The sequence below is a fragment of the Diplotaxodon limnothrissa genome, linkage group LG15 (assembly GCF_057381915.1).
Source record: "Diplotaxodon limnothrissa isolate DT_005_m linkage group LG15, D_limnothrissa_male_GT1.1, whole genome shotgun sequence".
NCBI lineage: Eukaryota > Metazoa > Chordata > Actinopteri > Cichliformes > Cichlidae > Diplotaxodon > Diplotaxodon limnothrissa.
The window spans coordinates 5,472,092-5,606,294 of record NC_140610.1 but is presented as its reverse complement, the minus strand read 5'-3'; the positions used below and the strand labels follow the sequence as shown (position 1 = coordinate 5,606,294).

The following is a 134,203-nucleotide window of genomic DNA, read 5'->3' as shown; positions in this document are numbered from 1 at the left end:
AATGAGTGAAGTCTAACATAACCCAGCTATGATCTAGCGTGAGACATGTTGTGCTGGAGGATTCGAGTGTGAGAAGAAGAGAAATCGCCTCCGGAGAGTAAGCATCCCACTAAATTTCCTGTGCAAGCAAGAAAGAGAGCACGGGAAAGAAAGAGGGCATGAAATATAGGGAGACAAAAAGAGGATAATTTGCTCTGACATTTTAGAGTTAATACAACGTGTGTCAGAACAGTTCTGCATCGTTGTGACTTTACAGGAGGTGACCTCCACTACTATTCATGGACTAAATCTACTTCCACAAGTACAGTTTGCAGAGTCAGGGACATCTGCAGCAATACTGTACTTTACAGTATGTTGAGGTTTGTGTGTTTTTTATCATATAAAAGCTGGTCTGACCCTGCCTGTCGCTGTGAATGTGAAAAAACGACTCATTACACAGTTAGACATCAGCAGATCTCCACTTTCTTCCTGCTGCCTACATGCATTTCCTGCTTTGCATACTTGACGCAGCTTGTGTTTGAAAGCTCAAGTATGTGTGACGTATATATCAAAGTATAACTCCATGCATCCAGGCATAACCTTGCCCTACCTATATGTACTCCTTTAATTGAAGCCTGTTACATTACATCATAAAACACTTCCTGCATTAGCTTCTCATCCTGACGAGGCAAATGATCTCTTTATCCCATCTGCTGGCTGACATGCATGCAGAAGCTTCCCAAGTCCATCAGTCTAACTGCCTAAAGTCATTATCTGCATGATCAAGGGCTAGACGGAATAAAGGCCACATGCAATTCTCACTTGAAAGTGTAAAATGGCAGAAGGGCCCACTGTGGTGGGTGCAATGAAGGAATGTCAAGGTTAGGTCAAGGTTAGGGCTGCGGGCTAGCATGTTTAAGTGCCGGTTGGAACTTCCATTTAGCCTCATTTGGCCTTTGCCCATATGAGAAAAATACATTAATTCAGCAGCAAATTCACTATAACCTTGGTGAATTTCATATCTTCCTGCTAATTTCCCACTAAAATACTGACATTTTATATCTCTAAGTGCACAGACTGGAAAAATCAGGAGAACTAAGCCTTTAAGTCTTGGTTCATTTCAAGGTAATTTGAAGTCCAACTAACAGAGGTTTGAAATGTTCTAAAAATATGCTATTTATCAAAAAGAACATTAGAGCGACCTTAGTTTTCCTGTGTGCTCCACATGTGTATCATATTCATGTGTTGCAATTAGGAACATTCTTCTTGGTGGTGCATTGAAGGACACTCCTTTAATCCAAGGTTGGGAAGCTTTTAAAACCACCGTCATTAGAAAAGGAAATTAGAAAAGCAAAGGCAGATATTCTTTATTTAAGCAGGAAAATATTTTTCTTTAGACTAAAAATCTCATCTGCAAATGTTCCCTGTCCAAAACAAGCATTTCAATCAGCAGTGGTTACATAGATAAGCAAAAAGGCTAAGTCTAAATACAAATAGACGTAGCAACATAGGATTTGGCAATTAAATCTGTTACTGTTCAAATCATTTAATTTTGGTACCTGGAGAGTTTGCCTATTGCCTATTATTGCCTATTATTGCTTTTATTCTGTCTTTTTGTAAATCTGTTTAGGACAATTTATCTTAAATTCATAGTGACAAGGCCGACTGTGTGGCAGAGGAGGACTCAAAAGCAGCTTTATTGCTGAGAACATACAAAATAACGTAATATAAGCCAGGAGAAAATACTCCAATTAACAGTATTTTATGGGAGAAAGAGGAGCTGGGACACACAGTTTGACGGAGAACACAGCAAAGGGGAAGGAAAGACAATGGGTGCATTTCAAAAGTACCTCCTATGTCCTAGTCCTATTCCTTGACCTTGATGAAAACATCATCGGTGTGTGAAAAGTGGGTAGGAGGATTGCTAAAAACTTAGGAAAAGAAAAGAGCTGCACACTGAGAATTGGAACCGCAATTATTACGGCCGCCACACAGATATTTCTGGGTCATGTCTTTCAGATGGGAACCTTCCTATCCTTCCTAAACAAAATAGACTATTGGAACACACCCTATGTATACACACTCAGGATGATGGCGGAACAAGTGGGAACAAGGCTGACACTAATGACAAGACAGATGAAACTGAGCTAGACATGACACACAAGAGACCAAAGACCACCAAACTAAAACAGGAAGTATTGAATGACCCTCTCAGGACATGCAAACTTGATGGAGAGAGAGAATATAAACATAGAGATGAGAGGAACACAATGGGAAATAGAAAAGGGGATTAACAAGTTGTCAACTAAAACAGAGAACCAAAGGCATGAAATACAACAAAAGGAACTCATTTAAAATATTGAAATAAACCGATAACCACTAAGAAGTAACCGAGAGATAAATACCAAACCAAGCCAAGTAATCAACCCCCAAAGTCAAAACCTGACAGATACTGAGGCGCCTATATACGTCTTGATCTATGCAATGTTTTTGAACTTTCACCAACACATGAATGGGAAAGAAAATGCAGAACCTCTGTTCAGTGCATAGTTTCAGCTGAGGCTCACATTCATCTCTAGTAGTTTCCCTGCTGAGCTGTGACAGAAGGATGCTCTGTAGAAGTCATGTTCAGGTTTGGAAAACATGATTAGGATAAGATTATGATGTTTTGATTGATGCACAGACTTTCAGCTTCAATTATTCAATGGGTTTAACAGCTGTTACAATTACAATCATTCTTTAAATCTGTTTTCATTATGAAACACTGTCCAATTAGTTTTGCAGAATTTGGATGAATCTGAGCAGATAGTGTGGCCCTGTACACGTCACAATTCATCCTGCTCATGAGCAACGAGCCATTTCTCTCTCTCTCTCTCTCTCTCCATACTTTCCTCCTCCAATCATTCTAGTCAGGGTTGATCCAAAGATTTGTTTTTCAGATCTGTGGTGGCTCTTTTAGATGTTTTCTGACTAAATCTGATCTGGCATTCTTGTTCTTTGAGTGTAACCAGTGGCTTGCACCTTGTTGTAAAGGCTTGGTAGCTGTATTTACAGTCATGAACAAGTCTCACAGTGGTACACCGATCTTCTCAAGAGTGCTCTTGACTTTGAACAGATGTTGTGAAATTGTTTTTCTTAACAGCTGAAATAATTCAGAATTTCAGATCATCCAATTTAGATGTTTTCTTTGGTTTTTAAGAACATAATATATATAAGTTTTTGCCGTCTCTCTGATAGGATTTCTTTTAGGTTTTTCAACCTTAGTCACTTGCATCCACATCTCTTTGAACATCATATTGAGATTTCCAGTGAAAAGCTGCCAAATGCATCTTCAGCGCTTGCTTAAATTGTCACTGAGTGATGAAGGAGCAAGTCTCACGTGCGGATAATGTAAATGTTTGTTAAACCCCTTAAATTGAGGCTGAAAGTCTGCACTTCAATCACGTTGATTGATTTAAATGCACAGCAGTGCCGTACAGAAGCCAAACTACAAAAACTGGGTCATTGTCCAAATACTTATGGACCCGATCGTATATGCACTGACACTGTAGTCACACAAGCATGTCATGCAGGGTAATTGATTTCTCACACCTGCCATTGTTTCAGCCACAATTAGCTATGCTTTGTTTGTGCTAAACACGTTTTCCTGACATTTTCAATTAGGAAGAAAAACAGCACAAAAAATAAGTCATTAGGGGATGAAGATGAAGAGAACGTGGCTTTATCACAGCAACCTAATGGGTGTCATTTAGTCTAGTTTGTGTCATATTGCTTACAGTTTAAAAAAAATAGATTAATTGTGTTATTACCCCATCAGGTTTCAATACTGTGTGTTGGCAGAATTACTTTATTATACGTTTAATAACCCAGTGCTTAATGTATACAATGGCTTCAGGCTGCCACTGCTTTTATTCTCTTACTTTTGTAGCATTTTATTTAAGGAGTCTGTTTTCCTCATACTGAAAATGCTCTAACTCAGGCCTCCCTGAGTTATGCCTCTGAGGCATCTGTGTACTCTGATACTGCAATTACTCCACTAGCTTCGTAGACGGATGACATAAATATTCACGTGAGACATATGTACAGATAAATATTCACGATTTGTTTGATTGTACCAACCCCGCCTCCGCCGCCCTGTGAGCAGCAAAGTCGCCCCACAAACTCAATGAGCAATTGGAATTGCGCAATGTTGGGGCTTCACCTCTTTCTACTTGTTACCACAGGCCATCCTCTGAAGCATGTGGAGTTCAGGGCTGGCCAATTTAGATCCAAGCAGCAGAGACATCTTCTGACCACGGTTTCACCCAGCATAGATGCACTGTGTGCCAGAGGAGGAGCGCGTGGGAGGGGAGCGTGTATGTGCTGCTCTCTGGGTATTTCACAGACATGTGGAGGAAGAGAGAGAGTGACGCGCGTGAAGCCCCTGAGAGACATGAGCAGAATGCCAGGAGTAAGAATAGTGACAGCAAAAATTAAAATATGTCAGCCTGAAAAGTGCGCTTACGCCTGCGTGTGCATGCAAACTGCAGAGCGTAACTGAGCGTATGCAGAAGAGTGGAAAAATCCAGATTCACGCTGTGCAAGATAGTAGGATCACTAATGGATTTTCCTCATTGAGAACCAGCCGCTAATGAGGAAGCAGGGAGAGAGAGGGCAAGCAGCGGGTCGGCGGAGTAGGTCACAGGCAGAGATGATTGCTATGCAGGTTGCAGGTACGAGGGCCAGGATTACCACACTGGATTTGACGATTCGGAGGCAATCTAATTAGCTATGCTCTGTACATAATTTCACTTAAATTCATGATGGCAGAGAACTCTAGTAGAAGGGATCACTTTACATGCATAAAGACAAAGATGGAACAAGAGGGGGAAACAGGAGGAAAGCTGGATGGGCGCAAGGATTTTAGTGGTAATCACTATGCCTACAAGGTGGGTTTTTAATACGGTTCACCCTCAGATTTCATCTTTTTCATAGAAGCAATGTAGCCCCTGAAAAATATGTTCTGCATTGATTATACACCTCAGAGTTATTGTTGTCTTGACATCCAGATAGTGCACACTGTAGCGGAAAGACACTGCAGAAGAGTGAGCTTCTGAGCAAAAGGATTTTATTACAGAGGAGCAAGGCATGAGCTATCAGGAAGACAAAACTGAAGACTGGAGGCATACTGGAGGCATAAATACCCAAACCGATCTGACTGTTTTGACCAAATGAACCACGTCCAGTAGAATTTCCCTCAGATCATGTTATCCTGAGTATGCATTCTCAGTAGTCAGTGCAACATGTTGATACTGCTTTCTCATTTTAGCTGAGGTCAAGATGACCAGGCTGAGCAGCAGTTCTCTTCCTAACCATATAAGGAAGGAATATAATTGATAAATGACATTTTTATGTCATTATTAAGTAAAGAGGCCTTAAAAATAATTTTTTCCTTAAAAATACAGCCATTTTTTAGGATATTTATAGAAAAAAGAAATATCGATTAGTGTGTAATTACATCTTCCAACAAACTGATGCATTCGCATTAATTTAGAAGGAATCCATTAAAAGTACACAGCAGTGGGCACTTTTAGTTTAAATTTAAAGATCACAAAAAAGAACTTTCCAACTATATATGAACATTTAAAATTTGTCCATGTATATTTTCATCATCTCCTTCTCATGATATTTTTCTCGTCCTCCACCACTGCTCTCTTTCCTCCCTGATTTCCACTTTATCCTCTTCCTCCTCACCTCAAGCCTCATTTCCTGAACTAAAGTCAGGGTTCTAATATACGAAAACCTCAACAAACATGGCTAAAAACAGTTTAATTGCATTCTCACTTCAGAGAAAGTTTCACCAATGCCAGCTAACAGGAGCCCAGAAATGTTCAACACCACACCTCAGTGTCGCTGTCATCAGACATGTGGTTCACTAACTCATCAACTTGTACTGGACTCCTTTTGCAAAGTTTTAAAGCCTCCTCTGAAGTAAAGAGATATGGACACCTGGCATATTGACAGCTGAGGTAAACAACATCTTTTTTAATGCTAAGTGTTGATATTATTCAAATATCTTAAAATATAGTGTGTACAAAAAATATTTTATACACAGACAGTAGTAGCACTGCTGCCAGCTACAGTCATTATGGTAATAGTCTAAAATTCAATTTCCTCTCTCTTGACTGAATAAAAAGTATTTATCCTACAAAAGCTAACAAGGCTAGGTGGCTATGTACTTGAATCAAAAGAGGTAAGAAAACAGAATTTAGTTGACTAAAATCTGTAATCTACTAACATCTAGCAGTGAGATTTTACACACAGTTCCTTTTAACTCCAACTCAGTACCTCCAGTACCTCCATTCATGTTTTATACAACACCCTTTACAAAGAAAGTCAGACTATTTAGCATTTGCAAATTAGTTCAACGTGATATTTAATTGACAACTTCATAAAGGCAAGATATCAAAACCTAAAATAATATTGTTTCTGCTTGTGTAATTGTTTTTGCTATTTAAATATGTAATCATCTTGAATTTTAAGCCAGCAACAAATTTTGTAAAAGCTGGGACAGGGTCATGTTTCCTAATGAGGTGCATTGCGTGATTCTTACCATCCCTTTGGAGTGTTTGGGAACTTTGCTGTAGTTTCAAAGCAAAATGTTTTCTCTTCTCTTCTGCTGCGCCACACTTTGGGGTTCTTCTTCATGTTTTTTGGGGTTTTTCAGAAACAGTGGGAAGCTAATGCACATGGAAGGCTGACAGCTGCTTCAATATTGAAGCAATGTACACACAGGCAGTTATTCACTCGTTGTGCATCACTATGGAGCTGCCAGCTGGTTGCTTGCGGACATTTTGGACTCCAGTTTTCTCGGTGCTAATGTCATTATCTTGCTGAAATGAGAAAAACCCTATATGAAAAAGATAACCATGTATTAATGGGGGCCTATGTTGTTCTCAAACCTTTTGCATTAATCAGCATTACTGGTGGCTTCAACAAGCTAAAAACAGCGTCAGTTATTTCCAAAAGGAATTTCAAATTTTAAATCATCTGACTACAGGACCGAAAGGTGGTTATATTTCTTTGTAAGGTAGAGTTTTACTTGTATTTGTAGATGCAGCCACTAAACACCTTCACTAGTCATGGTTTTCAGAAGCCCATGCCATGCTTACCACTTTTTGGGGGGGTTGTTTATTCTTCTAATACAATCCTGCCTAAGAACTTAAAGAACACGCCCATTACATATTGATTGTCAGCCTTGTCCTTTGAGATTTATCTGTAATTTTGCAAATTTTTACTACCCCTAGTTGCTGTTTTTGCTGCTCTTTTTACACATAATTATTTACTGAACTGTTGCCAACTTACCTAACCTGAGGTGCCAGATGGTTTGATACACAAGGCCATCTGGAAGGCTGTCTCTGTAAAGTGTTTGGAAAAGGCCAGCACATTAAAAAAATAAAGAAATACTTACCAGGTGATTGGATAAACCATCTGTCTATCACTGCCTATAGCAGGCTAACTTTAACCAATCAGTAACTGTCAGACATAAAGCGTGCTGATGATTTTAAAAAGAAAGGTACACAGCCTGACGACCTTTGCAACCTGGCAAGCAGTCAGTATAATTAGCTTTGTAGTTAACATTTGGTTAACATTTGATTTTTCTTTCATCTCTGCAGGGATCATTTGTGCAATTGCACGTTGTCAAAAAAACAGCAACCAACGTTTTTTTTAGATAGCTGGCAGGTCATACAGTGTACCAATCCATTAATCAAAGTCAGTGCTTTGAGGTCAAAGGAGCTTGCAAAGAAAAGCGTCTGGACTTCTTTAAGTTGCTTGAAGACGTTTCACCTCTCATCCGAGAAGCTTCTTCAGTTCTAAGGTCAAATGGTGGAGAGTCCCAGATATAAACCTAGTGGGAGTGACCCCCCACAGAGGGACAAAAGGACCCTCTGATGATCCTCTAATCGCCTGAGCCAAGGTGGGAAACTGGGCGTGGGTCCCAATCAGCCAGAGTTTCGGGTGTGTTCATTGTGAAACCTGGCCCCACCTTATCATGCGAATTCCTGAGGTCAGATGGCCCAGGATGTGAGTGGGCGTTAAGGCGTCTGGGAAGGGATCTCAAAACTGGATTATAGATGGCAGAGAGTTGGTGTCGTAAACCCCCGCCTCTGTTCAAAGATGGTCGCTCACAGTGGACATAGATGGCTTCTTTCACTCCTCTTTCAAACCATCTGTCCTCTCTGTCCAAAATGTGAACATTGGCATCCTCGAAAGAGTGTCCTTTATCCTTAAGATGCAGATGGACTGCTGAGTCTTGTCCTGTGGAGGTGGCTCTTCTGTGTTGTGACATGCGCTTGTGAAGTGGCTGTTTGGTCTCTCCAATGTAGAGGTCTGAGCATTCCTCGCTGCACTGTACAGCATACACCACATTGTTAAGTTTGTGTTTTGGCGTTTTGTCTTTTGGGTGAACCAGTTTCTGTCTCAGGCGATTAGAGGATCATCAGGGGGTCCTTTTGTCCCTCTGTGGGGGGTTACTCCCACTAGGTTTATATCTGGGACTCTCCACCATTTGACCTTAGAACTGAAGAAGCTTCTCGGATGAGAGGTGAAACGTCTTCAAGCAACTTAAAGAAGTCCAGACGCTTTTCTTTGCAAGCTCCTTTGACTACGATGACCTGGATGACTGAGAACCTTCACAGACACTCAGTGCTTTGAGCTTTTAATCTATTGGTCAGTATTTTCTCATGGGACAACCTGACATTCAGACAAGCTGAGATTCAGATTTTCTGACTTACCTAACTTAGAGTCACCAGAACCTACCCCAACTAACATAGGACACAAGGCAGGATACAACCTGTACAGGTAGCCAAACACACAATCACACACACATGGACACCTAGGAGCAATCGCCAATTAGCCTAACAGGCATGACTCCACACAGCCACAGGGAGAACATGTGAACTGCACACACAAAGGCCCCAATCAACCAGGAGCTTTGAACGCAGAGTCTTTTTGCTGTGAAGTGACAGCAACTAACTACTGCACCAGCACGTCACCCACAACTCGGGATGTCTTGGGGAATAATAAGATAGTCGACTGTCATAACTCAAAAATATGCGTCAGCACGGCTCTTTGGCTTAATCGTCTTATTTCTGTGTGGTATGGCAGAGCATATGGGTAATGTCTTTGTAAGGAAGACTGCTGTAAAACTGATGAGGATTTAGAATTCTGGCTCCCTATGACAACTCTTGTGATCTGATCCATTCTTAACAGCTTGCGGTAATGCTTCCTGGGGCGAGGCACAATGAAAAGTCAAACATTATGTTCTCCTCTTTACTTTCTCAACTTTTTGCAAAGTTTTTCAGTGGGGCCATTTGGTCACTTTCCAGGTCAAGGGTCATAGGTTTGAAAGTTGAGGCAGAAATTCACATTTCTAGACACGCCTCACTTAACTGTGGGAAGAGGGCCAAAGTTTCCATAAGCTGTTATTTTGTTATTTTTAAGTCTTGAACAAGATGGTCTATTTAGCATGTTTGAAGTAAGACTGCACAGGACCCCAGCCGAGATTGAGCAATAGAAGCAGGTTTCTAACAGCAGGCAAAAAGCAGCATGTAGCCTGGAGACCTTGTTAGCCTCTCCCCTCTGATCAATGAAGAATGATAATGCCAGGGGCTAGGCACAGTCCCATGGGTGCCGCAGTCAGCCGACACATGCCAAAAGCACTACCCACCCAAAACGGATACGGCGTCAAAGACCAGCAGAAAACATGAGAGCTGCTCAGACCTTCATGTTAAATCTTTAAGATGTCATGTTTTATGTCTTACTGATCCTCAGTGGGTTTCTGAGAATGTAAGCCAGACAATGAGACATCAGCATGAGGGCTCGGATAAACTGAAGGCTGCACATGCTCATTATAAGAAAATAGAGGAGAAAAATGTCATCCTGTACCTTTATTGCACTACAGTAATGTGCAGGGCATCTTCATGCTGACCATCAGCCATTTTAATAACGTATGATGTTCATACATTAACATGCCAGCCCTCAGTACCACCAATGAAAGCCGAGTTTTTTAACCTTCATCCCAGGGAGGCATTCAGTGAGATCGTTTTCTATGCTAGCTTGCCCCCTAGCTGCAATCTTAGGAAAATGTGAGCAGTTTAAGTAATTAATATAATGTCTTGTTTGTTTGTTTCTTGCCTTAGAAATTACAAAAACACATCTAGGATAGTTGGGTGTTAAATTATTTTTGACTGGGTAGAACAAGGACTCAGAAGGTGCTGTTATTTCTGCAATCAAGCTCAACTTTGATTTTGAGCTGATATTTATTTTTATACTTTCCTGTTTATGAATGTGCACTGCTATGAGAAAGGCTAAGGTCAAGAACTAAAAGCAGATTTGGAAGAAGAGCGGGTGCTTGATCCGCAAGTAGTGTGAAAGCGGCATAGAAAACAAGAATGTATCCCCATGTTCAGGAACAAACGCCAACAAACTGCTTGATGTTTTGTTTGTTTGTGTTTTATATATAGATTTTGTTCATAAAGCACATGACAAGATTGTGCATTATGCAGAAAAATGTTGTAACAGTCATCATTTGAAGCAAGGTTAAATATAACTTTAAAGCCACTTTACATTTAAACCTAAACAGATTTTGAAGAGTTCAGCTCTGATCAGCTATCTAAGCCTGTGTTGTAGATACGCCGTCACATTTACAACCCTTTACAATAACCATTAAGTGGGGAAAAAACAAAAGCATTGCACACTTTTCGTGTTTATAATAATGAACTCTGCCAATTTTACCACTAGATGAGATTTAACTGCTTTGGACAAGGTCAGGATACTGGGGTCAGTGGAGAATCAAGTCGTCATTATGACAAGCTGGGCTGTAACAGTCTAAGAGACACAGGTTAATTAGTGGGATTCCTTGCTACTGTTGCCCTGCACCAGTGACTAATTTAATGGCTTTATTACTGTGGCTTTCTGCCTAATTAAATTGCTCTAATCTTATTTGCAAGGTATTGAAAGGTGCAAGTTCAAGGTGCTCCCATGAGCTTCGGGCTTGTCACAGTGGTAAGACATGCACACTCACAATCTACACATATGCAAGCTTGTATTCAATGTCAAACATAATCATTCTGCCAGGTGGGACGTCTTTATAAAACGGGAGAGCTAAACTCTACATAAAGTCCAGATGACACTTGCGTGAGAGACAACAACCAAGAGATCACTTCAGACGCTCTAACAGTTCAATAACAGCAAGTGAGTGCTTGTGAAATAATGGACTATAATCAAGTGGTTCAGCTGACAAATGCTACAATAGACAGAGTAAAATTAAAAAAAAAACACTAGTGACAGTATTTATCCCTCTGGCAACAGACAGAACTCCTCAGTTGCTGAGAGACTGTTCAGTTCGCTGACTCCTCCTGCATGTGGTGACAGACGCCCCTGTCAGACAGACCATCACTCACTGTAATGGTGTCACCAGCTGAACAGTGCTGCTGTTTGGAGCTCTCAGGAAGCATAGCTGCATTACATGCCCAAGAGATCTGAATGCACAGAAGAAACAAACATCACAGACACAGGCTGTCATACTGACTTGCTTTTCCTCAGTGCAGTTGATTAGAATAACTGCTATAGGATGCTCTGTTTTCTCCACCATTTGAATTTGCCTGGGAAGGCAGAGTGAGCATTTAGAGCAACATGTGACTTTTTTTTAGGTTTTATGCACTCGGGGTGCTTGCAGTTTCATAACAGTCCTGCGTTTGTCTCCACAGAGCCAATGTCTGACATCTTTGATAGGGGTCGCCAGGCTGAGACTAGTACTTACACTATGATAAAACTAATATACTGTATATTAATTTGGTCACTCATTAGAATCATTTTCTTATGTGGGCATGGTTGCCACAGGCCGTTAACTGAATGGCTGTGCTGTTAAATATATATCCATGAGAGAATATGCACAATCTGGCCACTAAAAGCAAAGTCATATTCATATAGCTCTGTATTCTATACACTTTACCTCACTCCATGGCCAGTACTGAATCACTAATTAACCTAACATGTGTATCCTTGGATTGTGACTGGAAACTAGAGTACCTGGCGGAGACATATACACAACTGCAGGGGGAACATGAAAACATCTCTATATTATCAGTGTTGGTACATTATATTTGAAGAGTATTCACTTGCCTATTCAAATGATTGAATTCAGGTGTTCTAATAACTTCCATGGCTATAGGTGTATAAAATCAAGCATTTGTGAATGAATAAGTCACTCTCAGCAGCTCAGTGAATTCCTGTGTGGTACCATGACAGGATGTCACCTGTGGATCAAGTCCTGTTGTGAAATTTTTATTAGGTCACACAAAATCATAGAGTGGGGTCAGAGGATGCTGAGGCTCATAGTGTGCAGAGGTCACTAATTTTCTGCAGAGTTTATCCCTACAGACCAATTTAATGTAGTCTTAGCTCAAGAACAATGTGTAAACAGCTTCATGGAATGAATTTACGTAACCAAGCAGCTGCATCCAATCCAAGTACAGTCCTGATCAAAAGTTTAAGACCATTTGAAAAACATTTTTTGCACGGTTGGCTCTTAACAAGGTTCCAAGTAGAGCTTTAACATGCAACAAGAAGAAATGGGAGTAAGGCAAAACAGGAGCATGCAATTTATTGAAAACAAACCTTAAACTGAAACAGGCTGTTTTACAGCTGATCAAAGTTTAGGACCCCGTGCCTTTAAAAGGCCAAATCTGTGCAAAAATGTGGATTCATTTTCATCTTCTGTCCTGTCACTGTCATGATGTTCTGGTGGCAAAGGCCAAACAACGTTCCATTTTTGTTGGTCGGGTCGTTGAACTGCATAAGCGGGATCTCTTGCAGTGCGCCATTGTTGTTGAAATGGTCCTGACGGTTATGGAACAAAAAAGGCAAGTGGAAGACCCAAAAAAAATGTAATCAGCACTGAGCTGGAGGATCCAGTTGGCTGTCTGTTAAGACACTGGACAATCCTCGACCCAAATTAAGGCCCTTCCTGGTGCCCACTGCAGCCCCATAACCATCAGACGGCATCTGATACTGAAGGGCTTCAAAAACAAAATACGTCTTCAAAGGCCTCGTTTCCATGAACACCACAGAAGTGACCGTTTGGCAGGAGAGCACCAAACATGGGACACTAAAAGGTAGAAGAAAGTTTTATTCTCTGATGAGAAACAATTTTGCTTTGATGGTGCTGATGGTTTCCAACATTACTGTCATGACAAGCACATCCCACTTGAGATGTTTTCTACACACCACAGTGGAAGAGGCGCCATGATGGTCTGAGGTACTTTTTCCTTCAGTGGAACAATGGAGCTTCAGGAGGTGCAGCCGCTGGCAGTGTCCAGATTTTGCCAAGAGAATCTATCATGACTGAGGGACCTTGTCTGTGTGGTAACGACTGGGTTTTTCAACAGGACAACACTACAGTACAGGACAGGGGACTTGTCCCATGATCTAAATCCACATGAGAACCTTTGGGGGTGGATGGCAAAGGCAAGGCAAGGCAAGGCAAGTTTATTTGTATAGCACAATTCAACAACAAGGTGATTCAAAGTGCTTTACAGAGACATTAGAAACAAGAACAAATAAAAAGCATGATTTAAAATTGATTAAAACAAGCAAATAAACTAACTAACTAATTAACAAACAAACAAACAAACAAACAAACCAGTATATAAAATCAAAACAGATAAAATCAGAACAGTAGATAAAATCAGTAGTTAAATGTAAGTTTTGAAATTTAAGCTTAAAGTGTGGATTTGGTGCTTTATTCAAATGCAGCTGAGAACAGGTGAGTCTTCAACCTGGATTTAAATAAACTGAGTGTTTCAGCTGATCTGAGGCTTTCTGGGAGTTTGTTCCAGATATAAGGAGCATAAAAGCTGAATGCAGCTTCTCCGTGTCTGGTTCTGACTCTGGGAACTGATAAAAGACCGGATCCAGATGACCTGAGGGATCTGGATGGTTCATACTGGGTCAGGAGGTCATTGATGTATTTTGGTCCTAAACCATTCAGAGCTTTATAGGCCAGCATCAGAACTTTAAAGTCTATCCTCTGACGGACAGGCAGCCAGTGTAAGGACCTCAGAGCTGGACTGATGTGGTCCACTTTTTTGGTCTTAGTGAGGACTCGAGCAGCAGAGTTCTGAATGAGCTGTAGTTGTCTGACTGATTTTTTAGGTAGACCTGTAAAGATGCTGTTACAGTAATCAAGCCTACTAAAGATGAATGCATGGACTAGTTTTTCCAGGTCCTGTTGAGACATCAGATCTTTTATCCTTGAAATATTCTTGAGGTGATAGTAAGCTGACTTTGTTATTGTCTTAATGTGTTTTTCTAAGTTTAGGTCTGCATCCATCACTACACCCAAATTTCTCGCCTGGTTTGTGGTTTTTAGATGTATAGATTGAAGTTCTCTGGTGACCTGTAATCGTTTTTCTTTGGCGCCAAAGACTATTACCTCAGTTTTGTTTTTGTTTAGCTGGAGAAAATTGTGGCACAACCAGTCATTGATTTCCTCAATGCATTTACCAAGAGCCTGTACAGGGCCTCGGTCTCCTGGTGACATTGTGATATATATTTGTGTGTCATCTGCATAGCTGTGATAGTTTATTTTGTTGTTGTTTATAATCTGTGCCAGTGGGAGCATGTAGATGTTAAACAGAAGGGGTCCCAAGATGGAACCTTGGGGAACTCCACATGTGATACTTGTCTGCTCAGATGTGAAGTTACCTATTGATACAAAGTATTTCCTGTTTTCTACGTATGTTTTGAACCAGTTTAGTACAGTTCCTGAAAGACCTGTCCAGTTCTCCAGTCGTTTGAGTAATATGTTGTGGTCAACTGTATCAAATGCTGCACTGAGATCCAGTAAAACTAGGACTGACATTTTTCCACTGTCTGTATTCAGACATATGTCATTAAACACTTTGGTCAGAGCGGTTTCAGTGCTGTGGTTCTGTCTAAAACCTGACTGGAAGGCATCGTAGCAATTATTCTGTTTTAAGAAGTAACTGAGCTGTTGAGAAACTGCTTTTTCAATGATCTTACTTAAAAACGGGAGATTTGAGATCGGCCTGTAGTTGTTCATTTGTGTCTTGTCAAGATTGTCCTTTTTCAGTATAGGTTTGATTACAGCAGTTTTTAGTGATTCTGGAAACACACCTGATAATAAAGAAAAGTTGACGATCTGTAACAGGTCTGACTCTAAAGTCTTTGAGACCTTTTTGAAAAAACTTGTTGGCAGGACATCTAAACAGCAGGAGGAGGAGTTCAGTTTACCTAAGATGTCCTCCAGGTCTTTGCTGTTAATAGGTTGAAACTGTTTCATGGTGTTTAAACAGTTTTTTGGTGGACACAGTACATATCCTGGATCTGCTGTTGATGTACCAATTGCTTGTCTAATTTTTTGGATTTTTTCAGTGAAGAATTTGGCAAAGTCATTGCAGGCCATGGTCGAATGAAGTTCAGCTGCCACTGACACAGGAGGGTTTGTTAGCCTGTCAACTGTAGAAAATAAGACCCGAGCATTATGGCTGTTTTTAGTGATGATGTCAGAGAAGTAGGACCTCCTTGCATTCCTCAGTTGTAAATTATAATTGTGAAGTTTCTCTTTATAAATGTCATAATGAACCTGGAGGTTTGTTTTTCTCCATCTGCGCTCAGCTTTCCTACACTCTCTTTTTTCTTTTTTCACCAGTGTGGAGTTTCTCCATGGAGACTTTTTCCTTCCAGAGATAACCTTCACCTTAATGGGAGCAATAGTGTCCATTACATTTAACATGTTAGCATTGAAGCTATTGACGAGCTCATTGACTGACCCTCTGGGCAGGTCAGGTGTTAATGGGAAGACCTGGTTAAAAATTGCACTACTGTGTTCAGTTATACACCGTTTTGTGATCACTGTTGTTGATATATTTGTGTGGGCTGAGATTTTACTTTCAAAGAAAACACAGTAATGATCAGACAGGCCCACATCAGACACAGTAACCTTTGAAATGCTCAGGCCTTTGGAGATCAGTAGGTCAAGAGTGTGTCCTCTATTATGTGTGGCCTCTGTTACATGCTGAGTCAGCCCAAAGTTGCCCAGAGTGTTACTCAGGTCTTTAGTCCCTTTGTCCTGAGGGTTGTCCACATGAATGTTAAAATCCCCAGCAATAATTACACAGTCAAAATCAACACAGATCACAGACAGCAGTTCACTGAGGTCATTAAAAAAAGTCTGTGCAGTATTTGGGAGGCCTGTAAACATTAAGAAACACAACTTTGGATGGGGCCTTCAGCTGTAAAACCACATATTCAAAAGACTGAAAACTTCCAGGAGATAGCTGCTTACATTGAAATGATTCATTAAATAAGACAGCAACCCCTCCTCCTCTCCTGCTCGCCCTGACCTCACTGATAAAACTGTAGTTAGGAGGGGTCGTCTCGATGAGAACAGCTCCACTGTTACTTTGGTCCAACCAAGTTTCAGTTAAAAACATAAAATCAAGGCTGTGCTCAGTGATTAAATCATTAATTAAAAATGTTTTCCCAGCTAGAGATCTAATGTTTAATAAAGCCAACTTAAGTGTTTTAGAGGTATTACTTGTCCCCTCGTGTTTGGGAGCAGTCTGTGGCACACAAGGTATGTTTACTATGTTTAAAGATCTTTTAGAGTGCAGCTCTCTGTGTTTTGACCAGGCCACATGTCTCCTGTCACCTAAAAGTACAGAAATTTTAAAACCTTCTAGTAAACAGGGTCCCAGCTTCTCCTGGGAAAAGTCATCACTGCCATAATCCTCACAGCCCGGACCCTTCACACATCACGCATCAGACTGCGGAGACAGGGCATGAAGAGGAACTAAGGGGGGCGAGGCTGGGCAATGTGACTTCGATTGCTCTGTTGAGGGTGGGGCTCGATGGCGAACCTTTGGCCGCTCTGGTGGGGGGTTTATGGGGGACAAAAAGGGATTGGGACGGGGGGTAGATCTGAGCCCAGCATTGACCCGCTCCATCATCTCCTCAGTGAATTTCAGGTGTGGGGAGGAGGGAGAAAGGGAGGGGGAGGAGGGTGATGGCCTGTCAGGGGTTTGGGGGACTGGGGAAGGTCGTGGTCCCTTGTCCTGGTCGTTGGTGTTGTTGAGAGAGTTGGAGGCAAATAGGGACCCCTCTTCTTGCCTTAGATGTCTCTCCTTTCTGAGGCTCTTCCTCAGATGCCATGGATGTCTCTCCTTTCTGAGGCTCTTCCCGGGTGGGGGCAAATGGAGCTCCTCCTCAAGGTTTCTGCTGGGCTTTGTCTGTTCTTGGAGTACTGTTTGTTCCTCTTTATGAGATAACTCCTCGTTTATCTCAGCCTTGGCACCAAGCACGGATGGATGACGTATGGAATAAAACAAGTTGGAGGTGAACAGTTTCACCCCTGACTTGTTAAAATTAAATCCATTTGCTTTGAACAGATGCCTGCGTTCCCAAAAAATATTAAAGTTGTCGATAAAGTGCACTGAGTGGTCAGCACATGCTGATATAAGCCATTTATTCAGTGTAAACAACCTGCTGAATCTCTCGTCTCCTCCTCTGACCGGCGGTACAGGTCCACTGATGAATACAGCTGCATTCAGAGAGTTTACAGTATTTAATAATCCAGTAAAGTCCCGTTTCAGAACCTCCGACTGTTGTTTGGACACATCGTTTGACCCTGTATGCAGAACAATGTTTGTCACAGTTGGATATTCATCTGCAATTTGAAGAATTCTCTCCTTCAGGTTGTTGACCATATCGTTAGGAAAGCAGAGGACTTTAGTGTTTTTACCGCACATCCTTTGTACATCCTTTACGGCAGAGTCACCCACAATCAGAGTTTCAGGCCTAGCCTTTAGCTTTCCCTGTGGCCTTTCACTTTTCAACAGATTTTCAGACCTTATTTCGCTGCTTTTAGATGGATGGTTGTCCGATATAGATCCAGGGTCCTTTGATAGTGGAGCAAATCTGTTCTGCAGTTTCACATTCAGTTGTTTTGGAGGTTTGTTGTTAACCTTCCTATTCACGGTTGTCCAGTCCTGTTTCCTCCCGTATATAGGGGTAGAAGAGCTTCTCTGTCTCGTAGGAAGTGAAGGCCAGTCGGTTTCAGAGATTTCAGCTCGCTGTGCCCTGCCTGTGATACGTCCTCCCCCTTCCAGGAGACATGATTTATGTCTTGGTTTTGCACCAAGACAGTCTAAGGGGGGATTATCACTTGAGGATTTATAATAATGCACAGAGTCTACTTTCTTGGTCATGTTATCTGTGCTCCTTAGCTGTGTACTAGCTTGCTCATCGCCATTGTTTTGAAAGTTTATAAAAATCGACAACAGTTTCTGACAGTAGATGCACTTCGTGCATCCGTCTTCACTTGGAGAAATGTTCCCACTCACTTGCATCAACTATGCCGCAACATATTTTTTAAAGTGATCAACAATAATCACTTTAAAAAATCTCCCATTTCTTCTTGTTGTATCTTAAAGCTATACTTGGAACCTTGTTAAGAGACAACCATGCAAAATAGGATTTTTTGCCCTTTTTTAAGTGGTCTTAACCTTTTGATCAGGACTGTATATCATCACATCACCAAGTACAATGAAAAGCACTGGATGCAGTGGTGGAAAGCATGCCGCCACTGGAATTTAAAGCAGTGGTGATGTATTCTCTGGAGTAACGAGTCATTATTGTCAATCTGGTAATCTGATGGATGAGTTTGGGTTTGGCAGTTACCAGGAGAACAGTACTTTTCTGACTGCATTGTGTCAAGTAAACTTTGGTGGCAGAAGGAATGTGTTGTGGGGTTGTTTTTCAGGGGTTGGGCTCAACCTTTTCATTCCAGTGAAACGAACTCTTAATGCTTCAGAACAGTTTTGGCAATGCAGCTACAGTATGTGCATTAGGGCATGCACATCCAATCACTCTACTTCTAACAGTATTTTTTGCACCCACATCGCTACTCCACCGCTGGTTTTCCACCATGTGCTTGTACTTTAGTTTTAGATTATATGTCTTAATGTGTAGAGTTTATTTAATCTATGTATATATTTATTTTTTGATATATTGCAATAATTTCTTCCAAGCAACATGAAACATATGCAGCCATACAGTTTTGATATATCAGTTTTATCCAAGGTAGCAAAACAATAAAAAATAGATATGAACTAAATTTTGTTTAGTTTTTTTTGCTAATGCATATGTGTGTTAAAGGAATGGGACAAAGTCCATGTAGAGGTGCCTATAGACTTATAGGAGTTAGATGAGCCAAGTAATTCTATTCTAGTGCATAACAAGTAAGCTGCTACGCTCAAGACGCCAGGTAGTTAGCTTAATTTAGCTTAGCATTAAGATAGCAAGTAAGTATTTCTGCTATGGTCTAAGTTCACAAACTAACCTACTAACCTTTATAGTTCAACTGAATCTGTGTATTACGACTATTTCTGGTTATTTTAAATTTCTAAAAGGATCTATCTATTTTTCAACAGAGCAGTGTAAGTCTAAGTAAACTTTTGGCTCACAAACATATTTAGCATGAGCAGTATGTCTTTGTCACAGTCAGCAGTACCGTTTTCATGATGATTAGTGTGATTAGCATGTTTCAGCTCAAACTATATTCTGATTATCTTTATATCTTTGTCTCTGTAGTGCTTTCAGTGGGTTTAAGTTGTCTCCAGGGCAGACATATATACAGAGTATTTACAGAGATAACTAATAGGGGTCATCAGAGTTATATATCTTTAAATGCACAGTCATTTTTGAAATATCTGCTAGTCACTTTGTTTATCACTTTGTTTACCAATTAGCAGTTACTGGTCTCTTTTTTCTATTCGTTCTCTCAGAGTAATCTGTCATTAGCTTCCACTCGCCTTTGTATTACAAGCATTTATGCAACCTGTTTGTTGCTATTGTTCCACAACCTTCAGTCACATTTTCTTTGTCCTCCAATGCAGACGGCTTTACTACAAAAGAAGACTGATTTGGTTTGAGTATTTGCCAATGTCAACTTGGCACCAGAGTCGGTCGGCTGGACAGTTACAAAATAGAAAGCAACTTGTCAGAAACAGCGCTCACTGTTGTTACCGCCGTAATTTATTGTTCGGCTGTACCGAAGCTTTGCCTTGCCCTTCTGGGGACATTGCCATTCACACTGATAGGATTGGCAACAAACTGCGACAGGTCTCATTGCTGACAGATTGAAACACTTGAGACACCCGTAACGGCGTCAAGTCACCTAGATCCTATTTACTTTGAGGCGTTCTCCTTTTCACATGAACAAATAGCATGTGCGTAGCTAGTTGAGCAGACACACAAAAAGGTTTGCACTGACAACTTAAGATACATAGGTTTGCAAGTTTATGTAACGCTTCATTTAAATGATCTCGCTCTGTGTACCTGATGCTAATGGATAGAAAACACAAACAAGCACGTATATGAGCTGGTATGACCAGGAATCAGTGGTTGTAAATCCACTATAATTCTTATTGTGAAAGTTTAGACATCACCATTTCCGTTTGCTGACTTCACGAATCCTGGCAGCCGTTTTAAGCTTGTATCTTTACTCTCTGTTTTGCACATTACATAGCCAAACTTTAATTTTAAATACCATGCAAAGTGTGAAAATACTGTGAATACTTTGGTTCACAAAATGAAGGAGACAACTGCACATCACCACTCTGAGAACTACAGAACTCTGTGAATTTGAGAACTGATTTAAGCCAAGAAGAGATCTATTTTGGAACGATGGCCCATATCCTCATGTTTGGCTTATTGCATTTTCATCCATAGCCTATTCTTTGTGCCTATAATAACCAGTTCTCCCTGTCAGGAATCAATAAAGTTAATCTTACTTTAGCACTCCACCCCCTGCTTCCCCTCCCTACTGGCACCACAACCCTACACCTCTTCCACTCACACACTCAGCAGACTTTTTATTGATGTCCACATCAATACTATTGAGACAGACGGACGTGAGCACACGTACTCACACACACACAGAAAAAAAGACGCCAACACATCCCGTAGACGAGCACATGTCTTATCCTGCTAAACAAAAACGCACACAGACACACAACCCACTCTTTTAAAGACAGAAGAGAAGCCTCTTAAGTTCCAGCACATTGCATTTGCGACGAGACCAGCGGGCAATCATCGCCCATATCCACCAGTGAAATGAGCCCAAAATTGTGAAGAAAAGAAGGCCGTTTTGACAGGCAGGGTACAAATACGAGGCGATAGAATCTCAATGAGGCCTGAAAGAGGGAATGCATAAATAGATTAGATTGAAGGGACTGGTGCCACACAGAAAGCAAATCTAATTATGAGGCGGCTCTGTCTCCTGATTTTAGAATAGGGGGGGAAGCTCATCTCTACCAAGCAGAACCTGCTGGATCCCACTCGGACAACAGACGCCGCTCAATGGAGCAGGAGAGACGGAGCAGAGTGAGAGATGCAGACAGAGTGATGCATTTTTCATCATCTAACAGGAAAGAATGTCATGCAGAGCAACAAGACCCAGGTGCCAGTGTCATTTTAAAACAGAAACAGGCAGCCAGCTGTAAAAAGGAAAAGAAGAGTGTGGCACATGTTCAGGTTGCTGTGACACCCACAATATTCTCAGCAAGGTCTACATGGTGAGAAACAACCTGTCCAATTAGAGCTGCCCTAAAACTGCTAGCTGATGTTGCCGTAACAAAAGATTAAGAACCTCATATTAACATTCACATCCACACGCTGTACAGTGTGACTTCACCCCTCTGATGAGATTTCCACTGGGCTTGATTCTGCCTCTGTAAAGTGGGTTAATATGGCACTTACTGTCTTCCTGATTTCCCTTAACAAAATCATCTAGATGGACTCCCGTTTTCTTCATTTAGCCAGATATAGTCTGACTGCAATGCTTCGATTCCAAATGAAAAGTCACCTCAGTGCGGGGAGCAGAAAATGTATGCCAATTTATTTTAAGATTGGATATAACAATTGGAATTCATTTTACAGTAATTATACAGAATCAAATTAAACACGGGGCTGTTCCTCCAAGGAAAGTATAATGCATGTAATTGAAATATTCCAGCATCGCAATGGCTTACACAATTAAGAATGCATTAGCAGAGCAGAATCCCTATCATTCAAGAGAAGTGTATTTCACTGTCAGTAGCCACAGCTGCATCACAGGAGCTTGTTTTGGGGGCTGAAATGAAAATGAGTTTTACCTACTGCTTTTAGGTACTGTCCAGCGTAGTGCTTTTCCTAATTACAGATGCAAATGCTCGTGAGCTGATACAAAAACATTCAAATGCCACGGTAAGTGCAGCGAGTAACTCTATTATTATTCTCTGATTCTCTCTGATCTAAGATGGCGCTGGAGTGACGGCAGCCTTTCCAAGTAGCTCTGCAACACCGCACCTTTTTTGTTAACTTTAACTTTTTTAGACTAGGCTTTTCAAACTTTTTTTCACCTTCCTCTACTTATACCTCTTAGATATAGCGATACAAGATGGATAATGCACTTTTTAAAACTTCTGGAACCAGTTCCTTCATCTATTCGAGAGCGGAGCTGCTGGCACTAAAAACAAAGGGACAGACCGGCATGCGACACAACATCCCGGCCGAGCTAAAGAGGAGCTACAGAGGCTGCAAAGCTGGAGCGAGGAGAGCGGATCACCGGAGGCGATTCAAACCATCAATCCCGACAGTGATCATGGGCAACGTGAACTCGTTACAGAATAAGATTGATGAACTGTGCGCTCTGAACAACCACAGACTATACCGTGAGTGCAGCTTGTTTATCTTCACGGAGACGTGGCTAACCGAGCTAACGCCGCAGGCTAACGTAGACCTATGCGGTTTCACATCCGTGAGAGCCGATAGGGACACACAGGCCAGCGGAAAAAGCAGAGGTGGGGGACTCATTGTCTACGTTAACAACAGATACTGTAACCCTGGACACGTCTCCGTTAAAGTTTCGGTATGCCGTCCGGACCTGGAGCTGCTAGCTGTTAGCTTGCGGCCATATTATCTACCTCGGGAGTTCAGTCATGTGATCTGTGTGTGTGTTTACATCCCTCCGAGGGCCGACGCAACAGCTGCCTGTGAGAAAATACACACAGTCACAGCAAGACTTCAGACACAAAACCCCGAGGCTTTCATTATTATATCTGGAGACTTTAACCATGCCACACTGGACTCTACTCTGGCTGCTTTTCACCAGTTTGTGAATTGTCCCACAAGGAGCAACAGGACAATTGACCTACTGTATGCTAATGTGAGAGATGCATACAGAGCCACCCCCTCCCCCCACTAGGGAAGTCAGACCACAACCTGGTTTACCTACAGCCACAATACACACCCCTCGTCCAAAGGCAGCCGGTCACAACGCGCTCCATCCGGAGATGGACCCCAGAAAAGGAGGATGCTCTGAGGGACTGTTATGACAACACAGACTGGGATGTGCTCCTGAGCCCACATGGTGAGGACATAGAGGGGGCGACACACTGTCTTACAGACTACCTCAACTTTTGTGTGGACACGGTCGCCCCTGCTAAGACGGTACGGTGTTATCCTAATAACAAACCGTGGGTAACACAGGAAGTCAAAGCTGTCCTCAACATGAAGAAGAAGGCTTTCAGGAGCAAAGTGAAGGAGGAGATGAAGGCAGCACAGCGGGAGGTGAAACGCTGCCTGAGGGAAGCAAAGGACACCTACAGGAGGAAGGTGGAGCAGAAGTTGGAGAGGAACAATATGAGGGAGGTCTGGAATGGTGTGAAAACCATCACAGGCCACAACACCAAGAAAAGCACAGTGGGGGGGACTGTGGAGAAGGCAAACGAACTTAACAACTTCTTCAACAGGTTTGACCAGCCCACAACCCCCCCACCCTCACCTTCACTACAGAGTCCAATCCCCACTCTCCTACCTCCCTCGCTTCCCCCCCTTCCTGACACCATGACACCCCCCTCCTCCAATCCCTCTCTCAGCAGCAAGACATCTCCCCCCCTCCCCTCCTCCCAAACATCTCCCAGTGTCACAGTGGATCAGGTCAGGAGACAACTGAGGAAGCTCCGCCCCAGAAGGGCAGCAGGCCCAGACAAGGTGTGTCCTAGGATGCTAAAGGCGTGTGCTGCTGAACTTGGGGAGCCGCTACAACGAGTCTTCAACCTCAGTCTGCGACTGGGGAGAGTGCCCGCCCTATGGAAGACATCCTGCATCGTCCCAGTCCCCAAAAAGAACCGGCCCAATGAGCTGAATGACTTCCGACCGGTGGCACTGACGTCACATCTTATGAAGACTCTAGAGCGGCTCTTCCTCAACCTCCTCCGACCACAGGTACAACATGCCCAGGACCCACTACAGTTTGCATACAAGGCGGGTGTCGGAGTGGAGGATGCCATCCTGTACCTCCTACACAGAGCCCACTCACACCTGGATGGGGGAAAAGGCACGGTCAGGATCCTGTTTCTTGACTTTTCCAGTGCCTTTAATACCATCCGGCCCTGTATGCTTCAAGAAAAACTGAACAGGATGGAGGTGGACCCCTGCCTGGTGGCTTGGATCTCCGACTACCTCACCGACAGACCACAGTACGTCAGGCTGAAGGACATCACGTCTGACACAGTGGTCAGCAGCACAGGAGCACCACAGGGAACTGTGCTGTGCCCTCTTCTCTTCACCCTGTACACCTCTGACTTCTGCTACAACTCTGAATTATGCCACATTCAGAAGTTTGCAGACGACACAGCCATCATGGGGTGTATCTGGGATGATCAGGAAGAGGAGTACAGAAGTCTGGTGAGGAACTTTGTCGCATGGAGTCACACAAACCACCTGCAACTCAACACCTCAAAGACTAAGGAACTGGTTGTGGACTTCGGGAGGTCTAGAGCAGGTCCACTGCCGGTTCAGATAGAGGGGGAGGAGGTGGAGGTGGTCAACAAGTACAAGTACCTCGGGCTGTGGGTGGACAATAAACTGGACTGGTCATGCAACACAGAGCACCTGTATAAAAAAGCCCAAAGCCGACTGTACTTCCTCAGGAGGCTGAGGTCTTTTAACATCTGCAGGAAGCTCCTGAGGATGGTTTACCAGTCGGTGGTTGCTGGAGTACTTTTCTATGCTGTGGTGTGCTGGGGGAGCAGCACAGCAAAGAAGGACTCATCCAGGCTGGAGAAACTGATCAGGAGGGCTAGCTCTGTGGTCGGCATGAAGCTGGACACTCTGGTGACAGTGGCAGAGAAAAGGACATTAAAGAAACTGATGGACATTATGGACAATGCCAGACATCCTCTGCACACGGCCATTAACAACCAGAAGAGTCTGTTCAGTGACAGGTTGCTTCTCCCAAAGACAAGAACTAACAGACTTAAAAACTCCTTTGTCCCACACGCCATCAGACTGTTTAACTCCTCCCTGGAGGGGAGAGGGAGGGGAAACAGGAGGACAAAGGAGGGGGGAACAACTAAGCTGTAGTGCCTCTTCACCTCACTGTGCAATACTTTTGTAAATAGTCAACGGTGCAATAGACTCAATACTTGAAATGTGCAATTCACTTGTATTTTTATTTTTATTCCTATTTATTCTATTTATCCCCTTCGTATATTTTATTTATATTGTCTCTGTATTTATATATATATATATATATATATATATATATATATATATATATATATATATGTGTGTGTGTGTGTGTGTGTGTGTGTGTGTGTGTGTGTGTGTGTGTGTGTGTGTGTGTGTGTGTGTGTGTATTATATATATATATATATATATAATATTCTGTAACTCTGTAACTTCTGTCGGTGCTGTGCTTTTTGGAAATCGAATTTCCCAGAGGAACCCACCCGAGGGATTAATAAAGTTCTATCTAATCTAATCTAATCTAATCTAATCTATTAGCTGTCCTAATTGTTATTCATGTTGGGTCCATCAGTGATTCTATTGCAACGGGGAGCAAAACGAGGCAAAAATTAGGCATTTCCAGCTCTACCTCTTTCGCAGATAAGCATAAGCAGCCGAGTAAAAAGCCGCCACTAACAGCTCAATCAAAGGCCAAATTGAATTAAAGACAAAAAATGCAGGTTAACTCAATTTGTTTAGAAGAACATCGTTCAAGCTGCTCATTAACTTGTGCCTGTCCTCACAAACTGAAAGATCAGTCTCCTGGTGTGGTGTGGTGCCACGTGACTCACCTCACCCCTGCAGTGACAAACTTCCTTTTCAGCAATTTGAATAATGAGAAAAGAAACAAACATGCAACAAAAAAACTTATCACAGTGCATCCAGTGTACTTATATCAACTCCTGCTTAGTGTTCCAAGGATATTATATGTAATACACTCAGAACAGAAGTGGGGAAAATGAAAAATTGATTTGCAGAGTGTACTGTAGTAGAAGGTTTTTCTTTTTTCATCATCTCCTCTCAAAAACACATCTGCCCTTTTCTTTGTTTCAGTGACGGGCCGGGTGAAGAAGGGAAACTGGAATGGGATTTTAATTAGACAGCTTGCAGCTCCAACTGTTGTCTGCTCAGTTTAATAGTATGAGATAAATATAAACATATGTGTTTGTACATGTGTGTGTTCTGCATGGACATCCATGGCAGAAGTGCTTTGAGTGCTCCGGGAGAATAGAAAAGTGCTATGTAAGAATGATTTCCTCCACCATGCTACGTCTTTGGTAGCACCAAAGGATCCCGTCTCACATGCAGTCAGTCATTCACAATGTCTACATGACCTTTGACTTCAATGCTTCCCCCGGCTTCAGCCCCCAGATGGAACATTTGGGTCGTGCACTCTAGTACGACCTCCAACGTGCCCTCTCCATACGCTCCTGTGAGCACTGTCTTTGGTGATAGAGTGGCTTGTTGGGCGGTGTAGTCCAGTCAACCTGGGTGTGACCATCCGCCACTTGGGTGAGTGATAGGTAGCCCACAGGTCTGTCAGGCAGCAGGTGGAGTCGGTGGCTCTGTTGCTCGGTCAGCACGGCAGCGCTGACCTTCAAACCTGCGCCATCCTTCAATCTTGTTTCCAACCACTGGGCTCATAAACACCTTCTAATGTTGTCAGTGCTGTTTCAGGATTAGTTAGATGCTAAAAATATAAACTTTCGAGCCTTAGCAGCTCCCAAAACTTTATCAGAGTCATTAAAGATTAGGAAAAAACGTCTTTGCTGCTCAGCGTTTTTCGACATATTTCTCTTTTGTTGCCCTTTGGGCCGCTGAGCACCATTATAACATGGCATGAGATACGTCACATTAGGTCCCAGAGCTTTACTGAATCCAATATACTTTGCTTCTAACTCCATCAGCTACCCCACTGAAAATGACAAGTATTTCTGACAGTTGAAATGTATATTTATCAAAGTATCCATCAATACAAGCTCCACGGTGTTGTTTTTGTTTACCGGAATAGCTTGCATGTTCCTATCTCATGTAATTACTTTGATAACTAAGAGCCCACACATAAATACTTTTGGACTTATTATGCCTCACTGGAGCAATGTTTCACCTTAAAAATGGTAGATATTTTTCCCCACACACATTCTGTTTCTCAGGGTGAGACCATACTATTCAAACAAACTTCTTAGTGATGATTTTGCAGTAGATGCGAATGAAATGGATGAGAAATTCAGGGTTGGGAAATGATAAAGCAGCACTTTCCTAATAAGCGCTCAAAGATGTGTCTGAATCTGTTAATGCTTATGACTTTGACCATTCTGTTTTCCTGTTCTGTGTTGATATGTATGCTGTTTGGAGCCTGGCACTGCTGGAAAAAAGAGCATGCATGGTCAGCAAACCATCCCCAGATACATTTTTTTTAAAAAGAGTGAGAGAGAGAAAGACCGTTACCCTGGATCAAGGCTAAGTCAAGCAGCCTGTTCCCCTCCTACACAGCCTGATGCTTAAATCCAACACCAGCTCGCCAAGTAAGTCTTGAGCCTGAGTGCTATTTCCCTGAGCTGTAGACCTTGACCCTGCATGCTACAGGCCCAAACACACTCGCTCTGCCCTCGTATCATGACTGCTGCTGTGGAGGCCTGGGCAGATAAGACATGATGAATGCAGATTGTTTGCAGTGTGACAGACTCATTCGTTTACAGTGGGATGGTGCCTTCAGGAGGGGCAAAGCTGCTCAACCCTTAGTCTGAGAGGGACTGGAAGAGAAAGGGGAAGAAAAAGAAAGGGAAGAAAGTGTGGACAGAGTGCCGATGAAACGGAGAGGAGATGAGAAACGGAGTTAAAGACAAGCGTGTGGAAATAATGTTCACACTCGAGGATGCAGTGTCACAGGAGAGAAAAATGATGAAGAGTCAGTTTACCCCTTTAGGCAGGAATGAGAGGAGCGAGAACAGACAAAAAAGAAAAACCAACAACACCGTAAGCAAAGAACAAAGAAGAGATAGAGACAGAAAGATGCATCCAGCACATTCCCGTGTAACTAATCTAGCAGCTTTTATCGGTGGGCTGTGAGATTTATGCTTCTCCCTGACACACAGACAAAGCCCCGTCTGATACTCTCCATGGCAACTGCATGTGGTGACTAATTTTAGGGTTGTGGTTTGGATAACACTTCAGTTATTAAATACCCGTCCGACAGCTTCCGTGCTGTGCCTTTCCTGAACAGGAAAGAGGTTGTTTGACATACTGTGACATAATTCTTTCACCACGAGCGCATCATTTGTTCTGGGATTTTTTTATGTAAATGCATTAGACAACAACAACAACAAACCTGGACAAATCAAAATTCCTTATATCTTTCATATGGAAGATGTTGTGTAATGGGAAAGATGAAAGCCCATGCATCTCTTTTCCTTAGGTCTGTGGAGCTGTTCTAAAGGGGGGACTTTTTTTCATAATTCACAGCTATCTTTGGTAGAGATGGCACGATACCACTTTTTTATGTCCGATACCGATACCGATATCATAAATTTGGATATCTGCCGATACCGATATGAATCCGATATAATGTTTTTTAATCAACAAAACTGTTTTTTAAAATATCTTGCTGCATTTTGCAAGTCTGCAAGTTCATACTCAAGTTTAAAACAACAACTACACTAAAGCTATTCTGTTATACCTGTATACAAAAAAAAAATATTTCATAGTTCAGCAATACTGATCAATCTAATAAACTTAAACCTACACCATCCTCACTATTCTGGTATTTTAAAGAGTACTTAGCGTAAATATTAAGCAACCTAACTAATAGGGTTCCAACTCCCAGCAACAACAAAAATAAATAAATAAAAAATAGGGAACCACCCCTCACGCTCCACCTCATGATGCTTAATCGACGTAATCAACCTTAATTTGATGAAGTGTGAAAAAAATGCACAGAAATCAATTATTTTTCAATATATTAAATAGATTCAACATCTTTCTTCAACAAAATTGCAGACTGCACAGATGGTACCTTCCCAAAGTAAAAAGTACTATAGCTTACTAGGGTATATATATTAGACTTAATAGTCACTATATACAGTAATTGACTTCTATTCATTTTACATCAAATTAAAACTTTGGGTGTCAGATAATTATTTATTAAAAGCTCGACATTTTAAATGAGAATAAGAAAGAAAAGTATGTCTTTGTGCCCCCTTTTCCCTGTTCATGCCCTATCGGCCCCCCTGGCTAAACTTTGCTAGATCCGCCCCTGCACAGTTACCAGCGTCAGCTACTAGAAAAAGATCCTGGTGTAGAAAGTAATATTAAATAAATTCTAACAACAGCTTATCAAGCTTAAACGTGCTGCTGTTGTTCAGCCACTGGTTTCCTCTTTCTGGTGCAAAGTGGGCCAAAAGCAAACCAGAGACACGGAAAAGCCGATCAGCTGATCATTAAGCAGTTTCAGGATTGAAGTAGCAGCCGGAGAGCGAGAGGCAGTCGCTTGTTAAGATTAACGCAGGAATGCTTTACAAACATTCAGAGATGGACTTACACACTTGCTTTACTTCTCTCGGGATAACTTTGTCGGAGATGAAATGCCGGGTTGCTAGCGAAGCTCCACATGCTATCCAGACCACGACAGGTCCTGCATGCCACAGCCGCTCTATCACGTGACCACACTGCTCCGACGTGCTAACGTTCTGAGGTGAGTTACGGCGTGTTGCAAGTTTTGTGAGGTGCTTTCGTGATATTTAATGGATCGGATTACATTTTTTATTTTTCTCCGATATCCGATCCAGTAATTTAGGTCAGTATCGGACCGATACCGATACGTAATATCGGATCGGTCCATCTCTAATCTTTGGTCATGTATGCAGTATGGGCAGGTAGCTAATCTCAACCAACCTACCAACCACAAAGTAGAAAGACTGCAGTAGCAGCTTACTTGTGAATATAGAACTTGCTGGCTAAAAGCAAGCCACAGACCAAAACAGAGCTAAAAGTAACACTAAAAGTAGTACTTTAAACCTTGATTCTTGGTCCAGTTCCCTCGATTGCAAACAAAAGTCAGATTGTAGTATAAGTCAGATTGGAGCCCTATAAACATTCTTGATGAGTTTGAATCAGCTTGATTTTTATTAGTATAAGATGCACATGAGTGTGAGTCATTAATTTTTTAAATCATGGCCTCAGTTACATTAAAATGAAGGATTAATGAGTTTTCACCAGGCTTCAGGCTCACGTTGTGATTTACAAATCACTATCCTTTAAGTATTTAGTGTCCTAAGTTTCACCAACAACTCCACCCTGTGCCATTCATGTCTGCCCTTCAGTAAATATTGATTGACTTGTTTCAAACAATGTTTGAATACTGTTGGAGAGTCTGTACTATAATTTCTATATATATGATGCCGTGTGCACATTTAAACATCCAGAAGGCCCCAAAGTTTTTAACAATGACAGTTACTGATGATTTTGCAGACTTAATGGGGGGATGGATGGATTGATGGATGATTTTCTTTCTATACATCCATATATAAGAACTAAACAAAAAGATTAATCAAAGTAAATCACAGTACTGTTGTGGTACTGAAAGGATTCAATGAATTGGAATAATCCTTATTGTAGGATCACGAATGCGTCCACAATTTTATTACTTCTATTTTCTTTAAAGACAATAATACAAGGATCAAGTGTAGCACAAAATATACACTTAAATGAGGAAGTATTCCTTTACATTGTATCCTAATCAGTCAATTAAAGTTTAAACAGTCTTTTTAACATGCAAGGTGGTACTCCTGGGTGTGTCCAACAGATTGGCAGGTGACAGGATATGATGTATGCTGATGTAGTGAAGTTGGAAAGGGTTTAAAAGTTGTGATTGTACTGTTAGCCCTTCCTCAGTTAGCAAAACAAAACAAATGGAACTGTGCCGTCCTACTTCTGTGTGTGTCATCATTGCACTTTATAACTCACTTGTATGCTTGTACTGTGTAATGGGACAATTAAGTTAAGCACATTCAAAGTCCTCATAGTCCTTATGAGGCCCTTGCAAACAATCTCAGCATGCAAAACACAATGTGGTAGAAATACAGTGTAAATGCAGATATACAAAAATGGTATAAATATGTTTTAAATTTAAAAACGGGATGCCTAATAACATTATACACAAGGACCATCTAAATAAACAGCCAATCAGCTGTTATACTTAAATGTAAAGAAATATGCATTTGCTTTTTTTATTATGAGGATCATTATGGAAACTGGACTACTGTTGAATGTGGAAAAGGCATCACCTCTGGGCATTTACCTCATAGCCATGATGAAGTTTTGTGGCTATTTTTAGCAATGTCTCTGTCACAAGAAAATATGGGGACTTCTTTTAGTTTTGCGAGATATATTTGGTGTATTATCTAAGGCCTGTTTGTCATGATCTGAATAACACTCACAGCTCTATTCACCCTATAAGAAGCTATCTATCTGATGGCTGCTCATTTTGATGAGAGTATTTATGTCTGTGCTTGGGTAAATGCACAGCAGCCCACTGGTCCACTCAGACATCGTTGACTGCATAGTTGATGTGTGAGGCTTGTGCTTGTGTGCAGTTTCCGGTAGTGGACATCCAATTGTTTTGCATCCAGTGGGAAAAAAAGCAACAACACAACAAACCCAGCTGTCACACAGATCCTATAATACATGTTGCTGCTCTACTGGTTTTGAGACTTGAGCGAAAACATGACCAATCTCCAAACAAACTGGTGAACCACACACACACATGCGCATACATCTATGTGACCGTCCTTACGCACATCCAAATCTGAGTGGGTAGAAACTGCTGCTCAGAGTTGTTTGAGTTTGCCAAGTGACTCTAGAGATACAAATTCCTTCCCAACAGCAAAGTAATTGTGCATATCAGACAATCCGGTATGAAAGAGTAAACATAAATTGTACATTTTGTCTCTATTGTTTCAAAGAAATTAAAGTGATTCCTCACAGTCTGGGAGACTTTTTGCATTAGCTTTAAGAGAAATGCTCAGCAAACAGCTGTTGGATGAGTTTTGTTAGCTCACACTGCTCCATTTTTATTTTTCTGCAATATTTTTGTCTTGAATATGGTCATTTAACATATAAAGGCGACTCCCACTGCCATCCAGTTGTAATTTACATCTTAAATCCCCAACTTTTCTTGGAGGTTTCTGTGCCGCGAGGCTGCTGTCTGGCTGCTAGCCGCATAATTAGTTTAAGAAATCTTGTCATTTGCTTCTACCTTTAAATTATTTTTCCTCCCTTTGAGTTTCTTCAAGGCCTTATGAATAATGAGATAAATCTCAGTTCAGTGGAGATTGGACATTTTTCCATATAGCACTTTGTTCAAAGCCCAACTTAAGGCAAAACCCCCTTTGACAAATGTAGAATCATTGCACAGCCTAAGTGAGAAATGATTGACTGCTTAATTGATACTCCCCTTTGCCTATATGTGGTCTGTTATCCCAGCAACCCACAATTATTGATGAATTACCATATCATCTATATTTAAGTAACCTCATGCTGGGTAACCAAAAAAAGGAAGAATATAATGGGCTGTAATTGGTAAAATATTCACAGACGGGATCTCTTGGACCAGCTCCATCTATGATGAGGGCGTGATCGTTCCTTAGCAGTGGGGTCTTTTTCTCCCATTACCAGGAGGGTAGCCATCCCTGCTGGCTCAGGATCAACAGGGGAGTCAGACGTTGTGAAGGACAATTGGCAACTTGTGAAACTTTAATCAGGGCCATGAATTAATCAATAAAAGGAGGAGGATAAATGAAGCAACCGTTTGCACCTAAATGATGGCGAGGGGAGGCCCCCGATGGCCTGCTGCTATACACTTACTTCCTGAATAAATCATTTTCTGTGAAGGGCTGGAGTGTCCTGCAGAGGAGCCACTCCCAATCTTTTCCCTCCTGAATCTTTCCATCTCAAGGCCATGACAGAGGAGCAGGGACACCTCGCCAAAAGATTCACTCGAATATTTATCACACATAGCTCCAGTTATTTTCTGCTGGGAGCCAATTTGAAGGAAGCGTTGCATGTCAATGTCGTGCAATTAAGCCTTGTAGTGTATGTCTATGTGCCTTCACTATAATTATACCTCTATTTAATACATTGGCATGGATCCACAGAAGGCTGATGGGTTTTAACAGTCGGCTGTTGGTGTAATTATGCAGTTTGAGGGACTTGATTACTACCTTGCACCACGGAGACTGTTACAGTTTTGAGCACTGCTAGTAAAAGCAAATATCATTTCACACCCTGTCACGAATGTTGATGGCAAAACCTTGTGTAATACAAACAAGCTGCACATCTGGCCATTCAAAAACCATGTCAGCTTTGCCAAGTGGACCTGTGAACTTTGTTCCTGTGTTTTGAGGTCACGCTGCTCCCCGATGGCCGCACAAAGGCTCTACATGGCGGCACGTGGTAGACGCATCATCCCGCCATTAGTTTGCAGGGTGTATTCGCACATATTTGGGGTCAATTGTCTTTCTAAGTGATTGTAAAACCGAAAACATGAAAGCAGCTGGCGCAGTAATCAGTAACTCGAAACGTGTAAGAACAAAAACAGTGAGAATGGTGTATTTGTATATTATATAGGCATATACAAACAGATTTAGCCATTTGGTTAGTCAGTAGTCAAATAGAAAGCAAGAGACAATGAGAGAGATGTGACAAGAGATAAGAAAAAGAAGCTACCGTGGGGTGAAAATCAAGTGTGGAAGAGACGGAGCAAGAGAGAGAAGCAAAGACGGAGACAGTTAAACTGCTAACGCCAACCTCAGCTTCCCGTTGGCACCGTTGTGCACTTGGAGCTAGGTACGACTCTAGGTAACCATCTATAACAGTATGGTGTCTCTTGGGCACTGTTCTCTTCTATCTCATCCTCAGTACTCAGTGGAGCGCGGCAATCGCTCCTCTCCACACCCTTCCACAGATCTGCACCCGTGATTACACCCCAAATCAAATGAGTCTGGGACTGAGAGATCGGGTGGGGGCGAGCTGGGTTAGAACGGGGATGGGGAGAGAGGTGGAGGGGAGACACTGATGGTTTGGCAAATGTGCATACAGATTTATCATGCCAGAGAGAAAGTGAAAAATAGAGCACATACAGTGATTTAGAATTCATATAAAGCCTGTTGGTTTAGAAAGGGCAGTCATGCAGAGAAATGGCTCGAGCGTTTTTTTATCGCAGAGATTCGAAATGAACAATAGCGCATGTATGACAGATGTGTCCTTTGAAGCTGAAGCAACAATTTTTGTGCTGTTTTTTTTATGCAAATGCCATGCTGAGCTCCACATTTCAACTGTTTTATGATGGCACACCAGTCTGGCAGTGAAAATGGTGACCGCAACAGCAGAACAGACGCAGTTGGAGGGAAAAGAGTTTAGCCATTTACTACCACCTCCACTGCAGATTTCCAAACTGCATTGCTAATTTAGAACTGAACTCCAATAATACTGCTGAACTCATGACTGACTAAAGCTGCTAGCCTCACACAGAGCTAAGAAGAAAGATATAGAATTCTAGTAATCTCAGTTATTTCTACACTCTGCAGATCCTTTTTTCATTTTCATTGTCAGACCCTCAGTCTCAGCTAGAACTGACCCGAGTGCCCTCACATGAAGCAGCTTCACACAGATGATTCTGGAGCCAAAAAAGGCTATTAAATAGACTGTGGTGTGTAAAATCTGTGCAATCCCCCTTTAAATTGATTGTCCTTCTCCCACCCTTCTCTACTCTGTAAAGCTGCACTGATTTATTTTTATAATGATATTAGATCAAATGACTTTGTGTAATGTGAAGGGGTCATTCTTAGTGACAAACCAGCTGAGAGCTATCACCAGCTCTGCAGTTCCCTTCAGGCTGACAAAGTGTCTTAACGTCGCTTAGCTTACATTGAGAAAAGACAGCTGTTCTCATTGTAAAAGTTCTGATAATCCTGCTTATATGCTGCTGAACATGGATTAGCTTTTAGTTGCTAAAGAGAAATGTTTACTTTAGGATTTACTGAATATGGAACTTCATTGTGCTTCTCAGTATCTGCAAAATGAGTATGTAGGAAACTTTGAAGCAGGTTCAGTGCAGCATTACTTTGCCTGAGTGACTAAAGTAACATGCTTCATCTAAGATATCAACTGCTAGCTGGACAGATAGATGATATAAGAAGTTAAATGTCTTGAATATCAGTTAATGCACCATTAATCAGTGTTTCTATTCTCAAAATGTCAGTTATTGCTGATTTTGGTTGCACCAATTGAACAACTTTCTGGGTAAGGCTTTATAATATGCTAGAGTTACTCCACCATCTAGCTAGTGCTAAAAGCTGAAGGAACATTTCTGAAGTGGCAGATAATTTCAGATGCAATGTTTCAAACAGCTCCGCATACACAATCTGTCTCCTAGATAAAAACAGCACTGCAGTACTTCCCAGTGAACAAAAAAAAAATGTTAATGTGACAAGTTCACTCAGAGATGGAGAAAGATGTTTGAGAGGACAGAAGAGGAAGATTTCATGATTATTTTTCAAAGGTAAGGACTGCTGAGTGAGATTTAAGCTTAACTATAATGTCTTAATTCGTGTTAGTTTTTTTTTCTTTTTTTAAATAAGTCTGTCCATGATGTGCTGACTTCAGATTGCGAATAATGATCGTGATTTTGTGTTATTAAAGTTTCAAACAGCTCCACAATCAGCTTTGCACTAAAGGACCGTGTTGCATCGATGCAGCACAGACTGTGGTATCCACGGTTACTGCTAGTTTATGTCCTGGATGGCAGCAGAGACATTATGAGAGTGAGACAAGTCACTCAAAGAATTCTGAGTTGGAATTTATCTGAGAAATAGAGTTCTAGTGGAATAACATCCAGGAGGAAAAAGAAAAAGCAACAAAATAAAATCAAAAGCTTTTTGAAACTTTATTTGTGAGCAAAAAAAGTTTTGAAACTTTATTTATTTGTGAGCAGGCACGGTGGTTAGCACTGTTGCCGCACAGCAAGAAGGTCCTGAGTTCAATTCCACCATCAGGCCGGGGTCTTTCTGTGTGGAGTTTGCATGTTCTCCCCGTGTTTGCGTGGGTTCTCTCCGGGTACTCCGGCTTCCTCCCACCGTCCAAAGACATGCAGCTTGTGGGGATAGGTTAATTGGATAATCCAAATTGCCACTAGGTGTGAATGTGCGAGTGAATGTGAGTGTGAATGGTTGTCTGTCCCTGTGTGTTGGCCCTGCGACAGACTGGCGACCTGTCCAGGGTGTACCCCGCCTTTCGCCCTATGACAGCTGGGATAGGCTCCAGCGCCCCCCGCGACCCTGAAAAGGATAAGCGGAAGCGAATGGATGGATGGATGGATATTTGTGAGCAATAATTTTGGTGATTTGCAGCAGATTTGATCATGTTATACACGTATACTATTTAGATAATTTATTAATATAAGTCTTCCAAATATGTTTCAGCATGTAACTGCTGAGTTACAGGATTTGCTTCAAGAAGGAAATGTCACTTAGAGTGATGGAGAGTGACGCTTTTTTTCACCCAGTTTTCACCATCATACCAGCTTTATACTGGTCAGACACCAGAGAACAGTCATAGTGGTCATGTAATATCTGCTTTTATACTGTAGGTCAGGGGTGTCAAACACAAGACCTGGGGGCCAGAATTGGCCCAGCAAAGACCCTAATCGAGCCCACTGGACAGTTTTGGAAAATGTGAAAGATGGCATAGATTTGGATTTTTCATAGGTCTTTTTTTTTTTTTTTTTTTTTTTTTTGGAAGTGACATCAGAAACAGCAGCATGTGACATCACGTGATGGCGGAGCTTCAGTTCATCCTTTGTCATCCTTTTTTTTTTTTTTTTTTTTTTAATAGGACAGGGGGAAAGAATGAAAGAAAGAGGGGGAGAGGAAGAAAGAAAACCAAAGGGGAGAAGAGACGGTGAGAAGGGGGGGAAGAGAGAAAAAAAAAAAAAAAAAAAAAAAAAAAACCTCCTGGGTCACCTGTATGGAGAGAAAGAAAAACAAAAAAAACAGGGGAGACAGCAAACAACAAAGAGCAACATAATAATAAAAAAAAAAAAAAAGCACCATCACAATAAACTAGCTAGTCATAGAAATCAATAGTTACTAAATAATAAACGATATTGTGCAGCACGCAAGATAGACAGCGCACAGTGTGCTTTGAGGCAGCAGCCAAGAAAGCTGTAGTCCGCATCTGTGAATACCCATGTGTACACCTGTGTGCATACCTGTGTGGATCAGCATGCTTGCATTCCAAAGGTTTCTCCATGTAATGATCTGCTAGAGAGTGTGGGGAGCCACAGCCCTGTCCTCTATGGTATCAAGCAGGTATGGAGGAGATCAAAACTCCAGACATCCAGAGGCACCCAGAACACAAGAGACCAAGGAAGACCCACAGAGGGGCAGCCGCGCCACTGTCCCAGTAAGAGCTAAGGAGAGTCCCAGATGAGAGCTCATTCAGCAGCCGCGGAGCAGAAGCCAGGGGGAGTTGCAGTGACGTGCCCGTGAGCTCCGCCGGCAGCCAGCTGTGCCTGAGTGACCGAGCCCCAGGCCGAGAGGCCGGGGGCACCCCACCTCCAAAGTGGCCCGAGCGAGCCCCAATAAGCGGCCGCCAAGGAGTGAGCCGGTGTGTACCCGGACACCCACCCCCAGATACAAAGAACCACCAACGCACCGATACCTGAGGGAGTCCGCCACCGGCAGAGGAAGTGGTGGTGGGTGGAGATAGGCCTCCAAACCTTGGAGGGCCCGAGATGTCCCCAGAGAGGTGGCGTCTGATACCCAACCTGACATATAGACACAGACATACAGGCACACACAGACACAAACATCCATTCCCACCCTCATGCTCTCATATGCACTCACTCCACACTCAACCAACGTGGAGACAGACATAAAGGGACGCTGTATACACGATCACACTCCCCAAGCGTACTCTACTAACCGGGTCTAGGTACCCTTGCCCCTGGAGGGGGGAACTGCACCCAGACCCAGGTGGTGTTACCCTTTTCCCTGCGGTGGGGAGAGGCAGACCGCCCCGACTCCGCAGCAGCAGGGAGGCCCCAGACCGCAGTCGGATGGCCCACTCCTCCTAGCCCCCCCGCTCCAGTAGGCCGCAGAGAATGGGGGTGAGAGAAGACTCCAAACCTCCCTCCACCCGCTCATTGTAGTGTTGATGCATGTGTGTTCTAAGGTGCAATTAAAACCCAGGAGGGCATAGAGCTACCTGCCAGAGAGCAGCAGGTAAGCGCATAGTCCCTCCTGCTAGCCCTCAATGTCTACATGTATTTAAAATTGAGAGGTGGGCAACGACGCCAGGGGTGAGGCGTACACCCTGATGGTAACTTGGACTCCGTGTATCGTGCCCACCCCCAAGATCCTATATGTATGTGTAATGAGGGTGTGAGTAATGTGAATGTCTAAGTTGTGGGATAAAATTGAGGCAGAGGCAGCCAGAAGGGGACAGAGGGGGGGGTAGCCTCCTCTGCATCCTGGTGACATACCCCTACTCCAAGGCCCTGCATGTGTGGGTGGTTGTGGTGGAGCAGGAGGAGGGAGGCAGCTGGAGATGGGGAGGGAAGGAAGGGAGGGGCAGGTGACCCCTCCCTGGGGCCAGCTCCCCCGCTGACCCCAGTAGGCACTCCCACACTCCGCGACCCGCCAGGGAAAGGGGGGCCCAGGCCCATCCAGACCGGGGCCCAGCGCAGCAGCGCCCCCCGGCCCCACAGAGCCCGGGACAGTCCACCCAACCCCACCACAGAGAAAACTGCACCCACCCCACCATCCACTCGTCTTCCAGACTACATGAGACAATAGACGCCCAGGCTGAGATCTTCCTCCACCTCTCCTGTATCTCCCCCTCCTGCAGAGAGTTCCTGAGGGGAAGAAAGCTCCTGCAAGGTGTAACAATCTCCCCCACCGGTTGAAGAGCCCCACAGGCGACTCGACACGCCGGCGGCACCCTGCGCCAGGGATGGGCTCCCATGCACCCACCCGCCCACAACCCCGGCAACACACAAACCAGGACCCAAGGCCCCGAGGCCCAGCCAGGGCCCCGGCCCAGAGATGGAGCGCCCCCAGACCCTCACGCCCATCCCGGACCCACCCAGGGGCAGACAGGCTACCAGGTCAGTAACCCACGTCCATCACCACAGACCCTCCCCTAGCCCCGCTGCACGCAGCCACGAGGAAATGGTCAGAAAAAGGCCCCCAACCGGACATGACCGCTACCCCGGGTTGAGCCCCCCAAGGAAGATGCCTCCGGGGAACCCCCCGACGCCCTAAGCCTGTCCCTGCCCCCACACCAATCACAACATTGAAGGCGGGACCAAACTATGACCCCCCACCCCCACTAGGTGATGGAGCCGATCAAAGGAGCCCAGAGCAATTGATCTGATGTGGTGGCCGAGGCTGTATCAAAACTAATGTAATCTAATAGATAATTTCTATATTGGTTAGAATTAAGATTGTTTTTATTTTTCCAGTTCATGAGGACAGTTTTCTTGGCTATGCATAGGGCAGTGAAAACCATATGGGCTAAATTGTTTTCTGAGGTGACATTATCTAAGCTGCCCAACAAACACACTAAGGGGGAAGTTGGAATGTTACATTTCAGACACTTTGATAAGTCTTCACATATCTCGTGCCAAAACTTCTGCACTGGTGGACAGAACCAAAGAGCGTGAATGTAATTGTCTGGTGTATTGTTTTGACAGTGTGAGCAGTTGTTGGAAGATGTAAAGCCCATCTTGAACATCCGATGACCTGTATAGTGCACTCTATGTAGTATTTTGTATTGTATTAATTGCAGACTGGGATTTTTAATCAATTTAAAAGTTTTTAAGCATACCTGAGACCAGAAGTTTTGGTCTAAACTGACTGATAAATCTGCTTCCCACTTTGCAATAGGAAGGGATATTGATTCATCTAATTTAGAGAATGTTCTATATATTTTAGATAATAATTTGGGGGATTTAAGAGTAAGGAAATGTGCCGCACTTGGTGGTATTTGTAATTCAACTTGACTGAGGTTAAATTTCTTTTTTATTATGGATTTAATTTGTTGATATTCTAAAAAAAATTTCTTGTTGATCCCATATTGTGCAACTAGTCTGTCGAATGGGATCAATTCTGTTCCCTCCAATATATGTTCTAAGTATTTAATTCCTTTACAACTCCATTCTGGGAAGTTAATCATATTATTGTTTTGTAATATGTCAGGGTTATTCCAGATAGGAGTACGTTTGCATGGGATTAGTGAAGACTCCGTTATTTTTAGATACTCCCACCATGCTGTCAGAGAGAAGCTGATGTTGATACTTTTAAAGCATTCATGTTTTTTGATGTTTGAGCTAATAAATGGTAGGTCTGAAATCTCTAGATCCTTGCATAGTGCCTGTTCAACATCTAGCCAAGGTTCATCTAGGAAGGTATGTTTTGACCATTCTGAGATGAACTGAAGCCTGTTGGCTAAGAAGTATTGGTGAAAATTAGGCAGATCTAATCCTCCTCTATCCTTGGTTCTTTGTAGCGTTTTTAAGCTGATGCGCGGGGGTTTATCCTTTCCAAAGGAATTTGGAAATATATGAATCCAGAGATCTGAACCAATCTTGTGATGGTTTGTTAGGGATCATCAAAAATAAGTAATTTATTTTTGGCAAGATCATCATTTTTATAGTGGCGACCCTTCCCATGAGTGATATGGGTAAAGATTTCCATCTAGTCAGATCGCCTTCTACTTTCTTTAGAAGTGGGATGTGATTTAATTTAGTTAAGTCTGAAAGCTTAGGAGAAACATTAATACCTAAATATTTAATATTTCCGGATTGCAGTGGGGCAGAGGAAGAATTATGGAAGGAGCAGTTAATGGGGAGAACTGTAGATTTTGGCCAGTTAATTGAATAATCTGAAACTCTTGAAAACCAGTTTATTAGAGTAATTACCTCAGAGAGGTTGGTTTGTGTGTTTTGCAGAAAAAGCAACACATCATCCGCATAGAGACTGATTTTATGTTCTATGTTCTTACATTTTATGCCCTTAATTGTTGTAGCCTGTCTAAATGCTGCTGCTAGAGGTTCGATAAAAATTGCAAAAAGTGAAGGGGAGAGTGGGCATCCCTGTCTGGTGCCCCTCAGGAGACAGAAGCTGGGGGATGTCTGGTCATTTGTTCTGATACGAGCTGTTGGGGAATTGTATAATATTCTTATCCAGTTTATAAAAGAGTTTCCGAAACCAAATTTGTGTAAAGTTGCGAATAAAAATTTCCAGTTAACTCTGTCAAATGCTTTTTCTGCATCTAGGGATAATATTATGGTTTCAATGTTTTTATTGTATGAGTAGTCTATTAAATTAAGTAATCTACGAGTGTTTGTTGAGGAGTGCCGACCTTTTATGAAACCAGTTTGGTCAGGGTGAATTAAGAGGGGGGTTATTTTCTCTAATCTCTTTGAGAGAGCTTTGCAGATTATTTTAAGGTCTACATTTAAAAGAGAAATTGGACGATAGCTTGAGGGAAATAAAGGGTCTTTGCCTGGTTTTAGCAGGAGACTAATGTTGGCAGAGTTCATATTTGGTGGTAATCTGCCATTTTCCTCGATTTCCTGCAACATTCCATGGAATACTGGTGCCAGAATTGTCCAGAATTCTTTGTAGAATTCTGCAGGGAAGCCGTCTGGACCTGGAGCCTTATTATTGGGCATACTTATCAGGGCTTCCTGGAACTCACTTGGTGTCAGTGGCGAATCCAGTTCCATTGCTTGACTGTCTAGTAATTTTGGGAGATTTACGTTGTCAAGAAACCGATCAATTTCATTTTTAGATGGGTTTATTTGTGGTGAGTATAAAGTTTCATAGAAATCCCTAAAAATGTTGTTTATTCTTCCAGGGTCATATATTGTGTTCCCTGATAAATCTTTAGCAGCACATATAGTTGTTTTTTCTTTATTTATTTTTAACTGGCTAGCTAGAAATCGACCTGATTTGTTACTGTGTTCAAAATTCTGCAAGCGAAGTCTTTGTATAAGGAATTGTGTTTTTTTTATTAATAGTTTCATTTAATTCTAGTTTTGTTTTGCATATTTTGTTCAATGTTTCCTGATCTTGGTCGCACACGTAGGCTTCTTCTAGTGATTTGATGGTTTTTTCTAATTCCTGAATGTTTTTGTTTTCTTCTTTCTTTTTGTGTGATGAGAAAGAAATTATTTTACCTCTCATCACAGCTTTTCCTGCTTCCCATAGAACAGACGCAGATATTCCGGGAGTGTCATTAAAGTCTAAGTATGAAGTCCATTCCTTTTTAAAATATTTAATAAAGTCTTCATCTTTAAGCAGTGATGTATTAAATCTCCAGTTTTTACTTGGCGTAGTATTATTCTTGTGTATTAGTTTTAAAGATACAGGAGCATGATCACTGACAGCTATAGGATGAATCTCAGTGTCTGAAATGTCACTCAGCAGTGAGCTGCTGACCAAAAAATAATCCAGACGAGAATAGGAGTGATGAACATGCGAGAAAAAAGTATATTCCTTACTGTTGGGGTGAAGGGAGCGCCATGCATCGCGAAGGCCAAAGTCGCTCATATACTGTTTGATTATATTTGTGGACTGCCAATTGCGCTGAGTTCCTGCTGTGTTGAGCCTATCCATTTCTTCATTTAGTCCAAGGTTGAGGTCACCGCCAAGAATGAGTGCGCAATCGAGGTGTTCAGAGAGTGCACTAAAAAATCCGTGGAAGAATGAGGGTTCATCAACATTTGGACCATATATACTTACAATACATAGTTTTTTGTTCAATATTGATAGTTTAATAATTAGAAATCTACCCTCTGGATCTATAACTGTATCGAGTACTGTAAAATTAACATTTTTATGTATTAAAATTGCTACTCCCCGTTGTCTAGAATTATAACAGGCTGCAAACACGTTAGGAAACTCAGGTGTTTTAAGTTCGTTTAAACCTGTGACAGGTCTGTGAGTTTCTTGTAATAAAACAACATCTGCCTGTAGTTTTTTAAGCTGGTTAAATATCTTTAACCTCTTTCCTCTGGTGCCAGCTCCATTTATATTCCATGTGACAAGCCTCAGAATGCCCATAATTGTGTGTGTATGTCTAATGATGTACGCTGGGTGTTTCGTTTAGACAGGTGGAGAGAGTGTGGAAACATCCCTTGTTTGTAAATAGAAAGAGAGAGAGAGGAAAAAGAAAGTGTGGTGAGAGGCTCCATAAGTCTGACTATGTGTGAATATTCACTAATATGAACAAGCGTGGCTGGTTTATGTGTCCTGCAAGTCTGTGCGTGCTGTGAGGCTGTTGTGAATGTGCTGCCGTTGAGCGGATGTGTTTGCGTGATCGTGGTGTGAAAATATGGAGAAATAGAGGGTGTTTGTTTGTAGGTGAGTGGGGAAGTGGGTGATTACAGCAGTGAAAGACAAGAAAAAGAAAGAAACCACATGAACTGTGAGCAACAACAAAAAAAAAAGAAACGAAACGGAAACATTCCAATTAAAGCAATGACGGAGGGTGACGGTGTTATATCTGCTATGACATCATATTGATATTACTAGGTTAAACTCATGTTAAAGGAGAGAGTGTGAATGAAACGTCGAACTGGGAACAGGACCTTGCGTCGTTCCAGGATCTCTTTGGGGAACTGGTCGTTCACGCTGAAGTCCGTTCCTTTCAGCTCTCTGCCGCGACTCTTCACCTGTTCCTTTTGTTTGAATTGGCTGAATTTGGCCACGATAGGCCGTGGTCTCCCAGTCCGCGACCGAACGCCCCCCAAGCGATGTACTCTATCGAAGTCGATGTTCTTTACGGTGTCCTCCGGCAGCTTCAGGTGGATTTTGATGAAGCTTTTCACCGTTGCCTCCGCATCCTCTCCGGTAGATTCTGGAATACCAGAGAACACAAGATTATCTCTCATGCTACGGGCTTGTAGATCGATAACGGACTCTTTTATTTTTTTATTTTCAATGTTTAGCTGGGTCACGTTATCGGTGAGAGATTTGACCGACTCCCGTAGCGTGGCATTTTCAGCGGCAAGCGTTTCCACCTGCTGCTGGCTGAATTCCAGGGATTCTCTCAGAGATTTAAATTCCCGGTGTAAAATCTCCACCAGGGCCAGCCTCGCATCGAAACTGGACAATCGCTTGTCGATTGACTCCAGGATGTCTGCGATGTCTTTGCCGGCAGGCGATGTTGTACCGGGGGATTCTGCCGGGCGAGATCTCTTCGATGACGGCGTCTCAATTTTGGTCGGGGAGGATGTACTCTGGGCCTTCTTCATGACTAAATCTTGAAAACAGCGGTCGATGTAATCTTGGAGAGCGTCTAAACTCTCCCCGTTGTCCTCCAGGGTGTTAGAGATGATAGAACAGATGTTGTTAGTTATATGACAATCGATTAGTATATTTGGTAATATTGAAGCTTGAAAAACCTTTGTTAAACTCTAAGCTACCATTTGCTTTTTTTTTTCCGCCAATTCTCCGGCGTCTGACGTCACCTACAACATGGGTCGCTTACCTTACTCGTCACTTCCGTCACTTACCGTCCTCCCGTCCAGCCCCATGTACGGGCTGTTGTTGCGATTTTTCATAGGTCTAATGTGTTTCTGTCAGGTTTTCTGGATCATTGAGAGAATGCCCCAAGAAAACATACAGTGTTTTCAGTCTCTACTGTGTCACTGTTTATTTTCCCTGTGTTTCCTGTTTTATTTTGTTAGACTTTTGGTTCTGTGCATTATGTTCAGTTCTATTTCCCATGTCTCATTATTTAGATTTAGTTCAGCTGTGTTCTCACTTGTTTCTAACATCTTCATTATCTAGTGTATTTAAACCCTCAGTTTCCCTCAGTTCCTTGTCTTCTCATCATAAATCAGTCCAGTGTTTTCAGTCCAGTTCAATTCAGCCATTCATTAAGTCAGTTTTTCATATTCTGTTCATTCAGTCTTAATAATAAACACCATCCACATCCTCAATAAACCCATGAGACCTGCGCTTGGGTCCTCTCTTCTCTGTGTGTTTGTAGGAACAGCCACTGTGACAGGTTCCTACAAATGTTACACCAAAGTAATTAACACACAGAAAGTGTCCCTGATTTAAAGCTCATCAGAAGAATTGGTCCTGCAGAGACATTTCAATAAACATAATACAAAAGGCTAGTAATAAAGAAAAGAGTACTCCCATCTTTCCTTTGCTCTTCTTGTTAACATCACATGTACAGACACTACAGTTATTCCCTAAAATTAGACTCTCAGGTACCCAGTAACGACATTTATGCACTTTAGGGCCTAGTGAAGAAAATTCCTCCTCAAATGAGGAGAAACAGCGAATGCATGGGGATGGAGCTCTTGTACCAGAAATCACTGCCTCTTAAAAGCAGACAGGTAAAAGCTGAAATTGTCCCAGCCTGCCAAATCAGCCATTAAGTGTCAGCACCGGCACTCTCATTGTGAGAAAAAAAGAAAAAGGTGAGGTTTGTCTTGTAGAGCCCAATGACAGAAATTAGGGAAATTGCAACATTTGTCTAATATTGGGCTGCAGGTTGTTTCTTCTCACTTTGTCAGTTTAAAGCCTGCCTCATCAAGATAGGTAGTTTGTGTGGGGAGATACGCACACAAGGTAATCAAATAATTACAATAAGTGCACCTGTCACTCAAATGACTTGCGCATTCTGAAAGAGGGCACTTACATGGCAAAGAATTCAGAGGAGGAACCTGTTAACACAGATGGGATTTTGTCTGTATATTCGGTGGCGCCTCGGCTTGTCACTGTTCCTCTCAAAGGGAACCCTGAAAAACAGCTTCAGAGTGATCATCAGACTGTGAATGGTAGAGAGGATCAGAGGTGATGTGCTGAATGTTGCCAATTTTATGTGCAAACAGCGCTGTGAAGCTCTTCTAGTTGAATGACATGATGTGCCTTCACCATTTTTCTACCTCTTGCTGTTTTGTAGAAGCTGCCGCTGTCTCTCCAGCACGTGGTTCAACAGGGAACACTTTTAATAGCCACTGTGATTTCAAATTTCTTTTGAACAATGTTGGCAAAGGCAGTGATATTTAAGATGATGAAAAAGAGAGATCATTGTATCCAGCAAACCCAGGAAATTAACTTTGGATATTTCAGTTCAGGCAATTTAATATTACTTAATGTTGTTCCTACAACATCACAATGAGTGTTGCTCCAATTCTTTGACTGTAACTGACTAGCAATGGTTTTGTGAGGTCATAGCTTCTAGTAATATTTATAAGCTTGTGTTCTGGTGTATGGTTTTATTGTTATCTGAGTATGCTACATTTTATTTTTCTTGTGTTGTCTGAGTTCTGTTTTTTATGGAGTTTTGCATTCCTGTTAAGATGGCTAGTATTTTGAATTCCTGATTCATATTGAGCTTCAGTGTCTTTACGTTGCTTCCCTAATTTGACTTCATGTAAGGTATTTATAGTCATATTCTAATTATAACATAGTAATAATAATATATTATAATATCTCTTGTTTATTTCTTGTTTTATTGTAAAGGTAAATGTAAAGGTAATGTTCTGTTATGTTTCCCCATGTGTGATCCTCCATGGTCTCCTGTGGGTTCTTTTTTAGATTCTTGTTTATTTTACATTTTTGTCATTGCCAAACAAAATATCTCCACATTCAATCTTGACATGTTTACATTATGATATTCCCCTTATTCAGGATCTCGTCATGCCTGGGCCCTATACTAGCAAGTTCAGCATCTTTCCATTATCTCGATTCACTTACCTTAATGTCTTCAATCAGGAAAAGCGATCGCACAAAGCTCCCCATCAACTCGAAAAGCTAACCCAGGGTTTCCCCTGCTCATTCAGCAAGAGGTGGCTTTGGCAGCATCTGAACAATCACAAATATTTGCAAGTGTACTGGCAGCAGAGGAGAAATAAAATATAAAGGAATTGAAAACTATACTAGTAAAAAAAAATGAAGCGGTTAAACAAATATTACAGGCTGAAAGCAAAACAGCTACGGCAGATAAAGCAGCGCTGTGTGTGTGAGAGAGAGGAAAAGCACTGTACAGCAGTTCAGTATTAAAAGCTCTGTATGGACGTGTGTGCACTTTAAACGCTTTAGTCAGTAAGACTAGAAAAGTATATTAATAATGTTTAGCTTATTTCACGTTCAAAGAACAGTTTCAGTTTTTATTCTTTCAGCTGCAACCCTGGTGTTGTTTAAGGGTAAGAGAGGGAGCAAGGAACAAATAGAAAAGTAGATTTCAAACGAAGGCTTAGCGTATGTACACATTTCAAATTGGGCGTCTCCTTTTTTACGATTAATTCTAGTAATGCTTATGAAATAAAATTGCTGTCAAATTGTTTGGATATTCCAAGAGTCTTGATATATACATGCTGATTTCATACCTGTTGATCTCTAATCCATACCCTATCCTGCTCCAGGATAGGTATGTTACCATGGTGATTTACCCCAATAAGAAGGCCCGTACTACAAAGCAGGATTTTGTCTTATCCAGGTAACTTCAGAGTTAATCTTTGGTTTTCTGTACTATGCAGAGGACCGCTTCTTAGTGAGTGAAATCACCAGAGTAACTTATGCTGCCGACCTAACCTGCTCTGGAACAAGTTATTTTCCAGATTATAGATTATCCACCTAATGACCAAACAATTCTCAAAAAAACTGAATCTGCACTCAATTTCCCTCAGACTTCTGTGCATAGATACAGCATAGATATAGCATCTAATGCCTTTGTGATTACCTGATGAACATCAGTGATAAATATAGGCTCTTAAATGCAACTTTATTCATTGATTTATTTTTTTTTCCTCTTGGCTGCAAGGAATTAATAGCAAAGCATTAATATATCGTACTGAAAAATACACCCATTTCTACCAGCTGACCTTATATCACGTCAAAGCCTTGTTTAAATTGTGAGTTCACATTTGGTTCGTCTTTACGGACTCTCAGACCCTTCAACACCAAGTCTGCAGCTGAACCAATAAAAGCTAAAACTGTCTTTTAATTACTAATTTAATAAAATACTCGATCATAATCTTTTAGAGTCTCCTCTGTCTTAATGATAAAGTTATGATATTGATAACCCTCTTAACTTACACAGTCAGCCTTTTTCCGGTTTCAAGTAGACTTAATTAACATAGTAGCTTTTTCTTCTTTTGTAAAATCAGTCGCTCCGTTGCCATTACACACTATTTGGTCTGATGCTTCCTGTGCGTCACCTTTCGTGTCAACACACAAGGGTTAGCTTTTCAAGTTTGTGTGACCGCTTATCTAGATTGTCAGTGTATGTGAATCCAGATAACTGAAAGATACCATGGGTATGTTGACCTCACTTCATAGTACAGGCCTAAGATGATGCTAATCATCAGACTCAGCTTCCATTTCTATTTCGGTTACACTTCTGTAAAGTTCCATGACCGAATGGTTAAACGGCCATGATGCTAAGTTGAATAAAAACATGTTAAAGACAACAACAAAAACAGCAGTTCAAATGGGATTTGTCAGGGGAGCGAATCCAAAGAAACAGACCACCGAGGAGACTCACTTTGAAATACATCCAAGGATTGATTCAGACAGTGAGGTCCGGGACCGTTTTCTTTGTGCGTACGCCATGTGATCAGCTGACCTGTGCTACTTCTGAGTGGAGTTTTCCAGCTGTGTTCTACAACACATGACACACATTCTATCATATACTGTAGCAGCTTTCCAACTATCGAGCCACAGTATGCTATGAAAGTGAAATTTGGTATACTGAAAATCATCATCTTAAACTCAGACTGATGACTGCTGTCCCTAACCTTGAGGCAGACCAATACCACAAGCTTTCCTGCTCCATAGCCTGCAATTGTTTCAACCTTCTATAAATGTTTCCAGCTGTTTAGCACAAAAAATAAGGTTATTTTATCACAGTTAAAGACAGTTTAAATGATGAATTATTCATATAACTTCAAAGACACGTCACGTACTAATCCATGTCTTCTTCTTTTTTTTTTAAATACATAATATGATGCCTGCAAGCTTTAAACATCTTCTGGTTTATCAAATGTCATTTACACTTAAAAATAATCTGTCTTCTTCCTCGTCTGCCGTCTGCTAACTGGGAAATGTAGCTACAAAGGAAAAACAGTAGAGGTGCACACCAAAAACAGACCTCAAACCTCACAAGCATCTGAAGTTCACATAAGTTTTCATGCATCTTTCAGCTCAGCTGCCGCTAATAAAATAATATATGTACATTTTAATGTGTAAAACGTGCACACTCAATATTTGTCAAAACCACATCAGCTCAGAGGAATATCAGATTTCTTCTTTTAGACCTGAGTTTAATACATCCTCACCTTCAAGCGTTCCTGTGTGATTTTTCATATCATGCGGTATGACTGCTACATTGCATAAGTATGTTGGGTTTAAAAAAAAAGTTTTTTTAAAAACTTTTTTTATTGCTGTGCACATGCACATTTCATTGCATTTTTCCCCATTGAGTACTTAAACAGAATTCAGACTTATTTCCGTGGACATGCAGTCAGGGAGGATAAACACCACCTCGTGAATGACTCGGTGCAGAAATGAAGTAGACAACAGGGTGACTGGCCCATTGCACTTGAAAAGAGACAGAAAACAGAGAGCGTCTTTTTCTTCTTTTTTTTTCTCCCACCAATTTCCTCCAGAGAGGAGAAAAGAGGGCAGAAGGTGTGTTATTCTGTGTGAGTGAGACAGAATGAAGAGATGGGTAGTGAAGGGAGATAAGGTTCATTAGAGGAGGTGCGCGGGAACAAAGCGTAATCTCCATTTTAACCTTACCTTTAGAGGAAGGCCGCAGTTACCGCTGTGATAAAGGACTAGTGCAGCCCTAAGCTATGCACAGAATACTGATTAATCCCTTACTATTGTTATCAGGAGGTGTCAGCTAATGCTGTGATGGTGAATCGCGCCGCCGCTGCTGCTGCTGCTGTGGCTGAGGAAATGTTTCTCTCTATCTCTCCCCTCTCGGTTTCTTGCTCTCTTGCCCCATTCTCTCTGCCTATCCATCTCCCTCTCTTCATGAGTGCAGAATAGGTGCCTGGGGCCTTTGATGGCGTCAGGGGGTGGGGGGGAAGGGGGGGTTAGTGTTTTGATAAGTATTGATATCAATCTTATAAATCTGAATTTAATGACCTGATGTGCCTGGACTGCAGACATTTGTCATGCATTCCTCATATGAGGAATCAAGCTAAATAGGTTCCCTGAATTCGCATTGACTCATTCTGACAGGAGATTGTTTGCTTGTGCATTATAAACTATGACTATGACAGCCCCGTGTACTTGTGTTATTGACTTACTCTGCACCCAAGTCTGCCAAATAAAGGAAGGGCGCTTTTTGCTTGTGCCAAAGCAGGAAAGAGCAAGGAGTGATATGAGAGATGTGAAAGGTTTAAAACGGAAGAACGAGAGGGAAAAACACACAATTATGCATGCATGCACGCACACACACACACACACACACACACACACAAAGGAGACATCCTACATGGGAATAGTACTCAGCATGAGTACTTACCGTCCTTCCCTTTTTCCCTCCACCTCCTCCTCCACTCTTTCAGGCTGTCTCTCTTGATGGATTAGCCCATCAGTTAGAAATAATTAGGATGAGCTGTAGTCTTGTCTTGCTGAATGCAGTATTACAAGCGAGCAGGGTCAAGCCTTAAAAGCAGAACTCCAACCAGCTTTTACTTTATATTCCTAAGTGTGGTGGTGGTGGTGGTGGGGGGTACGTGCATTCAATTGTGTCACTCTACTTTATTTCTCTGATACCTCTGCGCAGGCGAAGACAAGCAGTTCAAGTCAAAAACCTGCTTTTAACCTGCTTCTGCTTCACGGAAACTGTATTAAGCAGTCATTTCCAGCTAAATTGGCGTTCAGCCATTATCTTGATCAAACACAACACCACAGAAAATCCACACAATATATAACACCTGTCACCGTGTTCAGTTTTAAGCCCGAAGGCGTCATAACATACACATTTTCACCTTCCCTCCGCTTCCCTCTTTCATTCATTTTGCGGAGAATCGCTCACTCATCGGCAGATGCTCTTGTCCACTGGAGGCCAGCACTCAATTCTGCAGATTGCTGATTAAATCCATTTCCATACTTATATCCCTCAAGCGTTCGCTGTTTATTAAAGTCCAACATACCTGTGTGGCTCACGAACAAGAGGCACAGAGCGCCGAAAGAAAACTTAAAGGGGCGAAGCTGGTTTAAAGGAGCTCTGCTGAGTCACTATTATATTTATTTATTTTGTAACTACCCAGTAGTGTTTTCTGGAAAGAAAGAAAACACCAAAGAAGAAAAAATGGCTGAATTTTTCCTAAGCACAAGTATAATTCAGTACTTTTAAAGTTACTTAAAGTTTGCAAATGGGTTATATACCATTAAACACACTTCGCTGTTGCTTCAGTCAAAGATTTTAAGGGCCAACGTCTGACAGGACTTATTTAATAGTATGGTCCCACTTAGTGTCGGAAAACAGGATGCCAGATAGCACTCCCGGCTCCTAATGACATTTATTTCCACCTGTATGGGTTATTATTACCATCCTTGGCTGCCTTGCTGTGCCTACTGTATCTGCTGTCTGCAGCCTCCCTCTGTCCTTTACAATTATGAGCCCAAAACCCCAGTGGACCACCTCACCCTTCCCGATAATGGCTTTTTTTTGTCAGAACAGAATCTGACCTTCTGCTCATGCAGGAGAACAATGCTGTAATATCACAGTCATTATCATCATCATCATTATCATTACTCCCATCTCTTTATTTAGCATCACATCAGCATCGGGAGGACATAAATAGTGTGTTTTTTAGGTTTGTGCTGTGTTTCGTTTTTTGATTCGGACTCTACCTCGCCCTTGTTTCAGCAAAGTATTTTCTAAGATGGACATTTTAAGCTATCCCTGACAGGCGCTGATCCCATGGTCACTGCCTGCAAAAAGAATAATCTTACTTTAAAAAAAAAAAAAAAAGATCGAGAGAGACACCGAGACTGAAGTTCATTCCCAGCACAGATTCATTATTCAAACATGACCTTTCTTCTTCCTCTTCCTCTTCAAAAGTGGTACCTGCATGAATTTTGTCAGACAGGCAGTCTGGTTGGCACCTTCAGCAAAAAAAAAAAAAAAAGGGGGGGGGGGGGGGGAGTTGGTAGAGGTACCACAGACAATCCTAGTGCTGGCACTTTTCCTCTTCTCCATTATTGAGATGAATTGAATTCTTAGAGCAGAGAAGGAGTGCGGAGTGGGAGGGAGCTGCGGCGTGCGGATTGTTAGTTTTTGTGTTTCGAGCCCTTTTTTTGGACAAAATGGAGCGTACATGAGAGAGTGCCTGGGTGTTTGCATAGCCTTTCATGTTCACTGCGTGGTGCCTTGTCCATGTCAGGCTCCACATACTGATCAAACTCTGAGCCTGAGTGGCTCAGCTGGCTGCAGGGACAGAGCAGGAAAGCTGCACATAAAAAAAAGACTGGTCACCGCTTTTATTGCTTTTGTGCTTTAATGTCCTTTTTTTTCTGCTGCAGGTGCAAACCCTGACCATGCGGTGGATTTGGCATACAGCACTTCATATGTCACATGCCCTTTCTGCCCCACATCGTCTTATCTTCCTCCAAGTGTGCTGGAGCCCGTGGATGGAAGCGTGAGGTTAAAAAAAAAAACAGAAAGAAGAGGTGATGTTCGAAGGACCGAGCCGCCCGTGGAGGGTAGTGATTTTATTTGCAAACACTGTAATAGCTTTTGTCTCATGTTCACCCATCTTTCCTATTTATGCTCGGTCCTAAAAGAGAAAAGATCAGCCTCGGAAAATAACCCATAGGAGGTGTTTCATACATACTAAGCGCTGGAAACGTGTTCTCTATCAGTAAGTCGTCTCGTCTCCACAGGCATGATGCATTTTACATGGCAGGCGCAGTGAGACCTGCTTCGTCCTGGTGATGGAGCTGAAAGGAGGAAGATGGAATTCCATCTACTGAACGCAAACCCATTTTCAATTACACAAAAAAAACCCTCAGTGTGTGTCTGTGTGTGTCTGTAAGTGTGTTCGCATTAAAAGAAAGGGATTGTTCTAAAATGCAATCCAATCTTTGAACAAATGAGAAAAAGAAGTTGCTGCATCCCAAGTTTGGGAGCACAATCCACTTAGTAAGTCGAGTAAAATCGCTGTGTGTTTTACTCGACGTCGTGATAAGGAAAGGTATACCATCTGTTTTTAAAACAGAGAGTGGGAAAATATATATTTTGTTCGAACGTTATCTCAAGGTTTGAATGTTTTATGAGTGCAACAGGAGGTTAGCGCCAGGCCAAGCTGAGTACCCGCGCATGGATTTAATAGAGGCTGATACAGGCAGTGAATCACTTTTGGACAAACACCTCTAGAACAAACCGGGTGTTGCCAATGAGTCGGTCTCTATCTTTAAAAATATAGTTAGCCACATAACTGTTATTGAAAATCAGGCAATGATTTCAGTGTTGTGACTCACTGTGATGAATGGTGCTCCTCATTTCATGTTTCCTGAAATTAAAAGCCAGAAAAAACAAAACAAAACAAAACAAAAACCAGCCGCTTTCATGATGCGCACACGTCACACTGAAATTGAATTAAGCTGTGGAAAATAAAGCTTATCATGCAAACCCCACGGTCTTGACATATGCCTTTCACTGTCACTTAGTTCTGCTTCTGACTCAAAATCCTTCTGCAATCAGCATTCCCTTCACCATCACGATCCATCGAACGTCTCCACTGTGTGGATTTGTATTGAGAATTTCAGCATGAAACGCACACACAGGCTACGTACCTCATCTCAAGGTTGGTAAATAGATATTAAAGCTCTGTTTATTGATGGGTGTTTAGGGCAAAGGCGGAGAGACTGGATGATGTGTGTCTGGATAAGACAGGTCCTTGATGTCAGGCTTTTTCACCCAGCTGAGTGAAAAAGCAAAACCCCGTGATAAAGATGATGGTGTGTTTAATGTACACTGCTCAAAAAAACTTAAAAGGATACTTTTTAATCAGAGTATATATGGAGTATTACTTCTGAGATATTGATCTGGTCAGTTAAGTATCAGAGGGGGTTGTTAATCCGTTTTAGCTGCTTTGGTGTTAATGAAATTAACAACAGGTGCAGTATGAGGCAAGCCCCAAAACAGGAAGGGTTAGGATAGGGTCAAAATCACTACCGGTAGCACTTCAGGACGGCACAGCAGTACATGCCATTGCCAGAAGGTTGGCTGTTTCTTCCAGCACAGTCTCAAAAGCATGGAGGAGATCCAGGAAACAGTTATGCTAGGAGAGCTGGACAGGGTCATAGAAGGTCCTTAGCTCATCAGCAGGACCGGTATCTCCTCCTTTGTGCAAGGATGAGCAGAATGAATACTACTAGATGATAAATAGACTGATTCTTATATAGTGCTTTTCTCCTTCCCCAGAGCACTCAAAGCGCTTTATACAACATCCCACATTCACCCTTTCACACAAGTGCTTTCTTCTATGCTTAAGTGCTTTCTGTCTACTGATCACACACATTCATACTCCAATAGCTGCACCCGACCACAACTTGGGGTTAGTATCTTACCCAAGGGTATTTGGCATGCAGACTGGAGCAGCCAGGGATCAAACCACAGGACACAGAGGCCTCTGCAGCTTAGGCAACTGCACTCTGTCTGCCATTAGGAATCTGGATGAAATCCTTGGATTCTCAGACCCTGCACTGGTGCAGTGAGTTCTGGGCTCCTGCAAGTGTACAACAAAGCTCGGCTGCATGTGATGAATGTCTGCAGGCAGGATAGAAGATGAAGATTGAAGACACTCACCTGGCCTAAAATCATTTTCAGTTGCTGCCATGAAATGTTGGCAAAGATTCAGCCCCTAAACGTTGTGGCATCATTTCCTTCCTAACACATTACCCAGTCCACATCAGTATAAATATCCAGCCTAATTTTTCCCCATTAAGATCTGATGCATTTCCAAAGTGTTCCTTTAATTTTTCGAGCAGTGTATTTGTTATCATGAGAGCAGGGGGCTTGTTTGAATTGGATGGAAACATAGTTTCAAATGTAAGTTTGTGCGCTTATATTATGTTGGGATGTGCAGGTACAGGTATTCCCTGTATTTTTCTTTTCCTTTTGTCAAGCGAGTGTTTATCTACACTGGCAAAATGACTGGAAATACACAAAGAGCACAACACAGACCTGTTTCACAGCAGGCATTTTTACTGCAGGCATTTTGAAAGCAGGAACGGTGGACCCACAGAGCAACGAATGTTTGGTGCACATCTGCAGTTCTCCTCGACTACATCTCCAAGTGAGTCCTGCCGCTCCAGCTCGGCCACAGGTCCACCTAATCAGTCAGTCGTGGGCCACATCTGACCCACACAACATTTATCAGTGCTGTAGGTACCAACAACGCAAGATGGGATTCTGGAAATAACAACAAAACTGATTAGAATTGTCAATAACCCCACCTGCATGTCTTTGGGCTGTTGGAATATCAGCCAGAGTACCCAGAGGAAACCAACTCCGGAAATCCACACAGAAAGGCCACAAATAACCAGAACCTCCTGGTTGTGAGACCACACTGCCAACCACAGAACCCCTGTGCTGCCTTTTTGCAAACTAAAACTATAAAAGTGTGATTTTGTAGAGGGTAGAGTTTAATAGCTCCATCGTGCAAGTGTTCGTCTAAAGCTGGACAAAAAGAGGGGGGAAAAAATGTCACGGCCAACCTTCCACTTACACAGCAGTTATAATAAACCCCATTTCTTGAGATGCAAAAAGGGAAAGTATGAGCCTCGTGTTGTCCCAGAAACGCAGTGTTTTTAATGGCAGAATTTGCACCGAGCATGCAGTCATGAATCTCTTTGTTTCGATGCAAACGCACAGCGTGAGAGTAATGTGAGGAGACAAGAGTTGTCGGGAGACCATGTGGCTCAGAAGTCTGTCCCTTTAAGCCCGGTGTGATATCATACCGGGATGGGTTCCAACTGAAACTTCAAATCCATCTTTTCTCTTTGGTTTCTAATTAGCGGAAGAACAGACGATGCATCCCGGAGACAGAAGGGAGAGCACGCGCTGTGGCGTGCACCAAAGCTTCTGGTGACTGCTATCAACCTCTTATGCCACCCGGTTCTTGTGATTTGGGGGGATTGTTTTTAGGTGAGTGATCCTCCCCCTCACCCCCCACCCCCTCCCTTTCTTTTTGCATGGCTCAGATCAGGGTTGGGCTAATCTCAGTTAAACTCTTAATAAGACCCATTTCACGGCATGCGGCCAAGAGATTAGATCTGACAGGGCAGGCGTGGGTTAGTCCTGAGACTACAGATCTGCAGCCTAAGCTCTGGATTGGAAATGTTCCAAAGCATGGAGCAGCCAGTTGAATGGAGAGCTCTCTGTTGCATGATGATACCAGGAGCATGACTAGGAGAAAGCCCTTATACTTTTTTACTCATCTCCCAAGAGATGCAGTTATTGTTTTTAGAGGGGTTTTTTCTGTTTGTTTGTTTTACTGGTTCAACTTTCTCGCCACCAGATGTTGGTCGAAGTTTTGACTGCTAACCTAGAGCACCCCAGAGGAGCACCGCCGACCTCACAAGCACTGCGAGCTGCAGCAGCAGGAGCAGCATATGAATCATGTTCTATATGAAGCTTAAAGACATGCTCTCGCAGTCCTGAGTGAGGCAGGTGAACTCAGCTCGCCATATGGCTTAGAGGGAGCTTATTAGGCTCTGAGGCAAAAAACACATTATCCACAGTGGACCAAGGCCACCTAGGGATGATTTCCATTACGAAAGCCTTTAATTCTGTTGGTATAAGTAGGAGAAAAGGGGGGGAGAGAAAAGTAATACTTTAGCAGAGGAGCTGCACTCTGGCCGCTTGGCTCGTGCAGGGATGGATGACTGGCAGCGAAGGTGAAGTGTGATTAATTATCTGAGCGCACTTATGTAAGTTATTACACTGTAGATACAAACAAATGACTCCCTGCTCGACCTAATTCCTCTCGTCTCTCTCTCATCGCATTATTACTGAAAGAAATTCCACATATTAAACTGACCCCGTGATAAAACAAAAACAAGCAAAACATCAACATCAGGCATTTAGAACACAAACAGAGAATGAACACCATCCAGCCAGACAGTGATTTGTTGACCCTGTTGCACTGTTTTCCCCTCACTATGTTACTTATTTACACTTTTTTATGGCACTTATTATTGTTGTGCTTTTCAACTGGCTGAATCGTTTTCCCTCCTGCCAAGACTCATTATAAACCTTATATCCAGAAACTACCTTTTTATTTATTTATTTTTTGTAAATGTGGAGATAAATCTGCCTCGCCATATCAACACTATGCCCATAGTGACCCCTTGAGGTTCAATGCTGGAACTACAGTCAGACTGAACCGTTAGACAGATTTGGTGTTTTGCATCTTGTCCTAGCAGATAAGATACATGTGTCACCCATCCATTTAAGTGTCTCTGTGGCCAAAGAGTTAACGTAACTCTGCTATAATTGTATTTAAAATTTGAACCTACAATATGTCTGAATCTCTTTACTTTTTAAAATGCCTTCAAACTCCTGGGCTCTCTGTCATATGTAATAATTTTGGTAAATGGGCTGGTTCTTATATAGCTTTACTACTCTGCTTGAGCAATTCAATCAATTTAGTTCAGTTTTATTCATATAGTCCCAAATTACATCAATAGTACCCTCAAGCAAGCACTTGGCAACAGTGGGAAGGAAAAACTCCCTTTTTTAATAGGAAGAAACCTGCAGCAGAACCAGGCTCAAGGAATGGTGGCCATCTGCCACAAGCAGTTGGGGGTGAGGGAAGGACAGAGGATACACTGTGAAAGAGAGCCAGGGATTAGTAATAACTAACAAGCACTCTAAGCACTTTATACAAGCTTTCTATCTAACATTCACACTCCAGTGAATGCTTAGGGAGCGACTCAGGGTTCACCACCATGACCAAAGATGTTTTGGGAGTGCATACTAGAGCAGCCAGTGATCAAACCACCAAACTTTTAATTAGCAGATGACCCGCTGTACCTCTCTCTTCCCCTATAGTAGCTAGGACAGGCTCCAGCCCTCAAGTGACCCTGAATTATATGAGTGGAAGATAATGGACGGACAGGCTGCTCCACCTCCTGACCCACAGCTGCCCCCAAAACAATCCAAAACTGTACCTTTATTTGCAAAATAAAGGTACAGTTTTGGATTGTTTGACTAATAACTCAACACTCTGGCTCTCATTCCACTTTTGGAAACTCTTGCAACTCCAAGTAAGCCTGCAGTCTTAGAGTGAAGTGCTCTGTTGGCATAATAGATTTTTTTGTGTTAACTAATGTGAAAGAAAGCATCCCATGTGACATCCTTTTAAAAAAATTACGAGAGCTGAAAACTGGTCTGATGAAAGAAGCAAAAATTCTGCTGCAGTCTTTATGGTTTGGGTTGTACTCTCAATAAAACCAACAAAAAAGGAACTTCCTTCTAAAACTCGTCAGAATGTACTTGTTCCCAGAAACAAAGGCTTTTCTCTGTAGGAAACTGTCAAAAAAGGGAAAGAAATTCACGCAATAGTGTGTTCTACTCCCTCTAGGAGAACAAGTGTAAACTTGCTCCAGTTCAGACTCAAACGGAAAATGTTAGACCCTGGAACGAAACCTGAGCAGGAGGACAAGCATATATTAATCTCTAGCTTAGGAAACAGACATCTCACAGGTCCCCAGCTGTCACCTTTATTAAATAACACCTGTACGAGCCGGTTCGCGCTGTTCTGTAAGGGAATATAACGCACAGTTGAATGACATCTTCCATTTTTCAGCAATTTCCAGCATCGAAAAGCTTTTATTTCTTAAAACAAGAACACTTGACAAGTTCAGAAAAAAAAGCATGTTTTTTTAGGATATAACTGAGCTCACAAAGGCTTCACTGAGTAGTGCACCTTGTAACGTGACTAACTGGCATTGCACACCATGCCACTGCTGTGTAGCCATTACAGGATGGTAGTGGATCCTGAAAATGGTTCCTTTAAGCTTATGTAGCTCTTACATTCAAAATCATGAAAATAATTAATTAATCAATCATTGTTGGCAGCATTTCTAATCAATTTCATGTCATAATAGACAAAAGAAAATAGAAAAGAAAAGAGGCGACAATCAAAGATAAAGCTGTTCCAAATCTGACAGAACAAGTGTTAGAGGGAGTTTAACTAAGGACACACTTCTGCAAATATTACTGCAGGATTATATTGTTTGTAATCTCCGTGCTGAGGGGCACATCTAAGAGAATGTGTATCGCTTGTCTCTATAACCTGTAGATGTGAAGAGCTCTCAGGAGCTGCATCAAATTAAATTCCTCCCTCACTTGATATGTGAGCTCATTTAAGCTTCTCGGCTTTGCTTGTGCAAAAAAAATGAAATAAATAAATAATTTAAAAAACTTTATCGCAAAGCAACGCGCCAGACGTGAACCTCAGGTGTTTTTTCTTTCTTTTTTTCTCCCCAAACTTCCTGCAATAAAAGTTTCATCCACACACTTCTGAACTCTTAGAGAAAAGATTACTGAATAAAAAATAAACCGTATCTGAAGATGAAAAACCGAGAGTGGCCAAGTGAGACGTGCACATGACAGATTCAGGATGTCACCTGTAAAATGAAATAAAAATGTATTTATTTTTTAAACACACAGTATCAGGAGGCAAGTAAGCTCAATTTATTCTGGATTTTCCCCCTTTTTTACAGATTTCCTTTCTTTTTCTTTATGCCAACTTATCTCTGCAGTTTGCACTATTGTAACAATCCTTCCCTCCCGGGCAATAAAGGAGAAGGAATGAGACCTGAGAGGGATAATTATCTCTTTAGAGGAAATCCTCTAAAGAGATAATTATCCCTCTCCTCTTCCTTGTGAGCTTTTCATCCAGTGTCCCTCTTGTTGCCAGGAAACCAACCAGGGTAAAGACTCTTCGCAACCCTGCTCTCCAGCTGAATGTAGCGGTGGAAAATCGTTATCATCTCGCTGCTTTTCGAGGATGTTGATAAATAGGAGATAGCGAGGACAGTCACGGGACACGTGTGAGGCCTTTTGAAGCTGCGCTCTCACTGTCGGTGAAGGTGATTTCGAGGCGTACGGACAGGGTGTAATAGATGAGGTCGGCGTGTTCGCTCTGAGAGAGACATCACAAACGCGAGAGGGGGGTCTTTGCTGTAAGTCATCCACATCTAAGTCCTTATGTGGGATAACCCTGTGACTGATTGGGAAGTGTGTAGTTAGACCGAGAGCACCTACAAGATAAAGACCATAACCAGAACATATCAAATGTTCTTTACTTGTGGCTACTTGTCTATATTGCTGCACTCGTCTTAATTACATTGGTTTAACCTGTGAAACGTGAACACATAAGATAAGGAGCACCAGTCTTCCCAAAAACAGAACACTCCTCTTTTGATGTTTTCATGGCGAAGCAGAGTGCTGTCCAACCATGGATGACCACAGTATGAAATATACATCATTTTCATACTTATCAAACTGGTCATCCTGAAATGAAAGAACACTTCCATCATTAGAGGATAACAGGGACCATTCAGAACAACTTTACATTGACTTGTAGTGGCCATTCTCTCTACAGGGACAGGTGACCTGAACCATGCCGGTAAAATGCTCCCAGGAGCATAACACTGTAATGAGACAGCAGGAAGAGCAGTTGTTGTCTTTAAAGTAGCCAATATGGAGACAGATAAACAGATAAAGGAAACCTGTTTCCCACAAGCCTACATTTAGTGGCTCCGGCTATTCGGGGGGAGCTACTTTGAAAATGGAAGCAAATGACATCAATCCCCCTGAAAAATACGGAGGAAGAAGAGTCCCAATGCACAGGAAGTTTAAGTGGGGTATTCAATAGATGTGTTGCTCTGTAGACTGTGTTGCATCTCTTCCACTGCAGACGGTCAAAAGATTTAAAAAAGAAATGCTTAACACGCCCAAATGAACTATGCATGCAGGAAGTGATCTGTGTGCATTCTCTTGTTAATGTTATTGTGTGGAGGAGACACAGTTTGTTCTCGGTGTAACTGGATATATTAGATAAGTGCTTTAGTTAGCTTGATAGAAGTCACGTGTGTAACTGCTGTCATATCTATTGGACAGTTAGTTGTCCACTAGACGGCGGTATACACATCAGGCAGTTATTTCAATATTGCGCTATATAATATATCCATCCATCCATCCATCCATTCGCTTCCGCTTCTCCTTTTCAGGGTCGCGGGGGGCGCTGGAGCCTATCCCAGCTGTCACAGGGCGAGAGGCTATATAATATATATATTAATATATATGATGATAATATAAGCAATACAAATGTATCTTATATTTCTTCATTAAACTTTTATTCCGCGTTTCACGGCAAAATGTGCAGAAACGCATTTCTTATCGTGCACTCGCAATAAAGGTCATCCGGGAAAAAATAAAAATACATTTAAAAATAGAATTAAAATTTTTTCATTGTAATTTGGTGTGAAAACGTTAAAACGCGGTTTTATATTGCGCACGGAGGTCAAAGTTCACTAGTTCGCCTCTCAAAATGGCGGCTGAGCCCACACGGGAATGGAGCGATGAGCAGCTCAAAAGTGATGATTTGTCCAAAAAAGACATAATAAAGTTCCTGCAGGACAATGCGGCCCACTCGGTATGTTTCTCCCTTTAGTCTCCTCGGGATTCCGGTTGGGATATCTGCAGGTTACCGGTTTGAATTCTCACTGTGAAGTGCAGCATGCAGCACGGCTAGCTCCGATGGGATGCTTTGCTTCAGCACAGCAGAGCACAATGTTCAGCACTATCTGCACATTAATACGAATGCAAACAGCTTCTCTTAGGCTTTGACCTGCGCAGCTCCTCGTGGCTTGAGCGCAAACGAGTTAAACTTTCTCCTTCTGTTCGTTTGTTGTTATTTCAGTTCCTCAACGAGCACAAGCTGCTCGGAAACATCAAAAATGTTGCCAAAACTGCAAAGAAAGAGCAACTGATTATCGCCTACGATCAGCTCTTCGAGAGCAAAGTAAGTCACGATTGTCATCCGCCTCGATGATGAACCTTGATAACGAACATAAAATGTGTAAACGTGTGATTTGCAGAGGTTTAAAGGCACAGAAGCAGTGGAAGAAGTGACGGAGAAGGTTAAAGCTGTGAAAGTCGAAGAAAAACCCAAAGATGTCAAGACAGAAGTTGTGGATGAGGTACTGATCCACACCATCAAATATCAACTTTTTAATATCATCATTTATATAAAGAAGGAGACCTATAATATGTTGTAATTTCTTTTGTCCATTCGCATATCCCACATGGGGATAAGTGTATTATAACCACGTGCATGATACTGATGCTCAATGTTGGTTAATGGGGGGGGGCGTGCAGATTTTGGTTCTGTAGATTATGGTTACTGGAGTGAAAAATTCAGGTGTACTCATGAAGACTCAAAAATGCTGTAATAATAATGTGAATTGGGAAATATTTTTTCATTGTATGCTAAAGTACAAAAGGCCGATTCTGGTGAGCACTCAGCGATTATTCACATTTATTGACTACTGCTTCATTACTTCTCTCAGGGTCCTCCAAAGTACACCAAATCAGTGCTGAAAAAAGGCGACAAGACAAACTTCCCAAAGAAGGGCGACACTGTGAGCTGCTGGTACACCGGAACCTTAGAGGATGGGACTGTCTTTGACACCAATGTTCCCACAGGTATGACCGCATCGCACTCGTAAGGTGATGCTCTGTCGCTAGTCGTGCTTTTGCATTATTGAAAATGTTAAACTAAGTAATTTGTACTTTTTAGTTATGTAGATCAAATCTCTATGTAGCGATGAAGAATCTGTCCTTGTTGTCTTCGATCTGCAGGGGCGAAAAAGAAGAAACAGGCCAAACCACTCAGCTTCAAAGTCGGCTTGGGCAAAGTCATCAGAGGAGTAAGTTGCTCTGCTGTTGTCATTTAGTTTTCTTAACTTTTATTTCTATGTCTAATGTCTGTAATCATCACAGTGGGATGAGGCCCTACTGACAATGAGCAAGGGTGAAACTGCTCGATTGGAGATTGACCCTGAATGGGCTTATGGAAAGAAGGGCGTCCCTGAGTCCAAGTATCCTTTTTTCCCTCCCCTCTTTGGTATTTTGTACCCTGCGTGCATGTTTCATAAATATCGAAATATTTCTAAAGGGATGTGATGAAACTACACGAGCTGTCTGCACGTAAGGTCAGAGCTCAGCTTGTAATGTGGCTTGATTCTTGCTTATAACTGTCCTCCTTTATTGTTTTACACTAACATAATTAAATGAAAGCCAATTTTCCTTAACTCTACCTCTCCCAGAATTCCACCCAACGCAAAGCTGATTTTCGAGGTCGAGCTGGTGTCTGTGGATTAGCCCAAAGCATGCACTACATTTCAAGAATTCCCACCTAATTAAAGGCCTTGAGGTAGAGGGGGATATCAGCATGCGTCTTGGATTGCAATATTCCTGGGATGCCTGTGCTTTAGCATAGCATTACACATATACCAATTGGATTTTAAAAAAAAAGTTTGATTTGGACAACATGGAATGGCTTGTTAATAATGTACATATAAGAGACTGTGAAATGTTATCTTTTTGTTCTTTTGCATGTACAATGTCAGAAATAAATCATTTTCCCCAAATTTGTTCATTTCAGTTAACCGGTCACTGTACAGATTGCACCTGTCTACATCGTGTTCTTTAGCCTGAAGTCAACTGTATTAAGAGAACTAGTTTGTGTGGTGTACGAAGTACTAAAACCTCCCAGTAGTTTTATGCCAACTACTAATTGTTGTTCCTGGAAGATTTTAATAAGTTGTAAATACAAGACTTTGTGTCGCACCCATAAGGTGCGAGACCATTCTAAATATGTAAACTAAGGTATTCCATGTACAGTGATGCACGTCTTTAGGGTCTAAGCATCCAGTGTCTGAAGTTTAGCTTCAAAGCTAAATTTGCCAATTTTAGCTAGCATTAATTCCTAGAGACAGATGAACTTTGGCTCAAATACAGGACAATTGTCTTTATTAAGAAACCGCAAAGATTATTTGCTAAAGATCTAGATTTACATTGCAGGACAAATCACTCATCTAGACCAAGTCAAAATTGTTTTTATTTTGTACAGGATGACATTTAACTTGGTAAAAACTGACAGGTGATGATGCGGTTTCTCCTTTGGGGCAGTGAACCACTTAAGAGTTGGCATTGGGTCCCTTCTTCTTTCCGAAGGTGGGAACGACATTCACAAAGCGCCTGTTGTACTGGATGCGGCGCTTAGCACGGCCAGTCTTCTTCTTCTTCTTCTCCTGCTTATCAACCTGAAGAAAAATAAGTGGATTGGCATCATTGTAAAAGTGAAGTAAAAGCAGATGTAGTCTGTAGTATAGCTGAAGGCAGAGTCCCCCCAGAATTTTTTTTTGAAGAAGAAGAAGAGGTGAGGTTACACTTACTTTGGGAGTCTGTCCCCGCACTTTTCCGGCACGGGCCAGAGAGCCATGAACCTTACCTGGTAAAGTGAAAGAGAGAAACAAAGATCATGCTATCAAGGTGGTTTTGTTAAGACAAACTATATTAGTGCCATCCTCGGTGTGCCAAGTTTTGAAGTCCCGAAGAAAACAAACATTCAAATATGTGAATAGCTACATGTCATGCACACATACCTCCCAGAAGTCTGCCAGCTACCTCCAGGGTGCAGTGCTCGGAGACACCGCAAGACACCAGAGAGGCATCATTCTCCAGAGGGCACCCAGCAAGCAGCAGCACCTGATCCTCAACCAGGAGACCTTCCAGAGCCTGGACATGAGCCTGGGACACAAACAGGTTTTCTCATAATAATCCTTTATTCAATATTGCCATTAATAAGGTACAATTTTTACACTGGTACAAGTTTTACCTTGATCTGGCCGACAGTCTCCTCTCCAGTCACCTCAAGGGTGTGAGTGTTCTGGCCACGTAAGAAAAGCTGCATCTTGATGCTGGGGGAAAAAAAGAAAAAAAAGGTAGGGCCAAGCATCTTTAGTCATGGATAAAACTTTTATTAGTTTTCATATAAAAGCATAACTGTAACGTCCAACTACCAACATAGCTATTTTATGTTTACTGGACTTGACTATATAACAAGGACTTTGACATCAATTACAATAACTGCTAATTAGGACATCTGATAAAACGCTGGCATCCCTTGAAAATGCTGTGTGCTTTACTTGGTGTGACAAGTAAAAATGTCTACCGTGACGATCATTGCGGAAACATACTTGCGGCATTAAAATTTATTATAACAAATCCCGACTACCAAACCTTCACTTTGCCTTCATACTTCATACTCATAGAATATGAAACCCACATATGATCCTCAAAGTAAATATCTCCGGTGGTAACCTGAAACTTATTAAAACTGTGGAGAAATAATGCACTACCAGCCGCCGTTAGCTGAACTGAAGCTTCTCCCTTCTAGCCAAAGCTATGCTAACTTAGCTAGCCACATGGGGCACGCGTATGGTAAAAGTCCAGTAAAAACATATGAAATACACCTTCACTCGTCAATAAAAAGCCAAACTTATGGTTACGGATGACATATGTGCATCAATCGCAAGATAAAACATGTGACGACAAAGCCAAACTGGGAAATTTTTATTAAAAGTGCACAGCTCTCACCTCGTTTGATGCTAGTCGTGCAACGCTAGGCATAAAAAGGACTGTTTAAGGGTCTACACAGCGCATGTGCGGATTTACGTAACGCTCGTCGGACGCGGTGGCCACGCCTCTTGTACTTTGGTAGTGTCGCAGATTTATCTGTTCTAGTATAGCAGTTATATTTACGGGTTCATGTGATCTTCATAGGTTGTATTTATCTATTTTCTTTGATGTTTTGCAGAAATGCCTGCTCTACTGATATTTGTATTTTATTTTATTAAATTTTGTTTGTTTATTCTCACGGTGTCCTGTTTGTTAAGGTTGTGTTAAGTTTTGTTCTTGAAATTAACATTAACAAATATGGGGGGGGGGGGGGGGGTAAGTTTTTAAAACTGTTTGACTCATTAATATAATTAATATACACTAAATTATTCACGAAATCCTGGCCCTTGTGGTTTATACCAATGTCCCACAACCAACATCAAATTATGTCTTATGTATTATGTTTCATTTAATTATTTTTTTCTCCTACACTTCAGTATTACTGACTGCACATGGAGAGGGTTATATACTCGTCATATTCTTGTGTTTATTTCTTTACAAAAAATACTAAAAAGTTTGTTTGAATATGAGTGGATAATAGTCCTGGGGTGGCATGTCAGCATGTGACTCCCATGGCAATAACAATATTCTGTTACCTTCAGCAATGATTTCAGTGGTTTAAGTGTGGCTCATTTTCACATAAGGATCAAAACGATAGTTCATTTGTATAATTTCAGCCAACTGCTAAACAGTGATATACTTTTTGAGAAGGTTTTGGGTTTTTTTGTTTTTTGCTGTGAAGCAGCACCAGTACAGAGCTCATGTGATGCTGAGATTAGAGCTTCATTTTTACAGAAACACAAAAGTGGCATGAGAACATCTCATTTATCTTTGAGCTCATATTTACCACAAAAGATTCTTCATCCTACTACATTGTAACTGTTCTACATGTTAACTTTGTCATAACAAAGTTAACATGTAATGTGTATTTATCTTTGAGAAAATCTATTATGCTTACTTTGTATGTTCATATCAAACCTCAAAACCCCTGAACTTTATTTTTGTCTTCTATGACAGTTTTTGCCTGAAACACAGCTGAAAAAAAAGTTTAATTTCAATCCTTCAAAAACCACTCGAGCTTCAGCTTGACTAGCAATGCTTTTTGCACATTATTGGGGTATGTTGTGGGTGAAAATGTTTTCATATAAAATGTACTCATAATTATTGTCGTAAAGTGTAATTATTGAATGAGTTGCCAATGAACAACAAAATGTAAATTAAGGTTTTTTTGTTGTTTTTAAAGGCAGTTACCGTGTATACTGTTATATTCAGTTACCGTGGCTCAGTGCAGCATCTAGAAATGCTTGTCAGGGATTTCAGCTTTTGTGGAAACCCATTATTCAAATATATTTCATATTTTAATTACATTCCTGCCTATTGAATATTGGAAAGGAAAAGTTGTTTTACTTTGAATGACAGTAAAAGTGTAAACTAAACAGCTAATGACAATATTCATTCTAGCCCTTTGTGAATTATTTAAAACAAAAAAAACATTTAAGGATATCAATCTCTTTATTATGAAATCAAGTCAAAATAAAAAACAAGGAACTCTTTGTTGCTCTTTAGGGAAACATAACCATGAGTTATTACAAATCTTTGTGATTGGGGGGGAAGAATGATGACAGATACATTAATGAAAGCTTCCCCTTACAAGTTCTTTAACACAAAGACAGAGAGCAAACTAAGTCATCTGGCCTAGAAATTTCAAAAAGAAAAAGCCTTTGTCACACAGGGAAAAAATAAATCTGCCTTAACAAATAACATGCATTCAAGAACCCCAAAAAGAAGCCAGTGCTGGAGAGAATGACTGTAGCAATTAAAGAACTGATAACTGCTAAAGAGGGCCAAATATACTTCTATCAAGAGCTACAATATGTGGTAAAGTTGATTAGCACACTGTGAACCAGAGAAAAGGGGAAGAAATAAAACAAAAGAACAAAGCTTTTTGAAATCTCCATGACGTCTTGGTAAGAAGCCCCGTCCCAAGATGTAAGAAGGTCAAATGGATGGTCAGGCCACTATGTTGTCCATCATGTAGAAGGAGGGGGGTAGTACTGGTTATACTGGGCATATTGGTTGTATTGCCCCCAGGAGTTTTGTCCCCAACCACCGTACTGTTGCTAAAGAGAAAAGTGGGGGGGAGGGGGTTAGAAGGGCTGTAACTGACCACACATACTTCTTGTGACAAACTAATTTCTAAGTGCTGTAAATGTAACTGATCTGTAACCCACCTGGTACCAGTTATAGTTGTAGGCAGAGGCATTTGCCTGCATGTCAGTCATGTTTGCTACAGCACCAGAGCCGTCATCCACACGCTGCCTCTTAGCATCAGGTTCCTGAGAGCTGGAGAGGTAAAGTTTAAATTAGTAAGATCCAGCTTATAGCTGACAAATGAAACAGCAGTTACAGCCAAGTTTGTTTTTACTGTTGTTCTAACCAATTTGTAGATTTTCAATATGTAGAATATGCATCTGCCCTTCACTGAGATATCAAGAAATACAAGACACTCTAGAAAATAGACTAGTAGTAGTCGTCACATGTGTCTTTCTAACACCTTGTTAGAAGGGGGTGTGAAAATTTTCTGAAAGTGTTTGTGGGGATGTGATGGACGCTGCGTTTCATTAACCACCTGTCATACCCGTTCTCGGCCTTCCTCTTTGTCGATTCATTTTCTTTTTGTAGTTTCTGTTGTTCTTCATAGGCAGCAACAAGGCTGAAAGATGTAAAAGAATAAACATGACTCTTTACAAAAAAAACCAAAAAAAAAACCAAACAAAACAAAGAATGAATGTATTCATTTCTCCCTTTACCACTAAAAACAACTTACGCATTAATATCGCTGCCAAAGTCTTCAAGAAACTCGACTTTGCGCTGGGCAAAGAGGAGTCGTGATTCAAGAGGCATTGGGCTATTCAGGGCTCGGTCAAAACAAGCCAAGATCTCTGCCTCATTCTGGGTCACATCTCGATTGTATTCCAGCTCAAGCAGGTTTAGATACAGTTTTGGACTCGTCTACAAAAACCACAAAACACACAATTTAGTTGACAACTAGTGCAACACAGTTATATTTATCATGTGAACAGAATTCATTGCAAGAGAAACACAACCAATGCTATAATGTGTTGACCATCTGATATAGTCAACCCTCTCTCACCTGGTCTTTTTCAATAGCATCCAGAAGCACCTTCCTCGCCTTGCCCAGACTCCTCTGCACCTTCATCAGCTGCCTGGCCAGCTTCACAGCATAGAACGATGTCTCAGTAGCATTCTTCGCAGACTCCATCGCCTCCCTCAACAGCGCCTCAGCTTCCTCCAAGTTTCCGTGGCGACGCTCCAGGCTGACCCTCCGAAGGCGCACCATGGCGAGACCTGGGATCGATGCCTCCAGGGACTTCAGGATGCTCTGAGCCTCCTCTATGCTGCCTGGGTTAAAAAAGAAGAAAAAAGAAAGAGGAATGTCAGCTGAGCAGTTTTCCACATTTGTTTCTTATTCATGATCTCCATGCTTTATGTTGCTTTTGCATTTAATTTGCATGCTGCTTTGACTGACTAAGGTACTCACCCTGCTGCTCCTCAAAGGCTGCCCACAGCAGGTGGATGGCTGGTTTCTTGGGCAGATGGACGGTACACGCCTTCTTGTAGACATGTCTCACACCCTCAGTGCTGTATCCCTCTAGATATTTTGCATACTTCAGAGTGAAAAAGAGAAAGCAAGTTGGAAGAAAGCCAGGAGAGGACAGAGGAAAAAAAAAAAAAAAAAAAAGAAAGAAAGAAAGAAAGAAAAGAAAGAAAGAAAAGAAAGAAAGGCAAAAGAGACAAGACATTTTTAAACTACATTTTGAGTTCACAGACAGGCAATTTCTTCATTGACAAGATCGTTTTTAGAAATTTTCTGTGTAAACCCATCAGCACCTTCATGGAACCAATTAGATAAGTTTCTGTAAGGTAGTGGGAGACGAAGAAGATGCAACGTAGTAGTTGGCATATGCTGCAGTCAAATCTTGTGTGGCAAGCTGGCCATCCCCTAATACAACAGATACAGTCACATATCAACGTTACACGCAAAGAGTGCAGGACTGTGTCGATGTGATATCATCGTTGATGGGGGAAGTGCAGGGAGGTAGCAGGAGTGTCGGAAAGGCTCAAGGTCACTTTACCTTGATCCAAAACTCCTCATAGAGAGCGCAGGCGATGAGGCATCTTTCGAAGAGAACCACCACACGCTCCGGAGTCCCATTCTCAATTTCGAACTCCAAGTACTCCTTCCAGTTGTTCAGTTGAGTCTTCTCCAAGGCTTTGACGTGGAAGTACGGTCTCTTAATCTAAAGAAACACAAATTGATTAGTTTGATAGTAATGAGGGGGGGACTGAAAGAATAAAACATCAGTAAGGGAAAAAAAAACAAGACCCACCCCTTCTTCAAAGGCCCAGCGCTTGCTGACTTCGTGTTCATTGTGGTTGAAAACTTCCTGCCGCACCTCAATCACCTTGTGGCGCATGTTCTCAATCTCCGTCACTCTCTACATACAAACACACAGACAAAAACAAGGTTAGCACCCTTATTTGTGCTTCTCCGTATCACATTCTCCACTTGATGTAAAAACTTCTATTCCTGCAGCCAACGATTTACATCACCAGAGATAAGAAGCCTGCAGAGGGGAGAAGTATTTATGCACCCTGCATATCAGCCACTGGGTATAGGTGCTGGGATCAACGGGCCCCGGGTGATCCTGTAAGTTTTAGGGCGAGTCCCTGACTGGATACCAACGTGAATCCCACCTGGCATTGATTGGCCTGGCTGCTGACATAAAGACACCTCTTCAAACCTAGGCAAATTATCTTTTCCCTTTCATCATGGATAACATCCAAGCTCCTGCTAACCCTGCAAGCAGCAATTTTATAAATTTTTTTCCCCTACGGGATTGGCAGAGAAGGTTTTACCTTAGCAGGATCCGCAAGATCCTCTGTACCAGGTGGAAGCTCCTCCTGAGCAACTTGTGACTCTCCACTGTCACCAACCATTCCCGACAGGCTGGCTTTAGAGAGCTCGAGCCTTAGCTGGACAAACTCCTCTTCTGACAAGAAGTGCCTGGGGTGATTAGTCTGCACATGGTCTTTGAACCTGCAGAGAGAAAAGAAAATGTCAGTGCACAGCTCTTTCATACAATGACGTTATAATTTTCAAAATGATTTGCACCATGACTATTTATTCCTTTACCAAAGCATGAAATCAACTTTCAGTTAAGCTGTTCAAGATGGAAGATTAAGCAAAACCAACCAAGCAGACCATGGGCAGAGGTAGAAACTATTATTTGTGCAGTTCCAAAACAAACATTTCAAGACTGCAGAACAGGATATGTCCATCACTGGGTTTGGGGCTTTGTAATTTTAAAAACTTTATAATTTTAAAAACTTTATATTTGCCTTTTATGATGATTTTAATAACACACTCCTCAAGTGAATGCAAACTTTCAAACAAATCTGGAAACTGTTCTTTTACTGTACCTCTGGAAGTGCTGGGAATACAGCTGGGTTGGAATGCCCAAGATGCGGTCATAGATGGCGGTGACGTTACCCAACTTCTGCTGCTCTGTCTCCCAGTTTATGAAGGATTCCCACAAACGGTCTGAGCGAAAGTCAGTGCCTGCTGCAAGCACTGCATGCTCATAGGAGCTAATAGGAAAACAAAAAAGGAAAAAAGATTCATGAAATGTCTCATTAACTCATTAACATTTGAGAAGAAAGTAAAACAGTAGAGTGTGTGTGTGTGTGTCTATATATATATAAATAAAGACTTTACTCACGCTCGAATGCGCCCCTCAGTCTCTGGGTCATTAGGATCAGAATTCTCTTTGATGAAGGTCAAATAGTGGATCCACAGGTCGACACTGAGAGGGATGACCTGCAAACCTCTTCTGTACACCTTGGAAAAAAATAAATAAAATGAGTTTGTTCATAAAAGTCTGAGTTTTTATGCCCCAAATTTTGGTTCTTAACAGATTATTCTAGCTGGTCAGTTATTGATGACACAGAAAAGCAGGCACACAAAAAAAAAAAAAAAAAAAGCAACACGTGTACAAAAGTACAAGAGGCATACTTACTTCTTCTGCAACTTGTACATTGCCATGCTTTTTCTCAATATCTGCATACTTCTTCCAGTAGCCATAGCAGTAGGGGTAACGTAGGAAAAACACATCAAATGCCTTCCTCACTGCTGTAAGGACATTCTGTAAAGAAGCAGAAAGACCAAATTGCAACAATTTAACCACCTCTTTTTAGCATTACAAGTAATTTCTGTTCAAATTTATTGGACAAGAATATATTTTCACTCAGTTTTGTAAATGTGTGTGCCTTCTGTTTACCTCTTGTTCTACATACTGCAGCAGATAGACCCACGCATTGAAATCTTCTGGGTTTTCCTCAACTCCCTTAAAAAGCTTTTCAAACTCTGAGGGCAGTTCAGGATCTGTAGGAACAGCTGCTTCTTCTGTTGTTTCTTTGGATGGGTCTTCTAGCTCCATGCCATCCTCTGCCACCTGTGTAGCCTCTGTCCCATCTAGAGAAGTTGACAAGGAATCATCAAGTGAGTTTAACTACAAAATTACAGTTTATGATTTGTGCATAATGTGTCATTTGTTGACAGTTTTCTTTTCAATAAATTAGTTACTGTAAGCACCGACAGAAAAAAATAGAGAGAGACACTATGCTGATTCTACACAGTACCTTTCTTGGTTGCTTGTTGAAAACTAGCTAAATCTTACGACGTTACACTAACAATTGGACCAGAGTCAACTTCATGACTAAGCATTTATTATTAAATCAATTGAGCCAACTGAAAAACAAGTTTTAAGTTACCTTGACTGTCAGTCTGCCCAATGGATTCAGACTCAATATTCATGTCCTGGCTGCAAGGCTCAGACCCTACAGGTTCTGTTGCTTGCTGTGCATCTTCTGTGGGCTGTGGAGGGGGAGGAGGTGGCGGTGGTGGAGGTGGGTGTTCTTGGAAGAGCTGAGCATTGGCAAGTTGAAATTGTTCCACAGCCTTCTCCACAGATCCCAGATCTGTGGAATTCATTTGCTGACCCGGTTGTTGCTCTTGTCCCATGGCATCCTGAGACACATCTGAATCCTCAGGCAAGACATTGGAGAGAGGCTCTGGAGCAACCTGGTCTACTGACCAGTCAGTCGCTTGGCCTACGACAGGAAGGTCTGGAAGAAAGGCATCCCCATTGCTCTCCATGGCAGGGGACTCAGTATCCAGCATTCCAGGAAATGTACCCTCTGAGATTTTCAGGTCTGTTGGGACAGAAAAAAAGTAAAGACAAACTCAGGAAAAAGAAAATAGATTTTTCCACACACCGAATACTATTACAGTTTACTGAAATATTAATGGTTTGTACAACTTAACAAAAAAAAAAAACTAAGAAAACTAGCTCTGAAATAAGCTAAAGTATTCCCACCATTTAAATAAATCAATAAATAAAAACATCCACTGAGTTTCCAATAATTTCTTTAAAAATACGCACTTAATGATACTAGTCAGGACAGCACAAAAACAATGTCAAGTACAATTATAATAAGGAACTTGGTGCCTAAAATAAACAAGTAAGAAATATCCAAGTGTGAACTGCAGTTATAGGTAAAATATCTACAAACAAGAAATTACTTTCAACTCACAATTTAAGCCAGTTTAGTTCTGACAAAGAATTTTCCACAACTATTGACAACGTGCTGTATTTTAAACTTGCCATGAACCTTCACTACTTAAAATGATACTTATAAATCTGACGCAACACGACGCATGTTTTTCGTTTCAAACTATTTTTTTTTATTTTACTTCCTTTACGCCTAAAGGGGTCAACCCTAGTAAAAACAGCCGCTAAAGCAACAGGATACTTCCTTGTTCTAACATTAAACCAGTGCCAGTTTAAGCTTCAGCCCTAATTTAACTACTAAAAATAATTCCGCGTACTCGGTTGCTTACTCTTAGCTTCTCGCTTAGCTACCTTAATACTAAAGTTGTTTTCTTTTTTAATTTTACTTTGGGGATTTTTTTTTTGTTTTTTAAATGCAATATTTCCTTTAAAAAACGAGTAGCTTTAGCTTTGTTTGCTCCTCGAGGCCTTTTTGTTGCCGGGAGGTCTTTTCCATGATCAAAGTTCAATCAGAAGTTAGGCCTGGCGCCCGTCTATCTCAAATAAGTATAATAGTAGAGGTCGAGGCATGTTTCGTGTACGCGCTTGCTTAGTACGGTCCAACACAAACTATTCGTCTTTAATTAAGTATCTACATTTTTCATCGATTCTTTACGTTGATAGCAACGTTTACAGAATAGCGAATAGGAAACTGTTACATACATCGTAACTAGGACATTTACATGTACAGCCTTTGCTTAGGCCTCCAGGAAATAGTCGGTAGCAGTTAGCTAACAGCAGCACGTTAGCTAACAGGCTAATGTTACCCATTTCGCCACTAGCGATTGTTAAATTCGTTACTAACCAGATAAAACCAAATCAACAAATAAAAATACGTTTAAGAATCTTATCCGTATCTGTTGCGTCAATTTACTTACCCCCGTGGACTTGAGTGCAGCTTTTGAATTCACTTTATCTACACTATTGCGACCGGCCGCGTTTCGCATACCATTCTTAAGTTGGAGGAAGATGAGAGGGACAGTGTACGCATGCCCAGTCGAACTACCACCCACCAGCGACGGCGCGCTATTCGTTGTTCTTGATGTCTTGCCAATTTACATTTTATGATGAAATTAAAATGCAGAAACAATATTTTGAAGTTAGCCCATAGCTTTTGTGAATTCCTCCAGAAGTAATGAAATAAATAAATACATTTCCTGCAGTTGCAGTGTTTGTTAAAAGTGCTGCATATAAACCCTACATATTTTAGTGTACACACACTGACACAAGAATTCAACCGCTTTTAAACCGCATGACGCAATATTAAACGTGAGCTCTAAATCTTCTGTGGCTTTTGTACAATACGTTACACTGCATTGAATTTTTTTGAAAGTAACACTCTTTACTTTTATTAATAAAAAAACAAACATTTACAATCAACCAAGCTTTATACCACTTTATACTTCCATACAATAAATCCCCCAAACAACTTCTCTAGGTATAGAATTACATTTTGTATTTCACTTTTATTATATTTATTAAAGCATTTCGTTTTATTAAACAAACCACTATTGATCTAATTAATCACTTGGGACTCAGCAAGCTGCAGCAAGCAGGTAAAGTCAGGTAGGTCTGGTACTGTTGTGTGGGAGCTTTCTAGTTAACCTAACCCAGCTATGTGCCAGTAAAGGTGTTATTAGTTTTATTACTATATTTTCATTTAGACTTTGTCCCTAGTCAGCATCACTTCGTCACAATCCTGACATTTCTCCACCATATCGACTTCAAGAACTTGTTTACTTGCTTCCTAATATATTCCACACTTTGTTGAGTGCTACTGTTACAATACAATATTACCAATTTAATATCTCAGTGGTTATATTACTGTGGCAGATCAACATGTGTTGCAAGTTTATGCACCACACTGGCATGTTTGTTATTCAGCTGCCTCGCCTCAGTTGCAAGTAGACAACAATTTCAGAGATCCTTATCATGAATGTTTGTGCCTGAAAATGTGGAGCGGTATTTGAGATCCTAGATTTGACTAAATCTATGAAAATTATGTCTTTTTGCTTTTATAAAGTCATTGACAACTTTTTTTATTTTAAGAAACTTCTAAGAACAGTAATAATAGTTAGATGTTAAACTGGCAGGCACAACAGAATGAAAAACAGGGTGAGGCCCCTTTGTAAAATCTCACATTTAAACCCATTTCAAAAGTAAAGTTGGGACGGTTATTCTCATAGCCTTATTTTTGAATAAGGCTTATGAGTGCATGACTGTTTTATGATATTAGAATCACCTCTCATAATTTATTATGGCAATAAACACGAGTTCACTTATATTTATACTGACCGTGTCTTTCTTTAGGCAGCCTAAATTAATAAGCTGGTGTCAGGTAATGCTTTCACCAATGAAATACTGTAGTTCCTCCCGCCCTACTCACTCACATTCTCCACGTCACAGACTAATAATACAGGAACTGTTTGAATGGATGATAAGACATGCCAGAAAGACCCGAAAGTAAACCGTCTCCTGAGACCACCGGGCCAACTAAATCATGGCATGTGTTTCATGTGTGCGGTCTTGTGTGTTTTCATTGCGGTACGTTAAACCAGAGGCGATTACATCCATAATGAACGCCCAAATGGCGTCAGCAATAGTGCCTAATGGACCGGTCTGCAGTTCTTTTTTTCTGGGCGCGCATGCGAAATGGCGTGCAGTGCGTTTAGGGGCAGTCGCGTTTTTTAAAATCTAAATGAAGGGTGTGTTTTCCCAACGTCCACGGTGGTTTCTACGGAGCGTGGATTTTGAAACAATTACAACGTCAGTGCATAACTTTATTAAATCAATAATCTGGTGCAGATTTAAACGATTGTTTATTTCGTTGAACGATTTGATTTTGGGCTGTCTAATAAATCGAATTAAAGATTATTTGAGTGTTAATTACCTAATTTACTAATTCTCTAGCTGTTATGTTTAAGGAGGAATACGGACATGAAGATTGATTTGTAGAGAGTTTCTGTGCACCATCCTTCTAGTCTTTTGTTTTCAATGTAGCCAAATTTCTGAGCTCCGAGGTAGCCCCTGAATGTATCAGTAGTGTGTGTGAGCGGTATAGAGGAAGTGGCGGCTGATCTGGGTCCGCACCTTTTCCGGTAACACAGCACCGCCACCACTGTGACTGAACGGCTGGAGAGAGAGAGAGAGGGAGGAAGAGAGACAGAGAGCGGCAAGAGCGGGGAGAAACGGTCCGGGGACAGGGGGATGATTGCCGCAGACGTAAGTATTTACCGCGGTCTTCGTTTTATCTGTACCGTGTTGCTTTTCTGTGTGTGAAAAGAGTATTTTTTTCGGATCCAAAGTTGTCCTCTGTACTAACACCCCTCCCTTCTCTGGACCGCTCCTGTGTCACAGGGGGAAGAGAAGAAAGTCGGATGAATCAATGACCTTTTGAGCGCTCTTCCTCTGGATGTCCCGGCGCAGAAACGGACCGGAGAGGTTTAATTTAGGCTTTTTAATAAGAAAATTACCGAGCTTTGAAAATTCACCGACTGGAATTAGCTAAGGCCAATTGTGGATACCCGGCAGCCAAGGAGGAAGTGGGAACCCCCGGGCTTGAACTGGGCCTGATTTTTGTATAGTCCGCTTCTGGTGAGAAGGCACTACTTTGTGTCAGTTTCCAGCTCCGCTGAGAGCAACAGGATTTCGAACGGAAAAAAAACTTGAAATGTGGCTTTTGACGGAAGTCAGTGCTCATAGGCGACTTTGAAACATATCGGGCTTTTTTCTTCTTCTTACTTCGGAATCCATTGGATCATGAAAACAGACCCCCACTCAAGTCTGTGAGGGCTCCATACACACTGCTTCTACTGAATGCTCAGGTCAGATCACCACAGACCAGCTAACTGTACTGTACAAACTTGCAAGCCACCACCTTTTGAACATTGACACTTGTGTCAGCCCACCGCTGCCATCACGTGGAGGACTTTCAGTAGCAACACAGTGAAACTGTAACTTCTCAGTGATATATCTCCCCCTATTTTCTTCTCATTGGAGAAGCTTCATTATATCTTCTAAAGAAGTATTTATGAACAGAAAACAAGATGGGGAAAATGCTTTCAAAGATCTTTGGCAACAAGGAGATGAGAATATTGATGCTTGGACTTGATGCTGCTGGGAAAACTACCATCCTGTACAAGCTGAAGCTGGGACAGTCAGTCACCACCATCCCCACTGTTGGTTTCAATGTGGAGACTGTCACCTATAAGAATGTGAAGTTCAATGTGTGGGACGTGGGGGGACAAGATAAGATCAGGCCGCTCTGGAGACATTACTACACGGGCACCCAGGGGCTCATTTTTGTGGTGGACTGTGCCGACAGGGATAGGATCGACGAGGCGAGGCAGGAGCTCCACCGCATCATCAACGACCGGGAGATGCGGGACGCCATCATCCTCATCTTCGCCAACAAGCAGGACCTCCCAGATGCCATGAAACCACACGAGATCCAGGAGAAGCTGGGCCTGACGCGGATCAGAGATAGGAATTGGTACGTTCAGCCTTCGTGTGCGACGACAGGGGACGGACTCTACGAGGGCCTGACCTGGCTTACCTCAAATTATAAGTCTTAATGTTTCCCTCCCTCCCTCCTCCTTTCTCACCAGCCTGGACACTTGGAGGCAAAAGAAGTAGCTGAGAATGAAAAATAATAAGTAAAAAGAAAAAAAGATGCAATCTGAAGCAATTAATACCACGACCCCTCTGCTGAGTGTGTATCAAAGAGGGTAGCATTTACTTCTAGTTTTCTTTCTTTCTCTTTTTTTGGATAATGTTGACATCACTATAATCACAGATTTCATTTAAGCAAAAAACCAACATATTTCTTGGCTTTTTTTTTTCTTTGTAGCTTGCTTTGGTTCACACTCTGTATAACCAGCACTGTTTAAATATACAGTACGCTTTCTTTTACAGCAAATTCTTTATTTTTTTAACTCCCTGTTTTTTGTTTTTTTGTGTAATTTTTTTTTCAGGGGACTATGGGGGACACGTTTATATTTCCACCCCATGCTTAACCCTCATTCAGTATTCTCAGTCATCACCCAGCTACATATCCAAAGGATGGGGAAAGTCCAAAAAGACAAAAAACAAATGAAAAAAAAAAGCCCATTGCCTAGCACAACCGCATATCACCTTCACTGGTCGAAGTTGCCGCTGTAATTTGTTAGAATGCGTGTTTATGAATATGTTAGGACCTTCCTTTTGTATTCGATTGTACTGGGATGAATGAGGACGTGTTAGTTATTTCATGTGCAGTGATTCCATCCATAATGTCTACTGTGGCGGTTTGTTCGAAAGACACTATGTGGACGCTTGATATTCTGACACACACACGTACACACTGTGATATGGATATATCTATACATTTTGTTGTTTCAGGGTTTGAATCTGTTACAACCAGTCTTATCGTTTCCTCTCGAGCTTCCGTTACTGTTGAGTGTTTGTAGTTTCGGCTGCCTTAAGAGGGACCTGAGTTACAGGTGTCCCCACACCCCCCTCCCCAAAATCAAGACAGCAGAAGGTATTCTTAGTCGCTGAGTTTGCACTGCAGGACAGAGCGAGGGAGGGAGGGAGAGGGGTTGGTTAGCAACAAGGTGGCTGTGCACATTTTTACTCTCTGTGACTGACTTTTGGACCCCAGCAAATGTTAACCAAATACCCAACCCTCCCCATTCACCACCACCACCTCCTCCACCTCCAATGCAGGTGCTCCAGTGACTTCAACCCCCTTCTCTTTTCTTTAATTATTATTATTTTTAAAATCATCAGCCTGTATGGTCCTGCAAACACCAAACCGGCTATTCTGTTAACGCTTTATAGATGCCGCTGTTTTATTTCTTCTCTTTTTCTTTTTTTTTTCTTTTGCTATTGCTGATAAAATAATAAAAAAAATTATATATCCAGATCAGTACGGAAGTGATGCCTTTTCAATGAGCAGCTGCTACCGTAGCAAAAGTCATATTTCACAAAAAGTTCCCAAAAGAGGAAACGAGAGCTTCAGGGCGTTATAATGACTGAAAGAAACTCGAACGAACACGAAGTGAAGTGAGCCTCAGCCTGTTTCCTTTCTGCTGTTGAGTGTGTGTGTGTGTGTCTGAGTCATTTGCTGTGAATAAATGATGAGATCTCTAGTTTCAGAGAAGTGATTGTCAGGTAAACTACTTTGCCTCAAGTCTTAAAGTTTCACTCTGGTCATCAGAGTGCCGGATTCATAAAGAAAGCAAGTTTTGCTAATCTGTAAGCCATGGTAGGTTAAAAGCCAGAGGGAACAGGACCGTAATTCACTGTCTTGGTAATGGTGAGTAATACTGAGCCTGAATCATAACTTTAATGAGGAAATTACACATTTTTCTGCTGAAGATTCTGCCTAAAATACAAGTACAATGAATTTATTCTCTTTTGAGTAATTGGGCAGTGCCTTTCTTTGCCTTTGCGCAACATCTGAGGTTAGTCAGCATCACAAAAGATCTTTACCGCCCTGGCATTTTGCCCTGAGTAAGCGAGCTGCCCTGAAGCACGCATTTGAGATCAGGCCACCGTTTCAAAGCCATGCTTTCACCTCCGCGCAGAGCAGCACAGACCTTCGTGTGTGTTTCCACTGCATAACAAAAGTAGGGACATGGCTGCGTTTGGAAGGTCAGGTTCCTCTCTCTGTACCAAAAAGAGGAGGGTGTGAATTGCGGGGAGTGACATCACTGTGTAGTCAGGAAATGCTTTGAAGGAAGAAGATAGTTGTCATGGAAATTGGTGGTTGAGGAGTGAATGCCTGAATGAAAACAGGTTGAACTACATCAACAGACAGGTGAAGTCCTGGGGCTTTTGACACTTTCTAAACTTAAGGAGGAAAGAGCTTCCTTAAAAGCTGACATAGCTGAAGGTATGACAGTGTCCCCAGCTATGTTAATGTAAAAATATTCAGAGGAGTCAGTCCAGGAATTCCTGCGCAGGAATTCTTGCTGTTTATCTCTGCATTTGCTCCGTTTGCTCGCGAGCTGTTTGCTCTGTGAGTGTGTGTCGGTTTGAAGTTTGACCTGTTGCTGTGTGGAAAGCACACATGTGACGAAGGACACTGAGATAGACACACAAATGAGACGGGCTATCTCTCCTGAAACCGCCGCTGTGCTCTGGATTTTTCTCTCGTACTGAAACCACTTTAACAGAACGTCCGAGGGGCCGTGCCCCGGCGCTCTCAGGCGTGATCTTGTTTGCTTCTGACTTTCCATTCATGACTCTCATTGTGGATGCAATCAAAGTGAAACCCACAGAATGCCTTTCTCAAGAGGGTTCAATGAGAGGAAATGTGGCAAGGGAGAGCATTTTGAAACCGTTCCTGATGTTACATCAGCGCCGAGCCAGTTCATTGTGCTGCACATGTCGTTGGCCTTTTGTACAGCTGTCACTGCGTTCGGCAGCAGATGCACTGCACATATTGGCTGGTGTCAAATGCTGTCAGGCTCACCTGTGGCCCTCACTTAAAGGGCAGGATTTAAGACTGTTATTTAAATAGATTATATAATTTCATGTTTTTATTAGGAAATACCTGTGTCAGTGAGAACAGCTGCACTCACACAGCCTTCCTACACTCAACCCTGTTTCATTTTTATATGCATTCAGTATTTTTTTTTTTTTTTTTTTCATCTGAAGCACTGCCATTGTATGTCTCAGGGTGGGGGTTGACTTAGACCATTGTACGCCTGAGAAGGGGGTGGTTTCAAACAATACTTTAAAACCGAGCTCATTGGCAGTTCCTCCGTCCTCGTTTTGTTTATTCAGGCGTTCCTCTTTGATTTCAGTCTGTCTTCAGTTCTTCATTCAGCAGGGCAGGAAACCATTCTCGTGCACGTGTCATCAATAACAGGTCTGTAGCTCGTGAACTTGCACAATCAACGAAGCGTCTCGCGCTTTCTAAGAAGCATTCACCTGCTTGTTCAGCGCTGATTCGGCATTCTGTGTTTTACGTGCCGCTGTAATCCTTGCTCTGCTTCCTAACTGCAGCACCGGCTGGGGTTATGTTTAAGTTAACTTCATGTGACACACACACACTCAGCGGCTACGCAAGCCGACACGTTGCCTCTCACACCTCAGGCACTTGCTGTCTGAATCCTCCCACAGCCGTTTCCACAGAGTGTGCTCACTTTGCTGAAAGAGTCAGAGGCCAAGTAAAGAACTCCACCGTTTTCTCCTCATGTTCATACAAATATGTTTAGGTGGTGCTTTGCTGGTGTGGGAATAGATTTGAAAGTAGGGTGTAAAGGAGGTAATTATACTTTAATGTATGTAAACAAAACAAATAAAAATCAGGTTTTACATTAAAAAACAATATGATGCATCTTTTCAATTCACTGCTGCAACAGTCCTACCCTTTGAGGCTTGAGCTTTCAGCCTTAAGCTTCCCTCTTAAACAAGGACATTATATTCAGTCATGTCCCCATGTCTCTTCGACTTTACCACCCAGTGATTGTTAGCGTGTCAGGGATAAGTATCAAGCTCGGATACTTGTCTTCTTTGTCTTCTGATTGAATCCTTACCTGCACTTCTATTTAGCAGAACACTCCTGACACACCAAGCTGCATCAGCCAGAGATCCAGCTCAGAAGGTTACAGCGTCTTGGTTGTCATGGGGCCTGTTTCAATAGCCCCGTTAAAGCAGCATGCAGAGTGACATTCAGCTTCCAGGCAGTTGTAAGCTCTTCAGAGTCTGTTGCACATTGCATTTCCCTCCTCCTTGGACAATGTGCTAATAATTATAGGGAGCCCAGGGCCTGTGTTTGCATTTGGCAAAGAAGCTTTGCAGTGGGAGGGATGTGAGCTGCTACAAACCCCACGCTGCAGCAAAGATTCAGGCTCAAATATGTAATTAATGGAGGCTTTTTTTTTTCTAACTGAAGCCTGTAAACGAGAGAAAAATTGTTTTTTACAAATTTTACTTTTAATTACTTAATGAAATTATTTTAATTACTTTAATTTAATTTTACTACTATTTTTTACTAAAACTATGAAATGCCAAAGCCTAACTAACCAACTCTGAGGTCTTTTTTTTAAAATAAATTTAAGAAAAAAACTGTCACTGTTGGAATTGTGCTCAAAGTCTTTTCTACGTCAGTGAAAATCTGATAACTAAACGATTAGCACAAAGAGAATTATGACCTCTTGTCTTTTGTCAGCAGAAGAAACTTTATCAAATACATAACAGGAAGCGAGACGATTTTCTAATTACAGAGAGAGAGAGAGAACAAACGTTTCCTTTATAGATTAAGACAGACAAACTGATGGGTAAAAGCAATGTTGCGCTTTCGTTTGTGACAGGAACTGACATATGCTGCAACCTTCCTGTGTGACACATGGCACACCACAGCAGCATATGGACAAATTCAGATAACCAAAAGAAGATTAGCAGAATAGTGTGGAGACAATAACAATAGCAGAGTCAAATTATTGTTATTATGGACTAAATGATGTGTCTGCTAAACAGCACTGTAATTACCTTGACTGTCTTGCTGCTGTGTTTTCTATTGTGAAACCCTGATTGTTTTGAATATGGGTTTGGACACTGAAACGTAACCAACATATGTTAGTTTCCCTCTGACTCAAATCTCCCCTGCTTTTTTTTTGCTAAAACAGTCAACAAGTGTTACTATGCCTTCACACGTCCTCTAAAAACTGTGCTAATAAAACATAATAATCATAGGTTACAGGCTGCCATTTACACTGTCGCACTCTGAAGGGGGAGACAATTAAGCTAAATGTCCCCCTCTCTCTCTCTGGGGACTGTTGTCAACCTCCCACTTACACAAACACAGAAGCAGAGTCACCAATACAATGTTCATCCCTAAATAACACACAGCACTAAATCCCAAAATAAACTCACCACACACAGCCTCCCCACTGGCTCTTACTAATGTCCAATTTGGCGAGCCACCTTCTTTTATGTAGGACACAGAGCATATAGCTTCACACACCAGCAGCTGTGTGTTTAGTCTGTGTACTCGGGTCATGTACATTAGGGCTGCCACAAACGATTATTTTGATAGTCGACTAGTCACCGATTATTTTTGCGATTAGTCGACTAATCAGATCATCATCCATTAGACGTAAAACTACAGCTTATTGCACCAGCAGCATCTGCTCTTATATAACTATCATTAGCTTACAGCTTTAAGTGTTTAAGGTCTGTGCTAACTAAAAATAAAGACAAGATGATAGTTTATTAAATTTTAATGAAATTTGCAGATTGTTTCGGTGAAGTTTAATAAACTCCTTGCTATCTAAAATATAACAGGACACTGGAGTATATTCTGGAGCATCTCACACTTCTGATAATCAGCTGTCTGCTTGAAGTTTATTCAGCTGTGTAAAAACTATAACTTTAATCTCAGACAAACTGATTTACTCAGGAACAAATAAAATACTAAAAAAAAAGCCAAACAATAACATTTTAAGTTATCTAAGTGACTCATATATATTTAACCTGAGTAGCGAAAGACGGCGGTGGGTTTGAAAACGATTTGCGGGGAGTCCGGTGTTCTCAGGGCGCTAGTGAGCCTAGCCCCCGGCTCGCTAACGAGCTAGTGGGTAACAGATGTCTCCGAAAACGTCGGAGCGCTTTTGAAAATATGTGGTGTCCTGATAAACTGAGCAGATATTTGAGGTTTACACAGCTACATTCTCGCCTGAAAATATGTTAAACGTTTATTTTGTGACCCAGAAAGAATAATAAGAGTAACATTAAAAATAACTAGCTGCCGCCATTGTTGGAAACTGCGCTGGGCCGCGCTATGAATTCTGGGACACAGCTGCTTCTTCTTCTTCTTCTTCTTCGGGGTTTAACGGTAGCTGACATCCTTGTACATGCAATGCTGCCATCTTCTGTTTCAGTCCGTTATTACACTCTTAAATCCTGCCACTTATTCCTGCGTCTTTTGTGATCGTACAAAGTTTCAAACGACGCCTCGACTATTAAATCAGTCGTCGACGATTTTGATAGTCGACGTAATCGTGACTAGTCGACAAATCGTGGCAGCCCTAATGTACATGTATGGCAGGTTGCTGAGAGGTGTTGGTGAGACGCTGTGCGAAAGGCTGCTGTCTCAGCTCACCTGTCAGTGTTTAAGCTGGAGCACAAGTGCATTGTCATAGATCCTTGACACACTGAGTGTGCACACTGATCAGCCACGACATTAAAACCGCTTACAGGTAAGTGAGCGCCATTGATCACTGTCAGATGGGTATGACCATGCATCTAAACAAGGTGGTGGCCAAAGCGCACCCCACATAGCAATATCACTGCAAATGGTAAATGGACTGATTCTTATATAGCACTTTTTTTTACTCTAACTGAGCACTGAAAGCGCTTTACACAGGTTTAGATATACCTTCTTGCATCTAAACCTTCTAGATCAACCATGCATGCAATGTGCACACTAGGCCATGACGTACAACCTGCAAAGAACTGTTGCAAATGTCCTACAGACAGGCAACACAAGGTAACTCCAAAGGTTTAGGTCCGACACTGGCAGGTGAGCTTCCATTTGTGTCAAAATTCCTGTTCACATGCCCGCTGTGTCTGTTGGCACAACACGTGACCAGATGTTATCTCTGCTTTTTTAGTCAAATGAAACATCTGGACCACATACTCAAATGAGAGGAAGTGCAACAAGACAATCGCGGTGAAGTTGGAAGGACACATCAGGTGTCGGATTAGCACCTGATACAGTTGGTTTCCCAAAATAGTTTTGTTGCAACTGAAGTACAATTCAGAGTTAAAAAGAGCTATGCAAATATTTTACTGTCGACGGTTTAGACACAAATTGAACCAGAAACAACAGATCGGTGAGGGACACGGGGTCTCACGCAATATTAGGCAGTGGTTTGATTGTTGTGGCTGACTGTGCAATTTGCATGTGTACAACTGCTCTGTTCACTTAGGTTAACCTTATGGTTTTTCTCGAAAATGTTGCATTTATTTAATCCCTTTTGCACGTTGGGATTTAATACAGTTCTCAGACTAAAATGCTGAAGTGCAGATTGCCTAACCCACTGATTTCAAAGGTTAATCCTGTCACATGCACAGCAGGTTTATTTGGTCCATCTATGATTTGTTTCTGTGAGATCTTCAGTGACTTCCTTATCTCTTGTTAATCACATGATCCTATATAATCTTTCTTTGTCTTGCTTTGAACCAGCTGGCCTAAAAAAAAAGCATTTGTAAACAAACTGTACGACTATATAACAGCTTGTTAAAGCTATTTCATACACAGTATATCACACTTTATAATTACGTTAGTTTTTAGTATTTTGCAACAAACCTGCTTGTGTGTGCAATTAGTCCAGCTCCGGGGGGGGGAACAAAATCACCAGCCCTGCCTGGTGTGTATTTGTCCTGTCATACAGAATAAGAATATGCTGAGCCATCTGCAATATCGTGTCAGCCCTGTGCTGAAGATGGCCTCCTCATCAAGTAAAGGGAGTGCAGTCTCTCTCTCTCACACACACAGATACGGCAACATTGACAAAGACTTGGCAGCAGATGGCTGGAACACATCTAAGTGGTCCAAATTGATTGTCTTGAATCCCATCTCTTACTTACCATTCTTCTACTTACATGTTTACTTTTTAGATCAGCACAAACTGAATGCAGATTGTTGAAATCAGAACACGACTCTGGCTATAAATCATGGAAACATAAGTCATATTCTGAGCTATGAGAGTTAGGCTCCTAATTCGAAACACCGACAGCGGTGTCAGTATCAGGTGTTCTATTGGATTGAGCTCTGTTGACTTTAGAGGTATATGCGTATAACAGGAGAGTCACTGATATTTGGAACACAGTAACGTAGAGCTATTCCAAAATGGTTCATGCTGGTGTGTCTTCTATTCAAACATCCACTTCTAAAATATTCAGCTACCACCCCATTTCTATTTTTTGCTTTACTTGAAAATACAGCCTGCCAAAAGCTGAAGAATGATAGCAGAAGTAATGCACTTCACATGTTCACAATTAGGCTGACCTGAAATTTGCTTACCAAATATGGTGTCTGGATAACTTGCCCACTAACCCTGTTACGCACGTGATACAGATAAATAGCCCCAATGTAGGTGACACAAACGATTTTGTAATATTGACTTCTAATGTACATTTTCTATGCTGTGAATATAAAAAAGACTGCATACTGTGATAAGCCCATGGCAATGTGTTTGACTGACAATGCAAAGTGGCTGCCAATCAAAGTGCCACGTCCAATCTGTCAAACGAGTTCAGTTTGTCTTCGGCGAATATGACGGGGCTATGAGGTCATGGAAACATGGCCTCTGCTGTTTCCTCTTCTATTTGTGGCAGCAGGATGATGCTGTGAATGAGACACTTTACTAATAGAGTGCCTTTTCAGCTCTCTACGTGACAACAAACATCTATTCTGCGGTATCCTTTAAAACGCAGATGAATCCCTCCTACTGTTCTGTTGCTGCAATCGTTCAGCGACGTCAGTAAAAATGATAAAACACTCAGATGGGGATTACTACATGATCATTAAACATAGTCAGCCAATTACCAGACATGGAGTGGGGTTGTATTCATTCAGAACATTCCTTAAATTCCTGGTTAGACATGACAGGTAAATAATCCCGACAGCGAAAACTGGATCCTTGTCCTGCTGATGGATTATTATGGCCACAAACTATGTAAATTAAAAGGAACAGTGAGGATTAGTACAAAAATATTTTCTAGTTTAATACTGAAACTGAAGCCGAACAAGGACAGGCAGACAAAAATAAAGAAACAGAAGGAAAAAAGCAGGGAATATGGGAGAGATGGCAGGAGAGACTGAGGAGGGTGTGACCTTAATCTCACAGTGGAAAAGGAAGAAACTCACACTGAAACATGCACAAACACAAACACACAGAGAAGCATGCACATCTGGTCCATCCAGTTTCTACTTTCTATCTCAGAAGAAAAGTATGTTGGAGGTTAACCTTCTGATATCCAGTATACAAAAGATTACTTAGTGCTCACGCTGGTTGATCAGTTACTCTGTGACTGCTGTGGGCTGTCAATTATGAAATAAGGGTGTGGCTGTTTGCTTTGGTTAATTCTGAAGCTGATTCATGAGTCATTACCCACATACAGTGTCATCACTGCTCTGTAGCACTGCAAATGTGTTACTGAGGGCACAGTCATTACCTTTTGAAACTATTATCATAGCAATTAGGTTAACATCTGTAAATTTGCACATGCAAATGTTTTACTGCTGTCCCATATATCCAGTAAAAAGAGGCCCGACACTGCCACACACTGCAGAGTCATGCAGAGTGCTATACCGTTTCGCCTTGCAACTCTATCTGCAAGCTACTACATGTTACACCAGTAAGCCAAACATGAAAAAGGGGACTGCTCCACATGAAGACAACGATGCTGATCAGTGTGTCTCTGGCTTCTGTTCAAAACCCCTGCAGCAAAGGTTTTGCTTTCATGTGTTGGTGTGGGGTGGAGGTGTCATATCTAAGCTTAGCTGTTCATTCGTTTATATTACTGGACAGTGCGTGTAAATAGAAGTGATATTTAAACTGGAAAATTAGTCACAAAAAAAACCATTCAGACTTTACTGGCTGGAAAGTTGTACTTAGCAAGTGCACTGCCCTCATGCGGTCACAACATGATGCCTTACTACAGTGTGAGAGAAAAGAGCGAGAGAGGGATGCACGCGTGGGTTCCAGCCGTCCTATATCCGTCTCCCGACTCCCACATGAAATCCAGGGAGCGGGGGGGAAGGTGTAGTCTGGGGCGCAGTGGTGACCCACATCTTAGCTCCACCACCACACCCCCCGGAGCTCCTCCTTACGTCAGACTGAATAATGGCCCGTTAGATCAGCATCACTTATGACCATACCAATAAATAAATAAAAAAATCCAGTGAGGTAGTATTTTACTTTAAATATAGTAGAATCCCTCGGTATGGCAGGGGGATGCGGGTACTTCCTGTGGATTTCGAAATGGCTCATTTTATTCTATCGGGGGGAGCCAGCTTCACATCACGGATGCATCCATTCGTATTCCGCGGGTGGATACGTTCATGGCGCTTTTACGTTCTAAATGCTGAACTGCATTTATTTATCTAATAATCGCACGTGAAGTTTTTATCAGCATTTTCAATCGAGAAGTTGCACGTTTTTCCCAACGGGCGTAAATTTTATCAAATTTTTCGACATATGCTGTGAATGGCATCCTCTTCCCCCAATTTATGGTACAGCCCACTCCCCACCGTTAGCCGTTGTTGTATCCCCTGCTACTGAACAGATTTGTCGCGATACAAACTAGCTACACACTGGCATTAAAGCCACGAAAAGATGCTCCTTCACCGGATTAAAACAATGAAAAAAACACCTAGAAGTCTGGAAAAACTTTGCCCAACAGTGCCCAAACTTTGGTAGACTACAACCAAAACCACTTCCCTACAGTTTCGAGTGTGTTAGCATTGTTTTATCTCACCACTATTGCAATTGGACGCGTTTTTTGCCCCATCTGGACCAGTCCAGTCTGATGAATTCACCGAAAAAAGACGGAGATGATGATGTGCCCGTTAAAGACCCGGTAAAATACGGCGAATTGGTCATTTTGGGGTAAGTCTTTTAAAACCTTAAGCTAGAGTGAAATTATATCGTTTGGTGAACAGCTCCAGTGGCAAATTAACCTTTAAATATGTAGCGGTTTCACCAGCACAAATAACCCAGCAAATGACGTTCGAGTTCAGCTTTAATCCACTGCTCTTACAAAATATATCGCGCTTACGGTTGTTTTAGGGTTATTAAATCAATCGTAGTAAGGGATTCTAGCTTATTTCTCATTTATGTTACATTGTCGTCGTTTTCCCTCACCGGTGTAGCTGTGTAGTAATGTTAAAAAGTAAGTTTTTAAGGCATTTTATCTCAAACTACAGCCCAGCATAGTTTCTCCATCATGTTTAAGTGTAAAGGTGCAACATCTGCCTTGGCCATAGTACATAAGGCTACTACGGATGTAGCCGGTTTTTCATCAATGGTTGTAGTGGCAGCGCTGGATTGCTCAGACCTGAAAATCCCAATGATGTCATACTTTGCTGGATCGGTGCTCGCTAAAAGTAGCAGGGAGGAGAACAGCGTCGTCTGAAAAATGCGTTTTGCTTATATTCATAGTCATAGTCGCGCTCTCGTTTGGTATTACTAATTAATAAAACGTCTCAGCCAGATGACCGTCCATGCCAGGGCGGGAGGGAGGGAGTGAGGGAGGAAGGAGGAGGAGGAGGCGGAGGAGGAGAAAAGCCCTTCTACATCACCAGCGCACACAAGTACAGGAGTGGGCAGGATGTGCTGATGACAGCCACCAGCTTCCACAGCACTTCCAGCCCTGCAGCTCCACTCTATGCACAGTTTGCAAGGACCAGGAAATTACAACACACATATACACATACACAATCATATACACAGCCTTACACAGGCCTCCCTTTTGCCCTGCAGAGCTTCCTGTGTATGCCAAAGATAACTGACCTAATGGCCTATCTCTTCCCCTCCAGCTGAACACAGAGTGAGGAGGCTGTAGCCCGCCTGCATTAGAATACTGATTAACGTCCGTTTGAACACAGCAGCCCTTTACACGCTCACATCAGAGTAAGGATGTGAGAACTGAATGCCTATTTTGAGAATTTTTTTCCTTTTTTTGGCTGTGGAACTTGAACACCAGTGTGCTCTGCAGTGTGTGCCGAAATGCGCCTCCTCGATGGCTAAAAAAATGCATTTTGTACAACCTCACTTTCAAAGCTGTGGTGATTGAGAGTCGGTTTTGATTGTGCCCTGCCAGACTGGTAACCTGTCTGTGGTTTTGAAAAAGAGCTGACAGACAAGGATAAAGAGATAAAGCTGATTAACTATCTTCCAGTGCTACAGCCTGGTTGTAGTAGTACACGGTACAGTAATATTGTGAATAATTGTTTTATTATATGGGTGATCACAGGTATATTACATTTGGATTTGTGGAATTTATTGCTCTCAAACATACAGCAGGTAATTTTGCCTGGAGGCAGGCAGTGTAAGAACAGGATGTATCTTTTACTGCTTCCTGTCAGATTTCATAATTTTCTGGCCATGTTTTATGCAACTGTGGTTTGGCTTTGCATCTGTCAGCTTTGATGATCCCATGCCCCTTGTGGTCAATGTCTACTTCACTGCTGGCCATGTGATCTTTGCAGAGGCTGCTTGCCTGCTATCTCTCGTCACCTTAGTTATTCTGGACACCATGTACCACCACCATGCCCCGTCCAGCAACCCCCTCTATTCGCTATGCGAACACCCTCTTGTCTTCTCACACCTTTCTATTCTCCTCCATAACTTATCTCAATATGGTCTCTGTCTCATTCCTCTGTCTATCACCCAGCCCTTTCTCTAGCCGACCATTCAGTGTTTTGCTGAGTGCTGACTTTCACAGAGGCAGGCCTCCTTGGTGACTTGCCCTCAACGAAAATAAACCTCGTGTTGAGGGGCAGAAGGAGTGAATATTTCATATAGTGCCTTATGATGTGTGCACATTTGTGATGCAGGCTGAACTGCCCACAAACGCATCTTAAAGAGCTGCTGTCCTTCTGGCCTTTCCCCCTCAATCCTCTGCTTTGCGTGATCTTTCAGTCCCTGTTCTCCATCTCCCGTCCTTCATTTTATTCACTTATTTCTTGTGATAGCTTCTGACTGTTTTTCTGCCTCCATTTCGACCAACCTGCTACCCTTTTCTCTATCTCCTGCAGCCTCTTATCCTTTGCCCTATTTTATGTGCTCTGACTTTTGGCCAAAGCCCTGAAAGCTCTGTGCTTGCGTGTCCGTGATTCCTGCACCAGTCTTTTCCTTGTTAGTCACAGTTTAGTTTGAACTGTCAGAGCAGGCCAGGAAGGGTACAGGTTTGCATTGAGTCATGCTCTTTAATTGGATTTCACATTAAAAAAAATCAAAGTTGAATGTGCCCTGTTTGTAGTATTTCCAGGTGACATACTTGATCTGTTCAGCATCATCATCCCACCTTCCTTTCCCGCTCTATCCTGAGGATTGTCAACCACAGAAAATCTATGTTCTGAGATTCATGGAATTGAAATGCACAATATCAACTTGCTCTTAGACAAGCTCACAGATTGAACCATCAAAGACAGTTTACATTTTTTCATGAATACAAATTTATTGAAGTGTTAGTATTAAATAGTAAAAGAATAAATAAAAACAGGCCTGGGGTAAATGCAGTGAAAAACTATGAAAAATATGCTAAAGTTGTTCATCTAATTTATTTTCAGAGAGCTCATGTCAAAGTGATATTAGAGTGATTCAAGTGAGCGACATTAGGTTGCTGGAAACTGCTGTTATTAACAGTTTTCCCTTTTCATCCTTACACACAGCTGTGAGCTGTCAGGAGAGGTCACGTTACCATAAGTATAATAGAAGATTACCAACAGGTGTAACACTAAACCAGTGTCCTTCTAGCTTCTTAGATATGGTCGGTGACAGAATATAATGAGAGTGAAAGTAAACTAGTGAAGGAAGAGACAGAAAGCATCTTCATTGTCAGGTGTTGTCAGTCATGTCACCTTGAGCCCAGTTTGCAGCAAAAAAAAAAACAACAACAACTTTGCAAATTTAGAGACCGAAGCTGTTGCAATGCCTCCAAACTGCTGACATTCTGGTGTTTGCTCGCTCCATGCTACATTAGCTCTGCTGCTAGCTGCTGCTGTCTAGTGAGGAAGTAAACACAGAACCATAGTGAACTGAAATGAATGTATCAGACCACAGATCAGTTCAGTATAACCAATATCCAGACCAGTAACCAGACCAGTTTTTTTGTTTGTTTGCTTTGTTTTTTTGGTGGGGGGGCTGTCAGACTAATATCTGATCTTAATATTGGATCGGTGCATTCCGATTTCAAGGAAGCAGTTTGAGATGATTTTACCTTTCTAGCATAGTTTGTGTTATCCTGCTGGAAGCAGCCATCAGAAAATAGGTACACTGTATTATAAAGGGATGGACATGGTCAGCTGCAATATTCTGGTATATTGTGGCATTTTAACAGGGATACTGATCGGTCAAGAACGTATCCCTCACATCATTATACCACCACCAACCTGAACCATCGATACAAGGCAGGATGGATCCATTACCAACATGTTAATGGCAGATTCTGACCCTATCATCTAAATGTCGCTGTAAAATTGAGACTCCAGTCTTCTGTTTTCCACTTTCAGTGAGCTTGTGGACATTATAGACTCAGTTTTCCATTCTTACGTGTTAATTATACTTATACGTCAGATTTATGTTGTAACTTACGCCATAACTGGAACCTTGTTATAACCCTACGCACCGACCTGATGTGTACCTCTGAGAAATGTGCCTACACATTGGGTTGATGGATACAAAAGACTTAAATGGCGTGAAAGGTTGTGGTGTAGGGGTGAAATGAGTTTCCAATTATTACGTAAGTTAGGACATACATTTCTAGCAGAGGTCTAAATAAAGCTTTAGCTCACATGAGTAGCACCCAATGTGGTCTTCCAACTGCTTCAAGTTTAATATGTTGTGCATTCAGAGATGCTCTTCTGCATACCTTGGTTGTATTGAGTGCTTATTTGAATTACTGTTACCGACTCAGTCTGAATGCATCTATGCCATACTCCTGTGAGTGGTATCAATAAGGCATTGTTCATCCCAGAGAATTGCCCCTCATCAGATATTTCCCTTTTTCGGACCACTCTCAGTTAAACTTAGAGATGGCTGTGTGGGAACATCCAAGCAGATCAACAGTTTCTGAAATACTCAGACCACCCGTCTAGAACATGCCACTTGCAAAGTCACTTAAATCATCTTTCTTCATTCCTTTTGTAAATTCATCGCAGTGTCAGAGCTACACTTTACTGACACTCAAAAAGTAGGCAGTGCTTCCTTTTGTACTCAAATCAAGACCAAAAGTCAGAAGAAAACCAGACCAGATGGCTTTTCATCCCATCAACTGTGGGGAGCAGTGAAGATGGTTATTGTCAAAATTGTGAGTCTTGCCTGCAGGACTTCCTCTGAATGCTTTTAATAAGAAACATGTCCTGCTCATTAGTCACAAGCCTTACATACTGCCTTTTTTGTGAACTCAAGCTGTGAAAGAAATTACATTGACCCAGCTACAGAAAACATTGAGGACAAATTCAATATCTTAGTTAAGGTGTCAGAAGGATTTTCATTTAAAAGCCTTATATTGAGTTATAAAACAGTAATGGGCTGGACTATGTTATTTACCACCCTCTGAAAGAACCTATCATATCTGCTTGCTATTAATGAACACAAAGCTTCAAAGTATTATTCAGTATCCTCTCCAGACCACTTACTCAACTCTTTATGGTTAATGTAATTGGGCAATGGTGTGATGAAAATAAATCTGTCTTGCTGAAGATGCTTTATATTGTAAGAGGTTAGATGAAGAGCGAGCTCTTCTTTAGTGAACGTGGGCCTTAAGGACAAGCCGAGTGAGTCAGATCAAGTGCAGGTTGTCTTTCTCATTGAGGTTCAGCAGTTTAACATGAATCACGAGTGGCCTGAATGTGCTGCTCTAATTCATTTCAAACGAGCGAGCAGCGGTATTGCTGTAAAGATGCACATAATTAATTGAGCTTGCACTTTAATTGCCGTTATTTTCCTGACATCTTGGCAGCTTCAGTGTCATTTAAGTGATGACTTATGATAAGTATGCAAACAAGATAACTGTGTTTTTAACACAATTAGGCTTTCTCAATAAAGCTAGATGTCGGCTGTATTCCAGCCCAAATTAGATTACTTAAACATCATTTGTTGGTTTCAGTAGATATTTTTCGTCATGTTCTTGTGTTTGTTTATCTTCCTCCAGCTACAATGGCTCCCTTCCAAACGGAGACCGTGGGCGCAGAAAGAGCCGCTTTGCTCTGTACCGAAGGGCCAAGGCCAACGGTGTCAAGCCCAGTGCTGTGCACATCCTCAATACACCACAGGACAGCAAGGTACGTGTCCATGCGCATGTGTGTGTGTGTGCTATAGTTTTCATCATTGTGTAACATGAGTTTCCTTCCTGTAACCCCTGTTGTGTGCCAGAGGAAGGATGACTAATCATGAAGACAGGTTTATGTGGTCTGTCTGTGTGTGTGTGTGTCATCCTACATAAGGCTGTTTGATGTACTGAAAGATGCTGCATGTAAAAAACTTGAGCTGAATTAAGATTTTAATCTGGAGATGACTGATACTGATTACTGCTTGGATACTGTTTTTAGCTAGTACAAAATTCAGGTATCAATAAATCGGCCAACATTTATATTATTTTGGATGGATATTTTTTTCCCACACAGAGACTTTGCTTGGGTGGTCTTTCAAGTATATGAACAATAACCAACAGTATTGTTTATTTATTTATTTAATTTAAGATAACAGTACCACCTATGATCAGAATACCAGTTGAAAAGCCACTTACTTTTATTTTGAAAGTTCAGTCACTGTTAAGGTCCCATTATAACGTCTGTGCAGTACCTGACAAAAAGCACTGTATGACAAATTATTAACATTAAACTTCAGATTCGCAGCTGCAGTTGCTGCAGCTTAATTGAAGAGACAAGTGTAAGATTGTGTTGGTTGTACCGCCATTTTTATCATACATTAGCACAGAAGCTCAGAGATTCACAGAGTTTACAGAGGAAGAAGTTGCAACAATCTGAAATGGTAAATGGCCTGTATTTGTATAGTGCTTTACTAGTCCCTAAGGACCCCAAAGCGCTTTACACAACCAGTCATCCATCCATTCACACACTGGTGATGGCAGCTACATTGTAGCCACAGCCACCCTGGGGCGCACTGACAGAGGCGAGGCTGTCGGACACTGGCGCCACCGGGCCCTCTGACCACCACCAGTAGGCAACGGGTAAAGTGTCTTGCCCAAGGACACAACGACCGAGACTGTCCAAGCCGGGGCTCGAACAAGGCGAACTCCCAACTCTTGAGCCACGAAAAGATGAGACCTTGTGGAGAAAAACTTGGCTGTTCTTTGGTTCTTGGTTCTTGTTTTGACTTCTTCTCCTCCTATATGAGGTTTTGTCTGAATGGTGACACCTGTTGTTCAGGAGAATATTGCAGCAGGTATCTGCACTGTAACAGGGACCATAAATGGAAGAGGCTGTGTGATAATGTTACCAACAGTGCACCAATGTGGCGAGTATACTGGGGCCAAAACCATGTGGCAGGGCCAACCTGGCTCACTGGCAGAGTTGGTTTTTTGGCTCTCCTTGACACCATTCAGCTGTCCACCAGAAAGTTCCTGGCCCAGCAGTCTTAGACTGCCACTGAAAGCAGTATTCCTTGCTGTTTTTTGGAAGTCTGCTATAAGCCGCAGAGCCACACTAAATAATATCCCCATGGAGCGAGGCAAACATTCAGGACCACCTAAAAGTAATGCTGTCATGTTCATCACCACCACCTAATGTGATCTGAAAAAACATAGAACTATCTCAAAACCTGGGAATTTTTGACAGTGTCAAATTTGTGTCAGAGCTGTCGTATTATATTTGATTTCAGTGGTGTACTTAATGAAGCTGAACATGAGAGTGATCAGATTTGTGGGATTGTATTACACAAACTGGTTAACAACTTACCATGAAACCCACACCACACCACCATCTGTTCTGCTGTGTTGTTACATGTGCTTTGCTGAGAGCTGACTCTGTAAGAGAATCTGTGTGATGACACCATGTCTAGACTCTTCCAAGCATCTTATTCAGCAATTTCCAACACAACAAAGAAAGGCTTTTATATCAGCAGACACGTCATCCAGTATCTATATTAGATCAACATCCACCGGCTGATCTGTTTGTCTGGCGCTTAGTAGAAGACCAGCACGTCATTGCTAAATGCTGCTCTTAATGTTGGATGATGGTACCGTGGTTAGCACTTTGGCTTCACAACAAGGTTCCCGAATCATGGTGAGGTGGAGTTTGCGTGTTCTTCCTGGGTCTGCGAGAGTTCTCTGACTTTTACCCACAATCCAAAGACATAAGTTAGGTTGTATGATTATATGGGTAAATGTGGCTTGTAGTCTAAAATGCAGTCCCCAACCTTTTTTGTGCCACGACCGGTTTATGTCCAACAATATTTTCACTGACCGGCCTTTAAGGTGCCGCAACAAAATAAAACCAGTACCGGTAGCAAAAAAAGAAGATTTATTCATAACACATGGGGAAAAGACCCAGGAAAACCGAGTTGACGATAAAAACCCTAAAACCGATCAATTTCACAACTCTCACGGCCCGGTTCCAATGACTCACGGCCAGTACCGGTCCGTGGCCCGGGGGTTGGGGACTGTTGGTTTAAAATGCTTGGAGTGGTAAGACTGGAAAAGTGTTGTATAAATGCCAGTCCCTTTGCACAAACTGTTTGAATTTAAAGGTGCCTTTAAAAACAAAAATGTAGATATACTTTATTTGCTTATAACTGTGTGTTTTACTTAAGAATATGGGTGGTTAAATGAAAAGAAAGAAGCTTCCAGAAAATGACTGCTGTACCACATGTTGTTGCTGTTGTTGTTGTTGCAGGCGGTGCACAGCAGGGGGCAGCACAGCATCTCTTTCACCCTGTCCCGAAACCAGACCGTGGTGGTGGAGTACTGCCATGACAACAACACAGACATGTTCCAGGTAACACAGCAAGCAAACAAAGTCAACTTTTATTTTCTTTTGAGTGATGAGAGGATTCACAGCAAAATGTACTCCAAGAAGTGCGATCATGTGCAAGTTTCCAACTGTTATGTAATCCCATCAAAGTCATTTCTACAGGAGGGTAGATTATTTTGGTTCAGAACTGGGACCATTAAGTGTTAAAAATAAAGAGATTTACGTCATAGCTCCAAGAAAGTCTATTTTTATGCACACGCTTGTGCTTTTCTATTGCTCTTACAGATCTTTTTAAACATAAAAATGAACCATCTTGCCCAGATAGCTCAAAGCCATAAAATTATGAGCACTGATGCTTTAAAAGAAATAGCTCTGCTTACCAATAACATTTTAATGAGACATTTGTTTCAGTTAATAAATAGTATTTTTCTGTGCTGTCCCCTGCAGATTGGACGCTCCACAGAGAGTCCTATTGACTTTGTGGTAACAGACACCTCTGGAGGAAAGGAAGGCGAAGATCCTTCCATTGCTCCCAGCACCATTTCCCGTTTTGCCTGCAGAATAGTGTGCGAGCGCAACCCGCCTTACACTGCACGCATCTATGCTGCAGGCTTTGACTCCTCCAAAAATATTTTCTTAGGGGTGAGTAGACTCATACTCCAGCAACAGGTTTCTAATAACAGAATATTTTAGATTTTAAGTTATTGAAAAATCTAACTGAGTCCCAGTTTCTTGTCTACTGTACACATCCTGATGATTTAAGAGAGCTTAACTTTCCATGAAACGATCTGATAAAAATTGCAGTGTTTGACTAGCTTTCACTCATTTTCAGTCCATTCCTTGTACCTGACCATTTTGAGAGTGTTGCTTTGTATGTTACGCCACTTAACACTGACCTATGAATCATTCAAGCATAGAAAAGCACCTGCCTGCAAGGGATGGGTGCGTTGTCCATGTGTTTCCATGTGTATTTGCACATCTCAATAAATTGCTGTACCCATTTTCCTTGCAAAATGGTGCGGTGGCCAAAGACTTTTGCACAGTGCTGTGGGACTTCTGTTGTAGAAAGTGATGCACTGAAGATCTAACTGCAAAGTCTTTTTTCCCTGTGTTTTTGGACTGCCTGTATTTGAAAGTAAGACGAGAGCAGCACTCTTCATGCTGGGAATAACAGTATGATTGACACAATAAAAATACTTTCTGAAACATATCAATATTATGTTTTAATGTCTTTGCTGCCACAGGAGAAAGCAACCAAATGGAAAAATCCTGATGGGCATATGGATGGCCTCACCACTAATGGGGTGCTAGTGATGCACCCACAGGGCTTCCCAGAGGATCCCAAGCAAGGCCTGTGGAGGGAGATCTCCGTCTGTGGAGATGTTTATGCGCTGCGGGAGACACGGTCTGGACCCAGCAGGGGGACGCTGGTGAGTTGCCGCAGGTTTGGTTACCATATCTACATTTCTTCAGTGAACTTTCGGGGTCTGTGTTTGCCTTTTATTGTACACAAATATCTGTTTGTGCGTCACTTCAGGCGGAGGGGGAGAGCAGCGCACTACGTGACGGGTCGCTCGTCGATCTCTGTGGTGCTACTCTGCTGTGGCGCACCGGTGAGGGGCTCATGCGCTCTCCCACTCTGCGTCACCTGGAGGCGCTTCGTCAGGAGCTTAACGCATCCCGGCCCCAGTGTCCCGTCGGCCTCAGCACACTGGCGTTCCCCAGCCTTCCACGCAGTCATAGGTCAGGGCCACACTGATGGTTAAATTAAGGTCTTGTTATTTATTTAAAAACGGATTATTTCCAATTACTAATTTTAGGAGAAAATTCTTCACAGGTTTTTCTATTTTGTTACACACGCATGCATTAAAAAATTTTCTTTAAAATATCGGTACACTTTATTTAACTTCAGCCTTGAAGAGCGTCAACCCTGGGTCTACCTCGCCTGTGGCCACGTCCACGGACGCCACGATTGGGGCCAGAGATCGGAGAGAGAGGAAGATCCAGGAGAGGGTGAAGGCTCCACCACCCGGCGAGAATGTCCCCTGTGCAGGAGCGTGGGTCCCTACGTGCCGCTGTGGCTGGGCTGTGAGCCTGCGGTGTATGTGGATGCCGGAGCCCCCACTCACGGTTTTGTGCCATGTGGCCACGTCTGCTCAGAGAGGACAGCCAAGTATTGGGCTGAGACTCCTCTGCCCCATGGGACGCATGCCTTCAGACCTGTCTGCCCCTTCTGCTCCACTGCCCTGAGCTCCCCCGGCTGGACACGGCTCATCTTCCAGGGCCCCATCGACTAATCACCACTTCTCAGCAACAACCACAATAGCAGGAAGCTACCTGAGCTGCGTTCATGCGTTCAAATGTTGATCAGTATGATAAGCGTGTGTGTTCTGTACAATAACACTCTCTGTTACTGAATGTAGCTCAGTGCTGACAAATCCTTCCCTTTGTTTATCCTTTAGGGCTTGCTGATTAGTGTAAGATCAAGAAAATAGGACAGAATTATCAGTGCTGTCAATTCAAAGTGTTTTCTAAATTTTAAACCATTTCCCGCCCCCCTCGTGCAGGAGTCAGAGGGTTTTAATTCCAGCTGAACACAGTGGCAGTTGATTTCAGTCATTACTCGTCTTTCAGCGAGACACAGCTCTCAGAAGTGATGCTGCACGTTCACAGCTTAAACTATGATGCTGCATTTTAACTATATTATCAAATGATAGCCACATGACTTTCGTCAGTCTTCAACACCATGCATTGTATAAAATGCAAGTAACTTTTGCACTTATTCATCTTCTACCCTTTCACATGAAGCGTAACCACTTCTGCTGCTGTGGAATATATATATATATATATATACACATACTTTTTTTTTTATTAGTTCATTGGCTGCGGCAGGACTTTCATCACAAAAAAACTTAATGCTTCTGGCATCAACTTCCATAAAAAAATATCTTATCTGACATCAGCATTATAATTAATGGTTTTCCTTTCTGAACTAGCAACCGTTTTATATTTCTAGCTGTGTTCTCAGTGGGCTTTGTTAACTGCGGATGGTTGATGATTATAATGTGGGATCAGTGGCTCGTGCTTCCATACAGCATTTAACACTCTTCCTGATCCATGAAGGAAAACTTCACAACTATTTCTGAAGTTAAGGAATTAGAAGCATATGTTGTTGGAGTCCTTTACATATCACTGTAGAGTAAGATCTATGCACAGACTGCCCATTAATGACAGACCCCTATGTGTTGTAATTCTTTGGACAGTAACCTGCAGATTGTTTGATTAGCTCCGAAGGGCCAGAGGGAACACTGCAGTACTTTTACAGCAGATCTTTTCCTAATTATGAAGCAGGGTAAGGATAAACAAAGGCTTGGAATGAAAACCGGGTATGAACTCCACTTCCCAACTCTGAAGCAATAATAGCACTCCCATAGATAAGCTAGATGTTATGCTATGTTTAGCCAAGTGTTAGGTCAGCAGTCCAATTCAAATGTGGCTGAAATGGTTTCCAGGTAAAGGGCTCAACCAGAGGCGTGTTCAATCCCGTGACTTATTTCCAAATTGGGGGTCATAGACCAGAGAATATGAGTGATACCACAAGCTGCAGATTTGAAAGACTTAATGCCTGATCCATATTTAATTACTAATTCTATCATTTCTTTACTGTGCTGGTAATGCTGCAAAACTATCCAGCTTGTTCTTTGTTAATTTGAACACACTTCTGGTTTCTGAATTATGTTAAACAGGGTGTATGGTAGTGTGATGGAGTGTCAGTAGGCTTGACCTTGTGTAACCTCAAAACATTTTTTTTGGGTTATTGTTTCAAAGAAAACTATTTTGTTAGGAAACGGGGAGGGTTTTATTTGGGGAAGTGGGAGGAATTCTTTTAGATGTTCAGTGTTTAAAAAAATTATACAGCAACTATTTTTCTATCTGACAATTGGTTTTAGTTAACTGTTGTTACTCAGTGTACGTACGCAAGTTGTGTATGTTACGAGATATAATCGTGCGGTAGATGTAGGGGAGCTTGTGAGTGAGAAAACATTGCCAACACTGTGTCTAACGAACACACACACTTTCACACACACTCTGCTACCGTAAAACATTGCCCAGACAATGAATGTAGCCAAAATACTTTGGGCTATATTTAGCCTTCCCTGGTGCTCATATTGAATGGTCTATATTGTGATACTATTTTTGTAACTGAATATTAGGTGTAGCTTGGTGAACTAGCTCAACAAGTAAATTCAATAATAGCCTCAAGTATGAAAGACATAACTGATTTAAAAAACAGAAAAAAAAGAAAGAAATACACTCACGTGAAAAAATTGTGTCTAGCTTGCATGTGCTGAACGTACACATACAGTATGTACACTACACGTACACGTACTCGAAAACTTTGCACGGTGGAGCGCCAACTTGCAATTCATGCTGAGAACGTTTGAGCTGTCTTCCGAGTCCTTCGTTGGTTAAAAACTGCAGCATTTCTGTTTTGTTTTTGTTGTTTTTTGGGGGAGGTGGGCTTTAAAGCAAGAGGAAAAAAGAACGAGCGCCTAAATAGATCCTCATACTTGATAGATCCACGATCTTTGTGAATGAGACCTCTTGAATCCCACTTTGTACTACTATGCTAATATTTTCCACCAAACCAATTCATCACAGAAAGACATTCACATCGATACTTGTTTACATTTTGTATTTGGACCCGTCATGGAGCATTTAAAGCTAATGAAAGACAGCATGTTTTCCATTTGAAGGGGACCTCTTATGCTTCTTCAGTAGCTTTGCATGGTTCACAGTTCAGAATAATCCTTATTTACCTTGACAGCCCACTCAGTTCATTTATTGTGTGAATAAAAGCCATTTTGGCTCCCCGCCCACGCTTTTAACTTTATTCTGATTGGCTGCCCCTCACTCAAAGACTGTTTAAACAGAGGGTGGGTGGGGCTCCTGGTCTCATTGTTAGAGCTGAATTCCTGAGATGACCGTAATCATATGGGCGCAGATGTAGAAGAAAACACAGCCTTTTGGGTCGTTTGAAGCTTTACCTCGTTATTTGAAAGGTCGACCATTATTAATATCAACATCCACTTTTGTATAAGCATGTGTATGACAGAACAAGAGGAAAGGCATAATAGGTCTCCTTTAAAGTCTAAATATAAGATTTGTAGTGTGGTGGATGAGGGTTGTGTTACTGTTGCTCAGGATTAAGGATTTTAGAGTCACAGCTGAAAGATGCCTGATAAAAGGCACTTTGAGTGAAAAAAAGTTCCAGATTAAGGCGTTCGATGTGAGAGCAGCCACATCTTATGTCCAAATTCTAGAGGGCAAACAGTCGGGTAGATCACCACAGGTCAACCACTTACGGGTCTCATGAAACAGGCAATGAAATCATGTGTATTAGCTGGCCTTCGCAAATCACACCAAATCCAGTGAATCTTGCTTTTGACAAAATATATATATAGAGAGAGATATGCATATATACAGTACAACATGTAACACCATTGGCATGTGGATGGAGAACAGTTGCAGCACCCCCACTGGGTTCTAGTTTATGAGCTAACGTACAATATTTGTTTGAGTTTTCTTTTTGTTTTATTCTATGACTCACTTTGGGTTATGGACATCCATATGTAACTTTTTTTGAGTTTTAGATTTTAGTATTAGTTAAAAAATTAGAGACTAAGTATTTTAGCTCAGCATCAGGTTGTTTGATACCACCAGTAACATCATCAGCTCTTCCCTAACTTCGTTTGTTATCATATCTATTAATTGACCTTCATAACCAGATGGCCAAACCTCAACTTCCTCAACTTATGAGCTCGTCTCATCGTAGGCGAGTGAGTAGCTGATATGTATAATACAGCATAAAACCTCACAGTTAACAATGCATTCCTTTAACTATAATCTGTGTTGTGTACAGCTATTTTGTATTATTTTATAACATATTCTTCTGTAATCGTCCGGTGCACAGACAATCGCTATACACATGTCAATAAACCAGTTCAAAGTTTGCCGTGCTGTCCTTTCTGTTTAACAAGGGAAACAAGAAGGCTCCAGCAGAGGGCGCCCTCTACCAGCTCCGAGGTTTCCACACCATGAGCAGGGTTGCTTTGAGTTGCATCACCTGTTTTAAATAATCATCTGTTTTATGAGCACTTTTGGCAGTCGAGTACGGTACATCACCGCGCAAATGTGATAACGAGCTGCAAATGCCGGCAAAATTACAGGCGGCTTGATTTCAAGCAGAAATATAAAAGACTTTGCAAAGAATTCAGGGTGCCTGGTGAAAGGCTCCCGAAGCCCTGCGTGGAGTGGTGTTATTCAGGAGTTTGTACAGAAATTATGTCACTTCAACCATGAGGAGGAGGCTTTCTGCTTTTGAATAAGCGTTTTTCACGGGTGTCGTGCCGACACGCTACATTTAAAGTCTTTCAAAGCAGGAAAAGAGAAAACCCAAAGACTGCTAAAACTCGAGAGACGGTATGCACAGTTTTAATTTGGGTGCATGCACTACAATTTTCATCTCATGAGCGGCAATATGTTCTTAATTTTAATCATAGGCACATTTTTTAGAAGAAAATTTCCGTACACTCAAAAACGCCAACTTTGCAGAAAGAGAAAATTCACTACCAGTTCTCTTTGTCCATTGGTTTGAGTGCAGTTCACTTTAGAACATCAATGTGATGCATTTAATGTTCGATGCTTGCACCAGATGCACTGTAATGACATAAAAAATAGTCAAAGTAAGAGATGTGCTTGAGGGATCTGGCATCTAGATGATATCCCAGCCTAAGACACATCAGATGACCCATTCAGCAGGCTGGTTGCTGCTATTACTGTATAACCAGTAAGTAATCCACTCTACAGCCTCATTTGGAAGTTTTTATCCAAACAGTAACCACCGATGAAAAGAAAACAAGCCAAACTATGTGTAAGACCTCTGGTGGTCATGTGACAAAAAGCATATAAAATCATTAAACGATGGACGTTACCTTTGGGTCTGAAAAGTGATCTGTGCATAAGAACCTGTAACCTGGATTCTTTTTTGCAACCACCAGGGGGCGATACACGTGGTTGCAAAAAGACTGTAACGCATATAGAAACTGCCCTCTGACCCGCCACTATCATATATGGCTTCAAAAACATCAAGATGGTGATGGTGAAAATGCTCAACTCTCGTCTGAGACCAGAACTTCACAAACCAATGGGTGACATCACAGGAGCTGCATCTATCTTTTGCACTATGACTGGTAAATGTGGTAAGCTGTAAAAAGGAGCTACATAACATGTGCTTCAAGTTGTCAAACGGCGCCTTTTAAACCAAACATGATCCTATGAATGTAGCCAAGATTTATTTATCCTTTCATTTTTTTAATTTTTTTTGATTAACCATAACTTAGTGCTTAACAAATAGTAAGCAAAATATTTCATATTGGAAAGTTGGGACCTGAATTTGTGACCTGATCACTGTGAAGGTCCCAGCATACTACTGCATGGTAGTATGTATGTTCTGCATGTAGGTGCTAATATGTCATCTAGCTGTCTAGTACCACTTTGGGGGCACTATCAAAAATATGTGAAACAGCTACAGATTTTATATAAAAGATACACAAACATACAGTCTGTCAGTATGCATACATATAGCTTGCAGATCCTTTCATGTAGCTAACTTTTCAACCAGCAAGTATCCTAAACATAGCATCGTTATCACTGGGCAGTGCACTGATGGCTTCCTAGAATGCACTCACATGCATCCTCCTAAGCCTCTGCAGAATTCCCATAATGCTTTTCTCTCCATAGTTAAGTCTACTGTCCCTTATTTTTGCTCAACTACAACCTTTGAATACATTAAATGCGTACTGAGCTGGCTATTAGGTGGAGAAAGCTGTTTGCTGGTAATGTGTATGGTACAGGTTAAACTTGTAATGGATTTGAATAAGTTTAAAACAGCTGAACAAGGAAGGATAGGGACAGCGAAAGGGTGCCCAACAGCTTGTTTTTACCCCTGGCCCACTAACAGGGATATCTGGCTGTATTCTGTATGTGGTTGTGTGTCAGGGGATGTGGCATAAATGATGGCGGTATAGTTTAGGCGAACAGAGGAATTCTCAGTGGGGGGATTTGTAGGTTTTGATCCCAGCTAATTAATGTGAATCCCTCAATGGGAGTAATGATATCTGTGACTAGGAAGTTTGAAGGGGACTCTCCGGTCTCTGTGTATTTATATATATATATATGTGTGTGTGTGTGTGTGTGTGTGTGTGTGTGTGTGTGTGTGTTTTCATGCATGTGTACATATGTGTGTGTGGAGGATGTGTGATAATCAAAGGCTCTGAAGTACGTCTCTGTGGACTCAGCTCTCTGCTCTCGAGGAGGCAGGGGGCGTTCAAGCCATTGTTCCATCAATCTCCCCATTAACTACAAACACTGGGAAACTTTAATTAATCTGGAGCCACAGATGATTAATTAACTTTAAGACTTTCCCCTTTTTTTTCCTTTCCTGCTACACATTTCACTAAATCCCCAAGCAGCAAAAAGTGCTAATTTAGCCACATAATTTACAAATCCAATTAAAGCCAATATTAAGGCATCACAATATGCTGTCCTGTGTTCTCTGGTCTTATAAGACTATTCTCTTTTGTGGCTCGACTAGTGGTGAATACCAACACACGTAAGCTGAGCTGACTGTATTAAACAGGGGTTAAGAGTTGTAATAAGTTTGATTATTTTATGGAGTTTATTATGCGGTGTTATCCTGTTAGGGAGGTGACGCTGTGGCAGTGGATTGGTAATCCACACAGTTTTAGTCTCACCAAGCGGTCTCCCGCTCTACCACCACGGACGCAATCCTCACACATCCCAGTTTGAGAGAGGGAGGCCCAGACTGGATGTGGGTGGATGAACGTGTTGACATATGACAGAAAGGAACCTAAACGAAATGTGTCGTGACACTAGCTTTTTTCATCTTTTAGTTTCTGTTCTGCTCAGTTTGCTGTTGAATCTTTTTTGTATTTTATGTTATGTTGTTTTTTTTAATGTGTAGCGCCTTCCCTCTGATGCTAAATGAATATAGGCCAAACATTTCTGTTTTCAAATATTCCCAAAGTTCCTTCTCTTCCTCCCTGATACAGGCTGCGTGACCAATAACAGCCCTGAGGAGGCATCTCCGTAATTCCCTGTAAATGACAACTAATGAAGATGGTACGTACTCTCATTGCTTTGTGTCTTTGAGGGGGAAGGGTTGTTCGGTTCAGTTAATGCAAACATATGCATCAGTTTTGTTTTATTCAGTCGCCTCATGGCTGGGGAAACTGGGGAAAACTAAATGCTCCTTTTCTCATTTTCTTCTCCTCAGCGACGTCAGCGGTCAGAGATGAGCGCTCTCCTTTTTGGCTGTATCAAGCACATGCTCAATTAGCGTCGCATGGTAGGTGAGAGCCATTTCGAAAACATTTCTCATTACACCTTATCGCAGGGGCACAGAGGGGGGCAACATGAAGCAAATTAGAGGGGTGAATGAGAGTTGGAGAACGAAGGAAGAAGGGAGGGCTGGAGACATCAAAGTGTTCCCACTCTATTTAAATTGAGTGATCTTGTGTGAAAGATCCCCACTACATAAAGATTAACCCCATCCTCCCTCCCACACACACACACACGGGGCTAATATCTCACACCCACATACCCTTGGATTTATGTGTCAAGGGTTAATAACTACGGGGATGAGGACACTGGGGGGTATGTGTGGGGCGTTCCTGCAGATGCACGTGTGTGTTCACTTATATGTGGAATCTGCATTTGTATGAATTATTGGAGCAGGGGAGACGGGACAAGAAGCGGGCAGCAGAGGTGGGGATCGCACAGTGAGTGCGAGAGAGGCTCAGTTTCATCTTAGACCAAGAGACTGACGTGCTACAAATCCCACCAGTAGCACCACCAAACAGACCTGCCAGCACTCCTCAGGAAACCACTGACACACACACACACACACACACACACACACACACACACACACACACACACACGCAGAGGCGGAGAACTGATGTGTTGCTTGTTTTCTTCCAGTTTCATCATGTACGTCAGCTTTTCATTACCCCGTTAAATATAAGTTCCAGGGACGTGTAAAGTGAGTGCAGAGACTCACTGAAGCTCCTCTGGTGTTGCATTTGCAGCATAAATGTTAATGTCTGTTTTTCCTTTTGTTTGCCACACGCCTGCACGTGTGTGGGTTTTTTAGTGTTTGTGCATGCATGTGTGTGGATTTGTTCCTCTACCTGTTTGTGCCTGGTGTCTTTTAGTATATAAAAAAATGTGTGTGTGAGAATCCTGTCTTCCCCACGCTGTGTATGTGCGTGTGTGTGTGTCTGCTCAATCCCACCCAGTGGATTAGTGACGTCAGAGGAGCTCACCCTCTCCCTCTGATAAGGGGCGTGCGCCGCTGCCGCCCGCTCCCTGCTCCCCGTGCTTAATTTCAGATAGTGCTAATGGAATCTGTCCCGCGCGATTGTAATGCGAGTGAGACTCATTTTCCACGGAGCTTGGAGCTGTCAGCTTGGCAGGACAGTGAAGAGGAGGGGATGTTGGGAAGGAGGAAGGGAGAACCAAGGAAGTGAGAGGGCTGATGGGAGGATGAGGAAGGAGAGGATGATGAGGAGAGTGTGTGTGTGTGTGTGTGTGTGTGTGTGTGTGTGTGTGTGTGTGTGGCTGACATGTGTTTTGGTAGGCCTCTTCCTTCTTGTCAAAAAGCTGTTGTCTAGCTTCCCCCACGCTACTCATTATGGTGCATGCCTATACACACAAAGACACACATTTCCAGATTAACGTCTTGTGATTTAGGTGTTTTTTGGTTAAATTGCAAGTTGCTAAAATGGGTGTTCACTTAATGCTTTTCTAGCATTATGGAACACCAAAAATGGGATCCCGGGAAAGTGGAGAAATTTTAGAGACATTACTTTGCTGTAAGTATTTCCCATGAAAAGTATTCACAGAGACGTCTTTGGAGAGTATTACACTAGATTATGTACTGCAAACTAACCTGTTTATCCTGGACAAAACTACCCAGTACTTTCATGCAACACTTGAATAACACAAAGTTGATATACTTAGTTTGTTTTGCAGGATGTTTCACAAAATGGAAATACATAATTTATCAAAACACATCGTGTACAAATCCAATATGTCATATGATGACATTTCATGTAACCTTTAAATCTGCAGTTTATCAGGTGTCGCTGAGCAGTCCTTAAATTTAATTATAACCTGTCTTCTTTCTCTCCTGTCTCGTCTGCCTTCCTACAGCTTAAAGAAGCAAGTCTGAAAATGTAAGGAATAGAAAGTACAGATATTTGTTTAAGTAAAAAGTTATCAGAAGAAAAAACTGAAAATTCTACCTAAGTACAGTAACAAAGTATTTATACTTAATTACTTTCCACTTCTGTTGCTTTCCATGTGAACCAGTTACTTGCACGCTAATCTTACTTAGCACTCAAAGTGCTTTTAGACTACAAACAACCCCCATATTCAGCAATTCATACACATGTTAAATAAATTCAGTCACATGTCCATGCAGTGGTTTGTTCTATGCCTTTTAAAGTTATAGCGTATAACATCTCACTACTAGCTGCCAGTCCACTGTTATTACGTGTCCCCATCTATTGACTCTGGAGGAGATTTGTGAAAAGAGTCTGACTTGATAGTGAGGTGGGTTGTTGAGGATATCCTGAATTTTTCTCTCAGTAAGCTTTGCCGTTTTTGCTGCTGTTAGCTTCCGTTAGCCACTCCTAGCCTCGATTAGCTGATGTTAACCAGTATTAGTAAGAGTGTCTTTGAAATGGATCTGACAGTGTTGGACACACACTTAGTGAATAAGCTCTCATATGATGTGAGAATGTAATCTAACTATGTATCAGAGACACTCAAGCCAACATTAGCTAGCATAATGTTGGCTTATAACCCGCTGTTGTAGTTGGTTCTTGCCAGCTGTCTGGAGACAGGACGGTTGCATGTCTAATCTGCAGACAATAAGTAATAAGTAAACTGTACCTCCAAAAGTTGATTCTGTTCATCTGGACGTAGCGTTTTGTGGGAGAAACGTTTTGTCACTCATCCAAGCGACGTCTTCAGTCTCAGCTGACTGCAGGTTTCCCCAAATCTTATAAACACTACATTTGCATAATGACTGAAACGAGCCCACTGAAGGAACAATGGGCTGGGAGGTCAGTTCCTTAATCGTAATTATGCAAATTCTCATGACCACTGATCAACAACCGCTGACCAAAACCCACTGATCAAAGACCACTGATCAATGGCCATGAGTCCCATTCACAGAGAGTTGGGGAATGGCTGCAATCACAGCATTGTAAGATGGCGAAAGATGTACCCTTAGGCCCCCTCCTCGATTCAGAGATGGTCTTTCCCTTTTCACGTAAATGGCCTCCTTGACTCCGTGCTCAAACCAGCGTTCCTCCCTGTCCAGGATGCGTACATCCTCATCATTGAAAGAGTGTCCACTGGCCTGTAGGTGTAAATAGACTGCCGAGTCCTGGCCTGACGAGGTAGCTCTTCTGTGTTGTGCCATCCGCTTCGCCAGAGGTTGTTTGGTTTCCCCGATGTATAAATCCTGGCAATCCTCCTGGCACAGCGTACACTATGTTGCTCTGTTTGTGTCGGGGGACCCGATCCTTGGGGTGGACCAATTTTTGGCGCAGCGTGTTTTGGGGTTTAAAAGCCACAGAGACCCGGTGTTTAGAAAAAATGCATCTCAACTGCTCCGATACTCCTGACACATATGGGATCACTAGAGGTTTTCGCTTGGGCAGCGGTTGTCCTTCTCTCCTGGATTGGCTGGAGCTTTCTTTAGGTGCCTTTCCAGCTTTGACAAACGTCCAGCTGGGATAACCACATTTACTCAGGGCCTTCTTGATGTGCTGTTCTTCTGCCTCCCTGGCCGCTGTGTCAGTGGGGATGGTGTTCGCTCTGTGTTGTAGCGTCCTGATGACACCCAGTTTGTGCTCCAGTGGATGATGAGAGTCAAACCTTAAATACTGATCCGTATGTGTAGGTTTATGGCACATGTCAGCTTTTAGATGTCCCCCATACTGATGGAAATCTCACAGTCTAAGAAGGCTAACCTGCCACTTTTCATATCCTCCCTGGTGACGTCCAGATGAACAGAATCAACTTTTGGAGATTTACTTTCCTGGATGATTGAGAATACATCAAGAAGTAAACTGTACCTTCAAACACTATAATGTTCAATGACACACACACTCAAACTCTGCCCTTGTACTCCATATGTTGCCCAAGGACACTTTGACTAGGATAAATGGAATCAAACCTGTGACCTCTCCATTAGTATACAACCCACTCTACCTCTCTTAGGAATGAAAAAGCTTCTGTAGCCAAAGCTCTTGCCCCTTTCATACAGATCAAAATTCACTTCAAAAGAAATTCCACTCATTGCACTGCAGGAAGCAGAAATTTCAGATAAATGCAGCCCAAACTGAAACCTGATCTCTCTGAATGGTTAAACACTGTGAGAGATGAGAGAGAAAATACGTTTGAACTGGCTACTGAGTGTGGGTTGGCTTCATTATACACACTTTGAAAATAAGAAAAAAAATGGCAATGTTTACGAGCAGCATGGTTTTAAAAAATAGTACCTGGGGAAAAAATCTATAGTAAGATTTTTTTTTTAAATTATTTGTTCATTTATTTATTTATAAAAAAGAAAAAAAATGACACAGAATTATTCATTATTAGTTTTATTCTTGACCACAAATTTCCCAGCTGTCATGGTCCCTGTGCCTCTCTGGCTTGCTCATGTTGGCCACAAGTTTGTTCTGTTTTTTCTCCTGCTTGCCTGGGTGGAGCTCATTGTGGGCTCTCACCCTTGGCCCACGCGCCAGCAGTGATTACAACACCTGTTGCTGATCAGGCAGCGTCCCTCTGGCCTATTTAACGCTGCGGCACAGAGTAGTCGGCGCTGGAACGTTGAACCTCCCGTGTTCGTGCTCTCAGCTCTCTTTCTGAAAGAAACTCTCTCGGTCGGTGTGGTGTTTTGATCTAATCGGTCTCTCTGGAACTTGTGGCGGACCCAGACCTGTGATCCCCGTGTGTGTGTGTGTTAACATAAGTGGAAATTTGAGCGAGAGTGGCCTTGGAGAAGCGAGCGAGCGTGAGGAGTTTGGGCTGAGTGGAGAGCGAGTGTGGATTCCCTCCCCTGGAGCCCTGAACCCCTGCCTCATTCACTGAATATACACATCACTGTGGTTTTCCTTCTGTGTTAAAAAATTGTCAACCTTTTGCTTACCAGCACGCAGTCTGCACTTGGATCCATCTGTTAGCCGTGACACCAGCAGTGGATATTTTGATTGATACCACAGATGTCCAAGAATTATCGAAATCTCGATGTGCTTCAAACAACAGCCTGCAGATGGCAGCGTTTGCCTGATGAACTGTCCAGTGCACACTGACCAGTTCTCATCTCTGGCTGCAATTCGGGTGATGCTTCTCACTTTTCTGCCTCACCATATCATTTACTAAAACATCTCTCTCATGTTCATTTTGGCTTCCAGTTTCAAAATATTTGTTTTCTGATGTTCGGATGTGCTGCTCTCTTCCCTCGTCTCTGCTCTGTCGGAGTTACATTACTCACTTTTCTGATGAAGTGCGCCAACTGAAGCGAGGCCTGAAATTAAGGCAAAGAAATTAATTAGATTAAGTTAGAGTTCATTCGGTCCAGGCCATGCACGTCATGCTGTGATGCTCACTCTCAGTGTTGGTATGTTCAGTGAAGGGGAGGGAAGGAAAGGAAATACCAATTTGACAGCATTTCAGGGATTACAGCGGTGGAGGGCATCTTTAATCTGGGACAGACTGTAGCATTTGTCTGCACTTAAAACTGCCATCAGTCCAGTCTTCATCTATTGGCCTGTCACCCAGTCCCATGCAGTTTAAAAACACACTCTCACACACACACTGCTGGAGCTGATTAGACTCTGTAAAATAAATAAGCAGCAACCTAAATCTCACAGCCAGAGCTTTACACAGCGAGGGCCCCCATTACTGAAACTCTGGCCTAAGAGTTTAGTGCCAGCAGACTCTCCTTCTCCAGTGATGGAAGACCGTTTCAGTTCTATGAAATGTCCAGTGCATATTTAGATTATTTTGAGCCAAACACTTTTCAGACCTTTGCAGTTTTTCCTCATGCGACTGCAAAGCTAAAAATGTCTAATGGACTCCAGTAGAGAGTCGCACAAAGAGCACAACAGGACATATATGCTTCTGCACATACACAAGCATTGTTGCACGCATGCAAAAGAGCATATGCTTAATCACCACTAGCGTTTCCCAGGAAATAAAAAAAAAAAAAGAAGAAGCCTTGGCGGATTAAATCCTTTTCGAGCCGAACATTAGAGAAGTGCAAAGTTCAGCTCTCAGAGAAAAAAGGCAAATCATTATCTGCCAGAGCGAGAGAGGGAGAATCAGAGGTTGAAGGCGGCAAACTGTGATACTGAGGAAGAAAGGCGTCACGTTGAGAGGAAGACAGACTGATAAAAGAACGGAGCCATCGGCAGAGGAAGAGAGAAAGGGCCCCACAAATTGGCAAAGGGAAGTCAGGGTCTCTCTCTGCTTTGCATTTCATTTACATGGCTGGCCGTATCGACCAATCGGATTGGGAGAAGAGCCCGAGGCTTAGGAAGGCGAATAAAGACTCCAAATGCCTTCACTGCTCTCATCCCTCTCTCTCATAATACCCTGTCTGCCCTTCTTTTCTCTCGCTCCCTCTCTTTTCTCTCCTCACTGTCATAATACCCTTTCTCTCCCTATTCTCTTCTCTCTGGCTGGTACTATAAGTAGACCCTGCCTGATGTGATAGTGGGGTGAGGATGGAGAGGAGAGGTGAGGAGGAGGAAGGGAGGGCTGGAGAAATTACTTTTTCTGCCACCCACTGAAAGTAAAAAGCAATACTGTGTAAGTGTGTTCTTGCCTTTACGGATGTATTTGCAGGGACACGTGCACACGTGGAGCGTTTTTGTTCTTCCAAATACAAACCACACTCAAGCCGGAGATTACGTTTTGGTTTTTTTTGTTGTTGTTCTTTTTGATTGTTGGGGTTTTGTGTGTGTGTGTGTGTGTGTGTGTGTGTGTGTGTGGTTGTCCTGTGGAACTCGCAAGCACAATGTAATGCCAGCAGAGCATGCAAGGGCACGCTCTCAGTACATGTTAATTGATTAATACGTGCTCTATAATTATTGGGAATAATATGGTGTAATTGCACGCTAAACATCAATGATAATTAGTGTAATACTGATAAGCAGACATGCGACTTTTTTGATGTGCATTTGATGTTTCATACATGCACAGACACACACACATACACAAGCACATTATAATGATATACGTCTCATTTAACTCATTTCAATAATGGCATGTAGACAGCCACATTAGAGAAATGCACAAATGGCCCAGGACACATGCAACCATGTAACACACACACACACACACACGCACACACATAATCCTTAAGGGTACAATTTTATGATGGATTATGACTTGAATAGTATACCACCCATCTGTGCACGACCGAGCCTCCATCCCTTAGTCAAATGAAGAATTTGGGGAAAGAGTTGGAGGATGAGACGGGAACTTTTTCACCTCTTATGCAGATAACAACTATATCCACCACTTTATTGCAGCAAATTCAGATGCTCACTTTATGAAGTGGTGAAACAGCATTGTGATGTATTTGGGCAGAAGCTGCGATTCCTCACTGTAAATATCCACAAGTAACCAGTCAGAATCATTGTAGCAGAAGTAAAGGAATATTCACAATTGTCTGCTTATTGTATACAATTTAACCAAATAGTCAGCACATGAAGACATGATTGTAATAGAACTGATCAAATTAAAAATGTAGCTCAATGTAGAAAAAAGTCTTCTTGTAATTTCCAGATCAATTACATGAACGATGTTATGAAAGAAACACGTGAACATCCTCACCTTTTCACTACGCCCTCTTTCATGTTTCCAAAACGACCCTGTGAGCTGGATTGGAGTCTTTGCTTGGCTTATTATGGTCCCCGCACTTTATGTTTGATACCCCTGATTAATTGAGTTTGTATCCGGGAATGGTAAATGAGGAAAGATATTACCTGGCTCAATAAGGCTAGAAAAAAACAAAAGAAAACTAGGAGCGGCCTTATGTCTCCTGTCTTTAATCTGCTGGAACACCTTACCAGTTTTCTAAAGAGGAAGTCAGAGAAACAAAAATCTGTAATGCAAACGATCATCTGAGAAGAATGGGACAACCTGTTTGCAAATACTGGTATGCTTGCAAGCACGGTCAAGCAAAATTATAAGTAGAAAAATACATTATTATAATGGAATCTAACCAGTGAAGGGGAACCAACTTTTATTGCAGTTGGTTCTTAAAAATGGAGCTTTTATGATAGTTTTAATTAGTCAGACATCGTTAATTTTCACATTAATTGGCTCCATTCTTTGTGGGCTTTGGCTGAAATAAATGAAATTCCAGAGAATGACAGCATTTTATAACATTTAGGTAAAAATAGATCAGGTTACACCCCTAGTGAATATTGCTGTTCATAGTGTCGGTCCTCGGGAAATCACCAGAATAGGTCTCGTGAGTTTGGGGGATTTTTTTCTCGGCAAAATATGAACTTGAATTGAATTTCAGCATAGCTATGGCCTTTTTTTTAACCATTTTTTTTTAAATTTTATAGAACAATCTGCAGTGTCATCAAAGTGCATTTTCCCATTCTTGAAAATAACGTAGACGCATACTAGAGCTACTAGTCACTGTCAAACATCAGCAGGACCCCACATTAACACATGTGTTTTGCCTATCTTCTTACCATTTCCAAAGAAAAACAGTAGTGAATCAGTTATGCCAACAAGACCCCTTCAAAAAAATATTGCATATCTTGAAAATATTAATTGTTTCATAATGTGGTTGAAAATTAGTTAAATTTCATTGGTTGTATGTTCGTTACACATAAAATGAAATTTTGCTTTATTTTTGATGATAATAGGTGAAAATCATAAATCCAGTATCTCTTATTATTAGGATATTTCTTTAGAACAATTTTTAAAAGGATTTACATTACAGAAACATTTCACTTCTCAAAGTATGGCCATTTATGTGCTCAGTATTTGGCTGGTGATCCTTTAGAATGAATTACTGCATCAGTGCAGTGTGGCATGAAGCCAGTCAGGTTGTGGCTCTGCTGAGGTGTTACTGAAGCCCTGGATGCTGCGATAAAGGCGTTAGGGTTGCTGTATTTTGGGGTTGGGTGTTTCTCATCCTCCTCTTAACAATAACATAAAAGAATGGTGGGCCAACCACTATCAACGCAAGCAGATAACATAGCATCACAAATCATCACAGACTGCAGAAACGTCACACTTCACACCCTCCAGACTCCAGGATGTTGATTTCTGAAAGAAATAAACAAATTTACTTAAATCTAAAAAACCTCGGACCACTGAGCAACAGCTCACTTCTTTTTCTCATTAGCCTAAGTAAGACACTTCGGTTCAGGAGTGGCTTCACATTAGGACTGTGATAGTTAGTAACCCCTTTCCTGTGCATGGTGGCACAATGCACTCGGTTGTCAGTGCATTAAATGCACTCGGTCCACTCCTTGAATCTAGTTTTCTACTTAAGGCTGCGGCCCTTCCTGCTGTTTGCGCATGATGTTCTGTGCCTTAGCCTCCTTGTGAAGGTTGACGATGATCGTCATTTGGACAACAGTCAAGCCAGCAGTCTTCTCCCAGGAGTGTGGTTTCTTGTGCTGAAGTAGACTAAACCATATTTATGCTGTATGAACAGCAGTCTGCTTTCAAACCGCTGTTTGAAGTTTGAAGTAAAATGCTTCATCACTGCCACCTCCCTAATCTGTAGTAAAACCTCGAGTCATAATCATTCATCATCTACATCATCTTCTTTCTTCTTCTCTTTCTCTCTGTCACGGACACACACACACACTTCCCCTTCATTGCCGTTAATCATTAATAACAATACCTTATTTGTCGGGGAGAAATGTTTACAATGAGATCCCCTCCTCCGGCACCCCAGTATGTCAGTGTGCCACCAATTACTGAGCACAAACTGAATGAGGTCATAACAGGATGGGGTCATTAGCAAAACAAACCAGCCACCCCCATGGGGGAAACAAGAGGCAAGGCAGAGAGGGAAGACAGTGGAAGAGCACCCCCCCTTCAATCCCACCGTGATTGAATTTGCACACAAGCACGAGCCCAGTGGCGTTTTAATAGCCCGCCTCTTCTTTTTTACCGCCATAAAAAAAAGAGCGACAAGGTCAATTTTGTTAAATGTCCTTGAGCGCTCGGGGTACCGATAATTTTTGCGCAGTTCATCTTTTTGGCTGCATGTCAGGATCTTGGCATCCATTTACATCACCTTCCAGTAATTTGTGTGATAGGTTTAGTCCACACATGTCATTAAAATATACTTAAATGCCACTAAAGCAGTGAATTACATCATGCATACAAAAGCAAGTGATGGCAGTTGAATTTACATGCAAGCAACTGATGGCCACTTCTGGGCTTCTGGCTGATTTTTGCAGTTTGGTTTCTCTTTATTACGTCACTAGTGACAGTTTTTCATTCATGTGCATGTTTTTCTAAATCATAACGCTGAAAGTACCTTAACACCAACCACCTTTAATAAGCCATCATAATATGTCTGTCATGATGCAATAAAGCTCAAACTTTTTTGAGATTCTGTCTTCGTTACTGGGCAAGTTGTTGGTTATTTTATGTTGCACTTGCATGGTATTGCAGGACTTAGATTTGACAGAACGTTTAAATTTGATACAGCAGAGGTTTAGCTATTCTAAGGTTGCTGACAAAACTTTAGAGAGACCCGAGACACACTGCCAACAGATTCCTTTGGTCTCGTTAAGCACTGAAGATGTGAAAGAGCTGGTAGTGAACGCATCAGGCTACAACTAAAAAGGCATTGTTCATATGGGAAAAGGCCTTCTGAGTAAACTTTCAGTGGCTTTTTTGATGTATGCGGTCCTCAGACAACACGGATAAACTGCTTATGGTGCTTATGTGTTGTTATTCACAGTGATGTTGTGTTTGGGCACTTTTCTTGGCTGGGATTGTCTGATGGTTTCTCCTTGTTGACCCTGCAAAGAAAAGCAGGACAGTCGATATACTGTGGGTCATAACAGATGTGGTAAAACATTGTTAAAAGCCACCAAAGTTCAGCAGTTGGCGCCATAAGCCTCCAACAGACACATAGAATAAATGAATCAGTAGGCATCAGTCAACGTATTCATGCTGTAAATGTTATCTTCCATATCACGTTCAGCATTACCATACCACAAACGATGAAAATATTGAAGTTGCTGAAAGCAATTAGCAGTGATACTGTCTGGTGTGTGTGTGTGTGTCCTTTGTTAGCTGGAGGCATATTTGTGTTTGCGTATCTCCATTGTGACGCGTGTAATCCGAATGCTCTCAAATCCAGAGCAGGTGGCCAGGCGTTTGGCGGCCGTGGGGGCACGCAGGGGGCACGCTCCTCCTGCTCTCTCTCACACACACAAACACACACACGAACGATCCACAAACGTAACACATATACAGTCGCTCTGTACTGTGTGCTTTTTATATCACCTCAGGGTAGAGGAAACCTATAGAAACACACCTGCATCGGTCACCTTATACCTAGTGCCCACAAATACATACACACACACACACACACACACACACACCCCATTGGATGTTTTTTAAGGGGTGAGAGACCTCTGTGGGAAAGCACGTGCCAGCATTTCCTGTCGAGCCCTCCCTGGCCACCTCCTGCTTGTGTAGGGAGAACAGACACGCTCATCTCCAGGAGCTCTCTTGACGCCCTGAACAGGTGAGCCGAGTCAGGGCGGGGCAGGGAGTGAGGCATCTGTCAGCAAACTGTGCATCCTTCCTCCTTTACTGTCATAGTGTGCCACTTTGTTGAGATGACTTTTACTGATATCAGCAGGACCTTTTTTTATTTATTTGTCAAATGAAGTTTGTCTTAAACGGTTTGTTTAAATAAGTTGGTTCATTCATCACCTCATGTTTAACTGTTGTATTTTTAACTGGTAACATGAAATCTCTTTGAGGTGTATTTCAGTCACAAGTTTGCTTTAAACTAATTTATTCGAGTTAACTGATATAATCAAAATGATGTGCATTCATAAATGGAATACTGCAAAGGACTGGTAAACATATCATGGTATACCAGTATATGACAGCCTCCCCACAACCCCAAATTGGGAATGCAGTTAGGAAGATGGATGGATGGATGGATGGATGGATGGATGGATGCCAGTTTCCATCGAACTTTTTGCGTATGCACTCACCTGGCCTCCTCTTCACTGGCATTTCCGTGTGCTCTACAGTAACTTCCTTGACGGAGCTTCATTCATTCATCTGTTTGCATCAAACGCTTTTAGCTGCAGCTCATGGATGTAAATTTGTTCATTAAATGCATGTAATCTGTCATTAAAACATCTCTTTTTTCCTCTTATAAGGAGATTTATGTTTTTTTCCAGCTAATGGTCTGTGTCCATGAGCGCAGAAGTGCTTTGTTGGCTGGATGTCCACGGTGGACATAATCCATGGTGGTGTGTGCTAAAGCCACATGGATGCTTTGAAAACAAACAAACAAAAAAAAGAAAGAAAGAAAGAACGAAACATTAGCTCGGCATTACTTTAATGTATAGCACTAAATCTCTAATGGCAATTCATTCCTTTACATATGCTGGATTTTCTTTAAACCTGTAATCAGCTTTGTGTTTTATGTGTGTTTTTATGGTGCTGTGTTTCATGGAATGACATGTCGCAGCGTTATGAATGTTTCTGGCTCACATGTGTAACACTGGCCATATGGTGGAGACTCCCAGCTCAGGCCAAATGCCAACACTACATATTTTGCTAACATTTTTTTGCATTTTGTATCAGACTCAGGTCTCGAAAATCAGTTAATTCTGCATAAATTGAGTTATCATAGGGTCAGATTGATGTACAGATGTATCTGATAGATTTCTGTTTTTTATTTATTTATTTTACAGGATTCCTTTAAAATGAGTTTCTTACTCTGGATGGTTTGAAAAGATGAAAAAAATCATCAAAAAAAAAGCCTGTTTGCATGCAGAAATACATAGATTTCAGTATGACAGTGGACAACACCGCTGCTCACAAAGCAGTGAAAATAAATGCTTGTTTGTAAAAGTAATTCAAGGAGACGGCGTCAAATTAGAAACCTGCACAGAGAGGGCCCCGATTAAAATACCAAAACAGCATCAACAGAAGGTGAAAGCAGCTATTAATATTAGAACGACACTCAGGAGGTCCGGTAGGCGTGCATTTTATCCAGCAAATTTTGTCATAAACTGGAAAAAAGCCAAATAAGCATACTGATTATGAGGGAGGGCACTTATGCGTAGGTGGGCAGCAGTGTGTTATTGGCAGCATCTGCTCGTGTCCCTGTTAACTGTGAGGAACATGAATGGCATCTTCAGAAAACGTATAGAAAAATGTGTTAAGTAAACTAAAATGAGGGCAAAAACAAGGATGTTACACCAATGTGAAATCCACTGAATGTATTTAAATAAAGTTGCTTGATGTGAAGTTGCTGACGAATTCCATTTAAGGCTGCTTTGTGCTTCTACTTCAGCCTTTTTTAAGGGGGAGCTGTCAAACCGTATTATATTTATTTAACAGCTATGGTTACAAGTTACTTTTAAGATTAAGATTTTAAACTAAAAAAAATACAGTGAGTGCATTAAACACCTTTTTGGCTTTCAGCTGACAACCATTGTCAAACTTATGATACCTTTAAGAGCAGCCTTTCTCCTTTTTCTTCTTCTGTGGTTTTATAGGCAGCTTAAAGAGTTAAAAACTGTCCAGTTTTATTTTTCTCTGACCCTTAAATCGCTTCTTGGATTTATTCTAGATTAAATCTAAACTGTATATATATAGTGTGCTGTAACCTATCTCTACTTTAGCCCTCTATAGTGTTAAACAGCAGTATTAACTGTCTAATCATGGTAAATTAACAATCATAGAGGTCACATTCTGCAGAACAAGCTCACATTTTGCTCAAAACACTTATAATGTTCTTTAACGCTCTTCTGGTAAAGTCTTTTTATTGTTGTGGCAGTATGATGGCTGAAGTGCAGAGTCAAAGCACCACTGCTGAGCTTTTTTCTAGCAGGAACAACAGCGGCATTTACAGTTAAAGCAGCTCATGAGACAGTAGCAGCGAGCATTTACACCAGAATGACACGAGGTGCAAATGAAAGCAAATTTAAAACGAGGTCTGCTTTAAAGTGAGCTCCTAGTTGAGTGTTCTGCCATGCTTTAAGTCCCATTAAAGCAACACATGGCGACATTTAGCGTGTGTGCATCCGATAGAATTTAGTCTAATCTTATCAAATTGTGTAATCCATGAGATGAAATCACTCTAAACGTTACATGGATTAACGTGGATAGAAAAGGTCATGAAGTGTTAACACTCTTTTAGTACTTTTTGAACCATTTAGCATATTTCTCAACCGCCAGTCTGACGACAGCACAGAAACACTATTGTTTCATTCATTTAAATGAGATTCCATGAGTGCTGTTGTTGCGGATGAATTATGTATGTGTTGCTGTGCTGATATGTGATAGACATTGCCTCCCTGGGAATGTAGGACACATACTTATGCATAACAATAGTTTTCGGTTATGTTCTCACCGACTGGCCGTTCATCTCGAAAAATATTCTTTTCTTTTTACGAGAAAGTCTGTTCAGTTCATCGTGTGCTTACATTATTTGTCGTAGAAGGAAGCAGGTCCATATCTCAAAACAGACGGTTACTGTATTCAAATGTAGAGGAGGGTCGCCCCAATATCTTTACTGGCTACTTTATTGTTGTATGTCATACGTCTGCCAGGAACACCCTGCAGCTGCACTGGAGGTTTAAAATCAATCAGACAGGCCACTTTTGATAAACTGAACATCGTTTTTTAATATTTAGTGTTATAATATTTCTCTTTACAGTCTGCAAGGGGCATTTAGGTCTGTTACCAAGAGGGGTCAATCAAAATAGCACATCTTTTTTATGCATGTGCTAATGAACTGATACAGACTCTGTCATGACCAGATGGATACATAGATAGACCACCTTTATATCATCATCATCATCATCATCATCATCATCATCATCATCATCATCATCATCATCATCGGTGTCTTCTTTCTTTTTTTTACAGTGTGTGTAATTACACTGTTATAATAAAATAATATCCACTCTGCTCTTTACTTAACCTAAAGTAAACTGATATAGTACCAAATAGGCTACGTTATTGGTCAATTAAAAAAATAAATAAAAGTCTGTAATGACGTCAGTGTCTCAGAAAGCTAATGAAATTGGAACTTTTTTCCTCCCATGTGAAATTTATGTGATATCCTGTTAAATAAGCCCGTATTCCTAAAAGTGTGTTGTGGCACTTCAGGCTACTTTTGTGTCCTTCTCTCGTTACGTTTTGTCACCATCAACAGGAGTTAATTGTTGTTTGTGTGCCCGCTCCGTCGCCGCTGTGAAGTAGGATCGAGACGCACGTCCACTCGGATCTTCTCTTCGCCGGCGGGGAAACCCGGAAATCCCTGGCCGAGAGGAAGTGGTGCCGCTTGGGGAAAGCCCTGCCTCGGGGCGAGGGTCGACAAAATGTGCGGGCTTCTCAGCCAAGAAGAGGCTCTTTTTATTATTATTATTCTTGAACATCCTCAAATGCGATGAGAGGATTAATGAAGCGCGTCTGCCTGGCCCATACGTCCTCTTTAGTGCCGTTTGTGCGTAATTAAAACCGAATGGATACTCTGCCCCCCCTCCCGGTTGCCCCCCTCGCTGCAGGAAGACCGACTTACTGCTTTTTTGCTAACATTTATTATAAAACCTGTTGGAGTTTTGACACTGTTGTGACCGATAAAAATAAAAATCCAGACTGCAATTTATTAGGAACAGGTTTTTGCACTGATTTGTATTGTTTGTTTGTTTTTATCCGAGAACTGATCAGGAGCTCAACTCTTTATAGATACGTGGATTGAATTATATTGAGACCTCAGTTTCGGGTTTTTTCTCCATCAATTATAGTCAACATTTCTCATATTATGATTTGTCCCTATTCATATAAATAATTTTATTCTTCCTCAACTCATCATTTCCCAGCTGTTCTACATTTTTAATAATATCTATTATTTATCTTACGAATGTCGTCTGCATTTAGGTTTTAGAGCCTGTGCTAATTTCAAGCCTTTTCTCTTTACAAACGATCTGATTAAAACACAGAAGCTTTAAAGTGTTACAGGTATTTAAAATAAATAGATAAGAGCGCTCAAAAGGCTGCAGTCACATTTGTTCCTCTGCGGAAGCATAATTGCGCATCAATTAGTGCTAATTGGGGGTCAACTGAATAATACAAAACCCTTCAGTGGCAGCAAAAAGCCACAGATTTCAATGAACGTTCTGACATCTCATGTCACATCCTAATTAGAGGAGTGACATCAGCCTTCCTATGATTTAATCCACGCACGGGCTCTCTCTTCCTTAAACCCCAAAGCGGCTGGCCATAGGTTTAAGACCACTATACACAAACCCATATGTCAGCAACTGCACATGATGCTGGCTGTGATAACACCGTACTGAGAGTGAATACTTCATCAGGGACCAAGGAAAGCATAAAAGCGTTTGTGGGTAAATATGATTTTCGAAATGAGTCATGTGTGCTCTCTAAATAGTCTTTAAAGAAAAGCCTCCAGAGTTTGGGCCTACAACATATTCAATTAGAGAAAACTACTTTTCCCCTTTTTCTTCATTTCTAAGGAAGGGGAGCGTTTTATTGTGTTATTTGTTTTTGCACTGGCGTTTCAGCGGATGATCACACACACACCCTCCGAACCAAACTGATGTTTAACGGAACATTTTGCGCACAACCTGTCTTTAAGCTCGTGTTTGCCCCTGGACTCTTGAGCAAGCACAGCCGTGTCACATTTCTCCGTGTGAACGGGCCAGTGGCGCGCGTGAATGAAAATGTTGGGATTACCCGCTTTCACGAGACGGGATTAACATAGCTCTGTCATAATTCAAATTCCTCCTTGCCCGGGTAGTTGTGACAGACACGGTGAACTGTGTAGGCAGCTGTGATCAGCAGTAAGAAACCACAATTCAGATAATTAACCGCAAACGATGGCATTCATGTCTGAACTGAATAAACGGAGGCGATAGAATACTGTGTTTTTCCCCCGATGAAACACGTGATAAAAGAAGAAAGAAACACAAGAAATGGATCAGATGGATGCACAAGTGCAGCCGAGGTGGATCAGTTGAAGTTGTTTTTATTGGGATTTTAGTGTGTTCGTTTGTTGCCCCCCACCCCACCCCCCGCCCTTTACAGCTCGAGTGAAATTCCTCACTGCTTGCTTCATTCATCGTGCACTCCCTATTTTAACTAATATCTCCTTATAATAATTTATCAACAACACCCGAGACATTAAAAAAACTATCAAATTCACAGCTGGCTCGTGGCACACGGGTTTTGCGCAAAGCGCAATTGCATACAGGTTGTACAAAAAAAATACAGACACAAGGGCAAAATAAACACATCAGGGATTTTATGCTCACACGCACATGGACTGATTGTCTCGTAACTTCCACATATTTTCTCATAAATTAAATAGTGCATCCAGGTTTATGTTCAGAGCTGCTCTCACTCACTCACAGCGCAAGCACACGTTCTCCTGCGCAGCGTTTTCATCAAAGGGGCTCTTCAGCGATCCAGCAAAATTAATAATAAAAACAAAACAAAAAAAAAGACAAGAAGGGAGTCTTTAAGTAGCTAAGGAGAAAACATGACCATGTCCCTCAAACTCAACCAAGTTAGGATTCGGATCTTTCGATCTCTTGATCCTTTTCCTCACTTTTGGTTAACAAATTTGTTCCGTTCCCTTGATCAAAGTTAAGAAGTCAGTGTATTTTTAATAAGTTAGCCCAACACGCGAGACAGCCGCCCGCCAGTCCTCGTCTATGCTTTGCCCCGAGGTAGAAGTTAGGGCCTGTGGTCGTGGTGGTGTGTGAGGGGGGGGGGGAAACGCCACACTTGCCTCTCCAAACCTTGGGCTTTAATTTGCCTGTACAGTCTGCAGTTAACGACAGCTGTCCATTTATTTCGTACCCCTCACAACACTTGGAATTTCCACGCTGATTGGTCTTTGTAATCCAGACAGTCCGCGTTGAAATTGAGCTTCCACGAGGAGGCTGTTTGGTCCTTGTAGTCCAGGCAGTCTGCAGAGCCACTGAACCCGAGCCCCGCTGGTCCATACGCCGAGGAGGAGAGGGACGACGCCGGGCTCAGGTGGCTAGACACCCCGTTGCTGCTCATGGGGCTCATGGCAGAGCCTGCGGCGGAGAGCTGGTGGTGCATGGGCGAAAGGTAGGAGCTGCAGTCCATCCCCGTGAAGTAGGACGAGGAGCCCGTGTAACCCTGGTTGTAGCCCGTCGCCTGGGTGTAAGTCATGGGGTACGAGCGCTGCATGCAGGAGGAGGAGGAGGTAGACAGTGGGTCTGAGAGCGGGGAGATGGAAGCAGGGCTCCAGATGGACACGGGAGCAGCACTGCTGCTCACAGCCGGGACTGATGTGCTCGAAGGCGGCGTGAACTGGCCGCTGGCTCCGCTCTCTGAGCTGGCCTCTCGGACTGGCGAGCCTTTCTTTTTCACCGGCCTGCTGACAGCCTTGTTCTGCACGCCAGTCTGGGTTTGCTGGGCCTGCTGGCGATGTTTGGCCCGTCGGTTTTTAAACCACACCTGAGAGAGAATTACTGGGATTATTATAGGTATCATTTTCTTTTAAATGCAATAATGAAAAATAATGTTAAAATAAATAAAGAATTCACACATTAAAATATTGAACACGTAACCGCAGTGGGGTAAATACAAAAATTAGCTGTTTTTCTCATCATCTCACTTCCCTGTAGGAGTAGTATGGGCCATAATTAAATAGAAATGCGAGGAAAAAAATATAGCCTATTTTAGAATTACAAGTGAGCACATTCCCAATGGGAATAAATGAGGAAGTAACAATACAGTCTCAGAGGTGTTGTTGTCAACCTCTCCTGTGAATGGGGAGCCTCTCTCACCTCTCACTGACACAATTACCAAATATCGACCTCCTTCGGCAGGCTCGCGCTATCAGTTATGCTCACGACTTACTTGCACTCTGGATTCAGGCAGGTTGATCTTTAAGGCCACCTCCTCTCTCATGAAGATGTCCGGGTACCGAGTCTTGGCGAACAGATTCTCCAGCACGTCGAGCTGGGCCCGAGTGAAGGTCGTCCTCTCCCTTCTCTGTTTGCGGGGGGTTGCTGATAAGAAATGGGGAGAAAAACAGCGATTATTGGCACATCCTGACTTTTAGCACGATTTGAATCCAGCAACTTCTCACCTAGAAATGTTGCCTGTTCCGTATCCTCACCTGAGCATTAAATACAACTATCAGCGTTTTCAGCTGAGATAACTCAGCATTCCGTTAAATGTTTTAAACCTGCTGGACACCTTAAGAGACAGTTTTTTTTTCTATCGTGAAGTGGTTGCGGGCTTACAGGGTATATTACCTTGGTATCCCACGGAAGGATGCAGCAGGTCCACTCCTGAGGTAGATAAGCTCAGTCCGTTCATCGTGTAGGGCGGTTGCTTCAAATAGGACATCATGCTGAGTGTCGGTCAAAGGAGCACCAATGGAAAGAAAAATATCTCAGAAGAGAGGGTTGTTTTTATTTTTTAAAAATCCGGTCGCGTCTCTGTTTACTGAGTCAAGTCGTCCAGGCGAATCTGAAGTGAGACATAACCATTTTTCGCCCTCTTTCTTTCTTTTTAAAGTGAGTTCTTGAAATCAGTCCGCTAATTTTTACGCGCTCCGTGCGCAGAGCTCCGGGTTTAAAGAAGTGGGCGTCCTCTTAAACTGGCAGTGCTCTTAAAGCCAAGTGGAGACCCCCAGCTGTCCGTACCAGACTGAAGATGCTCTGTCTGGCTGACAGGCGTTTACGCCATCAACCCAACCCCCCCCCCCCCCCCCCCCCCCCCCCCCATACACAGTGCCTCCCCTCTCCTCACACACACACACACTGCTACTATAGCCCCGCCCCACACACCTCCCTCCAACTCCCCACCCCTGAAACACACTCCGCTCCTCCTCTACTAGTACCCACCGAAAACAAAACATTGTCGTTAAAATGCGCGCACACACTGGGCCCCAACCGGGCTCACAATTAGCATAGACCCACAGGTTGGGCGAAGCTAAATAGACAGCTGATTGGGGGACATTTGCAGAGACAAAGCCCAGTGTTGACCGATAAGTAATGCTGATAACAAAAGCCTTCAGGGAACAAACAAAAGAAGCCAGCGCTGCAAACTGAGCAGCTCATTCAAACACAACCGAGCACCTTTACTTCTTTATACCGGCCCTTTGTTTGTTTCCATTAAAAACCTCCCTGAGCATTCAAATGTAACGACATTAAAATACGAAGAACAGATAATTTGAAACACGGAGACATTTACCCCAAAGTGAAGGTTGAAACTCCTCCTTGAAGTATGGACACGCACACACACACACCCTCTTTCCTTAATGAATTAGATTTGGAAAGGTGAGACTATCGAAACGTGTTGATTAGAGAGGAGGACTTAATCTAAACAAACAAAGAGATAGCCTTCTCTGTTGATGGTCAATCATTTTAGAGGAGGTCAATTTTACGAGCAAAACAACAACAACAACAACCCCCCCCCCCCAAAAAAATAGCATTTTAATTTCAACCTCACGTGGAAGCTATTTTAAAAAAAATTTAGGCATTCAAAAACAAACTCTTAAATTGCACAAATAAATACAAACATAAAAATACATTAAATTAAAAATCGAATAAAGAAAAAAAAGAAAAAACATTTTGCATTATGTGACAGTTTTACTTCGAGGGTCCTGTTAAAGACATACTTACTCTTTGATCAGATGATAAGCACACCTTAATATTTTATTAATTGCTAATATATTGGGCTAACTTCCGCAGACATCTGCAGCCGGTCCGAGGCCTCTCGTTTCCACTTACACCTACCTGTAGAATAAGTTTTACAAGTTTTACAAGGACTCGGGGCGCTCCGAGCCGGACCCCTCGTTTTTATACAGCCAACATAACGGCCACTCCTGTGCTCAATCTGTCGCTTTATTTCAACCCCGTTCAATAATAAATACCCTGCCTGGATATTTAATTATTATTGGCTGGTATATTTTTTTCCTCCCCTTTTTCTTCCTTCTGTAAGAAATTAACGAGATAATCCGGACGGCACGCGCTGGCCTGATTACAGGACGCCAGCCACGACTCCGCATTCAGGCTTCCTTAATTTTCTGCGTCACGAAAATAAAACAAAGACTGGCATTGTATTTATCAGACCAGCTGACTGCCAGACACCCCCCCCCCCCCCCCCCCCCATTACCCCCAAGCCCCATCACAACCAGCCGCACAACTCACTTTCCCAAACTGACAAACGCTCATGTGGGCCTCTGTTATTATTATTATTATTATTATTATTATTATTATTATTATTATTATTAAACAAAGTTTTTTAATGCACTGCTATCACATTTAAAAAAACAAATCAGGCAGGTTGTAATTAAAGCTGTATTATATTATTATTATTGTTGTTGTTGTTGTTGTTATTATTATAAATAATCTGAGGGGCTTTCCCCCTGAATAAGATACAAAAAACGAACTGATTTCGATGTGTTTAAGCTTAATTCTATCCAAGGCTTCTACTGAAACGTCCACAAGTTGCGGACTGCTCCACAGTCCCGCTATTCCTCGGCTCACTGCGTCTTTGCTTCAGGCGTGCAGCCCGGCAGAGGCAAGACAGGGAAAAAAGTTTCCCCCTGAGCACGCCTCCTCAATTATCTCCCTGTAGGCTAGCTTCATGGCAAGCAGCTCCCAGTGGCTTTCATTGTCAATTAAAAAATAATAATAATAATAATAATTTTAAAAAAATAGAGTCAATCTAAATTAACGGCGGAAGTTAAATGGGCCACTTACTTCAGTTGTTAGGCGCTCGGTTTTTGGTCATGGGCCTGTGAAGGATTTATGTGCCTGCGGTAAACCTTTGGATGTGGATAATACCGAGAGATGCTCGGTATTTATGCTGAAAAAACGTGTGTGAGAGGAGAGAGAGAGGAAGGAAGGAAGGAAGGAAGGAAGGAAGGAAGAGATGGAGGGGGCGAAGAATTTTAGCAGCCAATGGAAATGAGACAAAATATGATGGGCAGGGGGGTATCAAAAGATGCAGTTGGAGAAAAGTGGCCTATTGCTGGCTCCGAAGCATCGCTGATGCCCAGCAAAGGGAATTAAAAAATAATGTAATTACATATACGTTGATATATTTTGACACAGGTAAAATATGGCATGGTATTTATGGGCTAAGGTGTGTTGCCATCAGTGCTGTGACCATCAAATATTACAATAAACCAGCTGTGCTATTATGACATAATTATAGTAGATGGATTGACATGGAGGCTGAAGACAAAATATTAAAAAATAAGAAAAATAATAATAATAATAATAATAATAATAATAATTTCGGAGAGATCTGTTGTGGTTTGATTCTGTGTAACTCCATGAAGAACATATGAAGAAAAAATAAATGTAAATGTTGGTTGAAACTTTGCGCCCCCACTCCCTACAGTCAAATCCTGAGCAATGTGTGTGCTTAAAAAAATTCTGTGGTTGTAGGAAGGAGGTGCAGGTTGCATTTCGGGATTAGATTACCACTAAAGCTAATCCCTCTATGCTCTTTTCTTTTCGCTCATCTGTTGTGCTCGGGCTTAATCCTGGATCCCAGGTCGGTTTGGATTTTTAAAAAAATCATCAGTTTCCGACAAAACTTTGGCCTCCTCATCCCTAAATGAAGGCTTTGATTGATGCTCCCAAACAAACAGCAGGTTAGACAACTAATTAGGAGTCTATGTGCCAGATGAACAGACTGCGAGGCTGCTGGGTTGTTAGACAAGCCTGAAATCAATAAGGCCTGCACTCTGTGTGCTGCTACAGCAAATCTCAGCACCATTCGTGTCAATTCCTTGCATAAAGGCTTTAAAATCAATCAATAAATAAATAAATAAAACTGTGATTTTACCCTTATTTTTTCTTCTTCTTTTTTTTTTAAAAGTGCCTACTTTGGTCATTTCTGGATCTTTCCAAATCTCTATAGGCCTATAGCCTTTACAGTTTCACTGCAGGCCGTGGAGTTTTCCCATTTTCTGCCTTCATGGATGCACGCTAAAACAAACAGCCTCACCGGGCTTAAATATCTGGTCTCCTTGTTGTCCCACAGCGATGTTCTTGGCTCACGCAGAGTCCTTTCATCTTCAGCTCTGATATATAATTCATCGGAAAATATCTAACAGCCCTGGGGAGCGTTTCAGCTAAACGGAGCCGTGGTTGTTAAAAGGTGAAGTCGCTTGTTAATGTCTGTGGCAATATGCCCTCCCCCTGTCTCCCGGCGAATCGACGCAGTCACGGTTTCTCCTGCTGTTAGGGAGACGAATTGAAGGCTAAGAATCGTGGGACTGCAACGCTGCTCTCTCTCAGAGTGTACTGGATAATGCTGGCATGAGGGAAGTATGTTGAGCTGCTGCCACTTCTCTTTTCCAGCACCCATTTGTTTGTTCCTTGTACATCAGGGTGACAGACTTTAAATATTAAACATTTGTTTAAAGATATCATAATCACAATCTAATGAAAGAGTTTGTTCTCTTAATTCATGGGGTATAAATGGGGGTAAATGTAACATTTACATGATGTAAACACAATATACCAAATTGTATCGCTTCATGGATTAATATTCTTAATCTTTATTTCCTCTGACTACCTCTCACTTCAGTGGTCTAGGCCTAAATCAAGGTCAAATCAATGACTTGGCCCACTCTGTCAATCCCATCTGTTACACGCTGATGGGGGGGAAACTATATTGGACATTATCGTGATTTTTTTTTTCTTTTGCCATCTGCACCTGACAATGATAACTTTATTGATAGACATTGTGGAAGAAGCCATACATGTATTGATGATTACAAGAAGACAAACCGAGCGTCCCTCGATATTTAACTATTGTACTAACAGAAGGCTCTGGGCAGCAGCTGAACAACGGAGACAAAAACCTTCTTATCCTGTGAGGGGGAGCTGTTTTCCAGCAACTCAAATGTGAAGTCACACTGGCAAAAAAAAGTGTATAGAGCTTTTTGTGTCTTATTGGTTGGGAGAGAAAAATGTTTGCTCCCCAACTGGTTGGTAAATAGTTGCTAGAGGTTGCTGGCTGTTGCCAGGTAAAATTGGCACCAAAGATGGTGCTACATCAAAAACCTCCTTATGATTGCTTTGCTGAGGTCACTCGTAGTTTGCATGGAAGATGCTGGGTTGTCTGCAAACATTGGCCAACTGCTAGCCGAGTGGTTGTACGACTTACAGGATGCAAACCAGAGACAAACTTTACTACTGCTCAGCTAGTAGTTAGCAAAAAATTTGCAGAGTGACTACAGCTAGGTACTAGTGACCAAAGGAATTGCAATTAGACATTTGCCCCCCCAGTAAGAGAATACACATAGCCACTGATCAGACCATAGGCCTTTGGGACTGTGTTTTAGGCAGCTGATTTCCCAGAAACTACCATCAACCTCTAACAAGCACTTGCCAGCTTGTCAGGGAGCACACATTTTTCCCTAGCAAACAGTGGTTGATAGATGGTAGAGAACCAGTCTCCAGGCCTGTGTGGCTGGGGACTTATTGCCATGCTCAGATTTACATGACAAAATCCAATTATTGCAACAACACATTAAATAAAATAGCAAATTTTAACACCTTTAAATGCTAGCGTGGTTCGGCTACATGTACTTTTCCGGTGAAATGACATTTTGGAGATTCTTCTTTGATAGTTTGGTGTCAGTGCTGTACTTCATATTGCACCTGCAGCACAGTATTACAATTTTCCCATTATAGTCCACTGCCTCATGGCTGTCATAGCTAATATCACATCATATTCATGCCCTTCATTGAGATACATCCACCACTTGTGGTTTCCCCATGGGAGAGTTGAATGCCTAGTGCCTGCTGGTACCTCGTTAACCTCCCACGGCCTGTGGCTATAGTGTTAGCCAAACTGAGAGGCCTCATACCTGGGTATTGGTCAGCAGGGACTGGCCCCAGGAGCCCAGGACCCCCCACCAGTTGAGGGGAGGGAGGCAGGCGGGACAGAGGAGGGCCAAACAAAAACACAACCTGGCATCCCCACGGCAAACAGCCCACCTACTGACAGCCAGCATCTGGGGCACAGCACACAGCCTTCTCTATTCACATTCTGATGATGGCAAATAGTGAGCAGCAAACACACAATGCAGCCTAACACACAAATTCAAGCCTTTAGCAGAATGAAACTGGTGCTGGTAATTGGGTTTAGCTCCTGGCTATGGTTTTGGTTTGTTTTGCTTCTATAATTGGTAAACTGTTACATCATCTTTAGCTATGACACGTGAAGTTTTCCTGTAAGATTGTCCCAGAAATATACAGGTGAAGCTCTTTATGAGGTCAACTAAATGCTTTGAAAGCATGCATTCAAAAGATTAAAGTGCATGTGGAGAGCAAAGTTCGGAAACTGCTCGATAGAAAGAGACTGGGGAGAGAGAGTGGCAGAGAGAAATGAGGAGGAGGAGTGTAAAGTTAATCCAGTCTGAATTGATGGGCCCGGCTGCGGGAGTGACACTGAAAACAGTTTTTCTTTTCTTTCTTTTCTCTGCAAATTTGCTCTCCCCTCTCCCTCTTTCTTTGCTTCCTCCCGTGCCTCTCGCTATTTTTCTGCCTTCTTATCCTTTTTAATTAGAGGGGCTATTCTGCTGCACAGAGGACCTTAATCCCCAACTGACCAACAATGTAAAAAGCCAGCCTTTGAACAGCCGACCTGCACCCCTCTCTGTCCCCAAATTCCCCACCACCACCACCACTGCCGCCGTCACCACCAATCATTGCACTACCGCTGCCACTCCACTGCTGCCACTGTTGGGAAAAAAAGCAGCCTTCCCCCCTCACCACCATCTCCAGCTTTTCCAACATCTTGGACAAAGCTCTTGAGGAGCCACTGCAAAGAGAACTTGTCTGAAAGAGCATTTCAATATCCGCCAAGGTTTTCAAAGAGCGCTGGTTGGGACAAAAACCAAGGTCAAATGGCAGGTGACTTTCTTTGAATGAGTTATCAAAATAACCAAGCACAATTTGAAGTGCGCAGAAAAGAGCTCGAGGTTCCCAAGGAAGCTGTGTTTAGCTAGTTTACGGATACAATATGACAAAGCACATACACGCACGCTTACAAAACGCATTTTCCTCGCCATGTTGAGGTTTAATTGGAGAAAATATTTTGAAAATAAGCCGTTAGATGGCACAGAAGCTGGAAGTGGGTCCTGCAAATTCCCCCACTGGGTCTCATTTCCATATGTATATGGGTCTCTAGATGGAGTCCATTAACAAACCCCTGTTGTCTTGTTAGATGATTATGTGTGGCCATTATCAGCAAACTACTTAGTGAATGAGATAATAAATCAGAGGGTCACAAGGGGGAGAACTTAATAAAGGCCTCGGGTGAATTAATCATTGGCGATAACAACACTTTACCTGAACACGATTAATCATGTGTATCAACCTGGTGCCCTCCCACTCCCAAACCCCACCTCTTTATTAACTGAATGTAGTCCAAATATTTAAACCTTATAATGTCATTGTCACAGCAAAACACCAACTTAGCCTAAAAGTAATTGAAATAACTTCTCTGTAATTTTGCTCAAGCTGATTTTCTGTCAACTTATTGCCAACATAGCAGTCTGACAAATTGCCACTGGAGCACAATAACAGTCCTCCTGCTTTCAACCCTGCTCCGCATGCGAGTGATGGGAAAAATGAATTTCCTTTCACCGCTGACTACCGCACTTTTCTATTTTTTAAATTTTTTTTGCATCGGGCATGCTGGCTCGACACTGTTTCACACAGAGACAGGCCAGCCAAACCTTCTGCCTGGCTAATCACAGGCCCAATATTTCCATAGCAGGCAATTAGCATCTTGCTTTTATGTGTGAAATGGCTGAGGCGACGAAGGAGTGAGTCGGGGAGAGAGGCACAGTAAAAAACAGAGAAAGAATAAAAGAGCAATTAAGATGTTGGGTGAGCGGAGGACAGAGACAGGCAGTCTGCTGCCGTGTGATTTGAGGCTTGCAGGCCTGGTAATTAGCCCTTCATTGTGAGATAATGGACTTGGCCAATCTTCCCGGTTCCTCGAGCTGCCCGGCTCGACTCGACCCACGGAAGGTCAAAGGGCACAATGTGCAGCTTGGCTCCTATATCTTTGTGTCTAGCCTGTACTTGTGTGTATGTTGTGCGCGTGTGCTACTGGTGCTCGCATCGTCTAAGATGATAAAGTTCAAGCAAGACGAACGAAGCACAAAAGAAAAGTGTTTGCATTCACATAAATTAATAATCTCTCCAAATCTGCAAAGCATTCTGGATAAGCAGCCTTCTGG

The 134,203-nt window shown here is 42.0% G+C and overlaps 6 protein-coding genes across 9 annotated transcripts; 3 read left to right on the top strand and 3 right to left on the bottom strand.

Annotated features, from left to right (window-relative positions):
* Positions 1-61,990: 61,990 nt before the first annotated feature.
* fkbp3 (FKBP prolyl isomerase 3) lies at positions 61,991-64,091 on the top strand. The gene is made up of 7 exons (XM_085372642.1): positions 61,991-62,098; positions 62,366-62,467; positions 62,544-62,645; positions 63,015-63,150; positions 63,307-63,374; positions 63,448-63,545; positions 63,774-64,091. The coding sequence occupies exons 1-7, from the start codon at positions 61,994-61,996 to the stop codon at positions 63,826-63,828; spliced, it is 666 nt and encodes a 221-aa protein (XP_085228768.1). The 5' UTR covers positions 61,991-61,993; the 3' UTR covers positions 63,829-64,091.
* A 366-nt stretch (positions 64,092-64,457) lies between these two features.
* On the bottom strand, positions 64,458-66,155 carry faua (FAU ubiquitin like and ribosomal protein S30 fusion a). Its single transcript, XM_085372311.1, has 5 exons — positions 66,109-66,155; positions 65,348-65,429; positions 65,115-65,259; positions 64,905-64,960; positions 64,458-64,772 (listed from the first exon to the last, which is right to left on the bottom strand). Exons 2-5 carry the CDS (start codon positions 65,420-65,422, stop codon positions 64,647-64,649), a joined length of 402 nt encoding a protein of 133 aa, XP_085228437.1. The 5' UTR covers positions 65,423-65,429; positions 66,109-66,155; the 3' UTR covers positions 64,458-64,646.
* A 1,602-nt stretch (positions 66,156-67,757) lies between these two features.
* prpf39 (PRP39 pre-mRNA processing factor 39 homolog (yeast)) lies at positions 67,758-74,847 on the bottom strand. Of its 2 annotated transcripts, none has more exons than XM_085372079.1 (15): positions 74,762-74,847; positions 73,045-73,485; positions 72,552-72,745; positions 72,291-72,416; positions 71,994-72,112; positions 71,695-71,862; positions 71,131-71,311; positions 70,602-70,709; positions 70,347-70,511; positions 69,752-69,878; positions 69,344-69,612; positions 69,017-69,201; positions 68,828-68,902; positions 68,421-68,532; positions 67,758-68,309 (listed from the first exon to the last, which is right to left on the bottom strand). In XM_085372079.1, exons 2-15 carry the CDS (start codon positions 73,451-73,453, stop codon positions 68,220-68,222), a joined length of 2,328 nt encoding a protein of 775 aa, XP_085228205.1. In that variant the 5' UTR covers positions 73,454-73,485; positions 74,762-74,847; the 3' UTR covers positions 67,758-68,219. The 2 variants fall into 2 exon arrangements, with proteins under 2 accessions (XP_085228205.1, XP_085228204.1); XM_085372078.1 differs by having other exon boundaries at positions 67,759-68,309; positions 68,819-68,902.
* Positions 74,848-77,013: 2,166 nt separating this feature from the next.
* On the top strand, positions 77,014-79,777 carry arf6a (ADP-ribosylation factor 6a). The gene is made up of 2 exons (XM_085371842.1): positions 77,014-77,105; positions 77,241-79,777. The coding sequence occupies exon 2, from the start codon at positions 77,930-77,932 to the stop codon at positions 78,455-78,457; it is 528 nt and encodes a 175-aa protein (XP_085227968.1). The 5' UTR covers positions 77,014-77,105; positions 77,241-77,929; the 3' UTR covers positions 78,458-79,777.
* A 9,406-nt stretch (positions 79,778-89,183) lies between these two features.
* LOC146616875 (E3 ubiquitin-protein ligase pellino homolog 2) lies at positions 89,184-99,942 on the top strand. The gene is made up of 7 exons (XM_085373582.1): positions 89,184-89,494; positions 94,764-94,893; positions 97,465-97,566; positions 97,990-98,184; positions 98,787-98,972; positions 99,080-99,285; positions 99,455-99,942. The coding sequence occupies exons 1-7, from the start codon at positions 89,415-89,417 to the stop codon at positions 99,837-99,839; spliced, it is 1,284 nt and encodes a 427-aa protein (XP_085229708.1). The 5' UTR covers positions 89,184-89,414; the 3' UTR covers positions 99,840-99,942.
* Positions 99,943-124,797: 24,855 nt separating this feature from the next.
* Positions 124,798-126,327, bottom strand: LOC146616874 (homeobox protein OTX2-like). Of its 3 annotated transcripts, XM_085371798.1 has the most exons (4): positions 126,215-126,327; positions 126,161-126,171; positions 125,830-125,981; positions 124,798-125,424 (listed from the first exon to the last, which is right to left on the bottom strand). In XM_085371798.1, exons 1-4 carry the CDS (start codon positions 126,325-126,327, stop codon positions 124,798-124,800), a joined length of 903 nt encoding a protein of 300 aa, XP_085227924.1. The 3 variants fall into 3 exon arrangements, with proteins under 3 accessions (XP_085227924.1, XP_085227925.1, XP_085227926.1); XM_085371799.1 differs by lacking the exon at positions 126,161-126,171 and having other exon boundaries at positions 126,219-126,327; XM_085371800.1 differs by lacking the exon at positions 126,161-126,171 and having other exon boundaries at positions 126,231-126,327.
* Between the last annotated feature and the right edge of the window lie 7,876 nt (positions 126,328-134,203).

Coding starts and splice junctions, on each gene's coding strand:
- arf6a (XM_085371842.1), top strand. CDS start 77,930: ATGGGGAAAATGCTTTCAAAGATCTTTGGCAACAAGGAGATGAGAATA.
- LOC146616875 (XM_085373582.1), top strand. CDS start 89,415: ATGAATTCACCGAAAAAAGACGGAGATGATGATGTGCCCGTTAAAGAC. Junction 97,567..97,989: donor ACAACACAGACATGTTCCAG/GTAACACAGCAA, acceptor TGTCCCCTGCAG/ATTGGACGCTCCACAGAGAG. Junction 98,185..98,786: donor CCAAAAATATTTTCTTAGGG/GTGAGTAGACTC, acceptor TTGCTGCCACAG/GAGAAAGCAACCAAATGGAA.
- prpf39 (XM_085372078.1), bottom strand. CDS start 73,453: ATGCTGGATACTGAGTCCCCTGCCATGGAGAGCAATGGGGATGCCTTT. Junction 72,746..73,044: donor TGGGCAGACTGACAGTCAAG/GTAACTTAAAAC, acceptor CAACTTCTCTAG/ATGGGACAGAGGCTACACAG. Junction 71,863..71,993: donor ACTGAGGGGCGCATTCGAGC/GTGAGTAAAGTC, acceptor TTTTCCTATTAG/CTCCTATGAGCATGCAGTGC.
- LOC146616874 (XM_085371798.1), bottom strand. CDS start 126,327: ATGATGTCCTATTTGAAGCAACCGCCCTACACGATGAACGGACTGAGC. Junction 125,425..125,829: donor TGCCTGAATCCAGAGTGCAA/GTAAGTCGTGAG, acceptor ATTCTCTCTCAG/GTGTGGTTTAAAAACCGACG.
- faua (XM_085372311.1), bottom strand. CDS start 65,422: ATGCAGCTTTTCTTACGTGGCCAGAACACTCACACCCTTGAGGTGACT. Junction 64,961..65,114: donor AGCTGGCAGACTTCTGGGAG/GTATGTGTGCAT, acceptor TCACTTTACCAG/GTAAGGTTCATGGCTCTCTG. Junction 64,773..64,904: donor TGCGGGGACAGACTCCCAAA/GTAAGTGTAACC, acceptor ATTTTTCTTCAG/GTTGATAAGCAGGAGAAGAA.
- fkbp3 (XM_085372642.1), top strand. CDS start 61,994: ATGGCGGCTGAGCCCACACGGGAATGGAGCGATGAGCAGCTCAAAAGT. Junction 62,468..62,543: donor ATCAGCTCTTCGAGAGCAAA/GTAAGTCACGAT, acceptor TGTGATTTGCAG/AGGTTTAAAGGCACAGAAGC. Junction 63,375..63,447: donor TGGGCAAAGTCATCAGAGGA/GTAAGTTGCTCT, acceptor TAATCATCACAG/TGGGATGAGGCCCTACTGAC.